This window comes from Heloderma suspectum, chromosome 2 (genome assembly GCF_057233095.1).
Source record: "Heloderma suspectum isolate Gila_16-S chromosome 2, 16-S_ref, whole genome shotgun sequence".
Taxonomy (NCBI): Eukaryota; Metazoa; Chordata; class Lepidosauria; order Squamata; family Helodermatidae; genus Heloderma; species Heloderma suspectum.
The window spans coordinates 27,210,864-27,355,042 of NC_139459.1; the positions used below are offsets into that span (position 1 = coordinate 27,210,864).

General features: G+C 43.9%; 1 protein-coding gene across 2 annotated transcripts; it reads right to left on the minus strand.

Moving 5' to 3' along the window:
• Positions 1-307: 307 nt before the first annotated feature.
• RANBP3L (RAN binding protein 3 like) lies at positions 308-67,575 on the minus strand. Of its 2 annotated transcripts, XM_084832051.1 has the most exons (16): positions 67,368-67,575; positions 66,998-67,200; positions 52,745-52,800; positions 52,278-52,314; positions 49,354-49,431; positions 48,910-48,984; positions 47,929-48,000; positions 46,489-46,625; positions 44,079-44,161; positions 43,220-43,304; positions 41,031-41,133; positions 25,734-25,867; positions 25,116-25,236; positions 24,161-24,303; positions 23,476-23,662; positions 308-1,390 (listed from the first exon to the last, which is right to left on the minus strand). In XM_084832051.1, exons 2-16 carry the CDS (start codon positions 67,155-67,157, stop codon positions 1,347-1,349), a joined length of 1,515 nt encoding a protein of 504 aa, XP_084688177.1. In that variant the 5' UTR covers positions 67,158-67,200; positions 67,368-67,575; the 3' UTR covers positions 308-1,346. The 2 variants fall into 2 exon arrangements, with proteins under 2 accessions (XP_084688177.1, XP_084688176.1); XM_084832050.1 differs by having other exon boundaries at positions 43,220-43,301; positions 66,998-67,560.
• Positions 67,576-144,179: the final 76,604 nt, after the last annotated feature.

A 144,179-nucleotide genomic window follows, 5' to 3' on the forward strand; every position in this document is an offset into this window, starting at 1 on the left:
AGTTATCTAGCTCCAACGTGGGAAACAGGATGCTGAACTAGACAGGTCTGTTCCAGCAGAGCTGTACTTACGTTCTTCATCCATTTTTGTTGCAGCCCCATTGTATGTACATACTGTTTACGTAATGTAAACAGTAGACACATAATGTTCACATAATGATACATATATGCAGAAAAAAGAGTAAATAGGTGCAAATAGTGCGGGCTTGTTACCTGCTAATGTGAAAGCTTCAATCATCATCCAGTGCCCACATTTAGTTTGTAGCAAAATTCCCTATGACATTCTTCAGGGCAGGACCACATCCATTGTCCTTTAATGAAGTTTTAATAGCTAATAGTATTGCTTATTTTACAAAGAAAAGTATTATTTAAATAAAATTATTTTATAGGTATTGATTTTATAGCCCTTACCCCCACCTCCAGAGTAAACTACTGTCTCAACTGATAAACAGCGCCCCGAGTACAGCATTCGGGAGCATGGAAAATCCCTACAAGATACAGGGTGCATTATTGTGTCCCCCCCCCAACAGCAGATTTTTGTGCACTTGCATGGCATATCTAACTGCAAACATCTGTTTCTACCTTCACACTGTATTTGCTAGCTTTGGGTAGTTCTCTAAAATAGCTTACTATGCACAAAAAGCTCCTGATGATAAGGCTTTCAACATTAACATATTTATAATAACTGCACTCAAAGCTGACATATAGGTTTTACGGACAGCAATTGTATAATAAATCCATGTAGAAATAACACAGTAATTCATAGATAAATGACAAATGCCATCAATATGATGAAATAACTTGGATTAGGATTATCGTTTTTTTTTAAATGGTCCTTAAATATGATTTATTCCAAAATCTGAAGCTTATTTTTTTTTAATGATTCTAAAAGAACAGGAGCCATTCTCGAATTCCTATTTTGAGTGAAAGGAATGACGACTGGATCCTTAAAGTGCTTCTTCCATGTATTTTCAATGTCCTAAATCACCCTTGAAAAGTTCTGGGGTGCTTCCAGACAAGGTTTTTATGTGTGATCACCCTGCCTCATCCACAGAATTTTACAGGAGGTCCAGAAGATGTCTTCAACTTGCAAATCTCCTGTGTTTTCCCAGTGCTTCTTCCATTTTTATTTCTTTCCACAAAAAATCCATTAAGGAGGGAATAGCTGCACGATGCTTTTGGACTAGTAGCGCTAGGAGCACTGTGTCTGGAAGCACTGTTTGTCCCAGAGTCATAGAACAAATGCTGCACAGAATTTCTACATGTACTGATTCCATAAGATCACTTAGGATATTTTAACAAGACAAGTTTCCATTCTTGTTACTTGGATTGGAGGTAAGGAAGTTGTCACGAACAGACCACAGGGTGTCTGCGGATCCATCGAGAATGATCTGAAGGATAATGTAAAGTCATTGGTTATTTCATGGGAGGAACAGAATCAACATTCCTTAAGCCACAAAAGTGTTATCTAAATTCAGACCACTAAAACTCAAGGGGGCACTCATTTGTGGACCTGGGTTGCCAAGTGACCTGGCCATTTCCAAACTACTGAAACATTTTATCCTTCTTTTTTAACAAGAGGATAATTTTGTTCTTCTTCTCAACTTCAGTATTGCACAATGATATCTGTGATATTCTAATTTCAAATATTTAAGGGTACAATCCTATGCATGTTTAGACAGAAAAAAGTCCTACAATTCCCAGCATTCCCCAGCCAGCAGGAATTTGGAGACCTAGCAGGCCCTATGGAGCTGACTGAATCTACCAAATTTCAGTCCAGTGGTTTGTGCGCTAGCCATGCGTAAAGTTTCCTTTTCTCAAAGTCTAAAACAAAAAGTAAAAACTGTCAAGTCACCCAGGGATTAGAGATCCTAATCAGAAGGTGTTTACAGTGACCATTAGGAGGTCACTATCCTAAATCTGTGGTGTAGGGTTTTTTTTTTTTGAGGTGCAAAAAACCTCTCTCCCCCTTATTTTCTTTTCTGCTCTTACATGCCCACTGTTGGGAGCTTGCCTGCAATGAAATTTTGAAGAGTGAGAAGGAAGGGAAGAAGAGCGCCATGTGAAATACTGGTATTTCACACAGCACCTGATTTTACTGCCCCAAAGTGAACCTTTGGCTTCTGCAGAAGTTTAGTAGCTTCAGTACAGCAAAGGATCCAATCAGCCTCCACAAACTTCTTTCTCCCCCTCCACTTTAATTTCTCCTAAATAGCTGTAGAACTCAAATAATCCCAAAGGGAGGGCTAGGACTATGTGGCATCATGATCAAGAAACTGCTGGGGCTTTTAAACAGGTTCTACACTTTTAAAAAAGCTAGAAAAAGCCCTCTACCACCTCACTGGAAAAGACCCTGATGCTGGGAAAGACTGAAGGCAAAAGGAGAAGGGGACAGCAGAGGATGAGATGGCTTGATAGCATCACCGATGCAATGAATATGGACTTGAGCACACTTCAGGAGAGGGCGGAGGACAGGAAGGCCTGGCGTGCTATGGTCCATGGGGTCACGGAGAGTCGGACACGACTTAACGACTGAACAACAACAACAATCCTTGCAAACCCTGCACAGCCTCCTAAATTCCTCTGAAGTACTACCTCTCTGAAAGGAGCCACTTGGCTTAGGGAATTCTCTCTACCCCCCCTCCCCACATTTCCAATCACCATTCTTCTTTTCTTCTTCCTTCCCCTATCCTGTTCTTTCTTTTCTTTCTTTCTTTCTTTCTCTTCTTTATTCCACCCAGAGCATATCTTGGGGAATTCTTAAAGACAATTTTCTTCGGCGGGCAAGAGAAGTTCTGCACAGTATTTGACTTTATACAAACTGACAAGAGAGCTGGTTTTTCTCCTTCTCCTCACTCAAGTCTTTGAGAAGAGTGGGTTTACGTGGTTGCAGAGAAACAAATCTGGGGCTGTTTTGTTTGTCAGTTGCCATTATCCAGCAATAGGAAGGGCTGTAGCTCACTGGCAGAGCACATGCTTGGCATGCAGAAGGTCCTGGGTTCAATCCCCAGCATCTCCAGGTAGGGCTAGGAAAGAATTCTGCCTGAAACTTTGGAGAGTTGCTGCTGCCAGTCAGTGTCAACTATTCTAGATGGACTAGGGTCTGACTCAGTATAAGGCAGCTTCCTATGTTCCTATTTGCAGCCGGGCTGCTGCGGCTGCAAATGGTGGCCGTCGTAGCGGCCACATTTTGCATCCTTGCAGGCAGCTGTGATAGGCTACGTAAGTATTTACGTAGCCTATCACGGTAAAGGCAGCCATGCAAATGGCGTAGCAGCCGCCATTTGCATGGCTGCCTTTACCGTGATAGGCTATGTAAATACTTACGTAGCCTATCATGACTGCCTGCAAGGACGCAAGTGGCAGCCTCAGCAGGCCGGCAGTGGCCAGCTGGGAGACCAGCCAGAGCCACCGGAGCTGCCACGACCGCTGCATCCTCCCCAGGTAAGCTCCATCCCAGGGGGATTCCTGAATAACCAAGTTTTCAGTGCATGGTGGAAGCTCATTAAAGAGGGGGCATGGCGGAGTTCCCTAGAGAGGGAGTTCCACAGAGTGGGGGCCACCACAGAGAAGGCCTTCTCCCTTGTCCTCACCAGCCTAGCTATCCTGGCTGGTGGGACAGAGAGAAGGCCATCCAAGGCTGATCTTGTTGAGCGGCCTGTCTGGTGATGCTGGAGGCACTCCTTGAGATAGGCTGGGCTGGAACTGTATAGGGTTTTAAAGGTCAAAACCAACACCTTGAATTTGGCCCGGAAAACAACTGGTAGCCAGTGCAACTCCTTCAGTGCAAAACCAGCACCTTTAATCAGGCAAGCCGCCGTATTCTGTACCAGCTGCAGCTGCAGTCGGGAAGGTAGGGGCGCAGCCACTGTATCAGATGGAGTTGGTACAATGCTGTCCAGCTCACGGCTGACACCTGAGCCTCCATGGACAGCTGGGAGTCTAAAATGACCCCCAGGCTGTGGACCAAGTCTTTCAAGGGTAGCCATACCCCATTCAACACCAGGTCAACATCCCCCAACCTGCTCTTGTCTCCCAGAAAAAGTACCTCGGTCTTGTCAGGGTTCAGCTTCAGCATATTCCTCCCCATCCAGCCACTCACCGTCTCCAGACATTTAGAGAGGGATTCTACAGCCAACCTTGGTGAAGATTTGAACAAGAGGTAGAGCTGTGTGTCATCCACATATTGATGACACCTCACCCCAAACCTCCTGATGATAGCCCCCAGCAGCTTCACATTGATGTTAAATAGCATCAGGGAGAGGATGGAACGCTGTGGCACCCCACACATCAGCGGCCACGGGTCTGAAACCTCCTCTTCCGGTGCTACCCTCTGGTGCCTGCCAGAGAGGAAGGACCAGAACCACCATAATACGATGTCTCCAATGCCCATCCTCTCCAGGCGATCCAGGAGGATACCGTGGTCAACGGTATCAAAAGCCACTGAGAGGTCGAAGAGAATAAGGAAGGAGCATTCACCCCTATTCAAAGCCCTCCTCATATCATCAACCAAAGCAACCAAGGTTGTTTCTGTCCCATGACCAGGCCTGAAGCCCGAATGAAATGGATCTAGATAATCGGCTTCTTCTGAGTGTGTCATCAACTGCATCGCCACCACCCGCTCAATAATCTTGCCCCCAAATGGCAGATTTGAGACAGGGCAAAAGTTGTTCAAAACTTGGGGATCCAAGGAGGGCTTCTTTAAGAGCAGTCTTATCACTGCCTCCTTGAGGGCTGATGGCATCACTCCTTCCTCAAGGGAGGTGTTCACCACCTGTTCTGCATGTTTACTCAGAAATAAGTCCTGAGTTGTGAGCATGGTACTGCAAGCTTAATACAGTGTTTACCCAATTCCGTCTGATGAATTGACTACCCTTTCAGCATAGTCCTATGCATGTTTTGTCATTTGTGGTTTTGTGGGTTTTTTTGCATGAACTCTAGCTTCAGTGGTGAGGGAAAGGCACTTAGTACATGCTAGGGATGGTAGAGAAATCTGCCACGGACTCCAATGAGGCCGGATTATTTAAAATCCGGCCCCCAGAGTCCATGGGGGAACAGACTACTTCCCCCCCGCTACCCCGCGAAATTCTCCCCGGACAGACCCTACCTGCCGCTGTCTGGTCCAGGTCCGTCCGCTGCCATCCGCTGCCCTGGTCTGTGGCTGCAAATGGCATCCGCTACGCCAGACGCCATTTGCAGCTGCAGACCAGCACCAGACGGAAGTCCAGCTGTGGATGGGCCCGGCTGGCAGCTCCGCGGACTCGCCATGGAGCGGAGCTGGCCAGGGAGGATTCCAGGTGGAGGGAAAGATCGTCCCCTCCCCCGCGGATGCCCTGGACTGGACGGGTGAGTGGGGTTCGTACACCCCTAGTACATGCTCAGAGTTTCTCCATAACTTAGCCCTAGGGATGTCAGAGAATTCCACGCTGGATCTCGGTGAGGCCGAATGCAAGTGCATTCAGCCCCCCGAAATCCATTGCGGAATGAAGCCCCCGCCTCCCCCAACCCACAAAAGTCGGGTGGCACGAAGCCCCCACCCCACAAAAATAGCGCAAAACGGAGCAGTTACCTGCTCCTGTCGGCACTGACTTGCGAATGGCGGCCACCCTGCGGCTGCCATTTGCTTCCTCTTTCATGCCATGATAGGCTACGTAAATACATACGTAACCTTTCACGACTAATGCAGGGACGCCTTTTGCGTCCCTGTGGAGGCCGTGATAGGCTACGTAAGTATTTACGTAGCCTATCACGGCAGGCTAAAAAAAAAAACGCATACGCAAATGGCGGCTATGGCCGCCGCCATTTGCGTTCCTTATTTTAGGCCGTCTTAGTCTATGTAAATATTTACGTAGACTATTACAGCCAAAATAAATTGGAACGCAAATAGCGCAGCGGGCGCTATTTGTGTTCCCCTTTATTTTCGCCATAATAGTCTACGTAAATATTTACGTAGACTAAGATGGCCAAAAATAAGGAATGCAAATGGTGGTGGCCATAGCCGCCGCCATTTGTGTACACTTTTTCTTTTTTTTTACCCAGAGCCCTCCGCGGCCGGAAATCCGGCTGCGGACGGTTCTGGCCTGGGCCTGGCCAGCTGCTCCACAGAGCCGCCGCGGAGCACAGCTGGCCGGTCGAGGATTCCGGGGGGGGGGAGGAATGGAGCGCCTCCCCCCTGTCGAGGATTCCGGGGGGAGGGACGGAGCTGCTCCCCCCCTCCACTGCGAAGCAGATCCACAAAACGGTAAGTGACTTTCGTACATCCCTACTTAGCCCTAGTTTTGAAAACAGATTCATTGGCTGAATCCTGGTGAAGTCTTGGCACAAATGAAGTTATGGGGAGGAAGATACAATGAGAACTTGTGCCTAACAAGGAGGAGGTAGAGAGGAGTTGCACAAAACAAGACATCTGTTTTGATGAAGAGCTGCTGGAGGATGGTAGGATGAGGAGGGATGGTTGCATGGAGGGGAATAGAATTGGTAGGGGGAGAATGTAAGTGCTCAGTGGTGAAAGAAAAACATTTTGCAGATGCTCAGAGGCACTCTATATTTAAGAATATAAGAAGAGCCGTGATGCATCAGACCAAGGTCCATTTAGTCCAGCATTCTGTTCACACAGTGGCCAACCAGATGCCCACAGGAAACCCACAAGCGGGACATGAGTGCAATAGCAATTTCCCACCCATGTTCCCCTGCTGCTAACATTGCTGAAATGTAAATAAATTCTAAATGTGCATGCATGTATATCCTTCAGAAACTTTGCAGGTTTCTTGCCTGGGGGACACCTCTAATAACCTGTGCATTTTCAGACAAATTTACCCAAAAACTATTTGGGTGAAGGGAAAGCAAATCACTCCTTCCTCCAAACTGGAGAACTCCCCTTCCACATGAACTGCTGCACCTATCCTTCTGAAACTTTGCTGGTTTCTTACTTAGGGACAGCTAGGGATGTACGGATTCCCCACCATCCATTCCAGTGAGAAATCCGTGGGGGGGGAGATTCGTCCCCCCCCCCAAATCCTTGCAGAGCGGCTCCACTTCGTGAGGATTCCGCAGAGCTGAGGGCCGGTTACCTGAATCAACCAGAGCCCTTCGCCTCCGCGCCGGTCAGCATTTTTTTTAAAAAATGGCAATCGGCAGGATGTCCCCATAGACTTATACGCAAAATAGAGCCATGAATCTTGCATATAAGCCTATGGACACATAGACTTATACGCAAGATTCACAGCTCTATTTTGCATATAAGTCTATGAGGACATCCTGCCGATCGCCTTTAAAAAAAAAAAAAGATCAGCACAGAGGTGAAGGGCTCCTGGTGCAACAAGCAGCCATGCCATCCCACGTGAAATCCTCCAGGAGAGGAGGTAAATGGGCCCTCAAGAATCCGGCCTCATTTGAATCCGTGACAGATTTCTCTAACATCCCTAGGGACAACTGTAGGCTGTCTGTAATTTTCAGAACAATGGTCCACAAGGAACTTAGGGAGATAAGTATGTCCTCTTTTGGAGACCTCAAAATGTCAAGGCCACCCTTGCACAAAAAAAACCTTGTGGTTAGCATTCTGAAATTTGGCAGACATGATCTCCTCTGATGGGGCAATGAATCCTGAAATGTTTATCCAATTCTTCCAAGGAATTAAAATGTTATTGGCAGTTCCCTTTAAAAGAAAATCACAATATAAACCTTGCAGCTATTTTTCTGACATTGGGCAGGTGTAATCCCCTTCTAGGGGGCTACTATGCCTGAAATTATCATCCAGTTCTGACCAAGAGAAAAAAGTTACAGTTTTTTTCTAATTTCCCATGGTAGTCAGCCGGAAGCACAAAGACTCATTTTTCCAAACAATGACTCAGGTTTGGTGCTGAGCTGAAGTGGTCCAACTACAAATGGGTCAGAGCAGAGGTGGGATGTTTTCCAAAATGCTGAATCGGGGTCTGAGTTGAAGTGGGGTGGGGGGTCAGTGCACACTTCTTATGTATGTATGTAATCTATATACAAATGCAAGCACACTACATGCACACACACACACACACACATCTTCAAGATGAGGCTGGACAGCCATCTGTCAGGGATACTCTAACTTGGATTCCTGCATTCTTCACCAAGGTTGGCCGGAGAATCCCTGTCCAAATGTCTGGAGACGGTGAATGGCTGGATGGGGAGGAACAGGCTAAAGCTGAACCCTGACAAGACCGAGGTACTTTTGGTGGGAGACAAGAGGAGGCTGGGGGATGTTGACCTGCTGTTGAATGGGGTACGGCTACCCTTGAAAGACCAGGTCTGCAGCCTGGGGGGCATTCTGGACTCCCAGCTGTCCATGGAGGCTCAGGTGTCAGTTGTGAGCCGGACAGCGCTGTATCAACTCCATCTGATACGGCGGCTGTGCCCCTTCCTTCCCGACCATCTGCTCCCATCAGTAGTACATGCCCTGGTCTCCTCTCGTTTAGACTACTGTAATGTGCTCTACGTGGGGTTACCCTTGAAGACAGTTCGGAAGCTGCAGCTGGTACAGAATGCGGTGGCTCGCCTGATTAAAGGCAGCTGCCGGCGAGATCACATCACTCCAGTGCTGAAGAGTTGCACTGGTTACCAGTTGTTTTCCGGGCCAAATTCAAGGTGTTGGTTTTGACCTTTAAAATCCTATATGGTTCCAGCCCAGCCTATCTTAAGGAGCGCCTTCAGCAGCACCAGATAGGCCGCTTAACAAGATCAGCCTCGGATGGCCTTCTCTCTGTCCCATCAGCCAGGACAGCTAGACTGGTGGGGATGAGGGAGAGGGCCTTTTCTGTAGTGGCCCCCACTCTGTGGAACTCCCTCCCTAGGGAACTCCGTCATGCCCCCTCTTTAATGAGCTTCCGTTGTGCATTAAAAACGTGGCTGTTCAGGCAGGCATTTGGGGTGGGTTAGGGTATTTTAGAAAATGTTTTTATTGTAGAATTCTATTGTTTTATTATATGTTGTACATCGCCCAGAGTGGCTGGGTGACCAGCCAGATGGGCAATTAATAAATTAAATAATAAATAAATAAAAATAAAAATTGAGCAGGAGGGTGGACTCGATGGCCTTGTAGGCCCCTTCCAACCCTACTATTCTATGATTCTATGATATATATACGTATATGCAAATTTGTGTTATGGGCCTGTGCCCCAGATCTTTTAAGAACCTAGCAACGCCTCTGCTCAACATCATAACAGAAAAATATGCTGCACAATCATTTATCTGTAGAAAAATGGACTGTGAATGCCATCAGCATTAAATGAAGTGTAGGACCATTGTTTATGCTTTCATGAGGAGTGTTTTGCAAACAAGTGCCTTGCTATTCCCCCACCCCTTGTGGGAAATGATTAGCAATGGAGGGAAAATCTATATATCTTTGTTATGTCAATATCTCAAAGCCAGTGTGCATGGCTGCAGTCCAGCAAAAGTTAATCTTAGTCTTAATCCCACTGAAACTAATGGAACACAATTTGCTCCACTCCTATGCCTGAGGTTATTTTTCTTCCTACGCTGCTGGAAGAAAAAGTAAGAGGACTGGAGCGGCAACTGTCAACCCTCCGGGGAATAAGAGAACACGAAGAGTTCTTGGACAGAATGGGGGAACTACAGCAGCAAAGGGAAGACCAGAAGCTTGAAGAGTAACAGCAAGATGAGGCAGAAGTGGGAAATGCTGAGATGAAGAAAAATGGAGTAGAGGATACTCCTTGGAAAAGGGTGACAGTTAGGAGGAGAAGAACTAGATGCCACTCTGCACCAGTGGAAGCAGTGGAGCTGTGGAACCAATTCCAGGTACTTGCGGATGAGACTGGAGGACAGCCTGCAGAGGAAGAATCACAGGGGAACCTACATGAGAGTGAGCAAGAGGCTGAAGGTCAGTCAAACAGAGGCGATGAAAGCCAGGCCTACAACAACAAGAAGAGAAGAGTGGTAGTAGTGGGAGACTCCTTGCTGCGTGGGATCGAGACCCAAGTGTGTCGCGAAGACCCGTGGACTCGCCAGGTATGTTGTCTCCCGGGAGGACAGATTAGAGACGTGACTGAAAGGTTGCCTGCACTCATAAAGCCCACTGACAGGTATCCCTTTCTTCTCATCCATGTGGGAACAAATGATACAGCCAAGCAGAGCTACAAAGAAATCACGTCAGACTTTGAAGCTCTGGGAAGGAAACTCAAGAACTTTGGGACCCAGATAGTTTTCTCATCCATACTTCCAGTAGTTAGAAGAGGGATAGAAAGGGAACGAAAAATACTCCAGGTGAATGACTGACTACGAAGGTGGTGCTGATGAGAGAGATTTGGATTCTGGGACCATGGGCTATACTTCCTGGAAGATGGGCTGTTGGCAAGGGACGGGTTGCCCCTCACAAAGGCTAGGAAGAATGTGTTTGGCCACAGCTTGAAGAACTTCATCAGGAGGGCTTTAAACTGAATCCTACAGGGAAGGGAGATGTAAAGTTGGGGGTAACAATGGACGTAGGCTCATGCACTGCAATGGAGAGAACAGCTCTAAGAGCACCCAATAATAGTCTTCAGTCACATGTAGGAAGAAAGCCAGACTATGAAGCACATGGTCTTCGATGTCTATATACTAATGCCCAGAGTACGGGAAACAAACAGAACGAACTTGAACTCTTGATACAGGAAGGAAATTATGACTTGATAGGTATAACTGAGACTTGGTGGGATGACTCTCATGACTGGAATACAGCAATTGAAGGATATAACTTGTTCAAAAAGGACAGGAGGAACAGAAAGGGCAGTGGGGTTGCAGTGTATGTGAAAAATACATATCTCTGCACAGAACTACAGGAGGATGAACTTGGTAGCCCCATCAAGAGCATCTGGGTCAAAATAAATGGAGCAAAGAATAAAAGGAACCTGATGGTTGGAGTCTACTACCGGCCACCCAATCAAGGAGAAGACGAGGATGAAACTTTTGAAAAGCAAATAGCCTATGTTTTAAGGAAGCATGATATAGTAGTAATGGGGGACTTCAATGGCCCCTCCAGGAAATTCCTGACTTGTATGGTGCACAACTTCCGCCTACAGAAAGTAGAGGAAGGAACTAGAGGATCGGCTATCTTTGACTTGATCCTAACCAACAGAGATGACTTAGTGGATAAAGTAGCAGTTACAGGAACTCTGGGGGAAAGTGACCATGTTGTACTTGAGTTCTTGGTTCTAAGGGAAGCAAAAGCCTAGTGTGGTCAAACAAATACCCTGGATTTTAGGAAAGCTGATTTTAATAAACTCAGAACAATGATAAGTAAGGTCCCATGGCAAGCGACACTAATGAGAAAAGGAGTCCAAGATGGGTGGGAGCTTTTAAAAAAGGAAATTCTCAAGGCACAATTACAAACAATTCCAACAAGAAGAAAAGGTGGAAGACAACAGAAGAAGCCAATGTGGCTTCACAAAAAGCTAAGAGATGACCTGAAAACAAAAAAGTACACATACAGGAAGTGGAAAGAAGGCCAAGTAACAAAGGAAGAGTACAGGCAGGTACCACAGAATTGCAGGGATGGTGTCAGGAAGGCTAAAGCTGAGAATGAGCTGAGGTTAGTGAGGGATGCTAAAAATAACAAAAAGGCTTTCTTCAGCTAAGACAGAGGAAAGAAATGGTGGTTCAGCTATTAAATAAGGATGGCAAAATGATAACAGATGACAAAGAAAAGGCAGAGGTGCTCAATTCCTACTTTGGCTCAGTCTTCTCCCAAAAGAGGGTCTATGACCCCCCTGGCAAAGGCAAAGTACAGGCTGAAGGGGCAGGATTGCAGCTTGAGATCGATAGGCATATGGTCAAGGAACACCTAATTACTTTGAATGAGTTCATATCTCCAGGGCCAGATGAACTGCATCCTAGAGTAATAAAGGAAAATTCTGGAGCAGATGATAAAGCAATCCATCTGTAAGCACCTTGAAAGCAATGCAGTGATTACTCAAAGCCAACATGGATTTGTCAAGAACAAATTCTGCCAGACAAATCTGATCCCATTTTTTGATCAAGTAACCTCCCTTGTCGACTGTGGGAATGCTGTAGACATAAAATACCTCAACTTCAGCAAAGCTTTCGACAAAGTGCCCCATGATATCCTGATGAGCAAACTAGCTCAAAGTGGGCTAGATGAAACAATGATCCAGTGGATCCACAGTTGGCTACAGAATCGGACTTAAAGAATCCGACTTAAAGTGTCAACTGGACCTTCTCAGACTGGGGAGAGGTAACGAGCGGGGTACCGCAGGGCTCAGTCCTGGGCCCAGTGCTCTTCAGCATTTTTATGAATGACTTGGAGGAGGAGGTGCAGGGAATGCTGATCAGATTTGCAGATGACACCAAATTGGGCGGGATAGCTAATACCTTGGAAGACAGAAACAAAATTCAAAGTGATCTGGATAGACTGGAGCGCTGTGCAGAAAACAACAGAATGACATTTAATAGGGATAAATGCCAAGTTCGGCACCTAGGAAAATGAAACCAAATGCACAGTTACAAGATGGGGGATACATGGCTCAACAACACTACAAGCGAGAAGGATCTTGGAATTGTTGTAGATCACAAGCTGAATATGAGCCAACAATGTGATGTGGCTGCAAAAAAGGCAAATGCTATTTTGGGCTGCATTCATAGAAGCATAGCTTCCAAATCCCGGGGAGTACTAGTTCCCCTCTACTCAGCACTGGTTAGGCCTCATCTGGAGTACTGTGTCCAGTTCTGGGCACCACACTTTAAGAAGGATGCAGGTAAACTGGAGAGGGTTCACAGGAGGGCAACAAAGATGATCAGGGGACTGGAAACAAAGCCCTATGAAGAGAGACTGAAAGAACTGGGCATGTTTAGCCTAGAGAAGACTGAGGGGAGATATGATAGCACTCTTCAAGTACTTGAAAGGTCGTCACAGACAGGAAGGCCAGTGTCAGGAGCACCCTAGCTGCCTCTTGCAGTCCCCTCCAATAGCTAACTCAGGACACAGACGATGAGTATTCTTTCCAAGGCTTTATTCCTTTATTACTTTATGACTCTTTCAGATACTAATCACTAGCGACTAAGCAAGGAACAGCACTGAGGAAAGATAGCAGAGTAGCCTAAGCTCCAGTTTAGGCAGTTGGTCCCCATTTGAAGGGGAACCACGGGAAGAGTCTGAACTTATGGGCTATGGAGAGATCCTCCCTCTTTCCCTTGGGTCCTCGGGACACGACCGTTGTTTGAGCGCCAAACAAGCGGTAAGCCTCTTTTCGGCGCCCTCCATCTGTCGTCACTCCCTGTGTCTGCACCGAGTGTCCAGCAAGCCCCCCTCCAGTGCTCTCACTGCCAGGGTCACTATCTATCCCAGGAATGATGGCAGGAGGAATCTCTGCCAGTTGCTGTGCTTGTGAGAGATGAGTGAGCTCCTCTCCCACGGATTGCTGTTCCCCCTCAGAATCAGAACTGCTCTGGGACTCTATGGGCTCAGTTTCCAGAATCTCTTCTCGATCATCCCAGAGTGCAGGACACGGAATAATGGGCTCAAATTACAGGAAGCCAGATTCCGGCTGAACATCAGGAAAAAATTCCTGACTGTTAGAGCAATACGACAATGGAACCAATTACCTGGGGAGGTGGTGGGCTCTCCCACACTGGTGGCGTTCAAGACGAGGCTGGACAGCCATCTGTCAGGGATGCTCTGACTTGGATCCCTGCATTGAGCAAGGGGTTGGACTCGATGGCCTTGTAGGCCCCTTCCAACCCTACTATTCTATGGTTCTATGATTCTAGGTCCCACTGTGTTCAGTGGGGCTTTTTATGTTTGCATACGACTGTAGCTTTAGCTAGATTGGGGCTAGAAATAATGTTGCCAGACAATCAGGAAAAATAGTGGCCTGGCTGGGATTTTGCTCATTACCAGAAAGCAAGGAGGCAAGGCCAGAAACTTGCTTACTGCATAGAAACTGCATAGCTTTGCCCCAGTCATGACAGAAAAATGAGATTCCATCCTATGGCTCCATCATGGACCTAGTCCCTTGGGCTCCATCTTCAGACCCCACCAGGCACCAGAATGTTTGTTCTCATGAATTTTCAGCCTTGCCCTAGTCCAGCCTTCTCCAGCCCAGTGCCCTCCAGATGTTTTGGACTTCAGTTTCCATCAGCCCCAGCCAGCATGGCGCATGGTCAGGAAAACTGTGAAATTTCATCAGTAAATCTGATTCTATTCATTTAGGACTCAGTCAAGAAGATAATGGTTCCCTCTGCCATTAAGGTATTAAATTAGCATAGCAAAGATAGGAAGACTGTGTTATCACCAATTACTGCTGCCATGTATGTTCACGGTATGTTGTATATATTTATCTTATTTATTACATCCCCATCCCATCCATCCCCCAGGGAGCTCAGGACCATGTATGGAATTCTCTTCCCACCTAGTTTATCCTTAGCACAATCCTATGACATAGCTTAGGCTGAGAGATAGTGCCTGGCCCAACATCACCCAGTGAAGCTTCATGACTGAGTGGAATTTGAATCCAGGTCTCCCCAATTTTAATCTAGCATTGAACAGGCAGAATCAACTGGTGTGTTTTTTCCTGGCATGATGATGTGTTGATGAGAAAAGCTGTGCCGGCCAATTTCTACCTGCCACACAAATGCTAAAGGCAGAACATCGCAAAAGTTGGCAACCCTAGAGTGGCAGGCAAGATTTTGCAAATGCTGGTATTTGGAGCAAGAGCACAGCAAGGTTGGAACATAGACCTTGCCATGATTAGAGCAGGATCAGCTGGCATGGAAGATAAGCAGAATGATGTGGACATAGTCAGAATAAAAAATATAAAGCAGGAACTGTCAGAGGGCTTGCCAAGGTTGCTTGATAACAGATGGAGACAGGGTGTCAGCAATCAGCTAAATGGAAGAGGAATCTGGACAGATGGGCTGTAAGGAATTGCCAGGATTTATACTACTTCAGACGTCACTCTTTTGTCTTTTTATCTTACGCGCATGGGCATGCACACACACACACACACACACAGTTGGGAAGCCCATCAAAATGAAAGGAATTTGCACCACAGTATGCATGTCCTCCAAGGACTGTGGCCTCTGACCAACTGACCTGTAACTGTTTTTCCCAGATTTGTGTCAGAGGCCTTCACTTGTCAACATGATTGTTTAAATTGCATCTTGGCACTCAGATTGGATATTGCCTCCCACTCTGCAAACAAATTTCAGCTTTTTATTATCTTCCTCTGGAAATTCTCAAGAGTTTTCAGAACTATTCTTCTAGTTAAAGGGGAGAGGTTGTGTACGAATGCCAATTGAAGTAGTGGTTATTTGAGGAGAAGAGGGAGCTCTGTGGCATAACTCTTTTTACCATTTGAAAATGCCACACTCAATTCTTGAAGCTTTATCGGCACAGGTCCTTTTGTTACATCAGCTTTCTCCACCTTGGCACCTTCCAGATGTGTTGGACTACAATTTCCATCATCCCCACCCCAGCATACACATTTTTCCATGAATAAAGTGGTATTTGTCCTCATTTCCCCCCAATATACACTTTTTGGGTGAACTACATTGCAAAGTTTGGAAATGTATGGATTTTGACGGTAAACTGTGTACCAATTTGTATTTAGGTTCAGGATGTGCACATTGAAATGTGAACCGAACAGATTTCTGTTCTGTGCCTACTGGTAATTAACCATCCAGCAGGCACTATCCACTTTGACAACAGGTAGGTTTTATTATAAAAGGACCTGCAGACACGGTGCCTTGTTTCCCTTCCAGTAACCAATAGGAGGGAGAACCAGAGTCAAGTTGAGAGGAATCAAGGTCACTGTCAGGTAGTCTATCCTGTGGTACAGCCAGGTAATTTTAGACCATGGACTTACTAGTTTTATGGGGGACTCCTTTAGGTGGCCATGTGTACTACTTAACTTGTGAAGCATACAACTAACATTTCTGTTCTCTCCGCCACCCCCATTCCAGGCTTACAACTGTTTCTGCATCCTTGTTTGTCAAACCTGATTTAAAAAAAATACTCTGAACATGTGCAGATTTGCATTTTAAACTCACCTAAATCATCATGACTACAGAAATAAAATGGAGTTTACTTCTCTTGTCCAGATGCCCTCATCATTTGCTGTGCCCTGGGTGGTCATTCGGGAGGGGGGCACTGGGCGTCAGGGCCTTGGACTTCAGCTCCAAGATTCAGGCCTAGCTGGACCACTGAGTCTATTAATAATTAATTAATTACATTTATATCACACATTTTTCCTCTTTCAAGGAACCCAAGGTGATTTACACAATTCTCCCCCTCTTTATCCTCACATCTGAGAGTCAGTGACTGGCTCAAAGCCACCAAGTGAGCTTTATGGCCCAGTGAGGATTAGAACCCAGATCTCCTGAGTCCCAGTCCAACACTCTAACTACTACACCACACTACCTCTCCAGTATCTCAACCAGCTATCTAACCAAGAGGCAGTAAGTGGGGCCTGGAAAGCAGCAGGAGAAGGAAGACAGGCTGGGAATAGGGATGGATAAATTAGTCTGTATTGATTTCTCTCACATTCATTTTTTTAAATCTCAAGTTCTTTCCATCCTGTTTATAAAGAATTTTTGCAAATTTTGGTAAGTTTTTTTTTCTTTTTTTTCAACCTACCAAAGAAATTCTCACCCATCCCCGAGAAGCATACTGAGGAGAGACCTTAAGCACAAGAACAGATGAATCTGTTACTCAGGCAAAGGAGTAGGCAGAGAGATGGAAATCTCCCTCCAAAGCTTTCACACCAGTGGTCAATGAGCAGAGCCATCTGGCAGGGCCAAGGCAGAACTGTGAGGGTCAATAAGCCCTCTGCTGGTGAAGGCCCACAAGTTCAGGTAAGTCCCCTGCGGTAAACAGTATTCCAGCCTGAAGCCAGGATTATTGGTTCAAAACAAGTCTCCTTTTCCCTGTCTTTCACACACACACACACACAGCACACATATTTAAAATATTGGTACGTGTGAGGATTTAAGAGGCTGCATTGGTGCGGGGGGGGGGAATGCATATGTACATACAAAATAATTATGAGCTCTGTCCAAAATAATTGCATTGGCCATTGATCAGTGAGCCCATTTACACATGAAAACAAATTTACACCTGTGAGGTGGGCCTTTTTGCTGTGAAAAAACAGCTCTTCAGCCGGGTATTGGAAGATGCTTCAGAATCTCTCCTGCACACCTCATTTTTCATAAGCAACTGACTTCCAGAAGTCGACTGGCTGCTGTTCGGGATGCTTCTCTTGATTAAAAGGGCAACCGTAGGGGGTTTTGCTGCCAGAAGTGGAGAACGAGGTAGCATTCCACCTACAGAAGCCAACTGACTGACAGTTTAGTCTTATTCAACAATAGTCATGGGACACCCTCCTCCACCTCACCCGAGGACCTCAGATTAGCTTAGGGGACACAGGGCAGGCCGCATGGAATACATAGCCCATTCAACAGAGGACAATAATCAGGGGACTACTACTACTGCTCCCTCCACACCGCCCACCATTTCTCACTGAGGCGACCAACTCACTCTGCCTAACGGTAAGACCGGCCCTACAGTGAATGTTTACTCAGAAGCAAGTTGTGCTGTGTTCAGTGGGATTTACTGCATTGTGTAAGTGTGCATAAGACTGAAGCCTGATGCTGTTAAATTAAAATGAGGCATTTAGTAAAAAAATTAAAAACTTAAAATGATTGTCTGCTTGTGTATATATCCCTTCCCCACTACGCACACACACACAAACGGGACTACAATTTTGCATCTTATTTTAAGATGAAGGATGTTTATGAAAGGAAACTCACAAAGATGCTCTCTGCTGTCTTACACAAACATCACAAGTTTACATAAGAAAATATCTTCAGAATGTTATTAGCATATCCTGTGGTATTTCTTTAAATGAAAGAGAAATCTTGTTACTGCTGTTCAGCAGCTCCCAGTTGTTTCAATGGAGCTAATGGGAGGTAACTTTTCCAAATGATTGTATCCAGTGAACTCAATTCAACAGTAAGGGATAGTGCCTAGTGCCTAGCTACAGTTATCCATGTTCTGGCAACCTCTTGCCTGGATTACTGCAATATGTTATATGTGGGGCTGTCTTTGAAAATGATCCAGAAACTTCAGCTGGTCCAAAGCAGGGCAGCGAGATTGTTAACACGGACTGGCCAACGTGATCATATTATGCCAATACTTTTCCATCTGCACTGGCTTCCAGTCCATTTCTGGGCCTGAATCAAAGTGCTGGTATTCAAAGCTGTAAATGGCTTGGGGCCAGGTTACCTGAAGGATCATCTCCTCCCATATACCTGTCCAGACCCTAAGATCATCTTCAGCAGTCCTTCTCCAGGAGCCCCCACCAAAGGAAGTGAGGTAGATGGCTACTAAGAAGAGAGCCTTTTCTGTTGTGGCATCCCAGTTGTGGAATGAACTTTCCAGAGAGGCTTGCCTGGTGTCTACATGGTGTCTTTTTGATGTCAAATGAAGACCATTTTACTTTCCCAGTAATTTTTGTTTTTCAGTTTCTGTTTTAAATCTTGTACTGTATTTCAAATCTTTGCACTTCTGCTAGGTTCTGTTTAGTTATTATTTTTATTTTATATTGTAGTTTTAAACTTTTAAGAGCCTCGTGTGGCGCAGAGTGGTAGGCGGCAGTATTGCAGCCAAAACTCTCCCCACGACCTGAGTTCGATCCCAGCGGAAGCTGGGTCCTAGGTAGCTGGCTCAGGTCGACTCAGCCTTCCATCCTTCCAAGGTCGGTAAAATGAGTACCCAGCTTGCTGGGGGAAAGGTAGTCACGACTGGGAAAGGCAATGGCAAACCACCCCACTACAGTCTGCCATGAAAACGCCAGCGCAAGCGGCGTCCCTCTAGGGGTCAGTAATGACCCAGTGCTTGCACAGGAGGAGCCTTTCCTTTCCTTTTAAACTTTTATATTGTATTTTATCATGTTGTATTTTGTTGTTTTAATTATTGTGAACAGTACAGGTGGTATAGAACTGTAATAAATGAATGAATGAATGAACGAATGTGCAATGAAGGTGAGGGGTGTTGTACATTGCACTTGAGCACTGGTACAGCCCTCATTATCACACAGGTGCACAGTTGCTAAAAAACAACAACCCAACAACCAACCAGTGGAGGCTGGTGGCTCCGATGCCAGTGGGGCAGTGAATCTGTTCCGGGTTTCAGTCAAAACCAGTCAGAACTCTAAAGGAGTTATCCAAGTTGTGCCTTGGATAGCTCCTTTAGAATTCTTTTTGGTTCTGACTGAAACCTGGAGCGGATTCAACGCTCCATAGACATCGACGCCAACATCCTCCACTGCAACCAACCAGCAGCTACACAGAGCAAGGGTACTGTGCTCTGCACAACTACAGCACAGCATGGAGTCTAAGGCTGCAGTCCAATACCCACTTACACAACAGTAATCCCCATTGTGTTCAGTGGGGATTTACTTCTAAGTAGGCACATATGGGATTGCACTATGAAGGTACAAGTTAAATATAATAAAGGGAAGCCAATTAATGGGAACGCAGACTTTTGTTAACCATATGTCTGGGGAGTCTCAGAGATTTTATATTGCTTTGGACGAGCAGTACTGTCAAAGTAGGCCTTTGGGGCAGAAGTCCAGGTCCCCACTCAGCAGAATGAGTAGGAGAGACCCCAAACACAGCAGGGCTGGTGTACATTATATTTAAGTAAGTAGAGTAATACACATTAGCATCTAAAAATGCCCCTTCCATGTAAGGTCATTAAGTCCAGAGATTAAAATTACCTAACTGCACTACTGCCTTGGGCTTTAGTGAAGCCTTCTTGCCACTTCCTTGGGCACTTTAGGCTTACTTTGAAAAGCAAGCAGAACATTAATCAATGTGCAAATGTGTGAACACCATCACCTCCCTACATGGAAGACTCTACACAACCCACCTATACATGAATGCAAGTGTGACACTAACAACTAACAACCTTGGGCTCTCTGCCACCACAATTCTAACATATCAAAGCTTCTAGTACAATCTCCCCGAGAACCAGAGGTATAGGAGGTGAAGGAGCAAGGTCCTTTTCCCCATCTGCTCTTAGTTACATTGATCCCCTTCCCTTTGGCTAGGCACGTATTGTTGATGCTGGTAGATCCTGTGCCAATTATAATTTTGGGGTCTAACTTTGGAAGCTTTCAGTCTGCAAGGGAAACTATGGCCAATGATAGAGAGAAATATTTTCCCCGTCCTCCCTCCCAATCCCTTTACTTATGGCTCATATCTGTTTTGTGAGCCTGAGGGTAGGGACTGTCTGATAGGTGATTTTTGTAAGCCACTCTGGGAGTATTTTGACTGAAGAGTGGGATATAAATGCTTTGAATGAATGAATGAATGAATGAATATTTATTTGAAAATATAGGATTCTGTGAGTAGTGTCCAATGGTGTCCAAGTACTAGCATTAATGACGTTGTGCTAATGTAAGCCAACGATTGCACAACGTAACTAGCACTTATAAGAGCAAGGGAAAAAATAGTCAAAATAGTCAATGGTGGCAAAAATTATTTGGTGCAGCAGCAAAAAAATCAGCCCCTTTATGCCGTCATTCTACCAAATTTTGGTGGTAAGTTGCTGCTTTTTTCCTGTTGCACTAGCAAGGGTTAGTTGTTGTGAGGATGTTGGTTTATGCTAGCACAATGGCATTAGAGCTAGCACTGGGACATAGGAACATAGAAAGCTTTCCTATATTGACTCAGACCATTAGTCCATTTAGCCCAGTATAGTCAACACTGACTGGCACTGGCTCTTCGGGGTTTCAGACAGGAGTTTTCCAGCCCTACCTACACATGCCAGTGACTGAACCTGGGACCTCCTGCATGCAAAGCATGTTGTCTATCACTGAATATGGCCACTTGGATAGTACCCCATATGTATTTTTTTGAATTATTTCCTCACTTTTTTGGCCCTCCACCCACGTATCATACATTCTGCACAATCATGACCCATGTTGTTTGGTTATAGAATAGAGTTTGTGGGCAGCTCAACTGATGGTAATATTATCCAAGACTAAACAGGAAGTCTCCACAGTATAGAGTCACTCCAGCCCTCCCTTAAGTGGGTCCTATGTCACAAAGGGGCACGGATTCAGTTGTAGAATTCTGATGGGAACTGGACCATAAATCTTGGCTTGCAAGTGTCCTGTACAGACTTCACCATCTTTAAGAAAGAAGTGTCCTGTGTCTTTGTATATTATCAAGTAATGTTACCATTCTTGGGTACCGTTACAACCAAACGAACATGGTCACAAAATACATAACTGGATCACTGCTGCAAAACTTGATGAAAGTAAGAACTGGGAACTTGAAAATCATAACATGGAAATCCACTTTTGTTTCAAGTTTTAATACTTTTATTCCAAGTTGTAGCTAATCAGCATTCAATTAGCAATCACTGATAACTCCTGACAAGGCATTCACGACCCAATCAAAACCATAAGAAGGACAAGCAACACCCACCCCACACTATACAAAATCATCAACTGCAAAAAGTCCTGTATGAATGCCACACTTAAAAGGGCCAGGCACCTGGATCTGGTGTACAGCAACAGAATGTAGTGCCAAAGCCAGGGGAGAAACTACAGAAAGTGTTCACTCAGCATAAAAAGACATGTACATGAATCACAGCCATAAATTGCATAATTTGCACAACTACAGCTCTAAATTGCACAATTGGTGCAAATTATGGCCATAATTTGTGCAAATCATGCAATTTATGGCCACAATTTGCACAAATTATGCAAATTTGCACAATTTGAGACTATAATTTGTGCAAACCTCTATTTGCAAAAATGACGGCTGAGACCCCCCACCCCAAATGTGTAAAAAGCCTCTGGAACTTGGGGAAACTGCGCGGCTCATCTCACAAAAGCAAGCTGAGTCGGGCATGCTGCAGAAGTCCGGCGAGCCCCAAAAGGGCCGGATTTCCTGGTGACAGTCATCCCTAGTGACTGATTACATAATTCACTGAAAGCCTACTTCAGTTTTATAATATTATTATAGCACCTCTATTTTCCAAGTGATGAAACGTTCCAGGAGAGCAGTGCTTACCCAGGTTTGGTTTCCTTTGGAAGGAGGTTACAGGAGGCTTATGAAATGTTGTAATATTTGCATTTGTTTACAAATATACAGGTTGAGCATAAGTAGATACACAGCTAAACACTCCAACAGAGAGCTACAATCCACTGCTCCCTCATAAGATCTCACGCAACAGCAAGCACCCTAAGATGCTCCCAGAGCCCAAATATCAGCTCTCAGTTTGTCTCCAAACTGCAGTCTTACCATTTTTAAATCTGGAGTACCAAATCCTTAGTGGGTATGGGGAGAGATCTATTCAAAGCATTTCCCAACATGGTCCTGTATTGAGAGCAATAAGCTAACTATTTAGTTCCCATGGCAACATATCACCTGTATTCACCTAACAAAGGGAGGTGACAGGGCAGACCTGTCCAGAAGGTTTGCCAATATTAAGTAGTGCTTCACCTGTCCAATCCCCTACACATAAAGCACTGTTATTATGCTATGGTGGTTATGTGCCTTCACTCAGTATACAACCCCTGTCCTGTAGTGCATATCTAAACGTATCTATACTTTTTAAATAAAATGGTGAAGAACATTAAACAATCTCTTCCCCAACCTCATTGTGCCATTTTATGAACCTCATACACATACACACACGATAGACAGGATTTTGTGTGATCCTCTTCTCCTGCAGAATTGCACATCCTAAACACAGGGACTGTTTAGCTTCGAAAAAAAGGCGAGTAAGGGGAGACATGCTAGAAGTGTACAAAATAATGCATGGTGTGGACAAAGTGGATAAGGAGACATTTTTCTCCCTCTCTCATAATACTAGAACCTGGGGCCATCCCATGAAGCTGATTGGTGGGAGATTCAGGACAGATAAAAGGAAGGACTTCTTTGCACAGCGCACAGTTAAACTATGGAATTCACTTCCACAAGATGTAGTGATGGCCACCACTTTGGATGGCTTTAAAAGGGGATTGGACAAATTCATGGAGGTCAGGGCCATCAGTAGCTACTAGTCCCGATGGCTATATGCTACCTCTAGTATCAGAGGCAGTATGCCTGTGTACACCAGTTGCTGGGGAATGCGGGTGGGAGGGTGCTGTTGCACTCATTGTCCTGCTTGTGGGTTTCCCATGGGCAGTTGGATGGCCACTGTGTGAACAGAATGCTGGACTAGATGGATCCTTGGTCTGATCAAGCATGGCTGTTTGTATGTTCTTATCCCACCAGATTTGAAAAATAAAGGAGACAACTGCAGTAGAGCTATCCTTCCCTCCCCCCAGCACACACACACACAGCAAAGATAGCCCCCAGTTTTTCTGTGCACATGGATGATGGCCTGCAAAATCAGGGCTTGCAAGGGTCTCACACAAAGCATATAACATGGGGTTTGAGCAGACTTTGTCTACTTATGCAAAAATAAAGCTCTGCTTACCCGATTTGGTGTTTCTCACTGGAGTCAGTTTTTCCTTCTCTTCATCATCACTGTCACAATTTAGCGGCTGAATATCTGGCTCTGCTTCCACCTGGCTTGTATCGCATTCCTGCTTCACAAAGTTTCTCAGTGCAACAAGACGGTGGTGAATTGCTGCATATATAGACCCAACATCTTTTGAGCTTGCCTGTGTAACACAAAGTGAATGAATCCGCTAGGTATTGTTTTTTGGCAAATTGATGAAAAGCTGAGCAAGTTGAACAGATTTCAAAATTACTGAAAAGAACCAAGTTCCTGGTTGAGAAAATGAATGACTTGTTTATAATCTGGTGAACCCATTAGTTTCTGCATGATCCCAAGAGGATTTTAAGTAGTGACCTTGTATGTCCAGCAGAGGAGAGCTTACACGTGCCTACCACCACATGTAGTGGGTAATATGTCACAAAAGTGGTACACACACATTCATACACATGCACATACAGCCAGTTTGCATTGATCTTCCTTTCTCAGTTTTTTTAATGGATGGCTTGAACAAAATTGAACATACATTGTACATGTGTAACAGTGTGTCACATGCTCCCTGCTCCCTGACTGCACAAAGTTCCATCGACGTCAATGGGACTTACTTCTGAGTAGACCTGCTTAGGATCATACAGTAAAACCCCTTTTCATTTTTAGGTCTTACCTGTATTAGAAACACCTTGACAGAACAATCTTCCAGGTCTGTCGCTGTGATGCACAGACTCTTCCGGTTTGTTCTTTCTATGGCCATCTGAGTCCAGAGTTTGGTGTTAAGAATGAGCCTCATGCTTCCTTGATTTCGCATGACTATATAAGCAGGAGAAACTGAATATTAAAAAGAAAGGCAGGGAAATTGAAATCTCCCACTACAAAACCCAAGTTACTCATGTCCATTGCCTTCACTGCCTTAGCTTTTAAAGTCTGTGCTTTTTCTCCCATTTCTGCATAGAAATGTCAATATTTTATAACTCTTTGGAAATTTAACATTGGGCCTGTTCACACAATCAAACAGCCCACCATGGTTTATTCCCACTATGGCTTATTTAAACCAGGATGAGCTGTGGCACATGCCAGTGGCCATTTTGAATATACAAGCCACGATCATGGCTTGTTATGTCATCTGAACCTGGTGGGGGTGAGTTGTCCAGGTGTTAAACAGCCCTCGCAGAACCCATGGACTGTTTTAGGGTTATGTGAGGGTCGTTTAACCCTTGCACAATGTACTCCCACTGGGTTCAGATGAACCAGCAAGCCATGGTTAAGGCTTGAGTTTTCAGGATGATGAGCCACGCCGATTGTGCGAACCTGGTTAATGCAGCAGTAGAATAAAATGCAGTTTAGGACCTTCAGAACTTTATGATCTGAAATTCAGTTACCCAATACTCCTAAGTCATCAAACTAAACTCACCAGTTATGAATAACACTCCCATTTCTCCAGAATGTTAATTATCCTGATGTTTTGAATATCTCTCTACAAGCTATTTGATGAGGTGCTATACACTGAAATTTCTGCATGTCTTCAAATGATCATCTCTACAATGTGGTTGTGTCTGCACATTTTCTGCATTAATAATAGACTATGGGGGAAAGAGAGAAGTAAAGATGAAATTAATTCTTACCCAACCTTGACTGCAACATTCCACACTGATTGGTGGACATATCATTAAGTCTCAGAGAGCCACTGCCTCTTTCAATCCAGGACAATGAGGCTTTATTAAATAAAAAAAGGCTGCAGTTGATCTAAGGTGGGAAAATGTAATACGAATTGTCAACCAGGGTAGATGCTTGAAATAACAAACAACTGTACCATTGATATTGTAACTTTAAAAATGATTAATTATTATTTATTATTAATTTAACTAGGAAATGGCAATTGAATTATCACAAGTGGATGCTAGGTTTATTCACCAATAAACCTGAAAATAAAGGAAGAACACAAATTCCTTCACAAAGAACATAATTTCTTGTTCCTTCCCTGATTCTAGGAAGAACATAGGAATAAAATGAACCTGCAAAGTTAACAAATGAATAAAACATGGTAGCTATACATTAAAAAGAGATTATGTTCCTGACTCAATAACTGGTCCCAAAGCAGAGAAAACTAGTGGTGTGCTTAAGTCCCATTGAAATCAGTGGTACAAGTTAGTCAAAAGTCATAAGGCCACTATGTTAAGACATAGTCTGTTGTTTAAACATAGTGAAAGTGTTCCCCAATAAATCGTTAGAGAAAGACATACCTGCAACACGTTATGTTCTGCTTCTTCTCCTGTTGTAACTTCAACTTTATCAAATAAATATTTTTTTGTTGGTTTGCTAGATATGTAAGCAGCAGCTGATTCAGCTAGTGTTATATCCTTGGCAAAAACTGGTTCTATTAAAGAAGAAGGAGAATAATAGAAATAGAAGAATAGAAAATCCTGAAATTTCTACAAAAGCAAGCTGGATGGCCACTGTGTGAACAGAATGCTGGATGAGATGGACTCTTGGACGTATCCATTTCTTTTGTTCTATTTATTTTATTTATTGCATTTATATCCCGCCTTTTTTCCTCTTGCAAGGAACCCAAGGCGGCTTACATGATCCTCCTCCTCTCCCTTTTATCCTCGCAACAACAACCCTGTGAGGTAGGTTGGGCTGAGAGTCTGTGACTGGCCCAAAGTCACCCAGTGACTTCCATGGCTGAGTGGGGACTAGAACCCGGATCTCTGGGCTCCCAGTCCAACACTCTAGCCACTACGCCACATTGGCTCTTATGTTCTTATGAAGGACTTGCAACATTAAAAATGCATTGGGTGTTATGCCTTTCTCTTCAGACTGCCTTTGGTTCAAAATTAACTAGCTTTCATTGGGATATTGTTAGCCTCATCTATGTTTTCTGGTTTGTTCAGTGGTAGACCACAATGCAGTGGAGACTGGTGGCTCTGATTTCGGTGGGGCTGTGGATCTATTCTGGGTTTCAGTCAGAACCAGCCAGAACTCTAAAGCAGCTATCCAAGTGCTGAACCTATTTAGGGGATAGGGTTCAGCACCTTGGGTATCTCCTTTAGAGTTCTGTCCAGTTCTGAGTAAAACCCAGAATGGATTCACAGCCCCACCGAGATCAGAGCCATCAGCCTCCACAGACACAATGCTGTGCATGAATAAGGTTCCAAGTTATATCCCTGGCATCTCCAAAAGAAAGGTTCTGAGAGGTAACAGGGCTGGGAAAGACCTCTGCCCAGTGGAGGCTGGTGGCTCCAATTTCGGTGGGGCTGTGAATTCATTCTGGGTTTCAGTCAGAACCAACCAGATCCCTAAAGGAGATACCCAAGCTGCTGAGCCTATTTGGGGGATAGGACACCCTGGATAGCTCCTTTAGAGTTCTGGCTGGTTCTGACTAAAACCCAGAATGGATGCACTGCCCCACTGAAATTAGAGCCACCAGCCTCCACTGTCTCTGCCAAAGGCCTTGGAAAGCTGCTATCACTCATAGAACCACAGAGCTTGTAGGGGACCTTGTACGAGACCTAGCACCATCTAGAGCTGTGCCTTGTAGACTAGGAGACCTAGCACCATCTAGACTTGTGCACAAATGGCCTCTCAACATTCTCCAGCCTATTTGTGGGCAGAGAAATTGGGGGGACAATTTCACCAAACTTCTCCTAGGGGAGGAGAAATTCTCCAACAGTTTCTCACAGATAGGGCTCACAATTGGCAAGGGTTGCAGCACAGGTTCTTCCTTTTTCCCTAAGGGTTTTTTGTTTATTGCACTGCTCCTGTAGGTGGCAACAGCATCAGCTGTTTTAGGGCTTCCACTTTTCTGAGGGAGAATTTTGAAATTCTTTTGGTGGTATTTTTGAGCATGCCTAATCACTGCAAGGTGGCTGAGGGTGCCGTCTGTGTTTTCTCTCTCTTTCCATTATTCTGCAACCTCGACCTGCACGTCCTGAACTGAAAAAGCCCCATGGGAGGAATTGCCTCATGATGTCTTCCTCATGATGGCTTTCATGTGCAGGAAGCTGAGGAGGCTACAGGCTGCCATGGAGATTACTGTACGATGACAGACAGGACACTCGTGCACACTCCTCAGCCACCTCCTAAGTAAGGTAAGCACAAGAACCCCACACCCAACCCATGAGAATTTCTCCACAATCTCTCCTCCTTTGAATTTCTTTTCAAAAGCCATTTCTTTTCTATCAAATTGAATGAGAATGGTTGAAAAAAATGTGGGAGAAATTTTTGGCACAGCATTAGTACCATCCACCTGCTTGACACAGGTAATCCAGAGCTAATTGGCCAAGTCTGATCGACCACTTGTGTGCTTGACCCTTGCCCTTCATGGCTTATTACATCAAACAAGGAGGGGATGTCTGGCTGGGTCTAGGAGGTTGTAAATTCCTCCTTGAGAGAGGGAGTCGTGCCTGCTGCTTTAAAAGAGGTGGTAATTAGACCACTCCTGAAAAAGCCTAACCTGGACCCAGAGGATGTTAACAATTATAGGCCAGTGGCCAACATCCCCTTCCTGGGCAAGGTGCTTGAGCAGGTGGTTGTAGGACAGCTCCAGGCACTGTTGAATGAAATGGATTATCTAGATTCATTTCAATCGGGCTTCAGGCCTGGTTTTGGAATGGAAACTGCCTTGGTCGCCCTGTGGGATGACCTCTGCCAGGAGAGGGACAGGGGGAGTGCGACCCTGTTGATTCTCCTGGACCTCTCAGCGGCTTTCGATACCATCGACCATGGTATCCTTCTGGATAGGTTGTCTGGGTTGGGAGTAGGAGGCACTGCACTGCAGTGGTTCTGCTCCTGCTTGGATGGCCGATTCCAGAAGGTGGTGCTGGGGGATTTTTGTTCTGTCCCATGGCAATTATGCCATGGGGTTCCACAAGGCTCTATTTTATCCCCTATGCTGTTTAACATCTACATGAAGCCGCTGGGGGAGATTATCCAGAGGTGCGGGCTGAGGTGCCATCAATATGCGGATGACACCCAGCTCTGCCTCTCTTTCTCATCAAACCCAGGTGAGGCAGTGGCTGTTCTGAATCAGTGCCTGGGCAGAATAATGGACTGGATGAAGGCCAATAAACTAAAACTCAATCCAGACAAGACGGAGGTACTGTTAGTGGGTGGTTCGTCTGCCCGGCTAGGTGATATTCAACCTGTTCTGGAGGGGGTTGCACTCCCCCTAAAGGATCAGGTTCATAGTTTGGGGGTGCTCTTGGATCCAGAACTGTCACTTGAGGCACAGGTGAACTCAATGGCACGGGGCACTTTTTATCAGATGAGGCTGGTATAGCAACTACGCCCTTATCTGGACAGAGATAGCCTAGCTACAGTTATCCATGCTCTGATAACTTCTCGTCTGGATTACTGCAATGCGTTATACATGGGGCTGCCTTGAAAACGATCCGGAAACTTCAGCTGGTCCAAAATAGGGCAGCAGATTGTTGACAGGGACTGGCCAGTGAGCTCATATTACACCAGTACTTTTTCAGCTGCGCTGGCTGCCAGTCCATTTCCAGGCCCGATTCAAAGTGCTGGTATTAACATTCAACGCCCTTAATGGCTTGGGCCAGGTTATCTGAAGGATTGCCTCCTCCCATATGTGCCTGCCCAGACCTTCAGATCATCATCAGCAGCCCTTCCCCGTGAGCCCTTGCCAAAGGAAGTGAGGCGGGTGGTTACTAGGAGGTGGGCTTTCTCTGCTGTGGCACCCCAGATTTGGAATGAGCTCCCTAGTGAGGTTTGCCTGGCACCTACACTGTATTCCTTTGGCGCCTTTTTATTTTCCCAGGCATTTTAGCATTTTAGCTTTCTAGACTTTTAGCTTTGCTGTTTTAAATCTGTATTTTAAATTCCTGCACTGCTGCTAGGTTTTATTGTGGTTGTATTGTTATATTGCCCCTTCATGGATCACTGCCTTGTTGTGTCGAAGGGGCTTGCGTAACTCAGTGAAGCCATAAGCTATGCTGTGCAGGGCAACCCAATACGGACAGGTCATGGTGGAGAGTTCTGACAAAATGTCGTCTACTGGAGAAGGAAATGGCAACCCACTCCAGTATTCTTGCCAAGAAAACCCCATGGAACATATCACAAGGCTAAAACATATGATGCCGGAAGATGAGCCCCTCAGGTAGGAAGGTGTCCAATATACTACTGGGGAAGAGCAGAGGGAATTTCCAAGTAGCGCCAGAAAGAGTGAAGCGGCTGGGCCAAAGCCGAAAGGACACTCAGTTGTGGATGTGTCTAGTGGTGAAAAGGAAGTCCGATGCTGTAAAGAACAATATTGTTTAGGAACCTGGAATGTAAGATCAATGAATCAAGGTAAGCTGGAGGTGGTCAAACATGAGATGGCAAGACTGAACATCAACATCTTGGGAATCAGCGAACTAAAATGGACAAGCATGGGCGAATTTAATTCAGGTGACCATCATATCTACTACTGTGGGCAAGAATCCCTTAGAAAAAATGGAGTAGCACTCATAGTCAATAAAAGGGTGGGAAAAGCAGTACTGGGGTACAATCTCAAAAATGACAGAATGATCTCAGTACGAATCCAAGGCAAACCATTCAACATCACAGTAATTCAAGTCTATGCCCCAACCACTGAGGCTGAAGAAGCTGAGGTTGATCAGTTCTATGAAGACCTACAACACCTTCTAGAAGTAACACCAAAAAAAATGTCCTCTTCATCATAGGGGATTGGAATGCTAAATTAGGAAGTCAAGAAATCACCAGGATAACAGGCAAGCATGGCCTTGGTGTACAAAATGAAGCAGGACAACGGCTAATAAAGTTTTGCCAAGAGAACACGCTGATCATAGCAAAAACGCTTTTCCAACAGCACCTGAGGCGAATCTACACATGGACATCACCAGATGGTCAATATCGAAATCAGATTGATTATGTCCTTTGCAGCCAAAGATGGAGAAGCTCTATACTGTCAGTGAAAACAAGACCTGGAGCTGACTGTGGCTCAGATCATGAGCTGTTTCTTGCAAAATTTCGGCTTAAATTGAAGAATGTAGGGAAAACCACTAAACCATTCAGGTATGACCTAAATCTCCAACAGCACAAGAGACGACTCTACACATGGACATCACCAGATGGTCAATATCGAAATCAGATTGATTATGTCCTTTGCAGCCAAAGATGGAGAAGCTCTGTACAGTCAGTAAAAACAAGACATGGAGCTGACTGTGGCTCAGATCATGAGCTTCTTATTGCAAAATTTCGGCTTAAATTGAAGAACGTAGGGAAAACCACTAAACCATTCAGGTATGACCTAAATCATATCCCTTATGAATATACAGTGGAGGTGAGGAATAGATTTAAGGGATTAGACCTGATAGACAGAGTGCCTGAGGAACTATGGACAGAGGTCCGTAACATTGTTCAGGAGGCAGCAACTCAATCCATCCCAAAGAAAAAGAAATGCAAGAAAGCCAAGTGGCTGTCTGATGAGGCTTTACAAGTAGCTGAGGAAAGAAGGGAAGTGAAAAGCAAGGGAGAAAGGGGAAGATATATCCAACTGAATGCAGAGTTCCAGAGAATAGCAAGGAGAGACAAGAAGGCCTTCTTAAATGAACAATGCAAAGAAATGGAGGAAAACAACAGAACGGGAAAGACTAGAGATCTCTTCAAGAAAATCAGAGATCTCAAGGGAACGTTTTGTGCAAAGACGGGCATGATAAAGGACAAAGAAGGCAGGGACCTAACAGAAGCAGATGAGATTAAGAAGAGGTGGAAAGAATACACAGAAGAACTATACAGGAAAGATCTTAATGTCCGTGATAGCCATGATAGTGCGGTCACTGAACTTGAGCCGGACATCCTCGAGAGTGAAGTCAAGTGGGCCTTAGGAAGCATTACTAACAACAAAGCTAGCGGAGATGACAGTATTCCAGCTGAGCTATTTAAAATCCTAAAAGATGATGCTGTTAAAGTCTTGCATTCAATATGCCAACAAATTTGGAACACTCAACAATGGCCACAAGACTGGAAAAGGTCAGTTTACATTCCAATTCCAAAGAAGGGCAACGCCAAAGACTGCTCAAACTACCGCACAATTGCACTCATTTCACATGCCAGCAAGGTGATGCTCAAAATCCTACAAGCTAGGCTTCAGCAGTATGCGAACCGAGAACTACTGGAAGTACAAGCAGGGTTTCGAAGAGGCAGACGAACTAGAGATCAAATCGCCAACTTTCGCTGCATCATGGAGAAAGCAAGAGAATTCCAGAAAAACATCTATTTCTGCTTCATTGACTACACTAAAGCCTTTGATTGTGTGGATCACAACAAACTGTGGCAAATTCTGAAAGTGATGGGAGTACCAGACCACCTTACCTGTCTCCTGAGAAACCTGTACGAGGGTCAAGAAGCAACAGTCAGAACCAGACATGGAACAACCGAGTGGGTCAAAATTGGGAAAGGAGTATGACAAGCCTGTATATTGTCACCCTGCTTATTTAACTTATATGCAGAGTACATCATGAGAAACGCCGGGCTGGATGAATCACACGTCGGAATTAAGATTGCTGGGAGAATTATCAACAACCTCCGATATGCAGACGATATCACCCTAATGGCAGAAAGCGAAGAGGATCTAAAGAGCCTCTTGTTGAGGGTGAAAGAGGAGAGTGCAAAAGCTGGTTTGAAACTCAACATTAAAAAAATTGAGATCATGGCATCTGGCCCCATCACTTCCTGGCATATGGAAGGGGAAGAAATGGAAGCAGTGACAGATTTCACTTTCTTGGGCTCCAAGATCACCGCAGACGGTGACTGTAGCCATGAAATTAAAAGACACTTGCTCCTTGGGAGGAAAGCTATGGCAAACCTAGACAGCATAGTAAGAAGCAGAGACATCACCTTGCCGACAAAGGTCTGTAAAATCACCTATGGTTTTCCCAGTAGTAATGTATAGCTGTGAGAGCTGGACAATAAGGAAGGCTGAGCGCCGAAGAATTGATGCTTTCGAACTGTGGTGCTGGAGAAGACTCTTACGAGTCCCCTGGACTGCAAGGAGGTCAAAGCAGTCCATCCTAAAGGAAATCAACCCTGAGTGCTCATTGGAAGGACAGATACTGAAGCTGAAGCTCAAATATTTTGACCACCTAATGCGAAGAGAAAACTCTCTGGAAAAGACCCAGATGCTGGGAAAGACTGAAGGCAAAAGGAGAAGGGGATGGTAGAGGATGAGATGGCTAGATAGCATCACCGATGCAATGAATATGAAATTGAGCACGCTCCGGGAGAGAGCACAGGACAGGGGGGCCTGGCGTGCTGTGGTCCATGGGGTCATGGAGGGTCGGACACGACTGAACGACTGAACAACAACAACATGACCTAAATCATATCCCTGATGAATATACAGTGGAGGTGACAAATAGATTTAAGGGATTAGACCTGATAGACAGAGTGCCTGAGGAACTATGGACAGAGGTCCGTAACATTGTTCAGGAGGCAGCAACTAACTCCATCCCAAAGAAAAAGAAATGCAAGAAAGCAAAGTGGCTGTCTGATGAGGCTTTACAAGTAGCTGGGGAAAGAAGGGAAGCGAAAAGCAAGGGAGAAAGGGGAAGATATATCCAACTGAATGCAGATTTCCAGAGAACAGCAAGGAGAGACAAGAAGGCCTGCTTAAATGAACAATGCAAAGAAATCGAGGAAAACAACAGAACGGGAAAGACTAGAGATCTTTTCAAGAAAATCAGAGCTCTCAAGGGAACCTTTTGTGCAAAGATGGGCATGATAAAGGACAAAGAAGGCAGGGAGCTAACAGAAGCAGATGAGATTAAGAAGAGGTGGAAAGAATACACAGAAGAACTATACAGGAAAGATCTGAATGTCCCTGATAGCCATGATAGTGTGGTCACTGAACTTGAGCTGGACATCCTAGAGAGTGAAGTCAAGTGAGCCTTAGGAAGCATTACTAACAACAAAGCTAGCAGAGATGACAGTATTCCAGCTGAGCTATTTAAAATCCTAAAAGATGATGCTGTTAAAGTGCTGCACTCAATATGCCAACAAATTTGGAACACTCAACAGTGGCCAGAAGACTGGAAAAAGTCAGTTATGCTCAAAATCCTACAAGCTAGGCTTCAGCAGTATGTGAACCGAGAACTACTGGAAGTACAAGCAGGGTTTTGAAGAGGCAGAGAACTAGAGATCAAATCGCCAACATTCGCTGGATCATGGAGAAAGCAAGAGAATTCCAGAAAAACGTCTATTTCTGCTTCATTGACTATGCTAAAGCCTTTGATTGTGTCGATCACAACAAACTGTGGCAAATTCTTAAAGAGATGGGAGTACCAGACCACCTTACCTGTCTCCTGAGAAACCTGTACGAGGGTCAAGAAGCAACAGTAAGAACTGGACATGGAACAACCGATTGGTTCAAAATTGGGAAAGGAGTATGAGAAGGCTGTATGTTGTCACCCTGCTTATTTAACTTATATGCAGAGTACATCATGAGAAACGCTGGGTTGGATGAATCACAGGTCGGAATTAAAATTGCTGGGAGAATGATCAACAACCTCAGATACGCAGACGATACCACCCTAATGGCAGAAAGCGAAGAAGATCTAAAGAGCCTCTTGTTGAGGGTGAAAGTGGAAAGTGCAAAAGCTGGTTTGAAACTCAACATTAAAAAAACGAAGATCATGGCATGTGGCCCCATCACTTCCTGGCATATAGAAGGGGAAGAAATGGAAGCAGTGACAGATTTTACTTTCTTGGGCTCCAAGATCACCACAGACGGTGACTGTAGCCATGAAATTAAAAGATGCTTGCTCCTTGGAAGGAAAGCTATGGCAAACCTAGACAGCATAGTAAGAAGCAGAGACATCACCTTGCCAACAAAGATTCGTATAATCAAAGCTATGGTTTTCCCAGTAGCAATGTATGGCTGTGAGAGCTGGACTATAAGGAAGGCTGAGCGCCGAAGAATTGATGCCTTCGAACTGTGGTGCTGGAGAAGCCTCTTACGAGTCCCCTGGACTGCAAGGAGGTCCAGTCAGTCAATCCTAAAGGAAATCAACCCTGTCCCTGAGTGCTCATTGGAAGGACAGAGACTGAAGCTGAAGCTCAAATATTTTGGCCACCTAATGCCAAGAGAAAGCTCCCTGGAAAAGACCCTGATGCTGGGAAAGATTGAAGGCAAAAGGAGCAGAGATGACATGGCTGGATAGCATCACTGATGCAATGAATATGGACTTGAGCACACTGCGGGAAAGAGCGGAGGACAGGAAGGCCTGGCGTGCTATGGTCCATGGGGTCACGAAGAGTCGGACACGACTTAACGACTGAATAACAACAACGAATTGTTATATTGTGGTTTTAATATTCTATATGTTTTAAATGGTTTTATTGTGTGCCGTTTGGTTTTAATTTTTGTGAACCGCCCAGAGAGCTTTGGCTATTGGGCTGTACTGAAATGAAATAAATAAATAAATAAATAAATAAATTTATCTTCAACAGATGGCTGTTCAGCCTCTGCTTGAAGACCTCCAGCAAGGGAGAGTCCACCCACTGGTAACTGGTTCCATTGTTGAACTGCTCTCACCATTAAGAAGTTTCTGCTAATGTTCATCTGAAACAATGTAAGTACTGGGCTGAGCGGTTCAATGGTCTGAGTCAGTATAAGGCAGTTCCACACATTCACATGGCAACTGGAATTAAACCTGCTGGCTTTTTGGTGCCTTTGAAATTAGACACAGGTGGTGATGCACAGGCTAAATCCACACCTGACATCCCTTGGGTCCCAGGTTCAGGTCCCACTGACTAAGGAAGAGGGGTCATGATAGTATGGATGTACAGATTTTGTAAAATCCATTCCGTTTGCGTTTTGTGGATTGTCAAGTGCCTTTTGGTCCATCGTCTGCTCATTGGTGGAATCAGATTTTTTCCATTTTCCTGAATTTATTTATTTATTTATTTATTAAATTTATTAATCGCCCATCTGACTGGTCACCCAGCCACTCTGGGCGATGTACAACCCACCATAAAACAATTTTAAACAATAAAATTTTACCATATTTTTTTTTTAAATACTCTAACCCACCCCAAATGCCTGCCTGAACAACCACGTTTTTAATGCACGACGGAAGCTCATTAAAGAGGGGGCATGACGGAGTTCCCTAGGGAGGGAGTTCCACAGAGTCACTACAGAAAAGGCCCTCTCCCTTGTCCCCACCAGTCTAGCTGTCCTGGCTGATGGGACAGAGAGAAGGCCATCTGAGGCTGATCTTGTTAAGCGGCCTGTCTGGTGTTGCTGGAGGCGCTCCTTAAGATAGGCTGGGCTGGAACCATATAGGGTTTTAAAGGTCAAAACCAACACCTTGAATTTGGCCCGGAAAACAACTGGTAACCAGTGCAACTCCTTCAGCACTGGAGTGATGTGATCTCGCCGGCGGCTGCCTTTAATCAGGCGAGCCGCCGCGTTCTGTACCAGCTGCAGCTTCCGAACCGTCTTCAAGGGTAACCCCACGTAGAGCGCATTACAGTAGTCTAAACGAGAGGAGACCAGGGCATGTACTACCGATGGGAGCAGATGGTCGGGAAGGAAGGGGCGCAGCCACCGTATCAGATGGAGTTGATACAGCGCTGTCCGGCTCACAGCTGACACCTGAGCCTCCATGGACAGCTGGGAGTCCAAAATGACCCCCAGGCTGCAGACCTGGTCTTTCAAGGGTAGCCGTACCCCATTCAACACCAGGTCAACATCCCCCAGCCTCCTCTTGTCTCCCACCAAAAGTACCTCGGTCTTGTCAGGGTTCAGCTTCAGCTTATTCCTCCCCATCCAGCCACTCACTGTCTCCAGACATTTGGACAGGGATTCTACGGCCAACCTTGGTGAAGATTTGAATGAGAGGTAGAGCTGCGTGTCATCCGCATATTGATGACACTGCACCCCAAACCTCCTGATGATAGCCCCCAGTGGCTTCACATAGATGTTAAATAGCATCGGGGAGAGGATAGAACCCTGTGGCACCCCACAAGTAAGTGGCCACAGGTCCGAAACCTCCTCTCCCAGTGCTACCCTCTGGTACCTGCCGGAGAGGAAGGACCGGAACCACCGCAATACAGTGTCTCCAATGCCCAACCCCTCCAGGCGGTCCAGGAGGATACCGTGGTCAACGGTATCAAAAGCCGCTGAGAGGTCGAGGAGAACAAGGAAGGAGCATTCACCCCTATCCAGAGCCCTCCTCATATCATCCACCAAGGCGACCAAAGCCGTTTCTGTCCCATGCCCAGGCCTGAAGCCCGACTGAAATGGGTCTAGATAATCAGTTTCTTCCAAGTGTGCCTTCAACTGCACCACCACCACCCGCTCAATCACCTTGCCCAAAAATGGCAGATTTGAGACTGGGCGAAAGTTATTCAGAACTTGAGGATCCAAGGAGGGCTTCTTTAAGAGCGGTCTTATCACTGCCTCCTTGAGGGCTGATGGCATCACTCCCTCCTCAAGGGAGGTGTTCACCACCGCCCTGATCCCCTCACCCAGTCTCTCTCTGCAGCTCATAATGAGCCAAGATGGGCAAGGATCAAGTAAGCAGGTGGTCGGCCTTACAGATGAAAGCACCTTATCCACTTCATCAGGAGGAAGAAGCTGGAACCGATCCCCCAAAACCGGTTTGCCACAGGCCGCCTCTTGCTCACTAACTGTATCTACAGTGTGCAGAGTAACACACCTAATCTGATCAATTTTATCTGCAAAGTGCCTTGCCAAAGCCTCACAGGAGGCCTTAGAATGCTCCAGTGGTTCCGGAGCCACAGGACCAACCAGGCTCCGGACCACTTGGAACAGCCTCCTGGGGCAGCACTCTGCAGACGCAATGGAGGCAGCATAATATTCCTTTTTTGCTGCCTTCACCGCCACGTGATAGGCTGAAGATACAGCTCTAGCCTGTGTCTGATCGTCTTTGGAGCGAGACTTCCGCCACCGGCGCTCTAGCCGTCTCACCTCCTGTTTCAGAGTTCGTAACCGCGGATTGAACCATGGTGCAGTCCGAGCCCTGTTCAGGGGGAGAGGGCGTTTCGGAGCCACCCGATCTAATGCCCCAGTGATTGCGGCATTCCAGCCACCCACCAGGGTCTCGACCGAGTGGCCGTTGGCATGCCCCAGAGAATCCCCAAGCATGTTCAGGAATCCATTTGGATCCATAAGATGCCTGGGGCGGACCATTTTAATGGGTCCTCCACCCCTGCGGAGGGGTTGTGGAACCGAGAAGTCCAATATCACCAGATAGTGATCTGACCATGACAAGGGGGTGGTGGATATACCCCCGACTTCCAGATCACTCCCCGCTTCTCCAGAAACAAACACAAGGTCTAGTGCATGACCGGCTACATGGGTGGGCCCAGTTAGAATATGGTGCAGCTCCCAGGAGGCCATGGTCTCCATGAAGTCCCGAGGTGCCCCTGTGAGGATGGCCTCCGAATGTACATTGAAGTCCTCCAACACCAGTAAGTTAGGGGACTGTACACGCACATCAGAGACCACCTCAAGCACCTTGGCCAGGGAGTCAGTCGTGCAGCGGGGTGGACGGTACACGAGCAGAATCCCCAGACTGCCCTTCGGGCCCAACCTCCAGTACATGCACTCAGCAACCTTGGTCTCCCGGAGAGGGGGTCTGGTGAAGACCAAGGACTCTCGGTAGATAACAGCCACTCCCCCTCCCCGATCCCCAGCCCTCGGCTGCTGTGCATACGAAAATCCAGCTGGACACATGGCTGCAAGGGTTGGAGCAGCAGCCTCGGCCAGCCAGGTCTCCGTAATACATGCCAGGTCTGCACCCTCATCCAGGATCATGTCATGGATGAGGGAGGTTTTCTGGGTAACAGACCTGGCATTGCAGAGCAGCAAACGAAGGCCAGAAGATGGGGTCACGCCTCCCCCAGCCATCATTTGGCTCTGGACAGGCCCGGAGCAGGGGACAGATACTACACATCTCTCCCTTGTTCCCCTTACCTGGCATGGCCTGCCCCTAGCGCTCCACCAGCGCCTGCCGCCCAGAGACATATTTATAAATAACAAGAATTTTTTCCAATAAAAATATGTATTTTAACTGGGCATCATTATAAACCTAATCAGGATGGATCTACATCAACTTAGCCTTGCTTCTCAGTCATTGCTAGAAGAGTCTGAGCTATCAGAAGATGAAGAATCTTTCTCCTTTTTCCTCTTTTTCTTCCCTTTTTTGTGATGTTTTCTTTTCTTAGATTTACTCTTTTTTTCCTTCTTCTTTTCCTTCTTATGCTTCTTATCCACCCCAAATGTGCATTTTCATGCTTTAGCCTATGCGACTTGAGAAAAGCCAGTCCGCAGCAGAATCTGCGAGTTGAATTCATAGAAATCCAAACTCATCTGATTCTGTTGCGGATTTCCCCAACATCCCTACATGAAGGAGCACATGTTTTGCATACAGAAGATTCCAGTCACTAGCATCTGAGGGGAGGGGCTATGGCTCAGTGGCAGAGCACCTGCTTTGCATGCAGAAAGTCTCAGGTTCAATCCCAGGCATCTCCAGGTGGTGCTGGAAAAAATCCTGCCTTAAACCTGGGAGAGCTGCTGCCAGTCAGTGTCAACAATACTGGACTAGATGAGCCAATGGTCTGAGGTAGCTTCCTATATTGTTATGTTTAAAAAGAAGGCTCAGGAAATAGGTGATGTGAAAGACCCCAGAGAACCACTTCCAATAGGAGTAGACAACACTGGACTAGATAGACAAAATAGTCTAACCTGCTTCCTAATTGAGTGGGGCTTTGCTCTTAGATCAGTCTTCCCCTATCTGCTGCCCTCCAGATGTCTTGGACTTCAGCTTCCATCAGCCCCAGCCAACATGGCTAGGGATGGGGGAGAATTTATCCCCGAAACTTCGGGGGGCCGAGTGCCAACGTGTTCGGCCCCCCGAAGTAGTTTCGGGGAGAAATTATCCGCACCCCCCTGCCCCCCGCACCCCCCCGGGACGGGACTTACCTTTCCCGAATGTCCCTCCCGGCGGCGGGTCCCGGTGGCGGTTCGTCAGGTCTTCGACAGGGGCAGAGGCGGCAGCTGGTCTTTTGACCGGCTGCCGCTGCCGCCATTCCAATAAAAGTAAAAAAAAAAAAACACGCCCCCATGATAGGCTACGTGATGATTAACGTAGCCTATCACGGCTAGATTTGCAAAGTCAGCCATGATAGGCTACGTAAATCGTCACGTAGCCTATCACGGGTGACTTTAAAAAAAAAGAAAGCGCGTACGGCTAATGGCAGCCCCCATAGGGAGCCGCCATTCACATTCCTTATTTGGTCGCTGTAGTCTACGTAAAGATTACGTAGACTACGGCGAAAATAAGGGCAACGCTATTTGCGTTGCCCTTATTTTCGCCGTAGTCTACGTAAAGATTTACGTAGACTACAGCGACCAAATAAGGAACGTGAATGGCGGCTCCCTATGGGGGCCGCCTTTTGCGTACGCGCTTTTTTTCTTTCAAAGTCACCCGTGATAGGCTACGTGACGATTAACGTAGCCTATCATGGCTGACTTTGCAGATCTAGCCGTGATAGGCTATGTTAATCGTCACGTAGCCTATCACAGGGGCGTTTTTTTTTTTTTTACTTTTTATTTCGCGGCCGGGCGAAGTGAGGCGCCTCCTCCCCGGCCTGAATTTCGGCCGGGCGAGGCGGGAAGCCTCCCCCCCCGGCCTGAACTTCGGGGGGAGCAGCGAAGTGCCTCCCCCCCACCGCGAAGCAAGCTGCGAGACCAGGTAAGTGGCTTTCGTGCACCCCTAAACATGGCCAATGGGCAGCAATGCTGGGAGTTGTAGTTCAAACCATCTGGAGAGCACCAGGCTGGGGAAGGCTTGTCTTAGATTATCAACACTCATCACAATAACAACACGTACAATATAATTAAAAAAGCAGCAGGGAAAGGTTAAGAATATAAGAACATAAGAAGAGCCATGCTGGATCAGACCAAGGGTCCATCTAGTCCATCATTCTGTGCATACAGTGGCCAACCAGCTGTCGACCAGGAACCCACAAGCAGGGCATGAGTGCAATAGCACCCTCCCACCCATATTCCCCAGCAACTCATGTACATAGGCTCACTGCCTCTGGTACTGGAAGTAGCACATAGCCATCAGGACTAGTAGCCATTGATAGCCTTCTCCTCCAGGAATTTCTCCAACCCCCTTTTAAAGACATCCAAATTGGTGGCCATCACTACACTGTGGTAGGGAATTCCAACTATGCGCTGTGCGAAGAAGTCCTTCCTTTTATCTGTCCTGAATCCTCCACCGATCAGCTTTATAGGATGGCCCCAGGTTCTAGTATTTTGAGAGAGGGAGAAAAATGTCTCCTGCTCCACATTCTCCACACCATGCATAATTTTGTAGACCTCTACCATGTCTCCCATTACCCTCTTTTTTTCCAAGCTAAACAATCCTAGCTGTTGTAATGTTCTCTCATAGGGGAGATGCTCCAGCCCCTTGATCATTTGAGTTGCCTTTTTCTGCACTTTTTCCAGGTTTATGTTATTTCATTTGCTAAGGAACACCACCTACTTGTCCAAGGAGAATTGGTATGAAACCCTGTGGTAAATGGGGATTCTTTTTCATTGTTGTGTGGCTCTCCTTTAGAATACAGCTCTGGGGATTTCTCAGGCCTCTAGGAAAATTGGAGAAAAAAGTTACTGCTGAAGAAATGATAGCTAGAACTACAAGCATGTCAGATATTGATGATATTTGACTTTTTTTTGAAAAAATGTCACAATAAACTAGGGCTGGGTGATACCTGGATGCTAATATGTTGCTGTTTTTAAGAGGATCAAAAATGTTTTCTTTGGCATTTAAATAATATATGCTGCAATTGTTACTATTCATTTTTAATTGGTTTTAAAACTAATTTATGGTTCTATGAACTTGTTATAGTGATACAGAATTGGATGTTTTATATTGTAATCCACCATGGGCCAACCACAGTCTTGAAAGGCATATAATAATAATAATAATAATAATAATAATAATAATAATAATACCACCACCACCACCCCCACCCCCCTCTGGTTTTAATAGAACAGGTTAATGTGCAGCTTTTTCATACATCCTAAAGTACAGCACAAGGGCACAATCCAGTAGGAAGTTCTGGTGCACAAGAAACATTGGCGTGAATGGGGGTTGCACAGAAGAACTTTGTCCTGGACTCTTCATTTGACTCCAAGTTTAAAGTGTCTTTTGTTTATCATGGTATACGTGATATAAATCTGTGCATGGACCATGAAGAGCACTCCTGTTTTCATGGAGACTGAAGACTATAATTATGGAAAGCCCTTGCACTGTACTGGAAGACAAATATCTGTGGTAAAATCAGATCTTATTGTCATTGCCCCAGTTTGGATTATCATGCTCAGCGTCATAAAGTCCCAGTTTAAAATGTATTGGGGAACTCTGGCTTAATGCAAGACAGGATCTTGGTGATGAAGCAGGCAAGAGAGGAGTGGTTGGCCCCAACACCCATTCCCAGCTACATAAACCATTCTCTATAAAGCTGGGAAAGGTTGTTCAAACCATTGTCTATATCACTTTGCACAAGACAGCTATTCCTAGTGTTCTCTCATATACCTCTATGGCATATTGGTATGGTTTGCACATAATGTAAAGCCATGCTGTGTTTAGTTGAAATCTGGCTTGTTTTTGCATCCAAACCCATCCCTGCAAACAAACTATGGTTTGTTAAACAGCTAGAAACCACAAATAGATGCCATGGTTTGTTGTTGGCAACCCAAATCTGGGTTGTTTAAACCATACCTTGTTGTGATGTCTGAACTCAGGACTGTGAGTTATCCTTGGCTTGTTTGAGCTGCTGTCTGCAACAGCAGCCTGAAAATGAAACTGCTCTGAAGGCTGGTAAAATGGGTGAGAGGGAAACAAACCAGAAATGGGAAAAACAAGCCATAGTTTGTCTGCAAGACATGGCTAAAACAACAAACCATGGTTAACATAAATCATGGCTTGGTGTTGCGTGTGAGTGTAGTCATTAGCACATCTCCCTTTGTACTGTTAGGGGATTTCACACTGAGGAACAAAACAATGTTTAACCACATGCTATTCTGTGTATGTGATGTGCAGCACTTCCATATATAGACCTGGTTCGTGTGCAACAACAAACCAGAGTATGAGTTGCGTATGGGTTTAGTATGGATTGTTGTTGAATCATGGGTTGTTGTTACGTGAACTCTGCACTATGGTTTAACCATGAACAACCCAGATTTCACCACCCAAAAACAAACCATGAATTCTCTTCCTGGGTTGTTCACGCTTAACAACCCATAGTTAAACCATAGTGTAACAACAATCTGCAATTCAACAACAACCCATGATTCAATGACAACCCATACTCAACCCATATTCTGGGTTGCCACTATATGAGAACCAGGGCACTGGGGTGCCTAGTGACTAGAGGGGAAAGGCCTAACCTGATCTTCTGCCTTTAAGAGAAACTTGATATGCAGGAAATAGCAGATGAAGCTTTTAATGCAGCCTTCCCCAACCTGTTTTGGATTACAACTCTCAGTATTCCTGACCATTAGCCATGCTGGCTAGGGCTGATGGGAGTTGATGTCCAGCAACATCTGGAGAGCCAGAGGTTCCCCTGATATATTGGTGCTATATAGATGTCATGGATACAATTTAAGCTGAGTTACTTTTCCTGAACTTTCCCCCGCTTTTTTGGGACAAAAATCTGTAATTCTTACCAAAACTCTTTCTACTATGTTTTCTCCGAAAACGAAGTCAGAATGACTACTGTCTGAGAAGGTTCTGCCTTCAGGTAACTGGCTGCTTAAACAAAAAAGAGAAAACCGCATCAACTTAGGATTTAGTATAAAGAAAAAAATAGCTAAAGCCAGTTAGAATATAGGTCATAGAATCATAGCATCATAGGGTTGGAAGGGGCCTACAAGACCATCAAGTCCACCCCCCTGCTCAATGCAGGAAGCCTGATTCCCAGGCAATCTCCCATCCAAGTACTAACCAGGGCTGACCCTGCTTAGCTTCTGAGATCAGATGAAATCAGGGCTACCTACTTTCTTTCCTGGAGAAGACACAGAAGTCCTGCCAGAAACACCAGTGCCAACTCCTTTCAGTAGGTCCTGTTGAAACCATTTGATCTTGCTAGAACCCATAATTAAGGCATTAGCCTAGGGTGACCAGATGCAAAAAAGGACAGGGCTCCTGCACTTTTAATAGTTATGTAGAAGAGAGAATTTCAGCAGGTGTAGCTTGCCACGCAAGCTAAAGCTGCTGAGAATACTTCTGCATAAGAGGACCTATATTTCTGGTTATTATAAGGTATTTAAAAAGAAGAAACCACAATAAATGCTTATAAAGTTCACTTTATTACAAATTTCTTAAATCTTAATATATCTTTCTCCCTTGTTGCAAGTCTTCTTGCTTGTTAGAAATTTCCTTGCTCCCTCCTCAAAATCTGAATAATGCTTCTCCAGATTGTAACCTGGCCACCCAAGACTGTTAGTTAGAGATAGTGAAAGTAGTAGACCAATTGGGTGAATGTTCATGAACTTCCAGACCCAAACATGGAAACAGTGAACTTACCCTATTGTTTTAGGGCCTAAAATGTGAAGAGAGAGAGGTGTTTTTTCTGAGCCATCTGTCCAGGAGAAAGTGTCTTCAGATACCTACAAAGAATTCATTAAATCAGTTATGCTTCTCTTCCTCTCCAAAAAGATCCTGGGATGTCAAGCAGTATAGAAGTGGCTTAAATAAAACCTGTTGGTTCCCTTTGAACACAGTTCGTGGAGAAAAATAAAATCTAATGAAAGGTTTAACTTAACTAACTGCATTTATTGAAACATTCAAAGTGTAGGTGTCTCTTAATTCCTTCATGATTTGTTTACAGACCGTACGTTACTGGCATACCATTGTACTTTGGCCTGCACCTGTGTTTATAAAGGTATACAGAGACTTTTTTTGTGTTCATATTTCATTTAGCTCCAGTTTGTAATTATTTCTGTTTGTGTCGATACTAAAAATAAAACTTTATCGTATATTGTTACAGAAGATAGCCTAATACTTTTTTTTTTAAGCTTTATGGACATAAATAAACTCCCAACTTTGAATTATAGTGAAAACCATTGTTATTTGTGGGATCTGCATGTCAAGAGCTTTCCAATGAAGTGTGTTTCATGAGAAATGGTCAACGGGAAGGCATTCAGAAAGGGATGAAAAACTTAACTCCCAACTTTGAAATGTATATACAAGATAAAAATTAATTAATAAATGAGTAATAAATGTCAAGGGCTCCTTGGAGGGCTCTCTCAGTCTAATCCAGTAGCCAAGTCCAGACGCAGACAAAGGGATTCTTTTCAAAGCTTTATTCTTCTTTTACAACTTACAACTCTACAGGTAGCAACTAGATCTGAGCAGCAGCATCCCTATGCCCTAAGTTGGAACAGTTGGTCCCCGTTTGAAAGGCAGTTACTGGCAGACCCCTGAATATAAGGACTAGAGAGAATCCCTCCCCTTTTCCCTTGGATCCTCTGGGCGCAACCGTTCTTTGAGCGCCAACCAGGCGCTACGTCTCCTTTCCGCGCTCTCCGTTTGGCGCCACTCTCTGCGTCTGCGTCGTGCATCCAACCAGTCTGCTATCGGTGCTAGGTCACTCCCTGGACTGCTTTCTAATCTAGGAATGTTGGTGGGAGGAATCTCTGTCAGCTGTGGGCCCTGGGAAAAAGGGGCGCGCTCCTCTCCCAGGAGCAACTGCTCTTCCTCAGAATCAGAACTACTCTGGGATTCTATGGGCTCAGTGTCCACCCTGACAATAAAACACAGCACTGCTAGGTATGTAGGAAAGCAATCTCCAACTGTTTTATTCCACTGTAAGGTAGTGATGTCCGTCACAGGGACCTCTGGTTCTTTTTTTTACTCGATGGAGTTCCATGGCATGTACAAATTGTTTTGCATTTGCAAACCAAGCTGCTGGGTTTTCCCTGACCTCCGGGAACTTTTCATTGCATTTTCCCCACAGGTTCTGCAGTTTGTGCAATTTTTTTTAGCACTTCTCACAAATACTGGCCAAATCTGTGCAAATCCATGTGTATTTGCACAAATTTGGCTGAAATGTGTGCAAATTGTTCAGATATTTGTGCGCATTGTTGAGAAACTTGTGCAAATTGCAGAACCTGTGGGGAAAATGGGCAAAATGCCTGGACAATCCATGAACTGGCCCAACTCAATGCTGACCAAAAGTAAGTCGAAAGTGAGGGAAAACCAGAACGAAGCCTTGGGGGCTGAACCTAGGAAAATTTCTCAAACTCTACCCCCAAAATGGATTTCTCCAACATTCCTACTGTAGGGGCATTAAAAATAAGCAGAATGATACCAGAAGTAAGCCACATTACCTGCTTCAAAACCATATTCACACAAGAACACAAGCTGACCCTCATATTTTAGTACTGGAGACCCCAAGATGGTGTTTGTGAGCACCAGTGTGTCTGCAGACTTCTCTCTTGGCACTCACCAAGCTCCTTGCCCCTCCTGTTTTTTAACTTTTTTTTAAAGATGGTTTCATACGGCTCATGTGTGAAGAGGGTTATACAGAACCTGCCAAAGCCCTCTTGTCTGTATAACTGGTGCATGAACCTGGTATTCCTTTACATCTGGTCAACCCAGTTATCAAAGAAACTAATGATTTATTTTGTGACACACTGGGGAGATAACGGGTGCATCCAGATGGAAGGCTCCGAGTGCTACAAATCAAAAGCCATTGTGTACCTACTGTTTTTTCCTCCTTAATGATAAGGGCAAAAAGACAGAAGCAGTGGGAAAACACAGGAGGGTTACAAACAGAAGACCTCATTGTTTGGAGCCCCCATAAAATTTTGTGTTTGAGGCAGGGTGATTGTAAAGCTTTGTCTGGAAACGCTCAAAATCCCATTCCATAAAATATTATTAGTCATGCATGGAACAACAGCAGCACATACTTCCTACCCACACTATATTTTACCTCAGTGACTACTTCAGGTTTATCCTCCAGAACATTTTCGGCACCTATCTTCATTGCTAGTCTACACCTAGGAGCGTGCGGAGGTTGTAAGATTGCAGGCCTTAAAACATCCCATTGTACATTTGTTGTTGGAAAATCTTGCAAAATATAAAGAAAGAGGAAGTTTAATTGTTACTGTCACTTCCTGTTGCACACCCTTCTTTTACAAATGTTCTGTAAAGTCACTCTAATTAAAAACAAACCCTTCCATCACAATAATGTTAGTTTTCTGGGGGGGTAGCCTTGTTAGTCCATAGCAGCAAAAACAACAAAGCATCTTGTGGCACCTCAAATAGCAAATTTATTTATTCTGGCATAAACTTTCATGGACACCATCCCCTTCATCAGAAGCATGAAGTGCCAACCTCAAATTGGCCAATCTAGTGGTGTCAATTAGACTTCTATATTATTTTTACTCTAAGAACATTGCAGCTAGGTCATCGTAAGGTTTTCCAGAATAAGGGTGCAATCCTATGCAGATAGGCAGCCGCCTCTGAACTCGGAGGTGACTGCCTACCCAATGCAGGGCGGGAGAAGCACGGAGGGGATCGTTCTCTCCATGCTTCTCCTGCTCTGCATTTTTGGCTAGACAGCTGATTGTCGCTGTGTATCCGCGGGAGGGTTGAGCGGGGGAGGAGGCAGCTGTACGACACATTGGATGTGTTGTACAGGCATTTCCACCCTCCCCACCCTGGAACACCCTTGGAATGCCCCTTTTCGGCCGCTCCGTGCTCCTCCTGCGAGCGTGGAACACGGGGCTTTTCTGCGCTGCCTGCGAGGCAGGTCGGTTCCTGGAAAACCAGATATCCTATGGCCATCTAGCCACTGACTAGCAGCCATAGGATTGCTCCCTTAATTTGTTTTGTTTTTTTAAAAACCACTTTTCTCCTACCTCTACACACTAGAGCTGAAAGAAAAGTTTCAAAATTGCAAAATCCTGTATGCATGTATGTATAAATAGGATCACATATGGAGCAATGGCATACCTGGTTAGCTGAGAGTTATAGGGATTGCCTGCTTAGGGCTTTAAAGGGGGAGGAACATGCATGCAACCTGATCTGTGAACAGTCTACAAATCCCAGCCAATGGAGGCTGGTGGCACCGACATCAGTGGGGTGGTGAATCCGCTTCAGGTTTCAGTCAGAACTCTGAAGGAGCTATCCAAAGCACCTTGGACAGCTCCTTTAGTGTTCTGACTGAAACTCTGAGGAGATTCTCCTCCCCACTGACATCGGAGCCACCAGCCTCCACTGGTCCCAGCAGCTTCCTGACATGTATGGCAGGATCTCATGGGCTAAAGAGGCTTTCCCCAGTAACCTGCTTTATCTATACCCTTTGCTTCTGGTCTTTATACAGCAGGTGGGAGTGGTCCTATGATCGTCCTGTGATCATCCTACTTACCTTTCCCTGGGTTGTTCACACCAATGTTCTTTTTTAGTAGTGCAGAGGTCATGAATATGTTATTCTTCTTTACTACAAAGCAAATGTTTGTCCGAAGTGTTGAACAAAATCAATTTTCTATTCAAATTTTCCATGTTCGCAACATACTTCACTATAATGTGGGAGCTTCATTCTCCCAAAGCTTCCAAGATTTTTAACATGAATTGCCTCTTTGCAAACTTTAAAAAAGATATATAGAGAGGGTAAACACGTGGGACGATGTCAAATCCTTGTCCACTCTATGACAAACTCATGAGAACTGTGTCATTGAGTTATGTGAATGAAGAGTCTGAACATATGGGCTAACCCAAAAAGATGAAGTGTGGAGCCTGATGGACAGAATAGTTGACAATGGGCTGGAGACAGAAAATAGTTTTAAGAGTGCAATCCTACAGGATTGACGCACATTATATTAAGCAGAAGCCTCCGAACTCAGAGCCCTTCAAGTATCCAAAACCCTGCTGACAAGAGACAGGGAGGGTGACAAAAGCATTTTGTCTAAGGGCTCAATCCTATGCATGTTTAGACAGGAAAAAATCCTACAACTCCCAGCATTCCCTAGCCAGCCATGGGGGAAGTCAGTTGTGGACAGCACTGATTAGGTAATGCAGCCTTCTCCCAAGGAGGAGGAGGGATGGAGGCTGGGAAGGCCTGGGGATACAGTATAAGCCACCCCCTCCCCAGCCACTGGCACACCTCCTTTCCCTTCCCTCCGAGATCGCCTTTGTGACTTCGGAAAGGTGGCCGGCTGTGAGGGGGAGAGGGGGGAACTTGGACTCCTGGGATCGAGGCTGGAGCACTGCCTCTGAGCTTGGATCCAGGAATCTAAACTATTCTATGCCTCCCCCCCCCGACTCTGTCTGGGGGCCATAGGATTGCTCTCTAAAAAAATAACACTACTGGTCCCCTGAACTGATTTTATGTATTCACTAGTTAGCTTACCTAGCTGGGATGGTGGAAATGTTGGAAGGATGGTAAAGGAAGATGATCTCACCCGCTTTTGGGAGAGTACACTTTCTGGAAATACAAGAAGCAAGTCATAATTTTTCCCAAGAGCACATTATATTTTATAATAATAGCAAATGTAATTATACCTGTATGTAGTATATAGTATACCTGTATGAAGATTATAGTAGTACATTTCTTTGATAACAGAACATGGGAGATATTAGGCATGAGATTTGTTATTGCTACAATTTCCACCCCACCACCATCCATTCCACCGTCATCCATTTCAAGCTATGCTGAAGCCCCTTTGGAATCAATGGGAACTAAAGCACTCCATTCAGCACTTAATTCCAATTGATTACAGTTCCAAACCAGACTTTGGTAGGGCGTTACTGTCAAATACATCTCTGAAAAGAGAAAAGGGGTAAGAAGTCCTACCTCTATACAACTGGGAGTCTGAGGATTGAAAAGAAAAAGATGAAGATCTTGCACGCTTTCTAGAACAATCAGTGGAAACTAGAGAGGAAAAAACACACACACATCAACCTGCACTTCAAGTCCTCTCAATCGCAGCAATTAAAACAACCCAAGAATCCCATACAAGGCTACACAAGGCAAATGTAAATTTGTTAGGGTGCAATCCTATGCGTGTTCAGACAGAAAAAAGACCAAACAAAACAGGAGATGTCCCACAATCCTAAACAATATAACAGTAGAACATGTACATGCCTTGCTGGTCCATATACTAGAGGATGTTTGGCAAGACTTATAATTTGGTGAGTTTTTAATTTTTTAATTAAAAAAATTCTTATATTTTATTATACGGGGTGTTTCAAAATGATGGACCCAATTTCAAAGCAGTATATTTCACGATGGCAACATGTTACAATTACATCAAAAGTTACAAACGGTTTAATGAGTTATCAAGTTTTACTAACCATTTTATAAATGCTCTATGCACACATTGTGACGCTTAACTTTACTGCTTAGATAAACGTTGCTTCATCATTAAAAATCAAACGCGGTAAGAAGCTGTTGTCCTCCATGTTCTGTAACATCACATCACTAAATTCTACACGCTTTCCTTTGTCACCTACACAAAGAGCCTGTACCAATTGCAACCAATATGGCCTCATGATTAACGTCGCCTTAACACACGCCAGACAGTCGTATGAGAGATTGCAAGTTCTTGGCTGGCACTATGAGTGGGCTTGCGCAGGCTACGCTGAAAACTCTCTTGAATTCTTCTCACATTTTCCTCTGAAGTGTTTGGTCGCCCTGTGCTCTTCCCCTTACATAAACAGCCTGTTTCCTCAAATTGTCAGTACCAACGACAAATGCTCTTTGGCATTGGCAAATCAATGCCAAAACGCCGTTGAAACGCACGCTGCACCGCGATTGCAGATTCAGTCTTGCTGAACTGCAGAACGCAAAATGCCTTGTGTTGCGGGGTTGCCATCTTGCGAATGACTGAGAGGTAGGGGCTGTTTGTGCGCTGAGAGAGGCATCTAGTGGTAATCATTTGAAACTCTATGCCCCACCCTTGCAAGCGGTAAGAGTTTCATTCATGGGCAGTTCGTAGTTGCAGAGATATAGCAATTTCAATTCGGGTCCATCTTTTTGAAACACCCTGTATAACCTAAGTATCAGTTTTTAACCATAATGTTTTTAAAATTAAACACAATATTGTTTTTATATTCACAGGTTTAACTACAGCAGTGTCTAATCTTAGTAATTGTGAGGAATCTGTTGTATACAATGTGTTGACATACATATGTTGGCATACCTTTTATATACTAGACCATGTCCTAATTGTACTAGACCACTGAGGAAGACTGTATGTTGAAACACATGTGGTCCATTTGGTATTGGGGGTTTTGTTTGTTTTTTGTATGGTTGGGTTTTTTTGGCACAATAATATTGTACTCTCTTTTATTGTTTAGATGTATGCTTGTAAACCACACAGAAAAAAATAACTTTATAATTAGATTTTGTCATATATATTTATTATCACCAGTACACCCAACCCAGTTGTTTTGCTATTAGACAGAAAAAAAGTCCTACAACTTCTAGCATTTCTGTCTAAACACGCATAGGATTGTGCCCTTAATTTCTCTTTGCTTTCTGACTGTTGTATCATTGTCAGGGGATAGCTGGCTGGTCGAGGGACCTCTCTAAACAAGAGGAGGCTATCCTGAGTCCTAGCTCAGAAGAGGGGAAGATTTTGGCAGTCTGTCCATTTGTGCAACTGAGCGGGAATTACTGTAGCTTCAGTCTATGAGCACCAGGACTAAATGTGGTTAAAGCCTGTGGTTGGGTCCCTCCTGGGCTTCTATCTCAGAAACTTGTACCTATGTCTTCCACCAGGTGGGTTATGGGCAGAGAGGACTGCTTCCTTGAGGAGGTTTTGGTGGTAGTAATGGAGAGAGCCAGTGTGGTGTAGTGGCTAGAGTGTTGGACTGGGCGTTGGGAGATCCAGGTTCTAGTCCCCACTCAGCCATGGAAGCTCACTGGGTGACTTTGGACCTGTCACAGACTCTCAGCCCAACCCACCTCACAGGGTTGTTGTTATGAGAATAAAATGGAGGAGGAGGAGGAGGAGGAGGAAGAGGACTATGTACGCCGCCTTGGGTTCCTTAAGGAGGAAAAATGGCGGGATATAAATGTAATTGTATAAGTTTTAACTTAAGTTTTTTTAACCGTATAAGTTTTAACGTTGAAAAGCCACCTTGAGTCCCAGTATTGGGGAAAAGGCGGGAATAATAATAATAATAATAATAATAATAATGGGGGAAAGGTTGGGAAACTGAGTGGCCTGCCTGTTTCCTTGTCATCCACATGAGATCTCATCCTCCTCACTCCCAACATCCTCTTGTAGCCTTCCAGTGAATCAAGAATGGAGGTACAAATCAAAGAAAGGCAGACATTAATGCAGAAGATTTAATTAAAAGCTGGAATTTCTTTATTCATTCTTAGAATAACAAAGCACACATGTTAAATGATATTAATCATGTGTTTATTAATCATGAGCTGAATTTAATATGTTAAAATTTATGTGTGTGTAGATAGATATGCAATTTTATATAAATGGAATAAATATGTTTTGTATATAAGGAGACTTGTTTTGCATACATAATGGAGCCCACTTCCGAAAAGGGAGAAGAGTCCATCCAATAGCTGATTTGGTGCCAGGTCGGATGAGAGAGACCTGTTTATGGGTTATATCTTCATAGGGTTATATCTTGGCATGGCACTTCCTGTGCCAGGGGACGGGGAGGGGCCCAGGGCCTCCAAATAAAATTATATTCCACCTTTTACAACAAGTTTGTGCCAGCAGATTTCTTAACAAAATTCATGATTACCATTTTCAGTCTTGCACACAGGGTCTTCTGCAGGCCTCTGAACAAAAAGAAGTATTTGTTAAACCTAGACTAAGAGTTGCCAGATGTCAATTACTTTTAGAGACACCCTTAGTTGGATACAACATTCCCTGTTCTGAACATCATTCATTGGTCCTGAAGGTATAGATTCCCCCAACTTCATAGCAGAACACAGAACAGAAGCTGAAACTCCATCTACATGCATTCAGAGTAATGTCTGAACAGAGCTCCTGTGACTGACAAACTTGGTTTTCCACGATTTCTGATCACACAGACACCCCTACACGCACACATGCGTGCAAACATGCACGTATGCATTCTTTATGCAGACACTCAACTGAACATGCATAGGCCTGCCTCTACAATCTCACTTCCCTCACCATGTGCATTCACTCTCCCTGGATATGTTGTCTAAAACAGGTGCAGGAGGAGGAAGTTTCAGTTCTTACCTTGTAAGGCCGTTCCTTCTTGAAAACAAATATGGGCTGTGCGATCACTGATCTATCTGGAGGGGGACAAAAGTCTCAATATGAAACAATGTGTGAACACAAATATATTGTCATCTTAGTACAAAGAAGGTATTTTTGCTGATTTGGGATTTCTGTGTAATTCTGCACTCTGGGAAAGCAATCTGTTTTCCTCTGAAACCAGATCCCCTTCAAATCCATAAATGCCACCATTTCCATTCTCTCCCAGGGATGCAGCTATTCTAGGTGAACATGAAAAAGCTACAAGTTACAACACAGAACGAGAACGATATGTATCCATAATTCACGCCCGCACTCTTATTTGTAATGCTTGCTCTTCTGTAAGTTTTTAACTTGAGCAGAGGTGCATAATACTATAATGTGTTTACTACTTCCTTGGGTTTTAACTTTTTTGTTTTCAAATTAGCCTTTTCTGCATATGATATATTGACTTTATTCAATGTTAAGAGTATGATTAGTATTACATTTTTATTGTCACCTTTTAAAACAATCATGATTGTTGAGCTGTATGTTGTGTTTTACAGTTTCCCCTAATGAAGATATCTGAAACACGTTGGGGATCGTCATCGTCATCGTCACCATCACCTGTTTTTGTTCGGCCCTCTGTTTATTTATTTTGTATATTTCTTTGTTTGTTTGTTACAAATTAACAGCAAGCTTTTAGTGCTTCTCTGCATTCTCCTAAAAAGGGCTAAAAATGGGGGAAGACCCATGGCATTGCTATTGACATATTCAGAGCCTTGCTGGCTCACAGCAGCCAGGGCAGGAGGTGGGAGGGTTGGTTTATTCTTTTGTCCCCACTGCCCCCCCCCTCCTAATGTGGCCAATGGAAGGTAATGCCTACTCTGGAGCTGGCGTAGTATCAAGGCAGGGGTGCAGAACCTCTTTCAGCCGAAGGGCCAAATTCCATTTTGGAAAATCTCTTGGGGGGGGTGCATTCCAGTGGTGGGCAAGACTGAAGGCAAAAGGGGTGGGGCCAAGAGTAAAGGGGTGGGAGCAACACCCACCCACCCACCCCCACAAATACCAGCACATTTCAGCTTAAAGCAGTTATTGCCAGCAACTAGCCCTTAGAAGAGGCATTTCAGTATTTTGGAATAGGGGAAAACTGAACAAAAACCAGGAAACCACATGCACACGCACACACCCCACCCACTGCTATAGCCCATCTGCTCCCCTACCAGGGCACATAGGATTATTCTCTTAACAGAAGTACTCACAGGGTTAACATCCAGAAATGATGCCATTATGACCCATACAGCTGTCTTTAAATGGACTGCAGTGGTTGTGTATGTAACTCTATTTAAAGAAAATGAATAATGAACTATTTCTCCTGAGTCATTAATGACTATAGCCCAGGCGGAATTCTATTTGTGGAGGTAATTACTGATAACTTAACCACATGTTTTAGCTGGAGATGGAGTTGAATATATTCCACAAAGGTATAATTTGTAGAGCCATCCCACAAGATTTCTATAGTCTGTATGAGCATCCCGCAAGAGAAACATATTAAAACGTTAATTGATTCACCACACATACAGTTCAGACACTTTATATAGATCTTGGCTTAGCTAGCATACCCATTAATGTGGGAACATTCTGAAATGGTTGCCAGCTGTAGAATGGGCAGTTCCTTTACAGGGTGTTTTAAATTTTGTATATATATATTTAATCTTTCTGTGCATGTATGAATATATATACACAGAGTCTCCAAAGCATGGGTGGGGGGAATCATAATTACAAGTCCTATGTTATCAAATATTTCCAGTACTCACAAAACTGGGTGCAAGAATGTCTAATGCATTATTAATTATAATATAATATTAGATATGAGAGAGCACTTTCTTACTAACCTGCCCGGTCACTGAGGTCATCAGTGGGCATGCTCCTGATGGTTCCACATGGACCCATGGCCCGAGTGGAGTCCACCTGGAGAAGAGCCTTCAGTGTGGTAGCCCCCTTTCTTTGGAACTCCCTGCTACTGGAGGTCAGGCAGGCACCAACACTGTGTTACATCTGGCGCCTCCTGAAAACACTTCTGTTCCAGGAAGCATTCCTTAAATGACCAGCCATGGTTTTTACTGGCATTCTGTTTTTAATCATTTTAATGTGGTGTTTTAATCTTTTATCTTTTTTACTATTGTACCTTTTATGTTCACCGCTCCGGAATCTGTTTTAGATGGGGAGTGGTATACAAATGTTGTAAATAAAATTAAATAAATATGAAATAATATTATTTTTGAAATGAAACTACATTCCTTGGGCCAGATCAAATAATACGCCTCTCCCAATCTGGCCTGGTATGGAAGGGAGTGAATTAGCACAGCTTCTCTCTGGTTGCCTGGCACATAGTCTACCCCTCCACCGCCCATGAATACAGGAAGCGGACATCCCAATGTCAGCTCTCCATGTATATAGTACAGTAAATTAAGAATTAAAACACTACATGGCAATTCACATCTCATCATGGTTGAGGACTACCTGGAACATGGAGCTGTGGAAGACTTGACACAAAAGATTTATGGGATATACTTGACCCTGTTTGTCGACAGAGGATTAAACCGGAACCTTCCAAACCTCTGTGCAGGGCCAGCCCTACCATTAGGCAGAATTAGGCGATTGCCTCTGGCAGCAGATGCTGGAGGCAAGGGCAGTAGTGACAGTCTCCCGGCTGTTCCTTCTAAACTCCCCAGCGATTACCTTCTCCAGTGGAGTCTAATGGCTCCAATTTCGGTGGGGCTGTGAATCCATTCTGCATTTCAGCAGAACCAGCCAGAACTCTAACGGAGCTATCCAAGATGCTGAACCCTATCACCAAATGAGGCTCAGCACCTAAGGGGTATTTCCTTTAGAGTTCTGGCTGGTTCTGACTGAAACCCAGAATGGAATCACAGCCCCACTGAAATCAGAGCCACCAGCCTCTACTGACCCCTTGGCTGAAGACAAAGCCATGTATGCGTATGCCACACAACCTCTCCTGGGCCCACTAAACTAGCCTGCTGCCTCAGGTGTGGTGGAGGACATTATCCCATTGCTAATGTTGATGTCAGATTGAACTGCCAGGCCAGCTGGCTTCTGTACATGATATGGGGAGCAGGGCCATCTTGTCCTTTGCATCAGGCACTGCCAGTTCTAGGTTTTGGAGGGCCCTTGGGCAAGATACCCTCAATTGGGCCCCTCTCTGAGTGAGTCTACTTTCTCACTGCCATTATCACCAGCTGCTCTTTCTCCTCACCCTCTTTCTCATCACTGCCACCACTTGCTTGCTTGTCAGACAGAGAGCCAGGGAGCAAGTAGGCCGTGGCATCTACTGCCCCTCCTTCTCACCACCACTGTTGTCTGGGCCAGAGCAAGAGGCAGGTGAGCAAGCAGGCTGCAATGGTGAAGAGGCGGGTTCTTGTCAGTGGGGCCCCTGGGTCCTCAGCAAGTGCCCCACCATTTCTACCCTTGATGCTGGCTCTGGCTGCAAAATGTCTTAGGCCAGCCCTACTTCTAAGGCATCACTAATGTTAGTGTTCTCCATATAGTGACTCGTATTCCCGCAACCTAACCACAATCTACCACCACAACTGGCGTTAAAAGAAAACCTTTGTTTATTAGTAGCCATAAATAGCTCATGACATCGAGCTGAGGAGCTCTGTTGCTCAGCAGAGGGCAGTAGTGGCCAGTTCATTACAGCAGTGTTCCCCTCACTTTTTTATATTCAAGACTGTGACCTTAAAAGCTTACTAACCCGTTCATTTAAGTTCCCCTTTTAATGAGGGCAAATTTGACAGTCCTTCCCAGGGATTTTTAATGGAGGTGTGGGATCTCCTGAAATGGCATTTGCACCAGTGGAGGCTGGTGGCTCTGATGTCAGTGGGGTGGTGAATGTGCTCTGGGTTTCAGTCAGAACCAGTCAGAACTCTAAAGGAGCTCTCCATCACACCTTGGATAGCTCCTTTAGAGTTCTAACTTGTTCTGACAGAAACCTGGAGCACATTCACCGCCCCACTGACATTGGAGCCACCAGCCTCCACTGCTTTCCATATCTCCCCTTCTTTCCACATTTGTTTTTAGAAAAGCTGAAGTTCAAAGACTGGACCCACTCATGTTGCCATGAAAACCCTCAAAAGTTGACACTTTTTAAAGTCTTGTGACTTTCAAACATATTGCTCTAGCAAATAATAAAATAAAAATGAAAGGATGTGAGGAACAAAACACCAGACTCATTACAGTTAACTATCAATGAATGACTGTTTACTGAAGCTGCAAGGCTGTAGAACTGGCAAGAGTCACAAATATTCTATGCCAGAATTAGGAGGGGGGAAAACCTGTTGCAATAGCTAAAGCTCTGAACTGGGAGGAACTGAGGGAGTGTGTCTGATTGGCTGTTTTTCTGACTGGTAGTAAAATCAGGAGATTTGAATATCACAGCATATTATAAACAGTAATAAACTTATTCTGTTCTGGATAAAAAAATAATAATGAAAGACATGTCTCTGTTAACTGCATCAGAGAACAGAGAGCAGTGACTCCTTTGAAAAGGTTATGGATACCACCTGGAAGACCTATGCTGATCTGTTTTCCAAGGATCCACCACAGCAAGTTCAGAGGGGCATTTTGTAAATTTCACAGAGGCAAACCCAACTCAACAGGGTCAATCAGCTTTCCCTGATGAGTTTGCCTATATCAGGGTGGGGCAACATCTTTTGGTCCAGAGGCGCAAATGTCCCCCCTCCAGCGGGCCAGATGACTTTAAGGGGGCAGCCCCCCATCCTGTGTCACCATCCATTCCCACCCTGCCGACTCTCTTTTCTCTGTTCAGAGAGAGGCACAGAGAAAGAGACTCAGCAGCCACTTGCAGGACTGGCTCCTGCAAAGGGATCCCCAAAGGGATAACAAAGGGTTTCCCCTGCATGCCACACACCCTCCGGTTGGGATGGGGAGCAACATACAGGGAAATCCGCTTGTTTTCTCCAATCACAGATCAAAAATAACAAGGGGATTCTTCTTGCCTCCTAGGACATGGGGCTTGGGGCAGGGAGAGGAATGGCCCATGGATAGTGCCCAGCTGTCCCCGGCCAAATCAGGCCCATAGGCCAAAGCCTATATAATAGGTATTTTGATAGCCACATCTTTGTTGTATTCACAAGTTACATATTTAAGTGCAAGCCTACAAAATGTAATCTGCGTAGCAGCCTAAGACACACATGATACATACCCTCTAACATTTCACAGATAAAATTATTGAAAATATTGTAAATAAAAAAAAAATAGGGGCAACTTCTGTCCTGACTGGGTTGGGCCTAATGCACAGGGCTGCCTATGACCTACTTTAAAAGGACAGTCCACTATTTGAAGGGCTGTCAGAAGACAGTCCTTTATTTAAAGGAATCCTTCATCTGAATGCCTGTCCTATCCAACCCAGGTTTAAAGATTAAGAAGTATAAGAAGGGAGAGCAAGGGAGTGCCTGAAGTTTCCCATCTATGGAAAGGGCTGGATGCACCTGATTTTGGAAGCCAAGCAGGATTAGCTCTAGCTAGTACTTGGATGGGGGACTGCCTGAGAATCAGGCTTCCAGCATTGAGCAGGGGGTTAGATTTGATAGTCTTGTAGGACCCTTCCATCCCTATGATTCTATGATACAGTGAGCTCCAGGACAACAGCGGACTGAGCAGGCACACAGTTCACCTAGTCACAGTCTTCCCCACTAAAGTGAGATGTATTGTATGTCTATTTAAATGACAGTAATTCTTTCTAAAGTTGGATCTATACATATGTAAATCAGCACATGTACATTTTATGCAAATCTGTGCCCTATTTTTTGGTGCATAATGATGGCTGACACAATCCAGATACAAATGAGTCACAAGTAGAAATTGCATGCAACTTTAAACACGGCCAGCCCTACCATTAGGCAGAGTGAATCGGCCACCTTAGTCAGAAAGGGCAGTGAATGGTAAGTTATTTAAATAATAATAATAATAATAATTATTATTATTATTATTATTTTGCTGCCAAGGAAAGGAAGAGGTGTTTGAGGGATTTTTCTGCTTCAGGTGCCAAAACAACTTAACTGACCTCGAGTACTATGTGCCTTGTCTTGGGAGTGGAGTGCCATTTACTTCTCCAGCTCAGAAGCAAAAAGGAGTACAGGTCTGGTCCAGATGGAAATGTACAGAAACTGCTATGGTGCTTCCAAGGGTGCCAGCTTATTTGGGATATAACCGATACTATCAGCTTTCTTTGAGGAAAGGATAGAGGAAGGAGGGGCAGCATGCCCTATTCTCTTCCATTCGCAGCAGCAGCAGACATACGCACACAGGGACAGGAGCCCACAAAAACACCTAAGGACAGCCCCTATCAGCTTCTTCCTACAGCCTCTGAGGATGCACAGAGCAACACAAACAGTGAGTGAGGCCGAGGAAAGGGGTGGAGTAGGATGCAGCAGCCTGTCTCCTCCTCCTCCTGAGCAACAGCAGGAGACATGCTGTGGCAGGCTGGTTTAGCAGTAACTGGTTATAACCGGGTTGCTCCAGTCTAGAGCAGCTCAGCTACTTTTGAATACAGGAGGAGGTTACTGGAAAAGTCACCGCAGAAGCCTGCCAAAGAATGGGCTGCCTCTGGCCGGCGGGACTGAAATCATCCACCCCTTTCTGCCAAGAGTAGACCGAGTAATGAATCTGCCTGCCAGCCTCGTAAATAATGTCTGCAGACAGACCAGGGCTCTTATTTTCCCCTTCTTTTTCTAGAAATGTACCGTGTACTTTCAGAGCTGCAGCAAACACAATTAGCTGTTTTCTGCAGTGGAGAATTTAGGAGAGAGCACAACTTCGCATCTGTGCTGCTCAGACTCTCGTTACACACTCCACTTTTCCCCCTAAAGGAAGATTGTGTGTGGGCAGCACTTTTGTATGGGACTCCCTGCCCAAAAGAGGCCCATCAAGCAACCTCCTTTGCTATTTTTATATGGCTGGTTAAAGCATTTTTATTTTACAAGCTGTCTGGAGGATATGGCTGAGTAGAGTTGTTGACATATGGTGGATTTTAGTATGGTTTTGGGGGAGGCCTGTTTATATTGGTTTTATATTACTTTTATAGACATTTATGAAATGTAAGCTACATGGAGGCAGGGCTGCTGTCAAAGGTAGGCATGGTTGGACACCTGCCAAGAGCCCACCCCCCCCGGGGGGGGGCACAGACAAGAATAGGGTAGCCAAGCATCACCAAAACAGGACAAAAGAAGGCAGTGATTTGCATTACAGTTGCATATGCTAATTTATAGGTATAGATACAAATTTAGAAATAATTATTATAATTTAAACAGAAATACAGTACACCTCACCATGCTGTAGAAGACAGTGACCAGGTGACCATTAATTAAATAGATGGAGCAATCCTGTGGCTGCTACTCAGAGACTAGACGGCCATAGGATATGATGGTTTCCAGGAACAGACCTTGGAGCCCACAATCCGAGGTTGGTTCCTGGAGAACTGACCTTCTCCCCCTCCCACGTTGCCTTGCAGGCAGCTTGGAATGGCCCCGCGCTCCGCACTCGGAGGAGGAGCATGGAGCTGGGAAAACGGGGCATTCCAGGGGGCATTCCAGGGCTGGGAAGGCAGAAATGCTGGTACATCACATCTTATGTGTTGTCCAGCAGCCGCCTCCCCCACTCCGCCTTCCCGCGGCTAGACAGCCGAAATCAGCTGCCTAGCCACAAATGCAGGGCGGCTGAAGCGCGGAGGGGATCATCCCCTCTGTGTTTCTCCTGCCCTGCATTGGATAGGCGGCCGCCTCCGAGTTCAGAGGTGGCCGCCTATCCCCATAGGATTGCACCCTAATGCTGATTAATTTAATCAGTTCCACCCACCCACATCCACCTACCCCAGGCTGCCCATTATTATTGAAAACATGTTCGAATGTTCATTTGTCACTTTAAAAAACAAATTAAAGTAGTTGCAAAACTACTCTGGGGATGGGGGCAGCTTGCGTTTTGACAGTGCAGTCACATCAATCAATCAATCAATCAATTAATCAATCACCAATGAATCAAGACCATTTGTTTAGAGCCAACTTCTGCTGCAAACATGCACAGCTAGTATGTTCAGAACTTGACCCCTAGGAAGGAAAGGTACATTTTGGATTAACACTGAGCTTTTCTAGAAAAGGGTGTTTAACCTACTGTTTCTTCCGGATTCGTTGCAGAATTAAGATCGGATCTCTACACAATGAGCTTTTCCTTTCCTGCCTTTCTGCTTTAAAACTTCTAGGTGGCACTGTGGTATAACAGAATAACGCATCTAGATTCTACACTGGTAGAGACTTGCACTTTTTGCGATGCCAAAAAATACCAGATTCCCCCCCACCCCAAAAAATGTGTCTGTGCTTTTAAAACACAGAAGCAAGACTGGAGCATAAACAATTAAGAGTAAGGAATGGTGAATGCACAATAAAAGCCTAGTTTAGAAAAGCTCACTTCAGAATTGGCCCCAGTGCCATAAAAATATGATGTCTGTTTCACCCAGAAATAAATTTGTTTGGAAGTAAATCATACTTATTTTAACATAACTTATTTCTAAGTTCTTTTATTTTATATGATCACAACCACAGGGTAAAATAGAAGCACATTACTTTCATCTCCTTCATGCAGTTCTAGTATATGGTCCTCAGGAAAAACAGAGACGTGGCCTATCATCAGTTCTTTACCATTTTTTCTATATATGCCTTTCCCTTTTTCATTAAATGTAGCAAGTGAGGAATAGCAGTAAATATTTCAACATTTCCATTTTGAAAATGAACCTGCCATTCAATGGACACCTTGCTCCAAGGGACCCTGCTGACAGGAGACAAGGCCTGCTCAGTTGTAGCATCCTACTTCTGGAAAGCCCTGCCCAGGGTAATTCAGTTAGTATCACCTCTGCTCTCATTTAGAATACAATTAAAACGATTTCTTTTCTCTCAGGTATTTTTCCTGATGGCTGCTGTGTATTCATGTTCTGCTTTGCTGATTTAGTTTTCATATGTTTGGCCTTGTTGTTTTGTTACTGTTGAGATACGCACACACACACACACACACTTGATTTTATGATTTTATGTAAGCTGCCTTGGGTCTCAAATGATTGAACGGCAGGGCATAAATATCTAAAACAAATACAGATGCATTTATTAACATATAGTCTAAACCTAAAATATTATCATATGTGAAACACCACTGATGTCCATTTTAGTCAACTTCTGTTCAACTTGTACAGAAGCCTTTTAAAAAGAGTTCTGATGACTTTTGTATTTAACATTTATTCCATGACACAGTGCGCTAGGTGCTAGTAGTTTGTGAAACAGGATATGTTTAGCTTGTTCTACTGACAACTATATTTGTTGCCAAAAATCACTATTGCCTTAGAGCTAAAAGCAGGACTTGCCTCAACCTGTCAATACTTAAACAACGGGTTTTATTTTAGAAACAGTAATTAAAGTGTCACAGTGTAAAGCCAGTATTATTTCTCATCTGAGTGTGACTACACTGTTCATTACATCTAATTTGAGGGCTACTTAGGATTACTTAACCAACCTGGTGCCCTCCAGATGTTTTGAACTTCAACTCCTATCAGCCCCAGCCAGCATGGCCAATGGTCAGGAAAGCTTGGAGTTGTACTCCAAAACATCCAGAGGTCACCAAGTTGAGGACAGCTGCTCTAACCAGTGGGGGCTGGTGGCTTCGCACCCCGGATGGCTCCTTTAGAGATCTGACTGGTTCTGACTGAAACCTGGAGCAGATTCACCGCCCCACTGACATCGGAGCTACCAGCTTCCACGGGCTGTAACTACTGTGCCTGGTCTATAGAGTACATTGGAGCTGTTCTGAAAGAACACAGATTTGCCATGTTCTGAAGGCAAGTGAGGATCTAAAATAATCATACTTGAAATGTGTTATTTTGAAAGTATACCCTTATGCTTTAATACTAAAAATATAGACCCTGAAGTCTCTAAATGCTAACAATTACATTGCTAGAGATATATTACAATATATGATGTAATTCATAGTATGTTTACACTTGGCTGACAACTATGTCTTCCCAGCGGGATGCTTAATGAAGAATCTTTCACAGCCCTACCTGGAGGTGCCAGTGACTGAAGCTGGGACCTTCTGCATGCAAAGCAGGTGCTCTGCCACTGAGCTACAGACCCTCCACAGTCAGCATTTGAGAATGGCAGAAGTCTGATATAAGTCTGAGCTTTGCAGTTTGGGAGTAACGGTTGCCCTCATCTTTTGTAAGTCAAGAGTGGAAGTATTTTTGGATGGGGCATCACTATTCAGTCATTTACTCAGAGAGGCATGCTGCCAGCAGAAACTGTGCCACCAGACCACAGAAGTGCCAAACATGAAACATGAGATACTCTGACACCTAGGCGATCACTAGGACTTTAAGTTTGCCTTTGATTGCAGCTCATAATGTAAGCTGAGAGATCGCCATAAAGGGGTGCCATAAGTCTAGAAAAACATGTAGCATCATGCCATTAGCCCCAAGCATTTTCAAACAAATATAAACAGTTAAGGAGCCAAAGAATCCTGCAATTACCTAAATTACAGTGAGCTTCATAGCTGAGCGGCATTCGAACCCAGGCCTAGTCTGACACTGTAGTTCAGCCCTCCCCAACCTGGTGCCCTCCAGATGGCCATGCTGGCTATGGATGATGGGAGTTGTAGTCTGACACATCTAGAAGCCACCAGATTGGGGAAGGCTGCTCTAGCTATCGCACTACATTGGCTTACAACATAGTGTATCTGGACAATGGCCAAGGTGACCCAGGTTCAAATTCCTGCTTAACTATGGAATTCAATGGGTTACTTTGAGCTGGTCACCATCTCTCCGCCTAACCTATGTCAGGGTTTCAGTGAACATAATATATACACTGCCCTGAACTCTTTGGAGGAAGGACAGGATTAAAAAAAGGGAATAAATAAAGGAAGCAGTGCGATCACAAATGAGCGTGTATGCTCCAAAATATGTAGAACCTTTAAGTGAAATGGGTGCTTGACAATAACGAAGGAATGGCAGCATGAACAGAAGTTGATTAACATTCAAAGAGGCAGATAGATTGTGTGTGCAAAGCCACCGCTTGGGCGGAACCGCCACCAGCAACTGAATCCAATACAGAAGCCCGTACTCAGAAGAAGTACCCAGATACTAGCACTGCTGGATTGGGGCCGGAACAGATATGCTCACTCAGTCTCCCCACAGTAGGCCTAGCTCCACTCTGATTGCGTCGGCTTTGTTAACACTCATGCAGCAGGTGTTTATGTTACTTATTCATAACAGAAATATTAAACCTTTCTTATAAGTAGAGAATTGCTGATTTCCTTTAGCTGAGTTTTACCGTGACAGAACTGAGACACATGATGCCAGTCCAATTCAGCTTTAGGCAGTTGTTCAATAATCTAAAACATGTTCTCCATTTCTTGTTCTATCAGATAAATCTCTTTCGAATTATTTTTTTTCCTGCTGGCCAGAAATTCTGACATTCTATTTTGGTTTTGTCTCCAGATGCCCACTTCCCTGTAAGTGGCCATGTGTCCTACTTTACAGAGGGCAATCCTCTATTTGAAGGACTGTCAGAGAGGGGTTCTCTGTTTGAAGGGAAGTCCCAGTCCCACACAGGTCTGGTTTCAGGGTAAAGAGCCATCAAGAGGGAGAGCAGGCAGGGGCCTCAAAGTTGCCCCTCATCAACAGTGAGAACCTGGGCAGCAGAATGAGCAGGCACACAGGTCACCGGGTCACAGTTTTGTTACAGATGTCAAGGAGAATCTGATGGTTTTCTATAAGACTTTACCTGTAGCTGGACAAACCTATATTGCATTCTGTTTCAATTAACATATATTAACATATGCAAATGTCAACACAGCTCTGTATCATCTTTTGGTGGTACGAATTTCCTCTTTTATTTATTTTTATTATTTGTTTTATTTGTATCCTGGCTTTTAACCAAAAAATGGCACTTTTTCTGACCATTTATATGCAGCCACCCTACTCACATAGTCAAAATGACTTGAGACATTCACAGAAACTGAGGAAACCCAATTCAGGGCTTCTGGAGAACAACTATAAGATTTTAAAAGAGGAATGGTCCTCAAGGAGTATCTGGCTGATATTTAGAATCATAGAATCATAGAATAGTAAGGTTGGAAGGAGCCTACAAGGCCATCGAGTCCAACCCCCTGCTCAATGCAGGACTGGTTCCCCTTTGAATTTTCAGTGTTTAGCATCTTCTCCATCAATCCACACAGAATCAAGCTAATTTCAGGTTTTAATTTTTAAAAGTTCTAGTCCTCATTATTTTAAAAAAGTTGGAACCACGTAGCTAAAGTCTCAAAATGATAATCTTATTGGCACTTCAGATCCCAGCAATTCCAGTCTCTTTCCATTCTTCTCCACCACTCATTTTTTATAGTTACAGCAATCCATCTTCTGCTAAAAAGAATTACCAGCAGTACCATAAATTATGCAAGTGTAAGCAGAGGACAGAGCACTAGGTTTGGTTGGGACAGGTCCAGCTTCAAAAGCACACTCATCCATGAAGCTGTCTGGGTGACTATGGGCAAGCTGTAATATTCAAACCATGTTCTGTAGTGAGGTCCCACTGCAGCATATGGCACTATTTTAGATGCCGGTGCTTTGCAGGAACTACCTGGGGAGGGTATTAGAATTTAGAGTATTGAGAAAAAACATTTGTCTTTTACCAGGCATTATAAACTGATATATTGATTGATAATAAACTGATTGAGAGCCAGTGTGCTGTAGTGGCTAGAGTGTTGGACTGAGAGTCGTGAGTCCCAGGTTCTTGTCCCCACTCAGCCATGAAGCTCATTGGGTGACTTTGGGCCAGTCTTCGACTCTCAGCCTAACCTACCTCACAGGGTTGTTGTGAGGATAAAACAGAGAGGAGGAGGATCATGTAAGCTGCCTTGGGTTCCTTGCGAGAGGAAAAAAGGTGTGATATAAATTTTGTAAATAAAAAATTAGTATTAGTATTCACTGCTGCTTTTTTGTTTTTCGTTATTATACTTACAGAGTTTTTGTAGCTGTTTTAATATTTATTTATTTATTTGCAATATTTATATACCGCTTCTCATTTCAAACAAATCCTGAAGCAGTTTATGAAAGAATACAAACAACCAGAAACCATACACACACAATAGGATCATGAGATTGGTACAACGATAGCTCATAGATGGGGGCAGTGTAGTCTTTTTTGACTGTACATTGACTGTATACTACCCACACTGTAGTAAACAATGTCCCCAAATTTCATCCACTTACCATTTACAATTTTCTTTTGGTGCACAAAATCACACACACACACACACACACACACACACAAATCCTCTACAACCCCCCAACTGATTCCTTTATTTGGGGTGATTTTTTTTGTCTCAGCCAATATACCACGTTGGGTTAAAAAAAATTCAAACAAAAATCAACCCAGGGAAGCAGATTTCAATGCCCATACTGAGTTTTTTTTCTAAAAAACAAAAAGAACCTGGGCTAAAAAAAATCCTGACGAGTCTATTGATTATTGCTTTTGGGATGCTTTTTTGTCTCAGCTGAGGAAAGCATTTGGGTAAAAAAGAAGAAGAAGCTCCAGTGGGTTTTTCAAACAAAAACTGATTCAGGAAAGAAGATGTAGGCTGCCTTCGGTTCAGAGTGCATTCTGAGTTGAGCCTTCAGTGTACTGGCTCCCTCCCTGTGGAACTCCCTGCCTGTTGATGTCAGGCATTGTTTTGTTTTTGGCACCTGCTGAAGACATTTTTATTTAAACAAGCATTCTCTGATTGACCAGCCATAGTTTTATTGATATAATCTGATTTAAATGTTTTAATTCTGCATTTTTATTATTATTTTCTTTTTTATTGTTCACTACTTGGGAATCTTGTTAGATACAGAGTGGCATTTTGTAAACAAACAAACAAACAAACAAATAATACTCATTTATCTGGAAGTAAGTTCCATTGAATTCAATGGTGCTTATGTCTGGGTACACACATGCATAGGATTGCACTGTTAAGTGCCATTCTTCTGACACCACATACACATGAATTTGTTTTGGGACATTTTACTACCCTGAGATACAACTGGGCTTTAGGTTGGGGGTAATGAAATGATCTTCAAATCATTTGTGTACATTTTAAAATTCCAATTCATGAAGCTGAAATCATTTTTTAAAAAACACTTACCTTCGTCATATTCGTCACTGTGTCTGCTGCTGGCTAAGCTGTGCAATGCAAACATGCTCGTTCTAGTGTCGGCTGCTTGGTTCACTGTCCATGTGTCACTGGAAGCTTTTCTTTTGGCAAAGTGTGGTTTGCCCTTCATTTGATGCTCAGAGCCAACCATGAAACGACAGCCACTACTTGCACATGAAGTTCCTGTCCTGTCTCTAAACATAAGGCATTTAGTAGCAGCAGTTTGCTGGTTTCTCATAATCAAGCTCCACAGAGCTTTCTAAAAACATTATCACAGAAGACTGTAAATTTAAAGCTGACTTTTTCTCCCACTCTACAGATTTAAAAACGGCTGCACTGACCAGTACAGCTCCCTGAATACCTGTTCAAATGCTGCTTTATTCCTCTTTGTATTCAGCGATGTCACCACTTTTTTCAGAAGCCCAACGCGTCTCCTTGTGCTTGAAACTACATGGAACATCTGGGTTTTAACAACAAGACACTTCCAAGGACCAGGAGAGTGGGGGAACATGTATCGCTCATGGGAAAGCGAGCATTTCACCCAGAGAAGTCTTGTGCTTACTCTTTCTGACAGCTCAGGCTGGTGTGCTTAAGAGAGGAGGGCTTTGGGAGGGGATATGTAAAGCCACAAAGATTAACATAAAGTGGGTTGGCCAATGGGAGGCCTTAGATTTTCTTTGCACAGGATTTACTAAAGGCAAAGTGGGAGATTAGCTTTCCTGTTCTCTCAGCTGCAGAATGGTTGGAAGAAAGATTTTCATTACAGAGGCTTTCTCCAGTTTCTTGCTTGGAAATATGATAGTAAAGAACATTTCGTAAGCTGAAAAGGGGATATGATCAAAGTTGAAATATTAAAGATAATCGAAAAGCAAAATGCATACACTCCCACATTTCACAGATCAAATAGGAATACACACAGGTAACTCCCCTATTTTTACACCAGGGTTCACTGCCTTCTTTATTCATTTAAAAGATGTATAAGTTGCCTTTTATGGAACCCGCCTGCACTCAAAGTAGTATACAAAATTTAAAACATACAACCCCCCCCCTCAAAACTGATGATAAAAATGATAATAAAACAATGATAAAATCAACATTGACAATTAAAAGCAGATAACACCATATACACAATGGCATCAAATAAAGTTCTGACTCAGTTATAGGCCAAGATAAATAAATAAGTATTTAGGGTCTGCTTGAAGGCCTGTAATTAAGGATGGCTGAATCGCTTATTTTTGGTTTGTCCAACATTAATTTTTTTAAAAAATCTCACATTCTTTCCATCCTGTTTATGAAGACATTTGCAAATTTTGGTAGGGTATCAGAAGCAAACCAAACAAAATTATCACCCATAGGCACTGCCAAATTCCATAGGTACACCTATTCCCAACATGGAGAGGTCCATACGATGCAGCTGTTAAAGACGAGGAGCCTATCAGAAAAAGAGAGGTGGCAACCCTCATTCAGCACCATAAGCATAGTTGAATATGCAGAGATTCAAAGCCAGACTTTTAAGAGCTATGTGCTCAAAGCCTTCTATCTGGATGGATAAACCTACCGGTTTTGCTTTTTCTCACATTCAATTTTTTTAAAATCTCAAGTTCTTTATGTCCCATTTATGAAGAAATTTTCAGATTTTGGGAAGTTCTTATCAAAAAATGAACTGAATTAAATTCTCACCATCTCAAATACTTTGGGGTTGGAGTAGCTTTTACTGAGTTCAAGTCTTTCTCACAATGCACTAGAAGTTCTCTCATGGCACAATACTGTGGTCTACAGAACTGTCCCATAATGAGGTTATTTCTACAGCATGGAAAAATAAATGTGACATTGTCTTCTTTTAGCACTACACTCTCCCAAGTCCCACTCCAACCCTAGCAGAGAGACATCTCATCCCAACGAGAAAAAAAGGTCAGAGGGAAATGAAATGCAAAAACGGTGACAATTACAGAAAAGCTTAGATGTATGCAAAGTAATCATACATCTCAGCACACTGACCAATATATTAATGTCACAGTCAAGTTAAAGTAGGTCACTGATCCCAGTTTGAACTTACAAATGCAAGATTTGTCACTCTAAGAAGAGTTGCCTTATGCTTTACTAAATGACAGTGGGAAGATCTAGGCTATGAAATGTTGACAAGACATCTCTTGTCAATACCTTATTCATTGCTTCCAAATCAGACCCAGTGATATTTATTTATATATGAATGAGATTCACTTTTGGTACTGAGGTTGCCCAGTTTAAGCAAGAGTGCTTGTAAAATAACATGAAAGGAAGCCAAGCAAAGACTAGATCACAGGCACCCTTCAGATGTTTTGAACTACAGCTCCTATAATTCCTGTCCATTGGCCATGCCGGTTGGGGCTTATGGGCACTGTAATCCAAAACATCTGGAGGGCATCATGTTGCCTACTGCCTGGCTGGATTGAGTCTGAACAGCAAAAAATATTATTATTCCTGCTATTATTCATTATGGATTCAGTGCAATCATCATGTGAAAAGTGTGTTACAATGTTAACAAATTAGGCAACCTAGTCAAGAAGGAGGGACAGCAAAGGTGGTGGAGGCGGAGGGAGAAGAAGGGATAAAAGGCTCCATATTAAGACTCCAAGGAACCACAATTACAAGTATTAATCACAGCTGCTTAGGGTGTATTTAAATGATTAATGTGATGTGATAACTCAGTCTTCCCCAACCTGGTGCCTTCCAGGTGTTCTGGATGTCAACTCATATCAGCCCCAGCCAGCATGGCCAATGGTAAGGAATGCTGGGAGTTGTAGTCCAATGTGTCTGATGGGCACCAGTTTGGGGAAGGCTGTGATAACTGATATGCTGAAGAATCTGCTGTGGAACAGGAAGCCGTCCAATTACACGAGCAAAGGCCGGCCCGCAGCATACACTCTCATCGGTGTGCCCAGGATCGCCTTGGAGATGGTGCAGGGCATGCTGGAATGCAACCCTCAGACTGCTTGCTGTTGTATGCACTCTGGGAGTTGCACACCAGAATCGTCTATGACACTGTAAGAGATCCTGGGGACAGCAGCAACAACATTCTGGCTCATGCTTTCAGGACATGATGTGACCTGCATGCAAATAACTATTCAACCCACCAAAATTAAAAAATGACTCTGCAGTTGTTTTACCAGGGGTGGGGGGATCTTCATGACAAAGGAATGAAAAACACGTTGGAGTATTACCCGGATTTTCACGGAATTGGCTTTAGTCCGTCAGGGACACACCAAGCAAGAAATCTGGTTTTCAGTGCTTGAAAGGAACATACTTCCAGGTGGGGTGGGGGGAGTAGAGCTGAACATCATCAAACTGGCGGGGGCTGCTCAACCAATGAGAGAGGCTTGTTTCCCACCCCTGTCCAGGCTCCCCGCTGCTGCATTATGAATGGAGAACAACTAATTTTCCCCATGTGCGCAGATTTCCCTGAAGAAACCAAAATTCCCAGGTCTCCAGTGCAGCATCTGAAGGCTCTGGAGAGCTCTCCCCATCACCTCAGTTTTGCCATATCCCAGCAATCTGCTGCAGAGTAATTGCTCCCACCCCATCTTTCCCCATGTGTCCACTTTTGCCTATTGTTTTCAAACCCCCCTTCCAACCCCCCTTTCTCCCTTTCTCATTCTCCCTGCTCACAATGAGAAGCTCTCATAAACCCAAAAGATCATTACTGTGATAAAGCGGAGAAGGGACTTTACATAACAAGAGAGAAACTACAGAACACCAAAGAAACACAACATCGCAATAGCAATTTAGGAGAGCATCGGAGATGTGAAAGAGCACTTTAGGATGAGTTACTAAAATTACGCTTTAACCCTTTCACTGCAGGGGAGCAAGATTTATTTCTTACTTCTGAGTAAACATGCACAGAAGGGGGGATATGTTAAAGATTAAAAGCGGGCTACCTAAGGTGAATGAGTTCCCCACTATTGCTGTAATGTGAGGGGTCGCTGCTGAGCTCCAGGGGATTTTCTCAATGGGAAAAACAATTTCCATTGGGGAAGCAAGAGGAAATGGGGCATCCCACCCCCTTGATCATGTCACTGCCAGGTCACAGAGGCATGTCCAGGATTTAATGTGTGGCGGGGGGACATGGCCCACTGTGGCAAAATCACCATGGAGCTGCTTTCATTAAAAAAAGTCGGAATAAAAAGACCATCGACCATGGTATCCGTCTGGATAGGTTGTCTGGGTTGGGAGTTGGAGGCACTGCATTACAGTGGTTCCGCTCCTACTTGGATGGCCGATTCCAGAAGGTGGTGCTGGGGGATTACTGCTCTGTGCCATGGCAATTGTGCCATGGGGTTCCACAGGGCTCTGTTTTATCCCCCATGCTGTTTAACATCTACATGAAACCGCTGGGGGAGGTGTGGGCTGAGGTGCCATCGATATGCGGATGACACCCAGCTCTACCTCTCTTTCTCATCAAATCCAGGTGAGGCAGTGGCTGTTCTGAATCAGGGCCTGGGCACGGTAATGGACTGGATGAGGGTCAATAAACTGAAACTCAATCCAGACAAGACGGAGGTACTGTTAGTGGGTGGTTCGTCTGCCCGGCTAGGTGATATTCAACCTGTTCTGGAGGGGATTGCACTCCCCCTAAAGGATCAGGTTCGTAGTTTGGGGGTGCTCTTGGATCCAGAACTGTCACTTGAGGCACAGGTGAACTCAGTGGCATGGAGGACTTTTTATCAGATGAGGCTGGTATACCAACTACGCCCTGATCTGGACAGAGATAGCCTAGCTACAGTTATCCATGCTCTGATAACTTCTCGTCTGGATTACTGCAATGCGTTATACGTGGGGCTGTCTTTGAAAACGGTCTGGAAACTTCAGCTGGTCCAAAATAGGGCAGCAAGATTGTTAACAGGGACTGGCCTGTGAGCTCATATTACGCCAGTACTTTTCCAGCTGCACTGGCTGCCAGTCCATTTCCGGGCCCGACTCAAAGTGCTGGTATTAATATTTAAAGCCCTTAACGGCTTGGGGCCAGGTTATCTGAAGGATCGCCTCCTCCCATATGTGCCTGCTCGGACCTTAAGATCATCGTCAGCAGCCCTTCTCCGTGAGCCCCTGCCAAAGGAAGTGAGGCGGGTGGCTACTAGGAGGAGGGCTTTTTCTGCTGTGGCACCCTGGCTCTGGAATGAGCTTCCTAGCGAGGTTCGCCTGGCACCTACATTGTATTCCTTTCGGCGCCAGGTGAAGACCTTTTTATTCTCCCAGGCATTTTAACATTTTAGCTTTCTGAACTTTTAGCTTTGCTGTTTTAAATCTGTATTTTAAACTCCTGCACTGCTGCTAGGTTTTATTGTGGTTGCATTGTTATATTGTGGCTTTAATGTTCTATATATTTTAAATTGTTTTATTGTGTGGTTTGTGTTTTTAATTTTTGTGAACTGCCCAGAGAGCTTCGGCTATTGGGCGGTATAGAAATAAATAAATAAATAAATAAATAAAAAGAGTGTCAGAAAATGCAGCTTTTCAAGAGAGAAGTGGCTGGTTGGCAGAAGATTGGTGACAACGTCATCTGTCGTGACGGACCTCAAGCTGCTCTAACTTTGCACTAAATCGCTCTTGAAGATAGCCCCCAGTCTACTTTTCAAACTGGTTGTTTGAATTTACCCATAGTTAACAATATTAAGAAGTCAGGGCAAATGGGGAATAATTTTTTTAGAATGGACTTGCAGTAGTAATTTGAAGAGATGCTGATGAAGTTCTCAAGCAGCCAGCTCATAATATGAACCTTCACTGCTTGTAATACTTGTTTTTATCCTGAATTGGGCATTCTTACCCAGAAAACATTCATAACTAATAAAAAGCTGTATTCCATGCTGCTGTCCTGCTTCTGTGCCTGCATGGTTGGCATTAATCAGAGAGGTCACCCTTGGCGCCTGCTCAGAACTTGATTCCTTTAAACTGTCCTTGATCTCCAAGAAAAAATGCCACTCCTTCCTGATAGCAGCATTTTTGTCTAGTCTTAATGTCCCCATTCTAGGGGGAAAGACAGTCACAACTTCCCAACTCCAATTCATCCTGCTGCTCACTCCTGCAATTCAAGGAACTCACACTATCCTATAAAGCAGAGGTGTTGAACCTTAGGCCTGTGGGCCAAATGTGGCCCACCTGGTGTCATAATCCAGCCCTCCGTGGTTCCCCAGATGGCCAAGCCCCCTTCCCCATGTCACCAGGTGGTTCTTGCTCCACCCCCCCCAGCCAACCATTGGTCATTTGGTGGTTTCCTGGCTTTAGCATAGTTTCATTCCATTCTAAAAGGTTGAAACGCCTCTCCTAAGGCTTATTTATTGACAGGCAGAGCTTTAAGCTAAAATATGGTGCTGTTTTTGGTGTTTGGGCCCCACCCCTTTTGCCTTTGGACCTGCCTTCTTTTGTTTTTGGCCCGTCCACCACTGGGAATGCAGCCCCCAAGAGCTTCTCTGAAATTGAATTCGGCTCTCGGGCTGAAAAATGTTTGATAACCCTGCTTTACTGGCATTAGGTCCATTTCTACACAGGAAGGAGAACTGCAAGGGAGTGGAGAATCAAGACCACCAGACCAGACATAAGAACTTAGGAAGAGCCCTGCTGGATTAGAGCAAAGGCTATCTAGTCCAGCATTCTGTTCTCACACTAGCCAACGAGATGCCTATGGGAAGCCTGCAAGCAGGCCATGAGGGCAACGTAGCACCTCCCGCTGTTGTTCCCTAGCAACTGGTATTCAAAGGCATGCTGCCTCTGATGCTAGATGCAATATACAGCCCTGATGAGTAGCAACCACTGATAGCCTTCTCCTCTATGAGTTTGTCCAATCTCCTTTTAAAGCCGTCCACATTGGTGGCCATCACTACATCTTGTGGTAGTGAATTCCATAGTTTAACTATGTGCTGTGTGAAGAAGTATGTCCTTCCATCTGTCCTGTCCTTCCTTTTATCTGTCCTGAACAGCCCACCATTCAGCTTCATTGGATGACCCCAGGCTCTAGAATTATGAGACAGGTTAAACACCCTTTCTTTACCTATCCGTTTTCTCCACACCATGCATAAAGTTATACACCTCTTACATAATTTATACATAATTTTATATGTCCCTCCTTATCTTTTTCCTAAGCTAAACAGCTCCAAACTTTGTACCCTTGACTTATAGGGGAGTTGCTCCAGCCCCTTGATAGTTTCAACCCCATTTCTGCACTTTTCCCAACTCTACAATATCCATTTTGAGGTGCAGCAGCCAGAACTCTACACAGTATGTCAAGTGTGGCTGTGCTATAGGTTTGTATAAGGGCATTATGATAGCGAGAGCATTATTTTGTTCTAGGATGATAGCCATTCACCATCTGGCAGGTGAAGCTGTCACAGATGCCGTCGCCGCCACTCCAGTTCTAGCAGCCAGTGTGCAATGAGCAGCATCATGCAGTTGTCTAACTGACTGTATGCATGATAATGTGTATGCATCAAAACAATGTGCCATTGTTGTTGTTGTTCAGTCGTTCAGTCGTGTCTGACTCTTCGTGACCCTATGGACCATAGCACGCCAGGCCTTCCTGTCCTGCGCTCTCTCCCAGACCGTGCTCAATTGTTCTTTACAGCATCGGATTTTCTTTTCACCACCAGACACATCCACAGCTGACTGTCCTTTCAGCTTTGGCCCAGCCACTTCGCTCTTTCTGGCGCTACTTGGAAATTCCCTCTCCTCTTCCCCAGTAGTATATTGGACACCTTCCGACCTGAGGGGCTCATCTTCCAGCGTCATCTCTTTTAGCCTTGTGATACGTTCCATGGAGTTTTCTTGGCAAGAATACTGGAGTGGGTTGCCATTTCCTTCTCCAGTGGACCACATTTTGTCAGAACTCTCCTCCATGACCTGTCCGTCTTGGGTGGCCCTGCACGGCATAGCTTATGGCTTCACTGAGTTACGCAAGCCCCTTCGCCACAACAAGGCAGTGATCCATGAAGGGGAATGAGCCATTACAGTAAGCCATAATGGCTATATCACAAAAAGTGATATAGATATTTCCCATCGGAGATAAAGGAGGCTCTCAACTGGTGGCCCAAATAGAGTGACAGTTGTATGAAGGGGCGCTAGTAATTTCCTACAAAAAGTGGATTGGAAAAAGAAAGATAACAAAAAGTGATCTAACAGTTCAGGTCAATCATGCAGACAAATTAATTATGTGATACAGACTTTTCTGGGACTGTACAGATTTGGAGTGCAGCTGGGTGAAGACCTGTTTGAGTTTTCCCACATGTAAGAAACCTCCCAGGATGTGGAAATTTAACCCATCAGGAAGAAGTCATGTTAGATTTTCACCAACAAGTACAGCAAGGTTTTCTTTTTTGGTTCTTTTACTCATGCAAGGATTCAGACTTGCAATCTCTCACAATGAGGTGCCAAATTAAAATGCTTTTGTTTGCATAGGCATTTTGAGGAGAATTTTGAAATTGAATCAAAATTACAAGCTAAACTGATTTTAGATTGATTGGCTTTTGTGTGTGTGCTGCTTTTATGGTTTTTATGCCTCTACTAATTTTTTACAGTCATATTATATTATTTTTATAATTTTATATACACTGCCCTGGGGTTGCCTTTGATGATGAAGGAGTGGCATAGAAAATGTTAACATAAACAAATAAACAACAAGCTGGTTGGAGATGATAAGAAAGTATTCAGAGCACAGACTATTCAGAGTCTTCAGGTAGGACCAATTTTTAAATGGCATGAAAACTCCACCTGCAACAGCTATTACAACTTCTTAGCAGGAGATTACCCTGTAGGTTACCACATCCCCCCTGCACAAGGTTTGCCAGTAAAATCAAACGTCTTATTGCAATCAATGAATTAATCAGTTGAACAACTCTCTCTCTCCCTCTCTCTCTCCCTCTCTCTCTCCTATTCACCTGTATGATTCTGCCCAAGGATTAAGATCAGTGTCAAAAATCCTACTCATTGGCCCACCAGCAAGAGCCATTAGGCTGACAGGTACTAGGGGGAGGGCTTTCTCAGTGGTGGCCCTCCACTTTTGGAATTCCCTTCCCAGGGAGATGCATATGGCCTCATCACTGCTGTTTAAAAAAAACAACCCCCCCCCAGCAGGTTCAAAAACATGACTTGGATAGTTCATAGCTGTACACTATACGCTGAGCTGTACACGGCTCAGATTCTGGGTATCTATCTAAAATATGGGACGGACTGTAGGAAAATTTGTCAGTGGTGGTGCAACATCATTTCTCCCATTCAGCATGTCCACAACTGGAAACTCAGGATTCCCAGATCCAGTTTCCCTGTCCATGCCACCATTTTCTGCACAGTATGAGAGTAGGTCAGATCCAGGGTCTGCCTTCCACAAGAGGAAGGGTTCTGCTTGCTGAAGATCCCTCCACTCAATTTGGGGGGGATCCCCCCTCCACAGCTCACCCCTTTCAGCAGCGTCTACTAACTGTTAGGGATGGCCGTCACTGGTAATCCAGCCCTTTTTGGGGTCGCAAGACTTCCCCACAGACCCTGGCTCAGCTTGCAGTTGAAATCCAGGAACATTCACATCTTTTTTGGTTCCCATTAAAATCGGCAATAACACAAATTTTGGCCAAAATTTGTGCAAGTTAAGCATATTTACAGACACAATTGGCCAAATTATGGCCAAAATTTGCATAAATTATGCAAATTGCAGCTGCAATTTCCATAAATGCCGGTTTTAATGAGAGGGGGGAAAGATGCGAAAATCTGAGGGCTGGCCCAACTTGATATAGGTCAAGTTGGGCCAGCTTGTGGGTAAGTGAGCTGGCATCTGAGAAGCTGAGCTGCTAAAAGCTTGGCAAACCTGACCCTCCAGAGGGATTCCTCTGACATGCCTACTCCCTCTGTAGTGTTTTCAGGGGGCTGAAGGGCCTGCCATGGGACAGAGGGGGCAGAGATATCCACTTCCACAAGCACAGTTGATCCAGCATAAATCTGGTTCCAACCCATTAACTCTTAGCTTACAATGCCCATCTGCAGTCCGATGTGGTTCAATCCAGGGAAGAGAGCACCAGAAGCTATTTTTGAATGTTTGAGTTGGTATGGGTGTTCCAGGAGAGTGATTTTAGCAGGTAGTCATCAAATCGAAGATGTAGGGAGAACGTCTTGACATGGGAGAATGGAAAACAAAGAGGTCACACAGAGTGATGGAGAGACTTAAGGCAGGGACACAGGGTCAGTAGGTGTTCTACAGACAGACTGGAGTGGGAGAATATATATAGCCCCTTAGGGCAGGCAGTTCACTTCAGAAATTCATCCAGATTAGGAGGAAGAATAGCTTTTATAGCACAAGGTATTAATATTATCTGCTCAACATAATAGAACAACACAATGGCACATCATGGCAAATATTTGACTCAGCAAATATTTGACTGCCTTAGAATAGCCTATAGCCCAGCAACCCGATGCCCTCCATATTTTTGGACTACAACCCCCATATTCCTGCCCATTGACCATGCTGCCTAGGGCTGATGGGAGTTGTAGTCCAAAAAATCTGGAGGGCACAAGGTTTGGGGAGGCTGATATGGCCTTATGAGCTAAAGAATTTATGGCAGTCATTGGTTGCCAGTTTGGATTTTATCAATCCTTTGTTTATCATATACTTGCATTTCCACTGCCATAACATGTATGCCATTATCTGTGCCAGAAGGACATTTTGACCTAAATTCCAGGATCATATCTCCCCATGCACATTTTCTCCCTACTGTAAACAGTTACCTTTTGTGTAGTGTAACCTGAAGTACATTTACTCAGAACTTTACTCCTATTGAATTCAGTGGGATGTTCTACTTAGTAGGGCTGTGCACCACTTCAGTATGAAGCCCGAATAACGAGGCGAAGCAGGCTGATTTTGAGGTGCCTTGTCGTGATGCGAAGTGGATCAGACCAGCACCGAGGCGCTGCAAAGCACTCAGAGTAGACAATACAAAGCTAGATGGACAAATTGTCTGACTCGTTGTAAGGCCATTTCCTAGGTTCCTGTGTTTCTGAAAAATTTGCACCCCTGCAAAACATTGTTAGGGCATTAATGGGGTCTTCAGCTATACTCTGGCTCCATAAATCCTCTCCTTTCTAAACCCCTTCCTAACTCACAAAATTACTAAATTACATGCTTCAGAGAAGATATGTAGACACCACCAACCCAATGTCTTGCTGATTATTTGTTGTTGAAAAAAATCACATGCTGTCACATCATTGCATTATCATTTCTCTGCTCTCTCAGTTTCATTGCTGAGTAGGGAGGTGAACCTGGGTATTTGTGGTCCAGTTCCAAGATTCTACGCGCTATACTGCCATTGCAGTCCTAGAAAAAGCACCACGGAACACAGTGGTATTTGCATCCAAGTAAACATGCATAAGATCTAGCTTTGCAACATTCTCCACTGAAAGCAATGCCATTTAATAGTTCTTAAATTTGGCCTGGTTCTGCACTATATCAGTTATGGGTAATATAAATGCTATCAAATATTTGGAAAACTGAGTGTTGAAAGGATTTCTGTAAGCTTTACAATAAAAAGTAAGGCTAAAGATAGCTATCTTAAATTAAGTGCCTGGAAATATAATGGAACCTTAGACAGACAGACAGACAGACAGACAGCCTAAAGTTGAACATGGGTCTTAATAGGACTGGCTGATCTCTCATTTCTCCTTTCTCATTATAGGATTCTGAAATGCAAATGAGGCTATGCAGGGATTTTGAGGTCATGCAGAGATTCTAAACCATTTGAGGCCATCTTTTGTGCTATGGAACATGCTGTTCCCACATCAGCAGCAGTTCAGCTCTTCTCCTGAACATTTCAGTCATCATGTAAACAACCTTCCCCAGTTAGTTCTGATAGCTGCAGACCTATCAGAACTAGTTAACTGTATAAAGCAAATTGGGTGCAATATGCAAATTGAATTTGATTAGGCTGAAACAGTACAGTACCCATGCCTATGGCTAATCTAAAAGAAAATGCCTTCAATATTTTACATCAGTGGTGTTTATAGAGCTGTCAGATTGCACAAAACTGATCATTCTTATTCTTGCTGGCAATATTATATGGATAATCCCTTAAAAAAAAACATATTTGATGTAATTCTAAGATGTAGTGGGTAAACGTAAAGTGCCACAATCCTAGGAAGGTCTGTCCATGGATGGGGGAGTGGTGTGGATGCAACCAGGGGTGTTTTGAGCATGTTTATTGCAGCTGATCATTGTTTGAACAGGGTGTTGTAGAGGCCTGTGACATGCCTCTGGAAGCTCATGAGCGAGGCAATGAACTTTAAATGAGAAAGTGAGTAGGTCCCGTAGGCCAACTAATTGGTTGCAGAACAATTTTCAAGACTGCTTGGACTCTGCACACACTTTCCCCCATCTGTGGATATCCCTGCCTAGGGTTGTGCTTGTATTTATGTTTACATAACATTCAAGGCAGCTAACAATAAAACCCAAATAATACTTATGTCTTTATAAATCCCCCCGGAGGAATCCATGCTGTCATCTCTGAATAGAGAAAACGGCAGGGATTCCCCTGTGTGCCACTCCCTTTCCCAAGTGTGGGGGGACCCCACTGAATTCAGTGGAGCTTATGAATTCAATGAATGCATAGGATTGCATTGTCAGACTCTTTGGGGGCAGTGATGGCCAATTTTATCTTCCTCTTGAGCTGTAATTCAATCGGTTCTGTACGTTTATAACTAAAATTAAACTTACTCAAACATCTGGTTCTCAAACATAAGAACTCTTACTGCCTTGCTTATTTGTCTAGTCCAGTATTCTGGGTGCTTGTAGAAGAAGCTTTGATTGTATACATGCCCATTCTCAGAATTTTAGAGGGGATTTAGGCATCATCTTCAATGTGTAGCCCTTCTCTGTTTTCCCATCACTTCTTTCATCTTTTTTTCTTACCAGAAGAAGCTCATTAAGGAAGAGGGATGGAACAGCTGCATGATGCCTCTTGATTGGTAGTATGAGAAGCCTTCTGTCAGGAAAGATTCTAAATTTTCAACTGCATATGAATATATGAAGCTACCTATACTGATTTAGTCCATCTAGCTGAGTATCATCTACTCCAGCCTTTAGGGAAAGGGCCATGGCTCAGTGGTAGAGCACATGCTTTGCATGCAGAAGGTAGCAAATTCAATCCCCATAATCTCCAGGTAGGATTAGGACAGAATCCTGCCTGAAACCTGGAGAGCTGTTGCCAGTCAGTGTTGACAACACTGAGCTAGACAGACGAATGGTCTGATTCAGTATGAGGTGGCTTCCTATGTTTGGTCTATGTTTACCCTTCCCCAACTATGACTCCTATTATCTTTGGCCATGTTGGCTGGAGATGCCAGGGGTTGTAGTGGCCTGTGACAGGCCTCTGGAAGCTCATAAGTAAGGCAGTGAAGGCAATGCTATTCCTCTGTTAGCCCCTGAGAAACTGGTAAATAGATGTATACTAACTCTGAACCCCCTTCATGGATCACTGCCTTGTTGTGGCGAAGGGGCTTGCGTAACTCAGTGAAGCCATAAGCTATGCTGTGCAGGGCCACCCAATACGGACAGGTCATGGTGGAGAGTTCCGACAAAATGTGGTCCACTGGAGAAGGAAATGGCAACCCACTCCAGTATTCTTGCCAAGAAAACCCCATGGAACATATCACAAGGCTAAAAGAGATGACACCGGAAGATGAGTCCCTCAGGTTGGAAGGTGTCCAATATACTACTGGGGAAGAGCAGAGGGAATTTCCAAGTAGCGCCAGAAAGAGTGAAGAGGCTGGGCCAAAGCTGAAAGGTCACTCAGCTGTGGATGTGTCTGGTGGTGAAAAGAAAGTCCGATGCTGTAAAGAACAATATTGTTTAGGAACCTGGAATGTCAGATCAATGAATCAAGGTAAGCTGCAGTTGGTCAAACATGAGATGGCAAGATTGAACATCGACATCTTGGGAATCAGCGAACTAAAATGGACAAGCATGGGCGAATTTAATTCAGGTGACCATTATATCTACTACTGTGGGCAAGAATCCCTTAGAAGAAATGGAGTAGTACTCATAGTCAACAAAAGGGTGGGAAAAGTAGTAGTGGGGTACAATCTTAAAAACGATAGAATGATGTCAGTATGAATCCAAGGCAAACCATTCAACATCACAGTAATTCAAGTCTATGCCCCAACCACTGAGGCCGAAGAAGCTGAGGTTGATCGGTTTTGTGAAGACCTACAACACCTTCTAGAACTAACACCAAAAAAAGATGTCCTCTTCATCATAGGGGATTGGAATGCTAAAGTAGGAAGTCAAGAAATCACCGGGATAACAGGCAAGCATGGCCTTGGTGTACAAAATGAAGCAGGACAAAGGCTAATAGTGTTTTGCCAAGAGAACACGCTGATCATAGCAAACACGCTTTTCCAACAGCACCTGAGGCGAATCTACACATGGACATCACCAGATGGTCAATATCGAAATCAGATTGATTATGTCCTTTGCAGCCAAAGATGGAGAAGCTCTATACAGTCAGTAAAAACAAGACCTGGAGCTGACTGTGGCTCAGTCATGAGCTTCTTATTGCAAAATTTTGGCTTAAATTGAAGAACGTAGGGAAAACCACTAAACCATTCAGGTATGACCTAAATCATATCCCTGATGAATATACAGTGGAGGTGACAAATAGATTTAAGGGATTAGACCTGATACACAGAGTGCCGGAGGAACTATGGACGGAGGTCTGTAACATTGTTCAGGAGGCAGCAACGAAATCCATCCCAAAGAAAAAGAAATGCAAGAAAGCAAAGTGGCTGTCTGATGAGGCTTTACAAGTAGCTGAGGAAAGAAGGGAAGTGAAAAGCAAGGGAGAAAGAGGAAGATATATCCAACTGAATGCAGAGTTCCAGAGAACAGCAAGGAGAGACAAGAAGGCCTTCTTAAATGAACAATGCAAAGAAATCGAGGAAAACAATAGAATGGGAAAGACTAGAGATCTTTTCAAGAAAATCAGAGCTCTCAAGGGAACCTTTTGTGCAAAGATGGGCATGATAAAGAACAAAGAAGGCAGGGACCTAACAGAAGCAGATGAGATTAAGAAGAGGTGGAAAGAATACACAGAAGAACTATACAGGAAAGATCTGAATGTCCCTGATAGCCATGATAGCGCGGTCATTGAACTTGAGCCGGACATCCTCGAGAGTGAAGTCAAGTGGGCCTTAGGAAGCATTACTAACAACAAAGCTAGCGGAGATGACAGTATTCCAGCTGAGCTATTTAAAATCCTAAAAGATGATGCTGTTAAAGTGCTGCACTCAATATGCCAACACATTTGAAACACTGAACAGTGGCCACAAGACAGGAAAAGGTCAGTTTACGTTCCAATTCCAAAGAAGGGCAATGCTAAAGAGTGTTCAAACTACCGCACAGTTGCGCTCATTTCACATGCCAGCAAGGTTATGCTCAAAATCCTACAAGCTAGGCTTCAGCAGTATGTGAACCGAGAACTACCGGAAGTACAAGTAGGGTTTCGAAGAGGCAGAGGAACTAGAGATCAAATAGCCAACATTTGCTGGATCATGGAGAAAGCAAGAGAATTCCAGAAAAACATCTATTTCTGCTTCATTGACTACACTAAAGCCTTTGATTGTGTGGATCACAACAAACTGTGGCAAATTCTTAAAGAGATGGGAGTACCAGACCACCTTACCTGTCTCCTGAGAAACCTGTACGAGGGTCAAGAAGCAACAGTAAGAACCGGACATGGAACAACAGATTCGTTCAAAATTGGGAAAGGAGTACGACAAGGCAGCATATTGTCACCCTGCTTATTTAATTTATATGCAGAGTACATCATGAGAAACGCCAGGTTGGATGAATCACAGGTCGGAATTAAGATTGCCGGGAGAATGATCAACAACCTCAGATACGAAGACGATACCACCCTAATGGCTGGCAGAAAGCGAAGAGGACCTAAAGAGCCTCTTGTTGAGGGTGAAAGTGGAGAGTGCAAAAGCTGGTTTGAAACTCAACATTAAAAAAACTAAGTTCATGGCATCTGGCCCCATCACTTCCTGGCAGATAGAAGGGGAAGAAATGGAAGCAGTGACAGATTTTACTTTCTTGGACTCCAAGATCAACGCAGACGGTGACTATAGCCATGAAATTAAAAGATGCTTGCTCCTGGGGAGGAAAGCTATGGCAAACCTAGACAGTATAGTAAGAAGCAGAGACATCACCTTGCCGACAAAGGTCCGTATAATCAAACCTATGGTTTTCCCAGTAGCAACGTATGGCTGTGAGAGCTGGAGTATAAGGAAGGCAGAGCGCCGAAGAATTGATGCTTTCGAACTGTGGTGCTGGAGAAGACTCTTATAAGTCCCCTGGACTGCAAGGAGGTCGAATCAGTCAATCCTAAAGGAAATCAACCCTGAGTGCTCATTGGAAGGACAGATACTGAAGCTGAAGCTCAAATATTTTGGCCACCTAATGCGAAGAGAACACTCCCTGGAAAAGACCCTGATGCTGGGAAAGATTGAAGGCAAAAGGAGAAGGGGACGGCAGAGGATGAGATGGCTAGATAGCATCACCGATGCAATGAATATGAACTTGAGCACACTCCGGGAGAGAGCGGAGGACAGGAAGGCCTGGTGTGCTATGGTCCATGGGGTCGTGAAAAGTCAGACACGACTTAACGATTGAACAACAACAACAACAACTCTGAACACGTGGTTCATTTTAGCTGTGTTGGTTAATAGCAGCTGAACAGCATTTCCCTCATCATGATTTTTTAAAGATGACTGAAGCTGTCTCACATAGTAAGAAGCAGAGACATCACCTTGCCGACAAAGGTCCGTATAATCAGAGCTATGGTTTTCCCAGTAGTAACTTATGGCTGTGAGAGCTGGACTAAAAGGAAGGCTGAGCACCAAAGAATTGATGCTTTCGAACTGTGGTGCTGGAGAAGACTCTTACGAGTCCCCTGGACTGCAAAGAGTTCAAATCAGTCAATCCTAAAGGAAATCAACCCTGAGTGCTCATTGGAAGGACAGATACTGAAGCTGAAGCTCAAATATTTTGGCCACCTAATGCAAAGATAAAACTCCCTGGAAAAGACCCTGATGCTGGGAAAGACTGAAGGCAAAAGGAGAAGGGGACAGCAGAGGATGAGATGGCTAGATAGCATCACTGATGCAATGAATATGGACTTGAGCACACTGCGGGAGAGAGCGCAGGACAGGAAGGCCTGGCGTGCTATGGCCCATGGGGTCACGAAGAGTCGGACACGACTTAACGACTGAACAACAACAACAACGAAGCTGTCTCAATTTTTAAAGCCATGGTGATCATCTCACTTCTTGGCCATGCACAGGAGTTGCAGTTTTACACACTATGCAATTAAATCCACTTTAGTGCAGTTTTTCATGTCATGGTTCTACGAATGGAGGAATCGGTCAGTTTCACTTCCTCCCACATCCAAATTTGTTTTAATCCAAGTTCTTTCCTTCTTGTTTATGAAGAAATTTGTGGATTTTGATAAGTTCTTATAAAAAAATCAAACTGAAATGAAATTCTCATCCATCTGTACCAGCCAAATTCAAGAGGTCCAGCTATTCCCAACATGGAGAGGAGCACGATATACCTGCCTGTCCTGGAGCTGTTAAAGATGAGGAGCTTGTCAGAGAAAAAGTGGTGGCAACCCTAATTCGTCACCTCAAATATGGCTGAACATACAGGGATTGAAAGCCAGAATTTTAAGAACTAAACATTCAAAGCTCAGTGCCTGGTTAGAAAGCAAATCTGTCAGTTTCACATCTGAATTTTTTAAATCTCCAGTTCTTTCTGTGACATCTCTAAGCCTACATGGTGCTACAGGAGAAAAATTACACCTGCCAAAATTTATCTCTTCCTTGTAACTACTAAGGGTACAGAACAGTAACCCTGTTCCCCTTTGCACCTGGCCACCCTTGCTATTCAGGAGGGATATTTAAACACACTAGGTGATCTGAAGCTCTGTGATCTCCCCCCCCCCACACACACACATGTTTTATGGGAAAGAAAAGCAGGAATTGTTTCCCTATTTGCAAGGCTAATTTTGCAGAAAGCTGCTATGCTGGCTGTGTGCCAGTTATTTTGCTTCTAGTAAAACCTTGTTCTGTTTGAGGTAAGTGCCTTTTAAAATAGGTACCCTGTGGATTCTGACATTGTCCTCTTGTTCTGTAAGAGTAAAATCCCACAAAGGGGTGGAGGGGGAGGGAGAATATGACATAAAAACTGACAGAGAACAAGAAATACAATAATATATATTAAATTACCTATGTTATCTTCTTTTTGTAACTGTCACAGCATTCTAGGAACATTCAAGTATTTACAGGACATATAACCATAGTCAGCATGCCTACTTTTTATGGTCATGACAGCTTTCTCTGAATTCCATTAACACCACAAATATATTCTGTACAATAATTCCTATTGACCAAAGATAATCTCAGATTTCTGGTACTTGGCCCTAGTAAATTATTTCCTATTTTGTCCCTATTTTGCCTTTTGAGGAATTTTGTGTGTGTATGTGAAAGGGAATTACTAAAATGCTGTTGATTGTATTTTAGCCACCTCCTCTATATCTCTGGAATTTGGGGGAAGGAGTGTACGTGCTACAACTTATCTTGAGAACAAAGCCATGTGAATACAGTTGCTTGAAAGACTGAGGCTGCTGTCCTAAACAGTCTTACTCAGAGTAAGCCCACAGTGAACACAATGGCCCAGTTCGGACAATCATATCTTGGCTTAATGATGGGGGAGGGGGAGGAATAGCCAAAGGGAAAGAGGAAGGGGAAATGGCCTTGCTCCTGGCTTTTCTGGCAATTGGCCCAGGCAAAAAAAATGGCCAGGCCACTTTCTATCTCAGTTTAGAAACCATTTTGTACATAGGGTGGCTGCTTAAGAATCACCAACAAAGAGGACAAAAAAGGGAGCAGATCTGCATAAAGTTTGAATATTATATATATATATTATATATCTCATATGCAAATTATACACACACACACACACACGTAAATTTAGAAAGAATTACTATAATTTAAATAGAAACACTATACATCTCACCATAGTGGGGGAGACTATGACAAGCTAAACCCATGTGCGCTGCTCAGTCTGTTGTCCAGGTACTAATGTTTGATGGGCAACGTCAAGGGTTTGGGTTGGGTTTCAATAAATCTTATGAATGAAATAAATCTGGGGTATGGAGCCTTGTTCCCTCCAGATGGTTTGGACCGCAACTCCCATAATACCATTCAGGCTGGGGCTTATAGCAATTGTAATCCAAAACATCTGGAGGGCACCAGGTTTCCTCCCCTGAAATAAATTGTGTCACTTTTATTCATGCTGAGGAGTGACTCAGTTCTGAAACGGGCCTGAAACAGTTCTGAAACCTGCCAAAGCCTCTCCCAAGTTTCTTGCTGACAGTAGCCAGTAGAAGGAAATAGACCCCAGAAAGATGGCTGCGAACTTTCCACCATTCAGGAAAGGGGGAGTAAACCCAAGAGGAGAAATATGGCATAGAGAAGAGGCCTTGGTTTCAAGCCCTCTACATGCATGTCTAGATTTAGGGCATCTCTACAGCAGCCTAAAATCCTGCATTTAAAACAGGGCTTTCCATTTCCATTTTAAATGCAGGATCACAACGACTCTCTTTTTCACCAACTTCCTTTCCCCCTCCTTCTTCCTGTCTCTGAGTCTTCCATTATCTTTCACTGATCTCGCTCCTCTTCTTTCTGCTTTTCCTCTTTTCACAGAGGGAACTCAAGTGGAACACAACAGGGTAATTTGATCATTATCTGCAATCTATTTAAAACCGGAACAAAGGACATTTAGTGCAGGAGGTTCATGGCATCATGTAAAGAGCCCACAAACTTCTGTGAAGGAGCAATCTCAATTGCAGGATAAAAGCTCCGTGTGAAGAAAGCCTTAAACTAGCTCATCTAGCACCCTTTTGTCTGGTTTATTATCCACCTCATTCTGAACTCTGCTTTAACCGAAAATGAAACTGGGGTATGACACGGTGCCACCATTTTGGCCTGCTTGTATGTTACATTATCTGCCTCTACAGCAGTGGGAATGAGGGAAAGTCTCACTTGAATACTCACAATGTAGCTCAAATATAAATATACATGTCAGCACGCTTGGGTTCTTTCCCCAGAGAGAAACCCACGGGATAGGTCACCAGCCCAGAGCAGAGAAGAGGGGCTAGGAGGAAAAGAGTTGCATTTTACTTACTTCTCCAGTTACTGCTTGAGAGAGCCCTTGTTGCTGATGGACACTTCCACCAGCAGCCTTGGGCTTTGTAAACAGGAACCAGCACCTTACATGGGTAATGTCACGTACAAAGGGATGCTTTCCTGAACCTTGGGTCACGCCTGGGGCTCTTTGGAGGCTTGAGGGAGCCTGTTGAAACCAGAGGGGACAGTGCAGAGCATGCCACAGCAGGAAAACTGAGCCCATGCTGGTGGAGAAATAGCTGCTTTAATCTGCCCCGTAAAAGCCCAGGACAAACACAAACAAGGGGAATGAAACAAGACCTTGTGCTTGCAACAGATTTAGCAGATCAGTGACATGTGATAAAATGTTGGTGAGAATCTGAACTCGTAGGTTGCAGGGTGGCCAGGTGTGCTTTTCTAAAGAAGACCTTCCTCTGTTTGAAGGGCTGCCATGTCCAATTCCAGTTTAAAGATAATCAGTCATAAGAATGATTGCTCATCAACAATTAGAAACTGGACAGCAGGCTGAACAGGCAGGCCACAATCTTCCACACAATGGTGAGATGTACTGTATTTCTATTGAAATCATCATCATTATTTCTAAATTTGCATCTATAGATATATATTAGCATATCCAAATTTGTATCCTCTTTTTGACAATGCATTCCCTCTTTTGGGGTGATCCATAAGTGCTCACCCTATCTCTGTGATAGATGAGTTCTGGGTAGCTTTTCCAGACTCACTTCCTTTTAAAGCATTGGAATTTAATAGTGCTTTCTTCTTGAAAATGTTTTCATACAGGGCCAAAGTACAGATGTAACATTTCTGGAAATCTTGAAGCTACGGGGGACAAAAAGCTTTGGTTGTTTCTGGCATTTCTTTTTCTGAGGAGAAAAGCATCATAAAAGGTGGGGAATTTTTAAAGATATGCAATACTTACTTATCAAACCTAAACTTATTGTGCAGATGGAATATATAAATGAATCCGTAATAATTTAGCGTATCAAGTTTTACTATTTGGCATATTTATGAAATGTACAGAGCAATCCTGCTTGATTTGATTATTGGCCAGTCCAGTGCATATTGGATTATTCCATTTCATAACAACATTGAAAACATCGAACTCTTAAACGATGATCATCCTGCACACATGATAACATATTGATTGTGAAAACAATTACAGGACAATCATAAAGGACTGACAATAGACGGAGGGCTCCAATCTCAGGGACCTCCATCTATCCAAAGTCCTCCCAGCTAGAGCCAGGAAGGACAGGAGGAATGGCAGAGGCTTTTACATCGCAGAGCTGGCAATCAATGCAATGAATAAGTTTTGCAACCACCACTGAAGACAACCGGTTTATAGCAAAGAGCCATAGCTCAGTGACCGAGTATATCCTTTGCATACTGAAATTACCAGGTTCAGTCCCTGGGACCTCTTGCTGCAAGGATCTCTGGTCACATTGCTGAGAAAGACCCTGGCCTGAAACCTGGGAGAGCCACCACCAGTCCCACCAGTGTGGGACAGCTGCACAAATGAAGCTAGATGGGCCATTTGGTCTGACTCAGTATAAGGCAGATTCATATGTTGATATGTGCAGCTTGGATAGCTAATTTAGGGTTCTGACTGGTTCTGACTGAAATCCCGAGTGGATTCACTGCTCCACTGACATCGGAGCCACCAGCCTCCACTGGCATTTGCTGTTCCATTGAGCTATGATCTGTCCCCAAAGCTTGTTCCCAGATCACTCTTGCCATTTTCATCCCTTCCCCCCCTTTGGTCTGTCCCCTTGTCAAACTTCAGATTTCAAGTTCCTTGGAACAGAGATTTTTTGCTTATGCTGCAAAATGCCATGTAGAGATGATGCTCTATGTTGTTGTTGTTGTTGTTAATGTGAATAGGCTGAACATTTCAAAATCACAGAAAAGGTCAAGTCCAACATTTTTAAGTCAAGAGGAAGCTGCTGCAACAGATGCGAATATTGCTGTGCATGGGGGAAAACATTCCTTTTTGCTTGCTGAAGCTAACAGTGTTATTTTTATTCAGGTCTTCCTTTCATTCGTTCCCTGACAATTGTATTACCTTGCATCATTTTAAATGTTTACCTACTGTAGGTCAATGAACTTACTCCATCCCTGCTGCTTTTAATACAAAACCATGTTTCTTTTGATGTTATCCTGCATGGAGACATGTTTGTTTACTGAGGCTTCTCCTTGTGTTTTAGGTTATTTTTCCTTCTCAAAAGTGTGCCTCAGAAAAGCCTGAAAGTCAGAATGAACTTCCCTGGGTGTGAATGAACATGTGACATATTCTGAATTCCTTTTCCATCTTGGATAATGCTTCAAGTATCTCTGTGGAGAGAGAAAAGCTGCTTTGTTTAAATCAAACTCTGACCTCTTTACTAAGGGTCACTTCAACTATTACGCATCTCCTACACAGAAGGCATTTCCATGTGGCAGAGTTTTGGTCTAGGACAGGGGAAACTCAGGTTCAAATCTGCACTCAGCCGTAAAGCTCAGTGGGTGGCTGTGGGCCAATTCCTGTGTCTCAGCCAGACCTTCTTTGCAGGATTGTTTTCAGGATAAATGGGTATCCTGAGCTTGGAGGAAGAGTAGGATAAAAATGCTTGGAAGAAAATAAAGTGTAGCGGAACCCATGGAAGCTGTGTGGGGATTGCAGTGTGTAAAGACTACATACCTATTTCACATGAATACTGATGACATATCTACACTATAAACAGACTCAAACTGTCATCCCTTCTCAGGAAACCTTCAGAACTGTAGTTCTCAGAGCTGTAGAAGGGGGTGTAAAGGATCTCCAGCTGCATCCCCACCAAACTGTAACTAAGATTCTTAGGGAGAGCCATGAAAGTTAAGTGTTCGTGCTTGTAGCATAGATAGATCCACAGTGTACACTCAGTGGGAAACTACAGATAGTCATGGTTTCTGAAAAAGTTAGTGGCTGTAAAGTAGATGTCTGGGTCCCCCCACCCCACCCAAAGGCTGACCTAAAACTACGTATTTTTTCTAAGCATTGTAGCACAGTGATTTTTTTTCAGCTGTTCATGTGGAAATGCTCACTTATTAATTTACATTGCTCACCTCTACTTCCTCTCAGTGTCGACAAATCTAATTGGCTATGTAACATTCTGACATTATACCACTCACTGTGTGGTCCCTGATAGGGTGGGATCACCCATGTGAGTAATCCAGGTAGCATTGCCCTCACTTTCAGTTGCCCTTATTTGCCCGCACTGATGTCATTACATAGCCCAATCTGATTGGCTAGATCAAGTCATGACATCATTCACTACATGACCCCTGTTGGCTGGGATCATCCATGAGAGTAATCTAGGAAGGAGAAGAGGCAGAAACTATAGGGGAAATGGTGCTGAAACAGCAACAGCGATAAGAAACAATGGCATGGAAAAGGATAGAGAAAAGGGGTGGAAATCCACTTAAAGTCTTTTTAAGGGGGAAAAAAAAAAAACCTGCCTCAGCAAAATCAGTAATTTAAAACCGAAAATAGAAACTGCAGAATATTTGGTGTTGGCCTGGTTTTGCTACATAGGCGTGCTTTCAGTAAATTGCATGCTGCTAAACCTGAACAGATCTTCTCTCTCTCTCTCTCTCTCTCTCTCTCTCTCTCTCTCTCTCTTCGACTTTTTGGCACCCGGCTGCTCTGTACATTCCACAGTAGCAAATGAATGCTGAGAAGACCTTGAGATGTGAATCTATCCACTGCCTGTTTTCACACATTAAACAGCCCCACATACTAAGAGGACAGAATTTACAGAGATGCTGTAAAGCTCTGAAGTGGACATCATGTAATAAATCACTAAAAATGGCTGAATGGTCTCCTCTATGATTTCTGTTTCATAATTACAAAAAGAATGAATTGAGATGACACCTGTCACCGGTCTTCAACCATACATAGTCTGCCACAGGATCTCTGCACACCACAGAGGATGCTAGACCATATTCTAGGATGCATTCTCAGTCCAAAACTGGACACTGGCCTAGCTGGAGACATTCATATCCTTGCTGCCATGATTGTATCCTAAAATACACCAAATACTTTCAGATGTACACTGCAGGGGAAGCTTGTATGCCATTACTGATTTGCTCACTGAGCAAGCTTTCAGCAACCCCTGACCCAGCCCTGTTCCCCAAAACGCAGCTTGGAAACTACTGTGCTGTAGAAAAGTGCCCACAGAGCAAATAGCTTTTGATGGTCCAAGCCAGGTGGTGTTTTGCATTTTTGTAGTTTGCTGCATGACTAAATTGTTGATATTATTGCTTTTGCTGTTCTCTTAATACTCTGTACTGTATTTCTCTGTGTTCTCTGTACTGTATTTTACCAGATTGTACTGTATTTTATTGGATTATTATTATTATTTTAATAGCCATTTTGAGGACCTAAGCTCGAGAGCAGGATATAAAATTGAAAATAAATGATCAGGCTTTCCAGGCCACTATTGCAGATGCCAAAAACATACACACCTGTAGGGATGAGTGAGAAGTTCAGTCCAGTTTCAATGAAGATTTACCAAAATTTGCAAAGTTCTCCATATTTGGGACAAATTTACTTGAGATTTTAAAAAACTGAGTATGGGAGAAACTGAAACTGACAGATTTGTCCATCCAAGCCAAGGGCTTTGCTCTTATAAGTCTGGGTTTGAATCCCTGTGTATTCAACCATATTAGTGCTGAATTAGGGTTGCCACCTCTTTTATTCTGACAGACTCCTAATCTTTAACAGCTGTATGGCAGGCAGGTACATCATGATTGGAATAGCTGTACCTATCATATTTGGGTGGTGCAGATGAGTAAGAATTTAGTTTCAGTTCATTTCTGATCAGAATTTACTAAAATTCACAAAGTCCTTCATATTCACGCTAGAAAGAACTTGATATTTAAAAAGTTCAAATGCGGAAGAAACAACATTGATTCACCCATCCCTATGCCCCTGTCCCATGCATTCCTTGTCCTGTACAACCTGGGAAAGCCAGAAGATTTCTGGATGCTATTTCCTTTTCCTGATTCTGTCCCATATTCTTGAATGGAAAGATCGCATACCTGGAAGGCCAGCACTGAAATGCTTCCAGATATATACGTGCACAGCAACAGGTAAATTATTACTTCTTCTCTCGCACCACCTAAGAGCTGGGGATTTTCCACTACAGTGTCATAGCTGAGGGAAACTTTTTCAGAGGGCAGCAGAATCTCAAGCTGATCCTAGAGCTGATAATAGTGGCACTTGATTTGCTTGACTAAGGAAGCTGCTGGCAAAAAAGTTAGAACTGGCCATTTGCTTCTCTGCGCATATTTTGGCTGCGTTTCAACAGATGGAAGCTTTTTCCAGACGTGTTCAGAATAATCTGACAAGCGATTGCTCAGCCGAATACAGAAGCGATGAGAGCAGTTTTATTTTTTAACATCAAGAGCCACATGCCAAAATGTAGCCTGATAGACTGTCTAAATAAAGTACCAGTGCCCCATTTTAGTGATAAAAGGTATACTATATTTTGGAATAAAGATGTGTTTCTTTCTTTCTTTATAGATTTGTGATCTCCCCAATCATGTCTGACAGTCTTCCCAGACCGGCTGCCCTCCAGATGTGTTGGACTGCCTGGGGCTGATAGGAGTTGTAGTCCAGCACATCTGGTGGGCACCAGGTAGAGAAAGGCTGATCTATTATCCTAAGGGCACAATCCTTGGGGAATGCTGGGAATTGTAGGAGTTTCTTCTGTCTAAACATGCATAGGATTTGAGATCAATGGGATTTAAGCATATCTAAATCTGTGCAGAATTAGATTATATTCAGGGTTTGCTACCCATTCATGTTTACATAGTAATGTTACAATTATAGCCCGACATGGGTAAAAACTTTTATTTAGTCGCGACCTTATAACACCTCTTGTAAAACTGGTTCATAGAAACAGCTTCCTGGATTAAATCACTAACGTCTATTCCTGAAATGTTATTGTTTTAAAGTATTTGCTTTTATAAAGTCTTGGCTTTACCCGTTTTATTCCTAGAAGGTTGTTCTAGGCTAGCCGTAGGACAGAGAGAGACGGAGAGGGAGGATTATGAATGAGGATTAACAACTGCAAAACAGGAGAGCGCTTCTGGGCCTTTGTCTGGAAGTGGCCATTTCGAGCAGGTTCAGCTTGTCATACAGGGCAGGGTGAGGAAAGTTTCAGGCTGCGATCCAAGATACTACCCTTCCCTAAATGGTGTTGGACTGCAACACCTATCATTCCTAGCCAGCATGGCCATTCTGGGTGGGAATTATGGGAGGTGCAGTCCAAGACATCTGGAGGGCACCAGGTTGTGGAAGGTGTCTGTGCACACTTACCTGGGAGGAAGTATAATATTCTACCTGTACGCTACGATCAACATCTGAGGCCCTCCTCCAAGTGCCTCCACTGAGGAAGGCTCAGAAGATAGCAACAAGGGAGAGGTGTACCAAACTATGCACGGAGAAAGTGGATAGGGAGACATTTTTCTCCCGTTCTCATAATATTGGAACCCGGGGTACTGCCATGAAGCTGATTGGTGGGAGATTCTAGACAGATAAAAGGAAGGACTTCTTCACAAAGTGCATAGTCAAACCATGGAATTCGCTACCACAAGATGTAGTGATGGCCACCAAGTTGGATGGCTTTAGAAGGGGTTTGGACAAACTCAGGGAGGATAAGGCTATCAGTGGCTACTAATCCTGATGGCTATATGCTACCTCTAGTATCAGAGGCAGTATGGCTATGTACACCACTTGCTGGGGAACATGGGCAGGAGGGTGCTATTGCACTCATGTCCTACTTGTGGGTTTCCTGTAGGCAGCTGGTTGGCCACTGTGTGAACAGAATGCTGGAAAAGATGGACCCTTGGTCTGGTCCAGCATGGCTCTTCTTATGTTCTTATGAGAGGGCCTTCTTGGTGGTAGTCCCCTGACTGTGGAATGATCTCCCCACTGAGATCCACCTGGCACCAATATTGTCATCTTTTTGGTGACACATTAAGACTGTTCTCTACTGCCAGGCATCAGACAGCATATGGGGGGATTTTAATGTCAGTTATTTTATCAGGTCCCCGTATCTCATTGTAACTGTTTTTAGCTGTTTGAATTGTATTTAAATTTTGTATGTTAACATTTTTGTAGTACGTTTTGTAATTTTTGTGAACCACCCAGAGATCTTTGGTTATTGGAAGGTATAGAAATAAAATAAAATAGTTGATAGTCACCCAGCTTTCAGTGACTAAATATGGATCCAAGCCAAAATATTTAACAGCCTTCACCAACTGGGTGTCCTCCAGATGTTTCAAAATTCAACTCCCATCAGTGTTGCCAGGGGTCAGGAATGCTAGGAGTTGTAGTCTAAAACACCCGGAGGGCACCAGATTGGGGAAGGCTCCTATATGGCACAGATGAAAGCTTTGCTCCCCAAATAATGGTCTTTGCTACTCCTGCACTCCCCAAAACCAGTTTCTCTGGAGTCAACAGTGTAGCAGCTGGTCTCCCTCCCAAAAGAAACAACCTCTGCCTGAGACCCTGGAGGGGTCAGGAGGATATGTCAGGCGGAACGATTCCAATCTAGCAGAGAAAGCATATATATGAACTCAAGCAAGCTATTCCCCCAACTGCAGCACATCATGAGTTACCATCATAACAGATACATGGTCTATTTCCCCCCCTGATTGTGTTAACTGCATTCATTTGAGATCAGATAGTCCTGTTAAATAGCCATCTTCAAGCTTTCTTTGTTCAAATGCTTTTGGGGTTTTTTTTTTATGAGTGTCTCCAATTGCAAGATTGTCTCAAATGCATCTGAAGCCACAGATAAATGTCAGAGACTTTCTCTTCAGATCTCAGTTCACTGTATTCTGCACTTTTTCCTTTGTTCTCGTTCTTCTAGCAGCCAAAAGGAGTGTATCATCAATGGTTCCCTTTCTGGCTTCCTTTCAGAATGACAGTCCTAATATTTGTTGTTGTTGATGAAGATGATGATGATATGTGTGTGTGCATGTGTGCACACATTTTGCATGCAGACAGAAGTTTCATTCAGTATGAGACATGGACACAGTGGATTATATGCTGAAAGAAGATTTCCTCCCCCAGTTTCCTTGCCAAGACCTTGGTCCCACAAGATGTGACATCTCCCTCTGTCCTGGGAGCTGCCAAGAGAGAGCAAAGGCAATCCTTGGCTATTGATTAGTCAAGGGGAAATGGTTAGTCAAGCCAAGTCCCAGTCCACCCACCCCCTCAGGAAAGGAAAGGAAAGGTTCCTCCTGTGCAAGCACCAGGTCATTACTGACCCCTAGAGGGACACCTGCCTACGCTGGCATTTTCATGGCAGACTATAGTGGGGTGGGTTGCCATTGCCTTCCCCAGTCGTGAGTGACTACCTTTCCCCCAGCATGCTGGGCACTCATTTTACCGACCTCGGAAGGATGGAAGGCTGAGTCGACCTGAGCCAGGAACCTGAGACCTGGCTTCCGCTGGGATCAAACTCAGGTCAAGGGATGACTGGGGAAACAGTTAAGCAGCCTTTCTCCATACATTGTTCCTCAGCTCCATACATTCAGTCATTCATTTATTATATTTCTATACCACCCCATAACCAAAGCTCTCTGGGTGGTTTACAAAAATTAAAAACCATTAAAATACATTATATGAATTATAAAACCATTCACATAACAACATAGAACAAACAACACACACAACACCAACATATATCTTAAACAAAAACCATCAGCCAGAGACAATCAAGAGACTCATTATACACTGCCAAATGCCTGAGAGAAGAGGGCAGTTTTAACCTGGTGCCGAGAAGATGATAATGTTGGTGCCAGGCAGGCCTCGTCAGGGAGATTATTCCATAAATGGGGAGCCACCACGGAGAAGGCTCTCTCCCTTGGAGGAAGCTCCTGGGGGAGGGCCTTAGATGCAGAACATAGTGTGCAGGTTGGTTCATACACTGTTTCTCCATACACTGCCTGCCCATATGTTGTTTTTTAAAAAAACAATGTGGCAGAAAGAATCACAAAACACCATGTAATATAAAGAGACGTGCAAATCAGCCAAATGAGGGCTTGCAGAAGTTCTCCGAATTCCACCTCGAAGCTCATTTGGACTCGTGTCCATATCAGATTGTGAGCTTTGTTTGTTTCCTTTTTGCACAAAAATTGGTGTGTATTTTCATGCACATTTTTTCCCAAACGTTCGCATTAACTGTGCACATTTTTAATGTATGCATCTTCCACCCATTGATTAAAGTGTGTTTGTGCACATTTTTTCAAAAGTACACATTTTTCATGTGCATTTTTTAAATGTATGCATTTTTCAAACATATTTTTTGTTTGTTCTGCAAAATGAACTGAAAGAAATTTTGCATGCATCCCTAGAAACATGTACTTTGAGTCTCTGAGATGTGAGGAGCGAGAGAAGAAAAAGACAATGGACTTCTCTGAAAGACAGAAAGGTATATGGTTGCCGTCTTTTACCCCATTGGACATTGCTCTTTAATTAAATCCAGTGGAGGCTGGTGGCTCCAATGTCAGTGGGGCAGTGAATCCACTGGGGTTTTAGTCAGAACCAGTCAGAACTCTAAAGGAACTGACTGAAACCTGGGGCGGATTCACTGCCCCACTGACATTGGAGCCACCAGCCTCCACTGTAAATCCTAGAAAGGCAGGGCCATTGCTCGGTGCTAGAGCACATGTCTTGCATGCAAAAGGTTTAATTCCTGGCATTTCCTGGTAAGACTGGGAAAGATTCCTGTCTAAAACCCTGGACAGGTGTTGTTACTAGTCAGTGCAGACCAGCCTTCCTCAGCCTGGTGCTCTCCAGTTGTTTTGGACTCCAAGTTGCAGCATTCCTGACCATTGGCCATGCTTGCTGGGCCTGATGGGAGTTGGGAGTATAAGTCCCAATATCTGGAGGGCACCAGGTTGGAGAAGGCTGTTCTAGGTCATCCAAAAGGGGATAGGGAAGAATTTGGCAATAAGTGTACCAAAGGATAGTAAAGACTGTTCTGTCAGGCTTTTAATGCTGAATAATTGTTTTTCATCTCTTCAGTTTCAAATGGTGCTCATTCCTGAATCTCCCACCATTCTGCTTCACTGGATGGTTCCATGTTCTAGAACTAATGAGAGATGCTCCCTCCCTATTCACTTTCTCTACACCATGTATAATTTTATACACCTTTATTAGAACATAAGAAGAGCCCTGCTGGATCAGATCAAGGGCCCATCTAGTCCAGCATCCTGTTCACACAATGGCCAACCAGCTGTCGACCAGGAACCCACAAGCAGGGCATGAGTGCAACAGCACACTCTCACCCATGTTCCCCACCTCCTGGTGTACATAGGCTCACTGCCTCCAATACTGGAGGTAGCACATAGCCATCAAGACTAGTAGCCATTGATAGCCCTTTCCTTCAGGAATTTGTCCAACCCCCTTTTAAAGCCATCCAAATCGGTGGCCATCACTACATCTTGTGGTAGCAAATTCCATAGTTTAACTATGCACTGTGTGAAGAAGTACTTCCTTTATGTCCCCACTTTTATTCGCCTTTTTTCTAAACTAAAAATCCCTAAATATTGTAACCTTTCTTCATATGGCTCCCCTGATTGAATACACTGGAGACTTTGTTTGGGATAAAAGGTTCTCAGGCTTTTGCCTAAGCAACAACCTACCTGGCCTTCCATTCAAGCTCTTGTCCTGTACTTCTCTGAGCTTCTGTCTCTGTCCTGCCTACCAAGCTTTGTCTTTTCTTCCTTGTAAAACAAGCTTAATAGACCCCACCCCACCCCCATTTCCTCCCTGCTCCTCCCACATTCCAGGAGGGTTCCTTTGTTCACACTGCAGCAAGAGAATTTTAGAAAGAGCTGGTGAACCAAGGAGGGTGTAGAAAGGCGATGAGGGTGGCCTGAGGAAAGCCTGAGGCATGGGAGAGATACCGTGGGAGAGAACAGCTGTGGAGAAGTGGGGTATGACAAATGGGGCCCATGCTAGGGAGAAGTTGCCTGAGGTAAGAAGATGGCAATGGATGAGATTAAGTGAGCTGAGGACGTGTGTGAGTAGGAGTGGGAGCACCTCTGCATTTTCCCTGACAAACAGAACAACCGCAGCAACATCTCCATAGATTTTCTTGCATTCGGTATTTTCCTTCAGAAGTGAGAAACAGGAAAATTCAAGCAACAGAATTCAAATACACAGATGCCCTCCCATTGCAAAGGTTTATCACTCTTAGTGTTCATCTGAACCAGCCCTTCATGTAAAACCTTTGCAGTAGGTCAGAAATTTACTTTGTTTCTTTACAAGAAAAGTCGTATGGATGACCATTCATAAATAAATCTACTGTCTGGTTTATCCTCACACTTTTGCACTAGGGATGGGGAACCCACTGATGGGGGTGCCCAGCATAGGGAAATCTGGGCTGCTTAGGGCCCTGTGAATTTCCGTGGAGCCCTGGTGCATCCACCAGAGTTCACCAGCTGTCTCAAAGGTGCGATAGGCTAATGACGGCCACCATTAGCCTATTGTGGGAAAATTATGGCCATAAATTGTGTTGTTTACAGCATTTGTGGCCATAAAGCACTTCCTTCTGTGTAAATTGCATCCTTTTATGCCACAATTTACATAGAAGGAAGGGCTTTACTGCTGCAAATGCCATAAACTACACGATGTGTGCTGTAATTTTCTGCCTATAGCGCCTTTTAGACAACTGGAGAGCCACCCCACAAACTATGGTGGCCACACTAGGAAAGAGGGTGCCAGTCCATTGCAGATTCCAGAGGTTGGATTTTTGGGAATCTGGCCCCACTGGAGTCCATAGCAGATTTCTCCAGCATCGCTACTTTGCACATTTCCGCAAGGTACACCTTTGTTTATCCTTACCCCTTTTAACCTTTGCGCAATACCCCTTTGCACCTTTTTACAATCAGTTTTGGATCAAGCTCTCTCTTTTTGATGCAGACCGCCATGGCTAAACCTACATGATTGCTTCTAAGAAGAATTGAGACATCCAAGTAAGCATCAAAGAGCCGAATTACACCTTCATCCTGTATCCCACAAATGTGATTTGCAGCACATTTGAAATGGTTGTCATTCACATTCATAAAATGAAGGATCGCCTCCTCCCATATGTGCCTGCCCGGACCTTAAGACCATCGTCAGCGGCCCTTCTCCATGAGCCCCTGCCAAAGGAAGTGAGGTGGGTGGCTACTAGGAGGAGGGCTTTTTCTGCTGTGGCACCCCGGCTCTGGAATGAGCTCCCTAGTGAGGTTCTCCTGGCATCTACATTGTATTCCTTTTGGTGCCAGGTGAAGACCTTTTTATTTTCACAGGCATTTTAGCATTCTAAATTTTTATCTTTGCTGTTTAAATTTGTATTTTATTTTAAATTCCTGCACTGCTGCTAGGTTTTATTGTGGTTGTATTGTTATATTGTGGTTTTAATGTTCTATATATTTTAAATTGTTTTATTATGTGTTGTTTGGTTTGTGAACCGCCCAGAGAGCTTCGGCTATTGGGTGGTATAGAAATAAATAAATAAACATATCCCTTTCTTTAGGCCCAACCCCATTCTGCCACTGTAAAGCAGTTGATGGAGTAGTTGATGTTGTTGACCAGTTGGACAATACTAGATGTTACAAGAATCACAGAACTGCTTCCAGTGCAAGTCTCCTTGCTCTTTTCCTTGTAATGTGTAATAGAAACAAGATGTGATGAGATTATCACACCCTGTGCTTCCCAGTTCCCTGTCATATGACTATGGTGGCGATGTGTCTACCTTACAGAGGGCAGTCCTCTATTTGAGGGGGTGTCAGAGGACAGCCCTCTATTTGAAGGCATTCTCTTTTAGAGGGGCTGTCATGTCCAAGTCTGGTTTAAAGATAAAGAAGTATAAAAAGGGAGCGCAGTGGCCTTGAAGTTGCTTATCAACAGTTAGCACCTGGACAACAGCTGACTGGGTGGGCACACACAGGTCACCTGGTCACCGTCTTCCCCACTAAAGTTGGAAGTAGTCTATCAACATACAAATTAGCATATGCACATTTTATGCAAACCCTCTTTTGTGGTGATACATAAATGGCTGTGCTACATGTGAGGAAGGAGCAGGAAGACAGAGTGCAATAACACCACACTCTGTGAGACATTACAAGAAAAAGTAATGCAAAAGCTAAGAGGCATGGTGGCAGGAGTTCCATAGCTCTTACGCATCTTGTTTGACTTTGACAGTCTGCACAATATGTGACCCTCCAAGCCCAACACAGCCAACCAGGTATGGATTGTGGCCTGCCAGGTACTTGACAAGCTCCCCTGGTTTTGTAGGTCTGGGCAATCAGCTAAAACAAAGGATATTGTCCTCCTAATGGTCCACACATACATGGCTGTGCTATGCACAGTGGGTGGGTTGTGTTTGGTTTGGTAGGTTGCAAGTTGTGCATGTCTGTAAGAACGTGGGAGTTGTAGGGCTTTTTTTGTGACTAAATATGCATGGAATTGCGCCCTTAACTATGTCGATATTTGTGCATGTGGATAAGAATTTTGAAGCCAACTAAATTCTTGTCGTGCAGACAACAACATCCTTAATAGACCAGAACAAAAGAATCAACAACCAGCTCTAGTGGTAGGTAATCACTCTCTCAGTCCATTCCAAAGCTGTACAACAGAGACTGATTCTTAATAAACAATGCATTTTTTCAGTGGAAGGTTTGCTCATCTTTCAACAAGTTTAAGCCACAGCTTGAGTCAATTTTGTCTGGAAAGGGTTCAGAACTTTGCTTTCATGTTTTTCACCAGAAATGTGCTGCTTTTGGCTAGGTTTCCAATTCAGTTTTTTGTTTTAATTCTTGCTGAACACAGCTACAGTGGAGGTGGGGGACAAGACACTGCTTGCCGGTTGAAACATTTGACCCAGTTCTAAACATTTTACAAGCTAAAGCTTTGTTTGCTCTACTTTATAAGAATAGCCAGGATACTGCAGTCAATTTCTCTGACCTCACTGGGATGCCTAATAGTTTAGGCAAGCATACCTGTAACTTTCCACTTTACAAATGGACTTGGAAATCCAGCTGGGACAAATTGCATCTCCAAATATCAAGCTTGAGATGTGAAAACAATTTCTCTGAAAGTATCAGATACAAACGACAGTAATATTTCGGGGAACAATAACCTCCCAATATTATTATATTATTTGGTATTAACGCCAGATGAAAGGATCACAATATGTATGCTCTTTGGCCTAACCAAGGCGCTAATAGTGCAGTGTTATGCAGTTTGTTTGTTTTTCTAATCCACTGAGAGAATGTCTGTTATTGGGTGGAATGAATGAATAAAATAAAATAAAATACTTGGATGTAAGTCACACAATATTCAATGGGGATTACTCCCATGTAAGTGCACATACTGTTGCAGCCTAAACCCATGTCTTGTTTGTACCACTTCAATCTGTACCTCAAGGCTCACATGATAGAATGCTCCCTTAAGGGGGGAAAAACATGTCAGAGGAGGACAGTCCTCTATTTGATGGTTTGTCCAGTTCAAGTCTGGTTTAAAGATAAAGAAAGGAGATCAGAGGCCTTGAAGTTGCCTATCAACTTCAACAGATAGCACCTGGACAGCAGAGAGAGCAGGCACACAGGTCACCTGGTCACAGTCTTCCCCACTATGGTGAGAAATAAGATGTACTGTATTTCTAATTAAATTACAATTATTTCTAAATTCCCCACTATGGTGGGGTGTGTTGTATTTCTGTTTAAATTATAGTAAATCATTTCTGAATGGGCATCTATATGGCAAGTATTATGCCAAGATGTGTCCTCTTTTTTGGCTACGCATTTCCTCTTTTGGGATGATGCAAAAGTGCACTCAAAATGGTGGTCTCTCATCCAAATCTTACCCAGATTCAGACCTGCTTAGCCAGCAGGACTGCTATAATGTGCCTTCAGGCCATGTCCTGCCCCCGCCACACACACACACACACACACACACACACACATACACACACAGTGCCCATAACTGATACATCTCTATGTGAAGGGGGGCATGTATATTGTAGAGAATTTTGCAGAAGCACTACATTATCTCTCTGTGCTGTTCCATATGGATCCCTGCCAGTGGAGGTAAGGCATGCATATGTCTATTCAAGTTCCTGGGTTCCAATTCTTTGTCCTAAGAGCTAGGCTATGGAGATGAAGGGGTGGAGCTATGCAGATAAGAATGAGCTTGGTCAGTAGCAGCTCCCATTGAATTCTGTGGAGCAAAATAAATGTGGAGATACCCTTCTTGAATCAAAAAGTATAGATGTGAAGGCAAACCTGGCCCATGCAATTCTGACTGCCAGCACAAAAATTAGGCTTCAACTCTAAACACACTTACTAGGGAGAAAGCCCTGATGAACACAGTGAGATTTACATCAGAGTAAACATGCATAGGATTTCACTGTAAACCATCATCACCTAGTTCCCATGCCCTCCTGCATCTAAGCCTGTAGCTAAGCATAAGTATGTGTAACTTAATCAACCACCCTTTCTTTCCCTTCTTACCCATAACTCCACATCTGTTGTATCTCTTCTTCCTCTCTTATTTCCCCTTTCCCAAATTTTAAGCTCCTCAGGGCAGAGACCTGTCCTCTTTTCCCTATACTCTGTAAAGTACCACCGATATCACCTCCATTCCTTCTAATAGTGGGCAAGTGCCCATCTGTTTGGAAGTGAAATGGGGCTACCACAAAATGAGGTAGTAATTGCTACATACTGACCAGGTTCGCATGATTACCACAGTCCACCGAACCTTATTTAAGCCACGGTGGGTTGTGGTGCATACTGGCTGCCCTTTTGAATATTCAAGCTGTAGTGAGTGATCTCCATGGCTTATCGTGTCATGTGAAGCCAGCAAGCATGGGTTATGTGAGGGTTAAACAACCCTCACATAACCCTAAAACAGCCCATGGGTTATGCTAGGGTTGTTTAACACTCACATAAGCCATTCTTGCTGGGTTCACATGACATGATAAGCTATGGGGACCCCCGATGCAGCTTGAATATTCAAAATGGCTTCTGTCATGTGCCACAAACCCACTGTGGCTTAAATAAGCCACGGTGGGCTGTGACAATCATGTTAACAAAACTAGATGTTATAAGGAAGGCATGTTATAAGGTAATAGCCACACTGCTGCTCCCCAGGAACTGGTAGTCATACTGTAGAGTTGCGGAATGAGTAGTCCTCCTGACTGGTGGGAGATTCAGGACAGATCAAAGGAAGGACTTCTTCACACAGCGCATAGTTAAACTATGGAATTCACTTCCACAAGATGTAGTGATGGCCACCAATTTGGATGGCTTTAAAAGGGGACTAGACAACTTCATGGAGGAGAAGGCTATCAATAGCTACTAGTCCTGATGGCTATATGCTACTTCCAATATCGGAGGCAATATACCTATGTACACCAGTTGTTGGGGAACATGGGCAGGAGGGTGCTATTGCACTCATGTCCTACCTGTGGTTTTCCTGTGGGCAGCTGGTCTGATCCAGCATGGCTCTTCTTATGACCTTGTGAGCTTTTCTACATGAGGCTGTTAATCGGCTGTTAATCTACTATATCTACTTTTGGTTGCAGAATTGAGATCCAAGCACTACACACAAAAAATTTCCTTTCTTGCTTTTCTGCTACATAACCTCTGGGTGGCGCAGTGGTATAGCAGAATAGCAACAAATACACAAGAAGAAACCGCATTTTCTTCTGTGTTCACAATTAAATGCCGCATTTTCCCTGCTCGAAAAGAACTTGCTAAAAGGGCCATTAGACACAGAAACTGGAAGGTCACAACGTTGTCTAAAAAACTCATAAACAGCCGTGAGCAGGGAGTGATGAATGCATGATAAATGCCTCACGTAGAAAAGCCCCATGTTGTTGGACTGCAGCTCACATCATTCTTCGGAAGTGGCTGTGTTGGCTGGGCTGGCAGAAGTTGCAGTCCAACAACATCTGCAGGGCCAAATGGTCCCCACCATGCTGCCTCTAAACACTGAGGTTCCGTAGAACCATCATGGCTGATAGACCTATGGTACACTGTACATGTGCTGTACGTAATGCTGTCGCAAAGTATAGCAATTGTATTATAATATCTATATATAATATAGTGGCACACATGTTCACAATACATTCTTTACATGACAGTTTGCTGGGATATATCCCAACCCTTGTTTTCTGTGGATAAGTTCTGTATTTGTATATAGTAATTGTCATTGTGGGGGGAACAACTGAGTTGCGGGGGGGGGGGGGCTTAATGGGTCCAGATCACTATAGGTAAGTGGTATGTCCCAATTTAAAAAAAATGTTGTTTAAAAGATTATTTTATTATAAGTCAGCTGTGAAGATTAGATGAAGAAGCAGATTGCAAATCATTATCTTTACTAAAGTAAAGGTTGTGCATTTCAGCCACCCATAAAGAGTTGCGAAAGCTCAGGATGCGTAGGGTTAAGGGCTGGGGATAGGCTGTGACTTGCAGTGGAAATTTCCACCGTGTGCTTTATTGGTAAGTGGAACAAGCCATACCCATCAGAAAGAGCACATATGCATGTGTGGTCTCTCCATAAACACCCTGGAATGCTGTGTCCCATTATTTTTCTCAGCTTTTTAATGACTTTTTGTTGTTCTGCTTTCCTGGGTTTTTATGGGGTCACAAAGTACATATCTGCAGAACATATGTGCGGGTTCTGCCTGGAAAAAGGATACAGGGGTTACCTTTTTCACTCAGTTTGTTATTTTTTCAGAGCGTTGCCTTCCGTCCTGTAAAATGTGAAATCTCCCTCATATATGGTTATTTCAGTTCTTCAGTTTACTACTGAACATGATGGGATTGCATCACAAGTAGAGCTTGCATACAGCCTGGGATAAAGATATGGAGGGAGGTGGATGCATGTGTTTTTCAGGGTCTAGAAAACAGATCAAGGACCACCACATTCCAAACAGGGCGGAAGACAAAGCATGGCATCTCCCAAGGCCTCTGCCGTAGGGGTGGGTTGGTGATGTCACTGCCCTAGTGCCCCCACACTGCACTGGAGGGTTCAGAGCATACACAGATATCCCCTGGCTAGGCTAGGCCTCTCTTTACAGGCCCAGAGTGGACTCTGACTCCAGTGCTCCCTATTGCTCCTTGGCACTATTTTTTTTCTTTTGCTCCATGACCTGACCAGGGGAAGAAGCGATTTTCTCACTCTGATTTGGCTTCATGATGATGTCATGTAGCCAGTTGGGTTTCAGTACGTAATGATGTCACCAGGTCAAAAAAAAGGAAAGGCAAAGTGCTGTGACTTTGGTACAGCTGATAGAAAGAAATAGGTGCGGAGCAGCAACGGGACCCCATGATGACAAACAGGTGGCAAAAACGGGTTAAAGAAAATCAGCAAGGGGAAGGCTATCACCCTCCATACCTCTTTTAATCCGAAAATGTTGATTTGGAGCTTTTGCCTCAGTCCTACTTTTTATGCCTTGCTTCAGTAAGATCCTCCACACAGGCCATGTGAGCCCCCTCACTTTATAAGGAAAATGTTATGTGCTGTTGCCTTTCACAACTACTACATACGTGTGGTGTAAAGCACGGAGGAGACAACTGCCCCAGCCCTCCTAAATGATGCATCTGGGCATTTATTCCGTATTTATGTCTGGGTTGCATTTGTACCACATCCTTCCCTCAAGGAAGTCACAGTGGCATCCATGGTTCTCCCATACCCTACTTTATCCTCACAACAACCCTGTGAGTTAGGTTAGGCTGAAAAAAAGAGAGTGAGTGGCCTGAGGTCACATAGTGAGCTTCATGGCTGAGCAAGGACTTGAACTAGGATTTCTCTAGCCCTAAGTGCAGGCCAGTGGCAGCTCCAGCTTTTTGAGGGCCCTTGAGCAAGACACCCTCAATGGCCCCCCTACCTCAGTGAGCTTACCTTCGCACCGCCGTTGTCACCAGCTGCTGTTGCCCCTCCTCCTCCTCTTTCTCATCATTGTTACCACTTGGTTGTTTGACAGGCAGAGAGACAGTGAGCGAGCAGGCCGTGGCATCTCCTGCTGCTCTTTCTCACCATCACCCTTGTCTGGGCCAGAGCTAGAGGGAGGTGAACAAACAGAATGCAATGATGAAGAAGAGGAGCGAGTCCAGGGGGCCTCTGCAGGTGCCCAGCCATGCCTGCCCTTGACGTCAGCCCTGGTGCATTATCCCGTCTCTGAGGAATGCCTCATTCACACTTGGTGAAGGCACCCTCTCTCCTCTCCTGGAGCAGTCTTTCACCTTAACAAATGGGATTTTTAAATAAATAAATAAATAAATAAATAAATAAATAAATAAATAAATCAGGACTGTTTAAATGTATAATTGTATAAAGAACACTTCCCCACCACCACCACCACCACCACCACCACCACCAAAGCACGTATTATCGGAACAGCGAGCACAGTGGCTATTCCATCCCAGTTCACTACACTGGGGCAAAGAAAATGAGCTGAATCCTGTTTTAATTGTACGTACAGCCAACTAGAGAAACCATCCATTCCCCAATGAAATGGAATTGGTGGTCGATTTTGAGTTTCGTTTCAAATTGATATAGGAATGCTTCTGTCTGTTACAGATATAGGAGTTTACTCATTAGAACTCACTGTGGAGTGTTCAGTAGGTCTATGGGTGGTATCCAATGGTCTGCTTACCCCTCTGCTGATTCTCCTACACCCCTCCAATTCCCATCCGGAAGTGGTGCCCACTACTTGTGGAAAAGAGATTTAGTGCTTCCAGGGGCAACTGGAACTAGCAAAAACGTTTGTTTCTTGAACGGGGGAGGTTGGCAGAGCTCACATAAGGGAGCTCTGCTGACCTGTCTCGATCCAGAAACAAGCATTTCCGCTCATTTGGGGGCTTCTTCTGGGAAGTGTTAAATCTCTCTTGCGCAAGTGGTGGGCCCCGCTTGCGCAACGGAATCACTGGGACCCACCATTTGCACAAGAGAATCGGCAGGGGCACAAGAGAATCTGCAGGGGCATAAACGCCCCATTGGATATTGCCCTTTGAAAAGTAGGATGAATTGCCCTACTTTTTAATGAATTGCCAAAAAAAGAGGAAATGTGTCTCCAAAAGAGGATAAAGGAGGGCACTAATTTGCAAAAATTTGCATATGCTGATTTATATAATGAAATGCAAATTTAGAAATATTATTTTATGATTTAAATGCAAATACCATACATTTCAGCATAGTGTGGAAGACTGTGACTAGGTGACCTGTGTGCTTTGTCCACTCTTGTGGTATTGCTGATGGGCACCTTATTTTATTTAATTTATTTATTTTATTTATTTCATTTCTATACCGCCCAATAGCCGAAGCTCTCTGGGCGGTTCACAAAAATTAAATCCAAGCAACACACAATAAAACAATTTAAAATATACAGAACATTAAAACCACAATATAACAATACAACCACAATAAAACCTAGCAGCAGTGCAGGAGTTTAAAATACAGATTTAAAACAGCAAAGATAAAAATTTAGAAAGCTAAAATGCTAAAATGCCTGGGAAAATAAAAAGGTCTTCACCTGGCGCTGAAAGGAATACAATGTAGGTGCCAGGCGAACCTCACTAGGGAGCTCATTCCAGAGCCGGGGTGCCACAGCAGAAAAAGCCCTCCTCCTAGTAGCCACCCGCCTCACTTCCTTTGGCAGGGGCTCACGGAGAAGGGCCGCTGATGATGATCTTAAGGTCCGGGCAGGCACATATGGGAGGAGGCGATCCTTCAGGTAACCTGGCCCCAAGCCGTTAAGGGCTTTGAATGTTAACACCAGCACTTTGAATCGGGCCCGGAAATGGACTGGCAGCCAGTGCAGCTGGAAAAGTACTGGCGTAATATGAGCTCACAGGCCAGTCCCTGTTAACAATCTTGCTGCCCTATTTTGGACCAGCTGAAGTTTCCGGACCGTTTTCAAAGGCAGCCCCACGTATAACGCATTGCAGTAATCCAGACGAGAAGTTATCAGAGCATGGATAACTGTAGCAAGGCTATCTCTGTCCAGATAAGGGCGTAGTTGGTATACCAGCCTAAGCTGATAAAAAGTGCTCCGTGCCACTGAGTTCCCCTGTGCCTCAAGTGACAGTTCTGGATCCAAGAGCACCCCCAAACTATGAACCTGATCCTTTAGGGGAGTGCAACCCCCTCCAGAACAGGTTGAATATCACCTAGCCGGGCAGACGAACCACCCACTAACAGTACCTCCGTCTTGTCTGGATTGAGTTTCAGTTTATTAGCCCTCATCCAGTCCATTACCATGCCCAGGCCCTGATTCAGAACAGTCACTGCCTCACCTGGTTTTGATGTAAAAGAGAGGTAGAGCTGGGTGTCTTTTGCATATTGATGGCACCTCAGCCCACACCTCCCCCAGCGGTTTCATGTAGATGTTAAACAGCATGGGGGATAAAATAGAGCCCTGTGGAACCCCATGGCACAATTGCCATGGCACAGAGCAGTAATCCCCCAGCACCACCTTCTGGAATCGGCCATCCAAGCAGGAGCGGAACCACTGTAGTGCAGTGCCTCCTACTCCCAACCCCGACAACCTATCCAGAAGGATACCATGGTCGATGGTATCGAAAGCCACTGAGAGGTCCAGGAGAATCAACAGGGTCACACTCCCCCTGTCCCTCTCCCAGCAGAGGTCATCCCACAGGGCGACCAAGGCAGTTTCCGTTCCAAAACCAGGCCTGAAGCCCGATTCAAGGCCCAGTTCTTCCTTCTGATGGTTCTTTATCTTTAAACCAGACTTGGTCTGGGGAGAGCCTTCAAATAAGGAATGCCTTCAAAATAAAGGGCAGTCCATTGGCAGCCCTTTAAATAGAGGATTGTCCTCCTCTGTAAAAGAGGATGCATGGCCACCCTACAGCTGCTGTCCTGTTGACTCTGGGGAAATCCTTTGAATGTCTTCATTCATATCATACAGGCCATGGGCTTTGCAGAGGCCCTGGTGCATTCTGATGACATAATTGCAGCATGTTGCAGGGCCGGTCCTTTCATTAGGCAGAGTGCGGTGGCTGCCTCAGGCAGCTGATTGTTAGGGTGTGGTTTTTTAAAAAAATACTCTTACTGTATTTTTACTCCGAGGAGGAGGCACTTGTGGGATTTTCTGTTTCAGGTACTACATTAAGTTGGCTAGCTTTGGATGCTCTGCACCTTGACTTCGGGAGAGGGCGCATTCGCTCCACCTCAGGCCACAAGGTGTCCTCAGACAGCCCTGTCTGCTGAGACTAAGTGGCCTGCCACTAAATTGTTTTTATATTTATTTATTGTAAGTTAACCAAAGAATGTTGTAGGATAGGGTGGCGTACAAATGTTGCAAAAATTAAGTAAAAATCAATAGAATTGTTGATTTTAAGTATTAGCAATCCTGCTTCTCTCTCCATCTCCCAGGTTCTAGGCACATTGAACGGTCCAAACTTTTTAGCAGTGGCGTGAAGTTTGGCTGCAGAAATGGAAGGATAATAAGAAATCCTGGTGCATGCATCCAGGATTTCTTATTCTCCTTCCATTTCTGCAGCCAAATTGTGCATGACTGCTAAAACCAGTGCGGGCTCCAGGTTTTAGAGGGCCCTTGGGCACGATGTCCTCAGTGGGCCCCTCCCTCAGTAAAACTGATAAAATCTTCTCACCATCATTGTCACTAGCTGCTGATACTCCTCACCCTCTTTCTCATCATTCCTACTGCTCGCTTGACAGGCAGAGAGCCAGTAAACAAGCAGGCAGTGGCATCTCCTGCTCCTCTTTCTCACCCTCACTGTTGTCTGGGCCAGAGTGAGAGGCAAGTAAACAAGCAGGTTGCAATGGTGAAGAGGAGGTGCAAGTCCAAGGGGATCTTGCTGGGGTGTGGGCCCTTGGCAGGTGCCCAACGATGCTTACCCTTGATTCTGGTTCTGGCTGGAACATGGAAGTTTGGACAGTTTCATCTCCGTGGAAGCAGGCAGGTGGAGCAGGACGTAGGGTTGCTAATGCAGTCATGAAATATTTTGTTTACATCCTAGGGTCTTTGCTGGATTGGCCACCATGTTTATTTCACTCAAATGGCACAACAACTTATGACATGAAAATCATTTTGTCAGAATTGCTTCTAGGCAGGCAGCTAAGCCTTTGAGGAAGTGTTTTGAGAATGTCATAGCCTCAGAAAGGAAAGGCTGACACCTTCTGGTTACTGAGTGATTCAAGACAAGATTTTATACTACCACCAACTCTCTGGTGCTACACTTGAAATATGGCTTTCATTATGAATTCCCCCCCACCCCATAACTTTCATTCCAGACAAAACTCTGGATTTTCCTGCCGTTGTGGTCTATCCCCATACTCTTATAGAAATACATCTATAATTTGGATGCAATTTCATGGATTAGATACATTCTATGGCTTCCTGCACTAAGCCATCTCTTCTTTGTACTGTCACATGTGGCTTTTTGTGATACCTATTTGCCACTTTTTTCCATCTATCCCTTCCCAGTTTCCACTCCCACATGCTGTGTATCTATTTTAATATTTAATTCTAAACAGAGAAAAACCAATCTAAATCTGTTTTATTAGGAACAGAACACCTCGGCCCCTTTATAGTCCAGACCAGCCTTCCCCAACCTGGTACCCTATAGGTGTTTTGGACTTTGGCTCCTGTCAACACCTACCAGCATGGCCAGCAGTTAGGAATGCTTGGAGTTGTGGTCCAAAACATGTGGAAGGCACCAGTCTGGGAAAGGCTGGTCTAAATTTTCCACTGTGGTGCTCTTGAAGACAATATTGCGTATAAACAACAAAGCATTGCTTGCTGGGAGGTCACTGGTACCATAGAGTTCCACAGTCAGGGGGCCACCACTGAAAAGGCTCTCTTCCTTGTTGCCATCCTCTGAACCTTCCTTGGAAGAGGCATTCTGAGGAAGGCCTCAGATGTTGATCGCAGGGTACAGGTAGGTTCATACCGCTAGCCCTGTGTCAATACATGTGGAAATGTCTGAAAAGGCATTGAACTTACAGCAAAACACAGTGCAGGAGTGTCAGTGCTGCTTTGCCCTTCAATACAATGAATCCATATGGAATTACCACACGCCAGTCCAATAGAAACTTCAGGCTACTATATTGTAGCTTGCACGAATTCCAAGGTGAAGGGGGGGGGGGGTCAGACGACCTGGCACAGTAAACCACTTTCCTATTCTACTCACCCTCTTGCTTTTCCTCCTTTGAAACTTGCATAGCCCCCATTTACTTGTACTGGCATGCAGGTTGGCAGAGCTTTGTAGATCTTTGCACATGTAGGATCCTGTACAAGACAGCAAGACTGAGTGTGCCATGTTCAAATAATTCCCTCCTGCAGTGGTGCAGAAAGAAGTTGTGGGTTGTCCTATCATTTGGAGAACAGAGAGAGAAAGAGAGAGAATAAAACTGCAGATAAACAAGAGGAAAACCGCCTAGGGAAAAGTTCTACAAAGTGCAAGGCTAAATAAATAAATAATGGACATAACCTACCCAGAAAATGACCTGAGAGAACAGATGCTTACTTTAAACTCAAACCAATATCCAATGGACTGATCAGCATGACAGAGAAAAGGAAGATCCTTCCCTTTTCTCAGCTCAACCTGGGATCCTTGCTTATTTTCTGCCACCTGCAAAAGCATGAACTGCATCATGAGCAGTGCCCCACTAATTTAATACATCTGCTCCTTGCAAGCAAAAACTCTTAGATGAACGGAAACCTTCCTGATAAAAATAATGTTCTCGGTCAGTGCAGTCGAGAAGGAGGCTGTCCAGCTGCCTGCTTCTTTCATGGCTGGTGCCTTTGAGAAACGACTCCCCCTTGCGTGCCTGTATGCTGAAATATTTAAAGCCTCTTTTGTACTGCCAAATGCACCCTGCTTGTTCACAGTTCAAAGACATTTCCCTGCAGGACACAGCATTTCATAAGTAATTATAACTGCTTATTCTTTCATAGGCCCACAAAACATATCAGACATTTCACCGAAAGCATAACATTGAGATATAGGGTTCCTGCTCAGCAGAGCTAGCTATTCTTTATGACGCAACCTCAGGTAGAATTGTATATCCCACCTTTCCTCCAAATAATTCAAGGTATATGGTTCCATCTCCCAAATGTTCCTTGAGAGAAGATAGTTGGATGACAACTGCCATTGAGGTGGCATCTCAAATGATTTTTGACACAAATCTTTTTTGATACTTAAGAAAAGGCCAATGAAATGCCAAGTCTCGTACCTTTTTGTTTCATGGGCCTGACTCATTGGCTGACCATGATCTCAGAACATATAGCAAACTGGATAGATGCAAGACATTTTAAGAAATTACAAACGTTGAGAGCCAGGGTGGTGCAGGGGCTAGAGCAGCGTCCCCCAACCCAGTGCCTTCCATATGGGACTGCAACTCCCATCATCCACAGCCAGAATGGCCAATGTCCTGTCCGGCAGGAGCTTCAGAAATCAGTGGGCACTAAAACCAGAAATTAGTGGGCATTTAAATGTTTCTATACCCCAGTCTCTGTCCATTGCATCCCCTTGGCTTACAGTTGTATTTGTTTAAGTTTACATCCTTTGATGAGGCTTTACAAGTAGCTCATGAAAGAAGGGAAGCGAAAAGCAAGGGAGAAAGGGGAAGATATACCCAACTGAATGCAGAGTTCCAGAGAATAGCAAGGAGAGACAAGAAGGCCTTCTTAAATGAACAATGCAAAGAAATCGAGGAAAACAACAGAATGGGAAAGACTAGAGATCTCTTCAAGAAAATTGGAGATCTCAAGGGAACGTTTTGTGCAAAGACGGGCATGATAAAGGACAAAGAAGGCAGGGACCTAACAGAAGCAGATGAGATTAAGAAGAGGTGGAAAGAATACACAGAAGAACTATACAGGAAAGATCTTAATGTCCTTGATAGCCAAGATAGTGCAGTCACTGAACTTGAGCCGGACATCCTAGAGAGTGAAGTCAAGTGGGCCTTAGGAAGCATTAGTAACAACAAAGCTAGCGGAGATGACAGTATTCCAGCCGAGCTATTTAAAATAATAAACGATGATGCTGTTAAAGTGCTGCACTCAATATGCCAACAAATCTGGAACACTCAACAGTGGCCACAAGACTGGAAAAGGTCAGTTTACATTCCAATTCCAAAGAAGGGCAATGCCAAAGAGTGTTCAAACTACCGCACCATTGCGCTCATTTCACATGCCAGCAAGGTGATGCTCAAAATCCTACAAGCTAGGCTTCAGCAGTATGTGAACCGAGAACTACCGGAAGTACAAGCTGGGTTTAGAAGAGGCAGAGGAACTAGAGATCAAATCGCCAACATTCGCTGCATCATGGAGAAAGCAAGAGAATTCCAGAAAAACGTCTATTTCTGCTTCATTGACTACGCTAAAGCCTTTGATTGTGTGGATCACAACAAACTGTGGCAAATTCTTAAAGTGATGGGAGTACCAGACCACCTTACCTGTCTCCTGAGAAACCTGTACGAGGGTCAAGAAGCAACAGTCAGAACCAGACATGGAACAACCGATTGGTTCAAAATTGGGAAAGGAGTACGACAAGGCTGCATATTGTCACCCTGCTTATTTAACTTATATGCAGAGTACATCATGAGAAATGCCGGGTTGGATGAATCAGAGGTCGGAATTAAGATTGCTGGGAGAATTATCAACAACCTCCGATATGCAGACGATACCACCCTAATGGCAGAAAGCGAAGAGGATTTAAAGAGCCTCTTGTTGAGGGTGAAAGAGGAGAGTGCAAAAGCTGGTTTGAAACTCAACATTAAAAAAACTAAGATCATGGCATCTGGCCCCATCACTTCCTGGAATATAGAAGGGGAAGAAATGGAAGCAGTGACAGATTTTACTTTCTTGGGCTCCAAGATCACCGCAGACGGTGACTGTAGCCATGAAATTAAAAGACGCTTGCTCCTTGGGAGGAAAGCTATGGCAAACCTAGACAGCATAGTAAGAAGCAGAGACATCACCTTGCCGACAAAGGTCCGTCTAATCAAAGCTATGGTTTTCCCAGTAGTAATGTATGGCTGTGAGAGCTGGACTATAAGGAAGGCTGAGCGCCGAAGAATTGATGCTTTCGAACTGTGGTGCTGGAGAAGACTCTTACGAGTCCCCTGGACTGCAAGGAGGTCAAATCAGTCCATCCTAAAGGAAATCAACCCTGAGTGCTCATTGGAAGGACAGATACTGAAGCTGAAGCTCCAATATTTTGGCCACCTAATGCGAAGAGAAAACTCCCTGGAAAAGACCCTGATGCTGGGAAAGACTGAAGGCAAAAGGAGAAGGGGACGGCAGAGGATGAGATGGCTAGATAGCATCACGGATGCAATGAATATGAACTTGAGCACACTCCGGGAGAGAGCGCAGGACAGGAAGGCCTGGCGTGCTATGGTCCATGGGGTCACGAAGAGTCGGACACGACTGAACGACTGAACAACAACAACAACAAGTTTACATCCTACCTGCAGGTGGCGCTTATGTACTTGTTAAACACTCTCTGCCACTGCCACAGGACAAGAAAAAACACACCACAGGCTGAGGTGTGTTTCCAGGCTGAGAAGCAAGCCACAAAAACGATCACTTCTTATATTTATAATTCTGGCTCCTCTCTTTGAGAAGAAAGCTGCTGACCTGAGCCAATAAAGGAAGTGAAGTTTCTCTTGTGTGTGCAGAAGGTGAGATTCTTTGGTCATTTTCCCCCCCATAGAGTCTCATAAACTTAGGGCCAGCACAACTTAGTCTGTCTTATAGATCAGTGGCAAATGAAAATACCCATTCTGGTGCTTCCAAAATTGTTCTCCATGTAGAACACACTCATGCACACACGCACAAAAGTTGAGAGCCATTGCAGATGAAGTGGCAGAACAAAAATTTGGCTGAGCCCGGGCCTGAGTTATTAAGTACCTATCCATAATGTACAGTTTGCTAATTGGCCCTGGAGAATTCTGATGAGGGAATAATTGTTCTGTTTTTAAAATAAACACTAAAATGTTAGTTCAGTGAGCCAGGTACAGGAGAAGGCTTTTGCATGGTCCCTGAAGGGACTGGATTCCCACCTTTCTGATCATGTCCACCCATGATGATTTACAACAGTGTAACAAAACCATACAATGTAATCTAACATTATTAAGAAAACTTCAAAATTAAAAAATATACAAAAACACAATAAATTAAATATAAACCACTATAAGCCATTTAAAAGTCACAGCAATAAAATAATTTCGACAGTGGCATAACCAGCAAACACGTCCATTAAAAAAAACTTTAAAACAGGAGGGGTTTTCTTAAAAGCCTTTTTGAATATTGTAACTTAGCTCTTGGGAAGAAGTACTCATGACCTCTGCCTTCTTAGGCAGTATGTATTCTACAAGAGAGTTATCCTGAGCATGTATCGCTGATGCAAAAGAGCTGATGCAGATAAATAACTCAGCTTCAGGTAGCTGTTTCGGGCGATCCTTGCAAGAACAAACACTCAGGAGCCAACTAGATCACAGGTCCTGAGATCTGAATACTGGCAAAGTCAATTCCCACAGCTGGAGAGGCAGTCTGCATGTGGAGTGCAGGGATTGGTTGGCTGGCCCGTAGGCAGGCACAGAGGGATTGCCCCAGTGGCTTCTCTCATCAATGAATTGCTGAGACCAAGGTGCGTGGCAGATTTTGCAGTGCTAATGCTGGGTGTTGTATGCGTGGCACTGCCTTTGAAAGACTTTCTGGAAACTTGCTTCAGAATAGAGTTGCTAGGACTGGCTACATGCAGTGTATCTTGCCACTACTTAAAGAGCTACGTTGGCTGGCAGTCTGTTTCCAAGCACAATTCAAAGTACTGGTACTTACTTTTAAAGCCACAAGTAAGATGCATGTATCTGAAGGATCTCCTCCTTGTACCCAAGCCTCCTCAAGTACTACATTTACCATCTGCAGCCCTTCTTTGCGGCCCCACCTTCTGAGGGTAGGTGGATGGTTGACTGGAGACAGGGCCTTTTCAGCTGTGGCCCCCTGAATGTGGAATGCCCTTGCCTGGGAAGCTCGCCTGGCACCAAATTTGTCCTTTCAGTGTCCTGTACACTGTATACAGTATGCCTGTATACAGTGTCCTGTATACTAGCAGATACCTTTTTTTGTCCAGGATTTCCAGCATGTCAACTAGCTTGCTTATTCTGCTATTGATCTCTGCTAGTTTTACTGTTGGGTTATTTTTAAGCTCATCTGCATCTTTTTATATTTTATAGTTGTTGTATCTTTTTTATGATTCGGTGAGCTTGCCAGCTGAAACGTGGTATATATGTTTTTAGATAGACAGATTTTGAAGCTATATAGCAGGCAGGGGATTAGGACTGGTTCTCCAAGATCTGCCAGTTCCTAGGATGAGAAGGGTTCTGGTCTGTTGCATTAGCCTCTGGGACCTGAACATCCTGCAAATCTCTCCCACCCAAGTGGAGCCTTAGCTCAGTGACCCCATGCTTTACATGCAAAAGACCCCAATTCAGTTCCATGTTTCTCCAGTTAAAAAAGGACCAGGTAGCAGAGGCTGGGAAAGAGCCTTTTTCTGCCTCAGACTCTGAACAGCTGCTGCCAGTCAGAGTAGACAATACTGGGGTATATGATCAAATAGTCTGATCTGTATAAAGTAGATGTCTAAATTCTAAGTATCCCTAGTGGAGCAGGGAGCTGGTTTTGACCCTCAGGGTTCCTGATGCCAGCAAAGAGAATGCTGGTGCAGTTTAGGGCTGAAGTTAGATGATATCATCATCATTATTAAAATTAATACAATTTACAGGATTTTGTATATAATTTTATTTGCAAATGTAACAGAAGAAAAAGGGAAAATGCACACAAAAAGAACAACAACGAAACGGGAAAATCCATTCACAATAACAGTTCACAACATCAATAATGATGGCAATGATGATGATGTTAAAGTTAAATAGAAAACAAAAAACAGGAGAATAATTCCAACACAAAGTAGAAGCAAGATCAAGGCAATCGTACATCAAAATAAATAATCCAGACAGTAGTAAACATCAGATATGGTAATCTTTCCAAAATAATCCAAGAAATGGGAAATACGGATTCTTGTTAACAGAGAAAATAAATAAGAAACTACCCACTGAAAAAGAGGTTGGGTTTAACCGCATCTCCAGATAATCTCATGTGATGGTTTAATTTCTCTAAAAGAGCAAGTTGCCAGACCCTACAGCTTTGAAGACAACAAGAATCTGAGGACTTCCAACGTTGTGCAATTTCTATGCGTGCTGCAGCTAATAAGTTAATTAGATTTTTTGTGTGCCATGGCTTCATGTTCATCCCTATACTTAGTTAGGGAATAGTGAACATTCTTAGAAATTTGCCCAAATACCTGATTCCAAAAGGAACAGTAACCACAACTTGACGTCTGTACCATATATGTGAACAGAAGCCTCTTTCACTACATTCTCGCAGTGATGGCAAATAATGCGCACATTCAACATTTACCAAAAATGCAACCTGTGAAATTTGACTGTGAAATTCTTTTTTAAATAAACCATTACATCTTTGTGCTTGCTGATATATTTTAAAGCAATAGTAGTAGAAGAAATATCAATACTTTTACTGCTTTGCTCAGACCCTCCAGATTCAACAGTATCCATAACTGGTAACATTGGGAGTGGGGCGGTGGGGATCCAAATTAAAAGAATTTAAACTGGTATTTTTGTCAGGAAGCAAAATCAAATTAGGATAAATTGATTGAACATTTTCTACCCCTTCTTCCTCAACTTAATTTTAGCTCCAATGAAGCTGAGTAGATTGTGGGTGAGTGGGTGGGTGGTTAAAATCACCTTTCCACATGCAGAGGCATTACTAAGCACTTAAAAACTTTAGGGCCCAGATCTATAGAACACAAATCTGCATAACATTTGCATATGTTGATTTATATCTATATATGCAAATGCAGAAATCATTACTAGTATTTTTAAAAATTTCATAGGAGGTAAAACCAGCCAGTTCATTTCTCATCCAAACCATCTCAAATAAAATAAATGCAATTAATTTGCATCCTGATCCCAAATCAATGGGGAATTTCCCTCCCCCCAACCTTAATAGCCATGCAAGGAGAGATTTGTAGTGGGTGGGTGTTGCAGCATGTGCGGAGGCGAGAGTTAACACGTCCCTCCCCAGGTGCAATCCCCCTTGAAAATGTCCCCCAATACAGGAATTACACTGAGGGGAAAAAAAAAAACTTCCACTGGCATCAGTGGATACTCATGGCTCTGGCGAATAGATGTGGAGCTCTGGGAAATACATTTGGGAGACGTAAAGTTGGGGGTAACAATGGACAAAGTCTCATGCACCGCAACGGACAGAACAGCTCTAATAGCGACCAATAATAGTCTTCACAAACATGTAGGAAGAAAGCTAGACCATGAAGAACATGGTCTTCAGTGTCTATATACTAATGCTGAAAGTATGGGAAACAAACAGAACAAACTTGAACTCTTGATACAGGAGAGAAATTATGACTTGATAGGTGTAACTGAGACTTGGTGGGATGACTCTCATGACTGGAATACAGCAATTGAAGGATATAACTTGTTCAAAAAGAACAGGAGGAACAGAAAGGGAGGTGGGGTTGCACTATATATTAAAAATACTTATCTCTGCACAGAAATACAGGAGGATGAGCTTGGTAGCCCCATCGAGGAACATGGTGGTCGGAGTCTACTACCAGCCACCCAATCAAGGAGAAGACGAGGATGAAACTTTTGAAAAGCAAATAGCCAATGTTTCAAGGAAACATGATGTAGGGGTACTTCAATTTCCCCGATATTTGTTGGGAGACAAATTCTGCAAAACATGGCCCCTCCAGGAAATTCCTGACTTGTATGGCAGATAACTTCCTCCTACAGAAAGTAGAGGAAGGAACTAGAGGATCGGATATCCTTGACTTGATCCTAACCAACAGAGATGACTTAGTGTGTAAAGTAGCAGTTACAGGAACTCTGGGGGAAAGCAACCATGTTATACTTGAGTTCATGGTTCTAAAGGAAGCAAAAGCTGAGTGTAGCCAAACCCGTATCCTGGATTTTAGGAAAGCTGATTTTAATAAATCCAGAATAATGATAAGTAAGGTCCCATGGCAAGCGACCCTAATGAGAAAAGGAGTCCAAGATGGGTGGGAGTTAAAAAAAAAAAAAAAAGAGGAAATTCTCAAGGTACAATTACAAACAATTCCAACAAGAAAAACAAGATTCACTAGCATGAGCTGGGCATTTGCAGAATCCCACCAGTTGAAACCTCAGTGAGAGATCAAGCGTGAAAGGATTATTCCTTTTTAAAAAAGAACATTCTGAAGGCACAATCACAAACAATTCCAACAAGAAGAAAAGGTGGAAGACAACAGAAGAAGCCAATGTGGCTTCACAAAAAGCTTAGAGATGACCTGCAAACAAAAAAGTACATACATAGGAAGTGGAAGGAAGGCCAAGCAACAAAGGAAGAGTACAGGCAGGTAGCACAGAATTGCAGGGATGGCGTCAGGAAGGCTAAAGCTGAGAAAGAGCTGAGGTTAGCGAGGGAGGCTAAAACCAACAAAAAGGCTTTCTTCAGCTACGTGCATAGTAAAAGGCAGAGGAAAGAAATGGTGGTTCAGCTATTAAATAAGGATGGCAAAATGATAACAGATGATAAAGAAAAGGCAGAAGTGCTCAATTCCTACTTTGGCTCAGTCTTCTCCCAAAAGAGGGTCTATGAGCCTCCTGGCAAAGGTGAAGTACAGGCTGAAGGGGCAGGGTTGCAGCTTGAGATCGATAGGCATATGGTCAAGGAACACCTGATTACTTTGAATGAGCTCAAATCTCCAGGGCCAGATGAACTGCACCCTAGAGTAATAAAGGAACTGGCAGAAGAACTCTCAGAACTGCTGTCTATTGTCTTTGAGGAATCAAGGAGGAAGGGTAAAGTGCCAGATGACTGGAGAGGGCTAATGTTGTTCCTATCTTCAAAAAGGGTAAAAAGGAGGAACATGGGAACTACAGACCAGTCTGACGTCAATCCCTGGGAAAATTCCGGAGCAGATGATAAAGCAATCCATCTGTAAGCACCTTGAAAACAATGCAGTGATTACTCGAAGCCAACATGGATTTGTCAAGAACAAATCCTGTCAGACGAATCTGATCTCATTTTTTGATCAGGTAACCTCCCTTGTGGACTGTGGGAATGCTGTGGACATAATATACCTTGACTTCAGCAAAGCTTTCGACAAAGTGCCCCATGATAGCCAGCACAGCCAGTAGTGCTGATTGATGGGACATGTAAGCCAAAAGCTCTGGAGCTCCACAAGTTGCCCACCCCTGGTTTAGTGGTACATTTTGTTGCAGCTAACGCAAAGAGGTAACTGCTCTGGTCATCTGGGGTCTCCTGATCATTAAGACAGTATATATTTTCAGCAAGTAAAAATCTTTTTCAAAATGTCTGTAGAAATATAGAAGTATAAACAATGACAAAGATCCTCCAGCACCTCCCTATCACTGAAGCATGGCCACCAACTTGGATGGCTTTAAAAGGGGGTTGGACAAATTCCTGGAGGAGAAGGCTATCAATGGCTACTAGCCCTGATGGCTATGTGCTACCTCCAGTACCAGAGGCAGTGAGCCTATGTACACCAGTTGCTGGGGAACATGGGTGGGAGGGTACTGTTGCATTCATGCCCAGCCTTTGGGTTCCCAGTACAAAGCTGGTTGGCTACTGTGTGAACAGATTGCTGGAATGGATAGACCCTTGGTCTAATCTAGCATGGATCGTCTTATGTTCTTAAGGATGGCCTATTAGTTGCATTGATGTATAGGTGCAGTTCTTAGAGTAGCACCCTTCCAGTATTCTGTATGACTTTGACTAAAACCTTGGTGTCATAAAGGTAGTAGTATAACTGCCGACATCCGGTTGGAGCCATGGTGTCCGGCAGTGACTTGCAGAGTTCTGCAGGTTGCTTATCTCAAACAGCGGGGAAAAGGTTGAGAAACCTTTTTATTTTCCCCTGGAATTAAAAGGGGAAGCTTACAGTAACATCCAGATGAAATCTTGGAAGAACAGCTGCTTTTGTGAAGAAACAGAGTGGCTGAAATCTAAGAATAGATGCCGGAGTGTCATCTACTGCACACTGTTTGAAACTTCTAAGCAATTAGGAGACACAAAGAGAAATGGCTCCAAACAACATCTCTGAATTTAAACTACCAGCAATATCGGAGGACTTGTAATTAAATCTGCGTAATTTTGTTTTTTCTTGTTTCTGCAATTATACTTGCTTGTTGTGCTTTGGAAAGTGGGGGATGGCAGAATCAAAGGAAAAAAGGAAAGGCTTGAAAACGCCACCTACCCCCTCAACGGCTCCCCCGGCAAAGGTTTCTAGAAATACTGGAGATGCAGAGGAGTTGCTTGCTTTGATAAAAACTATGTCTTCGCAGCTATGAGAGCAGTCAAAGAAACTTGAAACAATTCAGGACTCAATAACTGCCCTTCAGGGGACTGTGGATTGAATTAATATCTCTTTTCAAAAGTTGGAAGTGAAGGTTAATGATCTTGAAGATCAAATTGTTGCACAGGAAACGGTCATGAAAGTGTCTCATAATGTTTTGTCTGCTCAAATCTCTCAACTGGAGGCCTTCACACACAGAGCGAATCTACATATCCTTGGTATTAAAGACGTGGCTACTGATACAGGCTTGGCAGAATTTATTGATAAACTTTTGCATGAGCTATTTGCTTTACCATCTGATTTCTTACTTGATATTGAGCATGCATATCGTGTTCCTGGTTCAAGGCGTGGCACTAAAGGGGCTTCTGGGACTGTTATTGTTCAATTTTCACAAGTCTCCACAAAAAATTACCTTATGCGTCTGGCAAGAGAAAGAGGTGAGCTCCGGTGAGGACCAGTAAATGACAAGATTATGCTCTTTCATGATTATACTAAAGAAATTGCTGACAGAAGAAGGCAATTTGCTAAGGCAAGAAGTTTGGCAAAGAAAATTAACCTTCAATATCATATTAAATATCTGGCTACATTTTGTGTTCTTTTTGAAGATCAGATGAAGAGATTCTTGGATGCTGACGCTGCAGAAACATTTTTAATTGGTATTAAAATTAAATTCAGGGAACCAACTCTCTCAGCCTCTGGAGTTGGAACTTAGCCATTTTTACTGTTATTTTGAAGTGTTGTTTGGGTTTTAGCTGATAAGTGGTCAGGCAGTACGCCAAAGATAAATGTTTGCATTTTTTTCTTCTCTCTCCTCTTTTTTTATGTTATATTGTAATAAAGTGCATATTTGTGTGTGTATGTGTGAGTACACATATAAATCTATTTTTAGATATGATACTACTTAAAATATACAAATGATTTGTTCCTGTTTTTGTCTTTCTCTTAAACTTCTCTTTTCTCCCCTTTTTATTAGTATTATTACTATTAATATCACTATGGGATTATTGTTGTTGCTGTTCCTTGCTGGCTAAACCTTTAATGTTTATTAATATGTGTTAACTGGATAGTAATTTATGGCTAATGGAAATGGATTGTTTGCTTCTATTTCTGTGCGATAAGACTGTTTGGATATTTGGTTTGTTCTTATTGAAGTTTAATATAATTCTGTTTTTTCTTCTTTTTCTCTTCCTTCTTTTACTATCCTCCTTCTCTTCTTCTTTTTAGAATACTGTAATGTTGGAAACTGAAGATTTTGATTATATTGTTGGTAGTGTTTATTTTATTTGTAAAAATAAAATAAAAATGGATTTAAAAAAAAAAGTAGTAGTATAACCGCCCAGCACTCAGGCCTGTTAGAGTTGGCTGCACACTATCCATGTTCATTAGTGATGCCAGCAAAGCAAGTCAGAATCAGTCCTGGGTACAAGCTTGGGGAATTCATAATGCACACCTCAAAGTAGAGGCAAGCATTGCAATCCCCAATTCACCTCCAGCTTGAATTAAACTCCAAGCCAGGGACTTACTTCTTTGTTGGTTTAGTCAACATCTGTGCTACTCTTCAATATAAATATTCTCAGGGCGGCTCACAATAATAGGAGAAATATGACAATACAAACCAGATGCAACTGCAAAATGTTAATGAGTAAAACATTAAAACAGCAGATAAAACTGGCAGCAGGAAAACCATTAGAACATTAACTGTTAAAAGCTTGGCAAAAACTGGCTGGGCCAGATCTACACCTTATCATATTTTGGATAATGTGGAATAAAACGCAGGAAATAAAACTACAAAAGCAGTATATCGAATGTGTAATGTGCCCCAACAGTTATCAGTGCACTTCAATACCACCGTAAAGCTGTAGTGTAGATCTAGGCCTGGTGTCAAAAAAATAGCAGATGTCTCACCACTGACTTCTGCTGAAAGCTGCCAAGAAAGCCTTTATGGCTTGGGGCCAGGTTACCTGAAAGATCATCTCCTCCCATATTTGCCTGCCCAGACCCTAAGATCATTTTCAGAGGCCCTCCTCTTGGTGCCCCTGCCAAATGAGTTGAGCCAGGCTACTAAGAAGGGGGCCTTTTCAGTGGTGGTACCCCAATTGTGGAATATCCACTCCAGAGAGTCTCACCTGGTGCCTACATTGTGGTCTTTTTGATGCCAATAGAAGACCATTTTATTTTCCCAGGCTTTTGAGTCCTTCACTTTCAAAAAACAAAACTGGGTTCATACTTTTTAGATCTTAGCGTGCTGTTTATTTTACTTCAGTTTTATTTTGTAGCTCTTGTTGTTTTTAATATTAATAATGCTATGTTTTATATTTTCATATTTTATGGCTTTAGCTCTCTTTTGTGAACTGTCCAGACCCGTCCAGAGAGGTTTGGCTATTGAGTGATATGGAAATATAATAAATAACTTAGAGAGCAAACCTATGGCCCGCTAGACACTGGCTAGCGGGCCATAGGATATGGTCTATTCCAGGAACTGACCTCGGAAGACGAGTGCGGAACGACTGAAAAGGGATGGGGCTGGGAGGCATTCTGGGGTGGGGAGAGCGGAGCTGCGTGTATGGTAGCTTCCTTTCCCAGCCAGCCCCCTCCCCACTGCTAGACAGATGAAAACGGCTGTCTAGCAAAAAAGAGCAAGGCAGGAGAGGTGCGGAAGGAACGATCCCCCCGTGCCTCTCCTGCCTTGCTTTGGATAGGCAGTCACCTCCAAGGTTGGAGGCAGCCACCTATCTACTTAGGATTGCGCCAATAAATAAATAAATAAATAAACAGGAAGCTTTTTTTTTTTTTTACCAGCTGTCCATCTAGCGAGTTTAGTCTAGACTAAACTAGACTAGTTTAGTCTGACCAGTTGTCATTCTCCAGGAGCTCAGGCAGGGGTCTTTTCCATCACTACCTGAAGATGGCAGGGATTGAACCTGGAACCTTCTGCACTCATCAAGAGTCCCATGTATGTATTGAAGGCTGTTTTCACAGTTTCTGATGCACATGTGGAGGCCAGAGGCAGATCCAGAGCAGCCATGACCTGGTCCCCACCTCCATATGTTCAGATCCACAGAGATGTTGCATTAACAAGGCTAATGAAAAGAAATATTAGCCACCAAGATCAAAGAAGTTCGTCTCTCAGTAAATGCATACTAATGGTGTCATTAAAATGAAGCCATTCTTTTCCATTGTTAGTATGGCCAGAAATAAAGAGCAGCTCTAAAAAGAAAATGGACTTTCTAATGGAGTTAAAAAAAACACCATTTTTTTACAAACCATAGGTTTGTATACAAACTTATAAGTGTTTGCGGCATTTGGGCAGAATCTGATATCTTGTACATATTTTGACTTTCTGAGAATCTCAGATAAAAAAAAAGATGTTATCCCTCAAGGCTACAGAGGAAAGTTTGGAAATGGTTACATTCTCTTTGAAGCTCAGTTAACTATTAACAGTGGCAATTTGTCTTTTTAATCATCATGTACTTTACATATATTAATAATTGCAACACATGTAATCCCCTTTAATCCTTTCAATTAATCACTTGAGTACATCGTGTGAATTCCTGTAAATATCCAACCACATGAGGGAATGTAAATAGAAGGGATGATATCCAAGAAAGCACAGTCACCCTGGTGCAACAGAGTAGGACTGTATCTAACCTCTGCCCCTGAGGTCTCAAAGTCATTGCCCTCTACTGGTTTCTTGTATTTTCATTTTTCCGGAGTTCCCTTGTTCCAGAGTTTTCTTATTTCTTGCTTCTTTTAGCATGGAGCAGACAATAGTTATTTCAGAGAGCTGAAGACGGCATGGGCCACAGCTGATGTACATCATAGCTACTGATGCTTTAGGTGTTGTTGTTCAGTCATTAAGTCGTGTCCGACTCTTCGTGACCCCATGGACCATAGCACGCCAGGCCTTCCTGTCCTCCGCTCTCTCCCAGAGCGTGCTCAAGTTCATATTCATTGCATCAGTGATGCTATATAGCCATCTCATCCTCTGCTGTCCCCTTCTCCTTTTGCCTTCAATCTTTCCCAGCATCAGGGTCTTTTCCAGGGAGTTTTCTCTTAGACGTACCTCTGTCAGCAAGGTGATGTCTCTGCTTCTTACTACGCTGTCTAGGTTTGCCATAGCTTTCCTCCCCAGGAGCAAGCGTCTTTTAATTTCATGGCTACAGTCACCGTCTGCGGTGATCTTGGAGCCCAAGAAAATAAAATCTGTCACTGCTTCCATTTCTTCCCCTTCTATATGTCAGGAAGTGATGGGGACAGATGCCATGATCTTAGTTTTTTTAATGTTGAGTTTCAAACCAGCTTTTGCACTCTGCACTTTCACCCTCCACAAGAGGCTCTTTAGATCCTCTTCGCTTTCTGCCATTAGGGTGGTATCGTCTGCGTATCTGAGGTTGTTGATAATTCTCCCGGCAATCTTAATTCCGACGTGTGATTCATCCAACCCGGCATTTCTCATGATGTACTCTGCATATAAGTTAAATAAGCAGGACGATAATATGCAGCCTTGTTGTACTCCTTTCCCAATTTTGAACCAATCGGTTGTTCCATGTCTGGTTCTGACTGTTGCTTCTTGACCCTCGTACAGGTTTCTCAGGAGACAGGAAAGGTGGTCTGGTACTCCCATCTCTTTCAGAATTTGCCACAGTTCGTTGTGATCCACACAATCAAAGGCTTTAGCGTAGTCAATGAAGCAGAAATAGATGTTTTTCTGGAATTCTCTTGCTTTCTCCATGATCCAGCGAATGTTGGCGATTTGATCTCTAGTTCCTCTGCCTGTTCGAAACCCCGCTTGTACTTCCGGTAGTTCTCGATTCACATACTGCTGAAGCCTAGCTTGCAGGATTTTGAGCATAACCTTGCTGGCATGTGAAATGAGCGCAATTGGACAGTAGCTTGAACACTCTTTGGCGTTGCTCTTCTTTGGAATTGGAATGTAAACTGACCTTTTCCAGTCTTGTGGCCACTGTTGAGTGTTCCAAATTGGTTGGCATATTGAGTGCAGCACTTTAACAGCATCATCTTTTAGGATTTTAAATAGCTCAGCTGGAATACTGTCATCTCCGCTGATGTCCATGTGTACAGTCGCCTCTTGTGCTGTTGGAAAAGAGTGATTGCTATGATCAGCGTGTTCTCTTGGCAAAACCCGATTAGCCTTTGTCCTGCTTCATTTTGTACACCAAGGCCTGTTATCTCGGTGATTTCTTGACTTCCTACTTTAGCATTCCAATCCCCTATGATGAAGAGGACATCTTTTTTTGGTGCTAGGTCTTGAAGGTGTTGTTGGTCTTCATAGAACCGATCAACCTCAGCTTCTTCGGCCTCAGTGGTTGGGTCATAGACTTGAATTACTGTGATGTTGAATGGTTTGCCTTGGATTCGTACTGAGATCATTCTGTCGTTTTTGAGGTTGTATCCCAGTACTGCTTTTCCCACCCTCTCTATATTTATTGTCTGTTTCCAGCCAATAATTAATGCCAATCCTCCTCATTAGAGTGCTTCACCAAAACATGTCTTCAGAAACTCTGCATCCAGTTGCTGAATGATGTTTAAACATTTTAAGCCTCCCCCCCACCCCACCCCCACACACTTTCTAGTTTCTTTTTGTTTCCTTATCTTGACAAGGAGTTTGGGTTGAAGCCTTTGTTCTGTCCTTGGATTCCAGAGACAATGACAAGTATGTTAACACATTTAGGGTGCAATCCTATGCATGTTTAGATAGAAAAAAAGGGCTACAACTCCCAGCATTATTACAAATAATAATAATAATAATAGTAATAATAAATCTCAAGACAATATATGCCACTGATCAAGACTCTCCCCCCAAATGAGATCTTGTTCTCAGATGTAAGAACAAGCTGTAGCCATTTCCCACTCAACAATAATTGAAGGGGATTGCTCATTTGAAGTTTAATCCATGAGAATCACACAGCTCTGGCTGTAGTGGCATTGTTTTTTGTCCTCAGCATGACCCCCACGTGGTTCCAATCCCACGTCTCAGTATCAATGCAAGCTGTCCCATGGGGACGGACACTCCCTAATCTACCTTCAGGAATCCAGCAAGATAGAAAATAGGTGCAAGATTTGTTTACAGGCTGAGTGAGATGCTGCAGTTTTACGTTTCTGTATTGCATAGTTCAAAAGGTCTTGCCAGACACCAGCCAGTGGGGCACAAGTTAGAATGATGTAATTTAAGTCGTCCATCTAAGAAAGGACAGAAGAGGTCGGGGGAGGGGGAATGGACAACAGGGAATGGAGAGAAGCCTTCCAAGAAAGAGACTGTACTTCAGAGGCTAAATCACAAATCCATTTAAAGAAATAGCTATTTCTAAAGATAGGATGCTTCCTATCTATCTGTTTATGTATGTATGTATGTATGTATTAATTACATTTCTATACTGCCGTATAGCCAAAGCTTTCTGGGTGGTTTACAAAGATTAAAAACATTAAAAATATAGCATAAAGAGATTAAAAGCCATTTACATAAAAAACATGAACAGATAATATACACAAGAGAACATATATCTAAAACAACTTCAAACAAGCAATCCCAAGGAAACAACTATAACCATAAGACAATCCAGGATTGATTAAAAGTTATCATATGCTGCCAAATGCCTGGGAGAAGAGAAAGATCTTAACCTGGTGCCGAAAAGATAACAATCTTGGCGCCAGGCAGCCCTCATTGGGGAGATCATTCCATAATAGGGGGGCCACCACCGAGAAGGCCCTCTCCCTTGTTGCTGTCCTCCAAGCTTCCCTTGGAGTAGGCAGCCGGAGGAGGACCTTAAGTGTTGAGCATAGTGTACAGTTAGGTTTGTGTCAGGAGAGATACTCCATCAGGTATTTTGGTCCCAAGCCATGTAAGGCTTTGTAGGTTAAAACCAGCACCTTGAATCAGGCATGGAAACATACAGGCAGCCAGTACAAGTGGGCCAGAATCGGTCTTATGTTCGGATCTTCTGGTCCCCATTATCAATCTGGCCGCCGCATTTTGCACAACCTGCAGCTTCTGAACTGTCTTCAAAGGCAGCCCCACGTAGAGTGCAGTAATCTAACTTGGCGGTTACCAGAGCATAGACAACTGAAGCCAGGTTATCCCTGTCCAGATAGCGGCATAGCTGGGCCACCAACCAAAGATGGTAGAAGGCACTTGAGCCTCAAGTGACAAAGATGGCTCCAGGAGGACCCCTAAGCTACAGACCTGCTCTTTCAGGGGGAGTGCAACCCCATCCAGAACAGATTGAGTGCCCTCAGTAATCTCTATTATATGTATTTCAAGCCTTGAAACTGTAGAAACTGCAGATAATGCCCATCATGGGATGATGGCTGGGAACACTTTCTTGAGGTGGCAGAAGCACGTGGGGGCTGCGATGTACGAAACATCTCACTGTTGTGTTCTTGTGAGGTGCTGAGTAGAACTGGGGACAGGGACTAACCCTGAGCAGGAGTTATCCAGCACTGGAAAGCAGCTAGCAGCTTTTGGGCAAGAGGTTCCGTTGAGGATGTCAGGGTAATGCAGAACCTGGGAAAGTTCTCAGGGAAGGCAGCTGTTGAAACAAGCCAGGTCCAAAGGTCAACTGAGCCCTAGTTTTCCCACTGTCATGTTTTCTGGCCCTATGGCACAGTGGAGGATTCAGAGGGGCAGGAGGCTTCATCCAGTAACCCATATTCTGCTAGTCTGGGACCTTCCAGGTCAGAGGATGTGGCTTTACCAGACTGCTCTGACTCAGAGGGCACTGCTCCAATGCAGTCCTTTCCACCTCCACACCTTGGAAGCCAGCAACTGCAGAATCAGACAATGGCCCTTTAAGAAGTAGTCAGGTCTTCAGCAGAGGCAGAGTTACCACCAGGTCCAGACCTACCAGGCTTCAGAAGGCTTCAGAAGCCCTCTGTATGTTGCTGAGACAACAGATCTTCTTGAGTAAGTTCCGGCCCATACCTGCCACAGTGACAGACCCTACCTGGTCTGACCGTGCCTTGCCAACCTGCTTACCCAGACTTGATTCCGATTTAACTGTCCCTCACCCTTCTAGTAGTAAGTGCAACTGCTTCAAAGGTTCCCCTGGGAACCTTGAGCCAATCTAGACAGGACACCCACGGGGCTACCTCCAAGGGAACAAACCCCCTTTGGAATATTTCAGGTCTCCTCCCTGAATTTTCAGCTTTCTTTTAAAAAAAAGTCTCTAGTTCAGCCTTCCCCAATGGCCATGCTGGCTGGGGCTCATGGGAGTTGTAGTCCAACACATCTGGAGGGCACTGAGTTGGGGAAGGCTGCTCTAGCCCTTTTATTTGTGAAGATATAAGAAAAAGTGTGCAGGCAGAATTCTACCAAAGTTTGTTCACTAAGATGTCAACCTGCTTCCACCTTCTAGTCTTCAGGCCAATGAGTGCAAAGTCACTGGGAAAAATGACAAGGATTAGGCCATTATTTCTGAATGTTATATAGTTAAAAATGTATTAATAACTTCAACCTACCAGCATTCATGGTCTGGTTTTTCTGCATTGATTCCCTTCCCTCTTGGGCCTCCTCACCATGTTTATTTATTAATTTTTGGAATTTATAAACCACTCTTCATCCTACACAGGATCCCAGGGCAGTGTACACAACATTAAACACACACACAAACACCCCCCCAATCCAATATAAAACCCATACAAATTAACCCACCATTCAACCAGCAAAACCAACAAAACACAACAATTAAATTATATATCTATATATTTATATCTATGTATAAATTAACTTTACACATTTTAAATGTTAAAATTTTAAAATGATAAAATGCCAGGGCAAAAGGAGCATTTTAATTTGATGCTGTAAAGAAAATAAAGTCAGTGCCAAGCTTATCTCCTTTGGGAGGGGATTCCAACATTTCTGGCTATAGAGACCTGTATTCCCAAGTGGTACTTGACAAATGTCAGAGCCATGCCCCTCAAGCAACACTGCAGGGCCCCTTACACAGCTGGCCCAGGACATTTTGCTTCCTGAGGTGAAAAACAAGATGGCACCCTCTCATTTTCCATGCACAAAAGCCAACTGGACAGACAGCTGGCTTTTAATAGCAATGAGACAGCATCCCCCACTGCACCTGAATGCAGAAGGGTAGTTTAGTGGCCACAGGACAGGTCACATGACACACACCTCTCTCCTCCAACACACTGCTGCTGTTTCCCAGCATCTGCTGCCTGAGGCGACTGTCTCACTCTGCCTAATGGCAAGGCCAGCTCTTGCCCCTTATATGGTTGGTGTTCTTGCTCAGAGCTATGCACTATGGTGTCACTGAATGGTCTTGGACTGTTCCCTCTGCCTTCCCTAAAGGGCACCCTAAGGAGAGCAAACTATTACCATGGGTGGTAGTTAGGGTGATCCAGATTCCTCACCAGCAAAGTCTGACCTGCCACTTCTAATTTCAGAATCTGGTAACTTGGGGCCAAACTAGATGATGTGTGTGGATACATTTCACATACCTTAAAAAAATATTTTTAAAAAACAACAACTGCAGAGGGATCAGGATTGGGGCTGTACCACACAGGGAGAGAGCTAACCATTGCTCCTGTGCCATGGTCCTGATAAAAACCACATACATCCTCAAGGCTACCATTGGGACCTCCTGGGGTGAATGACTGCTTTGGGTAGGGCATTTTCATTGGGCTCATGCCATGGGAGGAAACTCCTCTCCCCATGCAGTACAGTCCCAAATCAGAACACACACACAGAGCATGGTGTTTATTTATAATTTATATCCCACCTTTCTTCCATTGTGGAACTCAAGGTGGCTACATGTGGTTCCCAGGTAGTCTCCCCTCCAAGCACTGACCAGACCCAGACCTCCTTAGCTTCAGTAAGGTGACTGCCTCTTGTGTCTTCAGACCATGCCCTGGTTGCTATTTCCCCAAGTACCCCCTCAATTTGAAGTCCAGAAGCTGGCCAGGAAGGAGTGGGCCTTTTCAGCGGTGGCCCCCCGTTTATGGAATGCTCTCCCAAGAGAGGCTCACCAAGCACTTACTTAAATGTCCTTTCAGCACCAAGCTAAGACATTTTTACTCTCTCTGGCCTCTCTAATATCATATCAACATCATTTTATTATTGGTCTCTACTGATGATAGTTGTTAGCTTTTTTCTTTTCTTTTTTGCCTTTAGCTAATTTATGTGATTGGCTTTTACTGGTGCTGCTGGCATTTGTTTTATTCTTTTATGTTGGATTTGGATCTTATTGATTATTGTTTTAGTTTTGTTTTATAGTTTAATTTAAATGTCACTAAGATAATTCATTTTCTAAAGCAACTAAAATATAACAAATAAATAGCCTTTTAAAAACAGATACATGCAATACCTACCTGCTTTTCATGCACCATCTACTTTAGCCGTCATTCTCTGATTTGGGCAGATCTCTTGAGCAGGTGATCCCAACTCAAGGTCATTATTACTCTCACAGGTGTCTGAGGGTCAAGACACACAATATTCACCACATAGCTTTCTTTGATTGTGTGGAGAATCTTCACACCAACACTAGTGGCCACTGGTTGGCATGGTCACTCTCCTCATAATTAGGGCAATCCATGAGATGAGGAGCTTTAAAAGGTTACAGCTCCCACATGGAGCTCTCATGGATAATACAGGGGAAGTAAGGCCACAATCCTATGCATGTTTAGACAGAAAAAGTCCTACAACTCCCAGCATTCCCCAGCTGGCATGCTGGCTGGGGAATGCTGGGAGTTGTAGGCCTTTTTCTGTCTAAACATGCATAGGATTACGCCCTAAGACACTTAGATGTCAAGTGAGCACATTAATACGGACCCAGGCTTTTATGTTATACATTTAGATTTTATATATATATATATATATATATATATATATATATATATAATTTTTAGAGTATCCAGTGTTAAGGAGATCAAGACGTGTTTTGTCAAATTGCTGTAATTAATGCTCTCTGAAAGATTCCACATTCATGCAGAAATATTTGCCTTGCGTTGCTTTTGTTCAACTTTTTTCCTTGTTTGCTAGACTGGGGCACTGGGTCTGATTCCATTATTACCATTGGGAACCTCTTCAGAAGTCAACACCTCAGTTCCCATGGTGCTCTGTGCCTTCTTAAAAGATGCTGCATGCGTACAGTACCATGGGTCCTTGTGGTTACTATGGCAATGGAAGCACTAGTGTCTTGCTGAACTGTAGAAAGAGGGCCAAAAGAAAAAGAGACATGAGGCATAATGAGAAAATTGAGCAGAACATGGAAGGGTGCATAGTATTGTATATATAATAATAATCTTCTATACGTCTTTTACATTAATTTTTCTCAGGTGGTATGGCTAAGGGAATTAGCTGCCCTCTAGAAGTCCACCCGTTGAATGTCACCTCAGCCACAAGCAATCTAATTTCACCCTCCGCCTCCCGCCATCCATCTGCAATATGAGAACACTGTAGGCCCTACTTCACAGAGTTGTTGCTGTGATAATGTGTGTTGTGAGCTGCCTTCAACACTGCACGTGTGCTATATAAATGGTAAGTATTATTGAGGGCGCAGTCCTATGGCCACTAGTCAGCGGCTAGACAGCCATAGGATAGGTCGGTTCCCTGAGAACTGACCTCCATCCCCTCCTGTGCTGCCTTGTAGGCAGCGCGGAATGGCCCTGCACTCCGCACTCAGAAGAGGAGTGCGGAGTGGCAAAAATGGGGTGTTCCTGGGGACGTGCTGGAGCAGGGAGGGCAGAAGTGCCGTTCCGATGCTTCCTATGCATCCGGCGTCCACCTCCCCCGCTCTGCCTATCCAATGCAGGGCAGGAGAAGCACGGAGGGGATCGTCCCCTCCGCGCTTCAGCCACCCTGCGTTTGCAGCTAGACAGTCAATTGGTAGGCTGATAGCTGTGGTCTCATATCATCTGTGAGGCCCTGCCTTCTACCTGAATTAGAATTCCACCCCTGGTTCCACATGAGGAGGAGGAGGGAAAAAAAGACAGTGCAGAGATGATTTCATATGTGATATTCTCCAGTCACGGAAACAACCCTCCAGATTACTGCAGAAATGTCATGCGTGAAAAAGGCCAACTAACTGGTTTGATACTGGTTTTACTAGCATGGGTGCTTCTAAGTTTCAAAAGGTAGCTTTGAGAAGGTACAGAGATTTCTTTGTTAGAGTTTCTGACCTTCCTCCTTACAGAACGGTGAAGTGTAGCAATGCCTTGTGGTGTGTTCTCTAGGATGGTGCAACCCATGCACCACCTAGCCCATTCAACACATGTTTCTCCAGGGCTCATTTGCCCACGGGCATTTGGGAAGTATAAATAACATCATGTGAATTGACCTTGGGACAGGGATGAATTACCACCTCTGGTATTCTTATGCAGGCTGAAGAGGCCGTGGCTCAGTGATATTGCAGCTGCTTTGCACGCAGAAGGTCCCAGGAATCTCCAGGTAGGGCTGAAAAAAATACTGCCTGAAACCCCGGAGAGCTGCTGCAAGTCAATGTCAATACTGGGCTAGATGGGCCAATGGCCTGACTCAGTAGAAGGCACCTTCCTATGTTCTTATGAGGAAGATGCAGCAATTTCAGTAGCGAAATTAAATAAAGGGTTGTAGTGACCTGTAGAACCTTCCCTCACCACCACCACACCTGCACTCACTTAATCTCATTTTTAAAAAATCTCTGTCTCCAAAATCCCTGAAGATTTTTCCCTCAATGGGGCCCTCCAAATGAACCTTCCAATCTGACTTTTAGTGGTATGGGAGCAGGCAGCTGCATGTGATTCCTTCCTCACCCCTCAGAAACAAAAGGCAGAGTTTCTCTGTTCCTTATACCTCTCCTTCCTCCCCCATGTCTGGACTCCCAACATTCCACTCCATTGGGCTGCAAGAGAGAATATCCTGGGTGTAGAGAGCATGCCCAACCCTTCCTATTCAAGCCATGCTCCCTGATGCACTGGATTCAGGTACTTATGGGAAGAGAAGAGGATGCAGCAGTAACATTACTGCTATGGCAATCCTTTCTGCCACTGCTGGAGTTCCCATCAGCAATTGCAGATTTTACCCCACATCCCTGCAGGGAAAATCCATCTGCAGGATACATTGTAAACTCTCCCTGCTTCATAGCAAGTTCCACCCTCCCATCTGTGTTGCTCTGAACATTATCCAAATAACTACATGCGTTCAGTGCCAAGGTAGTGTAGTGGTTAGAGTATTGGACTAGGATTGGGGAGTCCCAGGTTCAAATCTCCATTGAATCATGAAACTCACTGGATGGGTGAATAATGTACACTGCCTTGAGCACCTTGTGGGGACAGGCAGACCTATAAAGCCTTACACGGCTTGGGACCATAATACCTGATGAAATGCCTCTCCCGACCTGGACATACCCAGACACTAAGATCAACATCTGTGGCCTCCCTCTGAGTGCCACCTCCAAGGGAAGCTCAGAAGGTGGCAACAAGGGAGAGGGTCTTCAGAGACCCTGACCCCCTGACTATGAAGTGAGCTCAGATGAGCTCCCCACTGAGGCCTGCCTAGTGCTGATACTGTCAACTTGTCGGCACCAGGTAAAGACCACCCTCTGTTCCCAGGCATTTAATGGTATATGATGGGGCACGTATGTCTGCTGTTTTTAAACAGGTCTTTTAGGAAAACATTGTTTGCTTAAATGCTTTTAGCTGTTTACATTGTTTTAATTTTTCAGTGTTAAAAATTTTAGACTGTTTTTATTGTGTGTTTTTGTAATGCTGGTGTATGTTTCTAAATTGTTGTAAACCACCCAGAGAGCTTCAACTATGGAGCAGTATAGAAATGATTAACAACAACAACAACAACAATAATAATATACATATATTAAATAAATAATATACCCAAGCATCTTCCATTCCAGCTGGTCATATAAAAATTATTATTTAACTTTAAGAATTGGTGCCTGAGTTTGCTTTTTCCCTCTTCCCTCCCATTCCCTTTTTCTTCTGTGTCATGCCTTCTAGATGGTAAGGCTGCAGGCAGCAACTGTCTTGTTTTATTGATTACACACAAGCTGCTTTGGCAGCTTTTTTGACTGAACAGCAGGGTAAAAATGCACATGCTAATTATCATCACTGTCATCTTTAAATATGAAAGTATAATGGGCACAATCCAGCCAAAGAAGTACTCTTACATCAATTGATTTCAGTGTGAGAGAACTAAGTGCTTGGTTAATTCTCCCATGGAAAGCAGGGTGACTTACAAATGTTTAACTTTGCTTGGATTGTGCCTAGTTTTTGAAAAGTTCCTAACCAAATCAGAATAGTTTCTGCTCATTTTCACAAATGTGTGATTCTCGTCTCAATAAACAAACAAACAAATAAATAAATAAGGAAAACTCTAAATACAAACATTCAAAGCCTGGTTTTGTACTTCCTGTATTTTAGATTTTCTAACATGTAAATTGACCGTTACAAAGAAGATTAACTACCAGAATTGAACAACTGGACTTCAACATTCAACCCCATTCTCTATTCACAGCCAGGCAAGACCAGGTGTCCGGAATCCTAATGTCCTTCTTTTTGAGTTTGAGCTTATCTGATCTGCATACTAAGCACAGATTCCAATTGTTTTCAAACTTTAATTCATTGGTGGCCTCAAGAATGGAGTATTTTATTGCTAATTAAACTTTAAGCAGCTAGAAGAAAGTTGGAGAGTAATTGGGACACCAGACACGCAGTTTAGTGAAGTACAGTTATTTCAAAAGAATTAGTTACTTGGTTTCATGTTGCTACTTATCTATCATCTAGGAAATTATGAGTTTCTCCCTTAGCAAGCCTACAGCCCAATCTTAACCAGTTTTACTTGGAAATATACCTGTTAAATTATTGTTTTAAACATGTTTTATAGTGCTTTTTAAATGTAAGTGCTTCAAGTATTGGGAGAGCATCATATGCATTTAAAATAGATAAATGCACTCTATTGAGTTCAGTGGATTTACTTAGTATTGCACTTTGTTATGGTAGTAGTTGTTGTTGTTATTGTTGTTTAACATTTATAGAGAACTTCCTACTTTCCTAAGCACTTTGCAGTGCTTTTACATCATGTTGTAATCCTCACAACAACCCCGTAAGGCAAGCTAGTATTATTATTGCCGCCATATTGCAGGGGAGGCACAAGGGTGCTAAAAGAAAGCACGGACTTCCTCATTTATAGCTCAGTCTCTTGGGCTGCAATTCTATGCACACTTACCTGGAAATAAGTCCCACTGAGCACAACAGGATTTACTGCTGAGTATAAATTGCGTTGTAAGTCACTAAGTATCATCAGCCCTCAATGAAATCAAAGAAGGTCAATTTCTTTTTGAAATATGTCCCCAATTTATTTTGTGGCAGCCTGATGTTTCCTAGGGATCACTGCCTTGTTGAGGCGAAGGGGCTTGCATAACTCAGTGAAGCCATAAGCTATGCCATGCAGGGCCACCCAAGACAGACAGGTCATGGTGGAGAGTTCTGACAAAATGTGGTCCACTGGAGAAGGAAATGGCAACTCACTCCAGTATTCTTGCCAAAAAAAAACCCATGGAAAGTATCACAAGGCAAAAAGAGATGACGCCAGAAGATGAGCCCCTCAGGTCGGAAGGTGTCCAATATACTACTGGGGAAGAGCAGAGGGTATTTCCAAGTAGTGTCAGAAAGAGTAAAGCGGCTGGGCCAAAGCCGAAAGGACACTCAGCTGTGGATGTGTCTGGTGGTGAAAAGAAAATCCGATGCTGTAAAGAACAATATTGTTTAGGAACCTGGAATGTCAGATCAATGAATCAAGGTAAGCTGGAGGTAGTCAAACATGAGATGGCAAGACTGAACATCGACATCTTGGGAATCAGCGAACTAAAATGGACAAGCATAGGCGAATTTAATTCAGGTGACCATCATATCTACTACTATGCCTTAGAAGAAATGCAGTAGCACTCATAGTCAATAAAAGGGTGGGAAAAGCAGTACTGGGGTACAATCTCAAAAATGACAGAATGATCTCAGTACGAATCCAAGGCAAACCATTCAACATCACAGTAATTCAAATCTATGCCCCAACCACTGAGGCCGAAGAAGCTGAGGTTGATTGGTTCTATGAAGACCTACAACACCTTCTAGAACTAACACCAAAAAAAGTTGTCCTTTTCATCATAGGGGATTGGAATGCCAAAGGAGGAAGTCAAGAAATCACTGGGATAACAGGCAAGCATGGCCTTGGTGTACAAAATGAAGCAGGACAAAGAGTTTTGTCAAGAGAACACGCTGATCATAGCAAACACGCTTTTCCAACAGCACAAGAGGCAACTCTACACATGGACATCACCAGATGGTCAATATCGAAATCAGATTGATTATGTACTTTGCAGCCAAAGATGGAGAAGCTCTATACAGTCAGTAAAAACAAGACCTGGAGCTGACTATGGCTCAGATCATGAGCTTCTTATTGCAAAATTTTGGCTTAAATTGAAGAACGTAGGGAAAACCACTAAACCATTCAGGTATGACCTAAATCATATCCCTTATGAATATACAGTGGAGGTGACAAATAGATTTAAGGGATTAGACCTGATAGACAGAGTGCCTGAGGAACTATGGACGGAGGTCCGTAATATTGTTCAGGAGGCAGCAATGAAATCCATCCCAAAGAAAAAGAAATGCAAGAAAGCAAAGTGGCTGTCTGATGAGGCTTTACAAGTAGCTGAGGAAAGAAGGGAAGTGAAAAGCAAGGGAGAAAGGGGAAGATATATCCAACTGAATGCAGAGTTCCAGAGAATAGAAAGGAGAGGCAAGAAGGCCTTCTTAAATGAACAATGCAAATAAATTGAGGAAAACAATAGAATGGGAAAGACTAGAGATCTCTTCAAGAAAATCTGAGATCTCAAGGGAACATTTTGTGCAAAGATGGGCATGATAAAGGACAAAGAAGGCAGGGACCTAACAGAAGCAGATGAGATTAAGAAGAGGTGGAAAGAATACACAGAAGAACTATACAGGAAAGATCTTAATGTCCCTGATAACCATGATAGTGCAGTCACTGAACTTGAGCTGGACATCCTAGAGAGTGAAATCAAGTGGGCCTTAGGAAGCATTACTAACAACAAAGGTAGTGGAGATGACAGTATTCCCAAGAGATGGGAGTACCAGACCACCTTACCTGTCTTCTTAGAAACCTGTACGAGGGACAAGAAGCAACAGTAAGAACCGGACATGAAACAACCGATTGGTTCAAAACTGGGAAAGGAGTACGACAAGGCTGTATATTGTTGCCCTGCTTATTTAATTTATATGCGGAGTACATCATGAGAAATTCCGGGCTGGATGAATCACAGGTCAGAATTAAGATTGCCGGGAGAATTATCAACAACCTCAGATACGCAGACGATACCACCCTAATGGCAGAAAGTGAAGAGGATCTAAAGAGCCTTTTGTTGAGGGTGAAAGTGGAGAGTGCAAAAGCTGGTTTGAAACTCAACATTAAAAAAACTAAGATCATGGCATCTGGCCCCATCACTTCCTGACATATAGAAGGGGAAGAAATGGAAGCAGTGACAGATTTTATTTTCTTGGGCTCCAAGATCACCGCAGACAGTGACTGTAGCCATGAAATTAAAAGACGCTTGCTCCTGGGGAGGAAAGCTATGGCAAACCTAGACAGCATAGTAAGAAGCAGAGACATCACCTTGCCGATGAAGGTCCGTATAAGCAAAGCTATGGTTTTCCCAGTAGCAACATATGCCTGTGAGAGCTGGACTATAAAGAAGGCTGAGCGCCAAAGAATTGATGCCTTCGAACTGTGGTGCTGGAGAAGACTCTTACGAGTCCCCTGGACTGCAAGGAGGTCAAGTCAATCCTAAAGAAAATCAACCCTGACTGCTCATTGGAAGGACAGATACTGAAGCTGAAGCTCAAATATTTTGGCCACCTAATGCAAAGAGAAAACTCCCTGGAAAAGACCCTGATGCTTGGAAAGATTGAAGGCAAAAGGAGAAGGGGATGGCAGAGGATGAGATGGCTAGATAGCATCACCGATGCAATGAATATGGCCTTGTAGGCCCCTTCCAACCCTACTATTCTATGAACTTGAGCACACTCCGGGAGACAGCGGAGGACAGGAAGGCCTGGCGTGCTATGGTCCATGGGGTCATGAAGAGTCAGACACGACTTAATGACTGAACAACAACAACAACATGGACTTGTGCTGCGATCTTTTTTAAGTAGCTGACTTGGGAAAAGGGTGTAATTGAGCAGTATCTCAAAATTCTTGTGCTATTTGTCATCCATACCCACTATTTAGAGTGCACTGGTGCAAAGAAGTGTGTGTTTGTGCCTGTCCATTGCAAAACGCTGCAAGAGCATACAGTGATCAGGTACCGTTCAATACTCACCCACACAGCCTCTTGGTTATCAGCCTTTAGAAATGTGATACTGTCATGTGATAGAGCTTTGGCATGGCCATTGAAAGAGGCACAGTAGTCCTTTGTTGTTTTCTAGGGCTGAAATCAGTTGCATTAGGAACACATGTCTACAGTTTCTTTCTGTGTTTAAAGCTCATTGTATGTAAATGCAAACGGAGGTGAATCTGTAGAACGGAGATACTCAGGTTCACCTAGGTAGGATAAAATCACCCATAGGGCTGCAAATGCTTAAACTTTCTGACAAAGCCTTTCATATCAAGGATATCAGTCCTCCTGATAGCTTTTGTCAGTTTTTATTCTAGAGACTTGCCAGACTGGCTTCAGATATACAGTCTTCAGATAACTGAATCTACAGCAGTTGGACTGTTCTTCCCATCTTTCTGTGCACTGAGAAGTGTCGCTGTCAGTCCAAGTTCAGTTTATCTATTTGTTACTGAAAGATATGGATGACGCTTGCTGGAATGAAGGGCATGTACTAACGATGTGAGGAAGGAGGGGAGGGTTGAGCAATGGGAGAAAATTTCTGCACTGAATATTATGAATTCCAGTATTGAAAGCAGCACCAGCACTCAGCATGGTGGGGCAAATGCCAGGGTCCAGCAGGACCCACCACTGCTGCCCCTAGCCTGCTGGAGCTGACACTTCATCGGTTGGTGGTGGCTGCTGCAGGCTCACTCACAGCATACAGGATTGGTGTGATCGATAAGAAAAAGCAGATATATTACATATTTGATGCCCCGTCCACATGTAAAGATATTTGGAAACAGGTACCCATGGACCCACAAGTAATGTATATATAAAATAAGTAATTAATATAATATAATATAATATAATATATATAGGTTGGGACTGAATTAATTTTTATTGTATTGATTGCAGCAAAAAAATTGATAGCAAAATATTGGAAATCAGAGGAGATTCCTTCGTTCATCTGAAAATTTTGGGAAATGTATAAAATACTGTGAAAAGTATTATGGATTCATGCAGAATGTATAGTTAAGAGTACATTTGGATCCATAGGTAGAATTAACTCGTGAAATGTTTTTATCAAATTTTTTAGTGTTGCATAGTTATATATCTAGAAAGAAAGAAACAAAGAAAGAACGAACTGAATTACATGGCCGTGAGTGGAAAACAGGGTCTCTTGCCTTCAGTGGTAAGGCTGGCCCAAGACACTTTGCTGCCTGAGGCAAAGGGTAAGATGGTGCCCCCAGCCCCACTCCATATATAGGAAGCAGGCCACTAGCCAGTGATGCTGTTGTAACAAGGTAGTCACATGCTCACTGTTGAGCATATGGGCGAGAAAAGGCCTTCATGGTGGCTGCTCTCAGGCTGTGGAACTCCCTGCTGAAGGAGGCTAGGTTGGCTCCCTCTCTACTGTTTTTCTGCCAATAGGCAACTATGTTTTTATCCAAGCAGGCCTTTGCCAAATAATGGTTTGTTGGGTTGGGTGCTGTTTTTGTTCTTTTAGTGTTGTGTTTTTAAATTCTGTGTTAAAATTCTATGAATTTTAAATGTATTTCTTTTTTATTGTTTTAACCAAGATGTTATTGTTATTTGGTTGTTATTATTGTTAGCCGCCTTGAGCACCATTTTCTTGGTGGAAAGGTGGGGTATAAATCAAATAAATAAATATGCAGAAGCCAATTGGACTATCAGTTGGATCTGGGCAAAAGGACAGCGTCCTCCGCCACACCTGAGGAATACAGGGAAGGCTGTATGGTACACAGAGCTCTGCCCTCTAACAGAGGGGAATAGCTGAGGGTGTGTGGGGGGGGCAGGACAAATGGTTTGGGGGCTGCTACTGCTGCTGCCCACCCCCAGCATCTGCTGGTAGAACTGCCCACCTATTTCTGCCGAATTGTAGGGCCGGCCCTCTGTCAGGGGCACTATCCAGTAAATTACCTGTGACTATGAGGCATAGAGGATCTGAACAGCAAAGAAGGCAAGAACTGCTGAGGGCGAGTACACACTCTCAGCCCAACCTACCTCACAGGGTTGTTGTTGTGAGGATAAAATGGAGAGGAGGAAGATAATGTAAGCCGCCTTGGGTGCCCTGCAAGAGGAAAAAAGGCGGGATATAAATGCAACAATCAATCAATCAATCAATCAATCCTGCATTGAACCAGCAATGCCAAACTGTAACGCACATGCTAGGAAAAGAAAAGAAAAAACAAGGGCATGACTTCGACCGAAAGCATCTATATGCACATGAGGAAAAGGTTATAGATGCAGTTCTTCCAGAAAGGATTTTGCGAACCTGAGCATAACATACTGAAAAGTATGTTCCATTACCAATGACATAGAGACCTGGGTCTCAAGCCAATAGAAAGAATAATGCGTGCAAAAGGAGGGCTGTGAGTGCATCTCTCCAGGCCAAAAGCCCAATTTAGAAGCCAGAGACACACAGGTTAGATTGCATTGAAGGGAAGAGATGGATTCATCCAGCCCTTCCTGCTCCATCAGTCCCCAAACAGATGATCAGCAGTCCTGAGCACAATGTAATCCAGCTCTGGCCCCTGGATCAGGCTTATAGTCATGGACTTTTGTTCACATGGACATTTGTTAAGGTTTTGTAGCATTTGCCCAAGCTCCAGAAATGTGCAGCCTCATTGGCAATTGTCCAGTACCTTGAATAAACAGCCGTGTGATGGAGCAAGGCACTTACCGTGGATCTCCCCTGAGGCAGATCAAGATGCATTATATGAAACCAGTGTAGGCCCTTGGCCAACAGAGCTGATAGCCCGCAAAAATGAAAGAAGGAGGAATGAAAAAGAAAAGGAAACATGACAAGGGTGAGTCCATAACTGCATTAGAAGTTGTCTGTCATGACATGCACAGGCAAAGGGGTGTAATAGTTTGTCAAAAGCATTCGTATATGGGTGTTTCAGAACATATATAACATAGGCCCAGAAGAGATAATGATTTCCTACTAGATCATATTAATCTAAGTAAGCAATGAGAAAGTATGTTAGTTCAAGCAGGACCCATCTGGGATCTTGCTGAGAACAGCTCCTCTAGAGTTTCATTTGTTTTATCCCCAGTAAATATTGCTACAAGATCATCACAACTCAAGTCCTAATGCTGCCCCATCTTGGTCTGTAGTTAGGGTAAAATATCTACATTTCTTTCTAATATATCAGATGATTTACCTGCAAGGAAATTTCATGTTATCATGTTAACCATTGCTTTCCATGTGTATGCTGATTCCACCAAGTCAACTGTTTGCTTGAAATATGCTGGAGTTCAGCAGTAGGAATGAAATATGCTGGGGTAAAAATGGCTGCAGTAGTCTTCTTCAAGCCTGATTATGGTAGTTATCTTAATGGCCTAACCCAAGGACTCCAGGAGCATTAAGAATGAGCAATTCCATAGCCCTAGGAATCACATGAGGGACAGTGGGAATAAGCAGGTCCCAAACACAATGCCTTTTGAGTGTTAGCGCTAGGAGCCCTCTGTCACTGGAAGCACCTTCAGCCACTGTCGCTCCCATTATTTCTTGAAGCAGCCAGGTTTTACTCTGATAGAAAAAGCTTATTTGAGCAGTAGGCCTGCGATGCAAAGTTGTGCAGATAGGTGGAACAAACCATAGCTCAGAGGAAGCTACATCCTTTCTCTGTTGAAGGCTGCCATTTTAACCATTCAAAGGACAGGAAGTAACAGCTCACCCCAACAATGCCTGACACATCTCAAAAGTTAAGGCTCCCCAAGGCTAATATCCTGGTAACCCAGATAGAACATAGGGAAGAGACATGACCAGACTTGTTCCAGCAGGGGAGAAAACATCTGGGATTGATTCACAAGAGTTTGAAGATAGCAGGAAGTGATGTTACTTGGCTAAACCTTTGACAAACTAGTGTCAAAACCCAAGAATGATGCCCTGTGCAGGCATTCTGGATCTGCGGAGATGCTACATGTGAGGAGGGAGAGCAGGGACAAGCATGCTAGCTCTGCCCCCTCCACTTGTGGGAGGCAAACCTGTGCAGCAGGGACCCTTTTTTATCAGTGGAAGTGCCCTGTGCAATGTAGACCTGTGATTTTCCATGGTTTCATAATAATGTTGA

Coding starts and splice junctions, on each gene's coding strand:
- RANBP3L (XM_084832050.1), bottom strand. CDS start 67,244: ATGAGAAACCAGCAAACTGCTGCTACTAAATGCCTTATGTTTAGAGAC. Junction 52,801..66,997: donor CAGTGACGAATATGACGAAG/GTAAGTGTTTTT, acceptor GTCCCCCTCCAG/ATAGATCAGTGATCGCACAG. Junction 44,162..46,488: donor AACCTGAAGTAGTCACTGAG/GTAAAATATAGT, acceptor AATTCTTTGTAG/GTATCTGAAGACACTTTCTC.